General features: G+C 42.0%; 3 protein-coding genes across 8 annotated transcripts in view; 1 reads left to right on the forward strand and 2 right to left on the reverse strand.

The window, feature by feature from the left end:
* Positions 1-18930: 18930 nt before the first annotated feature.
* BZW2 (basic leucine zipper and W2 domains 2) lies at positions 18931-94971 on the reverse strand. Of its 4 annotated transcripts, none has more exons than XM_061585837.1 (12): positions 94849-94971; positions 79552-79616; positions 78301-78477; positions 76688-76791; positions 75898-75963; positions 53624-53759; positions 46808-46917; positions 40733-40903; positions 36575-36721; positions 35954-36092; positions 23003-23125; positions 18931-19377 (listed from the first exon to the last, which is right to left on the reverse strand). In XM_061585837.1, the coding sequence occupies exons 1-12, from the start codon at positions 94947-94949 to the stop codon at positions 19340-19342; spliced, it is 1377 nt and encodes a 458-aa protein (XP_061441821.1). In that variant the 5' UTR covers positions 94950-94971; the 3' UTR covers positions 18931-19339. The 4 variants fall into 4 exon arrangements, with proteins under 4 accessions (XP_061441821.1, XP_061441823.1, XP_061441824.1 ...); XM_061585839.1 differs by lacking the exon at positions 94849-94971 and adding an exon at positions 93992-94489; XM_061585840.1 differs by lacking the exon at positions 94849-94971 and adding an exon at positions 82583-82649.
* A 128-nt stretch (positions 94972-95099) lies between these two features.
* On the forward strand, positions 95100-117514 carry ANKMY2 (ankyrin repeat and MYND domain containing 2). Of its 2 annotated transcripts, none has more exons than XM_061585842.1 (10): positions 95100-95525; positions 100126-100190; positions 106409-106547; positions 107012-107110; positions 109912-110072; positions 111219-111433; positions 112942-113077; positions 114585-114713; positions 115075-115216; positions 116842-117514. In XM_061585842.1, exons 1-10 carry the CDS (start codon positions 95459-95461, stop codon positions 117087-117089), a joined length of 1401 nt encoding a protein of 466 aa, XP_061441826.1. In that variant the 5' UTR covers positions 95100-95458; the 3' UTR covers positions 117090-117514. The 2 variants fall into 2 exon arrangements, with proteins under 2 accessions (XP_061441826.1, XP_061441827.1); XM_061585843.1 differs by having other exon boundaries at positions 95110-95525; positions 116866-117514.
* Positions 117515-119252: 1738 nt separating this feature from the next.
* Positions 119253-144179, reverse strand: part of LRRC72 (leucine rich repeat containing 72) — a 29173-nt gene continuing 4246 nt past the window's right edge. The window contains exons 2-9 of one of the 2 annotated variants that reach the window (XM_061586810.1): positions 144048-144121; positions 138007-138076; positions 134557-134638; positions 131429-131542; positions 125535-125624; positions 122347-122505; positions 121369-121396; positions 119253-120319 (exon numbers count right to left, since the gene is read on the reverse strand). In XM_061586810.1, coding sequence (XP_061442794.1) covers positions 120121-120319; positions 121369-121396; positions 122347-122505; positions 125535-125624; positions 131429-131542; positions 134557-134638; positions 138007-138076; positions 144048-144121 — 816 coding nt within the window. In that variant the 3' untranslated portion in view covers positions 119253-120120. The remainder of the gene's footprint in view (positions 120320-121368; positions 121397-122346; positions 122506-125534; positions 125625-131428; positions 131543-134556; positions 134639-138006; positions 138077-144047; positions 144122-144179) is intronic. The other variant, XM_061586811.1, reaches the window with a different exon arrangement.

Raw genomic sequence — 144179 nt, forward strand, 5'->3', positions numbered from 1 at the left:
CTACTAGCTATTTCGACGCTGTGAACTAAAGCTGTTCTTACACTTTCAGGCAGATAAGAGATAAGGGCTGTCTAGCGTGTGAGGTTAGTTTGTTGGAAAAATTAACTCCTTTGTAACTGGTTAAAGAAATAAGCTGCTCTTTGTTTGGGACATTGAAAATTGAAGGAGTTTTGTTCCTTTGGCTTTAAGAATGACAATTAAGAAGACCATGGATGTACAAGAAGGGACTTTATCTCTAGACATGTTTCAGAAAATAATGAATGGGATTAACTCAATAAAACAAGAACTGAGAAATAATAGACAAGCGTGGAGAATTGAATTTTACGAAATGAGACAGGAGCTGAAAGAAACTCAGGATTCTATGAGAAAGGAGAATAAAGATAGATCTGGAAAACAAAAAAAAGATGAAAGAGAAATTAAAGGCAAGGTTCAAACTAAGGAGACTGGCTTAATTATGGACATGAAAAAAGATTTGGATTTCCTGGCTGTGATGGATCCTGGAGACAAATATTACAGTTTGGAATTCAGCGCTGTCCCTGAAGGAATTGAAGAGATTGGAGATAAAGATATTATCGGTTCAAAAAAATTCTTGGACTGGAAGGATTTGATGGAACTTGAAATGGAGAAAGTTAACAGAATTAATCCCTGTCTTGTGTCAATGGAAAAACCTTCAAGAGATGTACTAGTGTATCATGTGGAAAAGAGGAACAGAGATGCGGCTTTGCAACAATACTTCAGTGATATGTTTGGATTTGATGGCAAGAAAATATCTGTGATGGAGGAAATTCCTACCAGACTTTTATTATATGACTATGACAGCAAGATTTTCGGGTGCGTAAAGATGGAAGATGGACCCAATATGGATAATGACAGAAGAGCGATTTAAAATCACTGGACTTAGTAGATTTGATGAGTTGGATTAATTGGCATGTTTATTTAGAAAAAAAATGATTGACATATATCTCAAGGATTGGAAACTTCTCTTTGACTTCTTGTGGAAGATTAAAATGATATGATGTTAATGAGATTTGAAACCAACTAAGATAACTGTTGGAGGAAGGTGATTTTATAATCTATTAAGAGATAGGTCTGTTACATATTATAGATTTATAGTTGAATTATAGTGTTTTGAAATTACTGGATTTAGTAGATTTGATGAGCCGGATTAAATGGCATGTTTATTTAGAAAAAAAAATGATTGACATATATCTCAAGGATTGGAAACTTCTCTTTGACTTTTTGTGGAATATTAAAATGATATGATGTTAATGAGATTTGAAACCAACTAAGATAACCGCTGGAGGAAGGTGATTTTATAATCTATTAAGAGATAGGTTTGTTATATATTATAGATTTATAGCTGAACTATGACAAATCGGAAGTCAATATTTTTATATATATGTATTTTTTTTAGTATTGTATTAGTTATTGATTTGTGTTGTTTTCTTTTTGTATTATTTTGGTTTTGAAAATTAGAACAAAAATTAATTGAAAAAAAAAAAAAGAAAGAAAAGAAAAAGAAAACAGTCATCGTAAGAGTTGTTAGCAGATTTCTCCCAATATGCCCATTTTGGAATGTAGTTTGACCAATATACACATTTGTGTAAGCAGTTTCCCCTAACGAAATGCATTGTTGCATGTTAGTTTCATTAATGTATGCATTTTAATGCACACTTACCCCAAGGTATACATTTTTGTACACATTGCATGGCTGGAGAACTGCATCACAACGTTCAGAGGAGTGCAAATTTTGAAGAATAATTGTTTCAGTTCACATATTGGTTCAAGATGTGCAAATTAGGTTGTTTCTCATTAAACTGCAACTAATATTGCATTTCTCCCACATCTCTAGTTCACTGCAATGCTCATCAGTGTGACTAACATTGTCTTACTCTTTTTGTAGCTCTTATCTTTAACACTGGGGGAAACCACTGTCAGCTTGTCAGTTCTAGGGTGCCAATTCAGCTGGAAGCACACATTGCGCTTGCCTTGCAGGTGACAAATCCCCCAAACACAGCATCAGATAAAGCAGATTGCTACCCAGTTTCCCAATCTGGGCCTCTGTGGGTGGTGACAGGCTGACATCACCCAGCAACATAACAGCTGATGGAGAAACAGAAAAATGAGACATGCTCACCGTTAAATAAAACATCACTAACTGAAAAGGAAGGTCTGCTTAATGAGCTCAAAGGAGCCTGGCAGGCATCTAACAACCCAGGAGGCCTCCTGCTGTTCTGCCATATGGTATTATGAGGCACATGTCCACTGATAGCTCTTTGCCTGCTCCAAGATACATAGCTTCTGCTAGAACCAGAACAGTGTGACATAAGATTATCATTATTAATCCATCAAGGAGTTTGATGCGGCATACCAAATTCTCTCCTCTCCTTTTCTTTTATCTTCACAACGATCCTGTGAGGTAGCTTAGGTTGAGAGAAAATTAACTGGCCCAAGATCACCTGGTGAGCTTTGCAGCTAAATGGGAATTTCAACCTTGGTCTCCCCACTTTCAGTCTGGTGTTCTCATCTGCTACACCACCACTGCCTCTCAACTACGGCTGGGCTGAAAGCAGGCCTGTATAAAGGAGGGAGGAAATGAGGGCACTCCCCCAGGATTTTTGGGGGGGAAACTGTCTTTTTAATTTGTGACATGACAATGACCACCTTCATTTAAAGAATGATAGCTTGTTTTTTAAAAAGGAGCAATTTAAGAATAGGAGCCTCTGAAAAAGTTAGTGAATAAGGCAGAGCAAGTGCACAACCCCCCTTTAGGATGCACACCTTAACGTAGTGAGGGGGTTTGAGAGTGTTGAAGAAGCTAAGAGCAATGCCGTCCAAGGTGGAATGGTCAAAGTTGAGACACCAGACTAAGATGCATCCAAACTCAGAGGAACGCAATGGTAAACCACCTCTGAATACCTCTTACCACAAAAAGCCTATGAACAGAGTATCCAAAATGCAACACGAGATAGTGCTGGAAGATGAGACCCCCAGGTCAGAAGGCTACTGGGGAAGAACAAAGGACAAGTACAAGTAGCACTGTGACTAATGATGCAGGTGGGTCAAAGCCGAAAGGAAGCCCAGAGGCTGATGCGCACAGATGTGAAAGGAGAGTCCGGAGTTGTACGATGCACACAATAGGAACTTGAATGTGAGAAGCATGAACCAGGGAAAGTTAGAAATTGTCAAGCAAGAAATGGAATGTATCCACTTTACAATACTTGGCATGAGTGAATTAAAATGGATGGGAATTGGACATTTTCAATCAGACAACTACAAACTATTTTATGCAAGAAATGAGAAATTAAGAAGAAACGGGGTTGCTTTAATAGTGAGAAGTGATGTAGCAAAAGCAATTAGGAGATACAATGCAAGGTCTGAGCGAGTGTTATCAATGAGATTAAACGGGAAACCTATTAACATAACCATCACCCAAGTCTATGCTCCAACAGCAAATGCAGAAGAGGAATTGGAGAGATTCTACACAGAAGCACAGGAGGAAACTGATCACACACCAAAACAAGATGTGCTGATAGTCATGGGGGACTGGAATGTAAAAGTAGGGAACAGAGAAGAACTAGGAATTGTGGGGAAATGGGGCTTAGGAGACAGAAATGAAGCAGGAGAAAGACGTATTGAATTCTGTGAAGCCAATAATTTGTTTCTTGCAAACACATTTTTTGAGTAAACGAAAAGACTACTGAACATGTCAACATCACCAACTGGCCAATATAGGAATCAATTTGATTATATAATTGGTAGCAGAAGATAGAGAAGTTCCATACTTTCTGCGAAAACAAGACCAGGAGCAGACTGCGGTACAGATCATGAACTGGTCGTATCGAAAATCAGAGTAAAGCTAAAGAAGAAGAACAAAGCAATCATAATGCCAAAATACAATTTAAATAACATCCCAGAAGAATATAAAGATCAAATAAGGAACAGATTTGAGGTTTTAGACTTAGTTGACAGAGAACCAGAAGAACTATGGACTGAAGTCAGAGACATTATCAGGGAAGAATGCAAAAAGACAATACCTCTAGTTAAAAAGAGAGAAAGACCTCAATGGATGACTGAAGAAATTCTTAAAATGGTTAAAGAGAGAAGGAAAGCAAAAGCAAGAGGAGATAGAAACACAGTCAGAACCCTAAATGCAACAATACAGCTACTAGTACATAGGGACAAAGAGAACTATTACAACAGTTATTGTATAGAAATAGAAGAGGACAACAAAAAGGGAAGAACAAGATCCCTATTCCAAAAGATTAGAGAAATGAAAGGGAAATTTAAACCATGTGTAGGGATGTTGAATAATCAACAGGGGAACACACTGACTGACCGAGATGAAATAAAAGGAAGATGGAAGCAATACACTGAAGAACTCTATAAAAGAGAAACCAGGATGACAGACTCATTCACAGAGGAACCGTATGATGAAGAACCAGAAATTTTAGAATGTGAGGTGAAAGCTGCTCTTAAAATGCATGGAAGAAACAAATCACCAGGAACAGATGGCATACCAATAGAGTTGCTACAAGCTACTGAGACTGAATCTGTCCAAATTTTGAGGAAAATTTGTCAAGAAATATGGAAAACTAAACAATGGTCCACAGCCTGGAAGCGTTCAATATATATCCCAATTCCAAAGAAAGGGGATCCCAGGGAATGCAGTAATTATTGAACTATTACCTTAATATCCCATGCAAGTAAAGTAATGCTCAAGATTCTACAACAAGAGGCTACTGTAAGGACAGAATATGGAGAAACCAATTGGTTCCCCATCGGAAAGGGTGTGAGACAGGGGTGTATTTTATCACCGTATTCGTTTAAACTATACGCAGAACATATCATACAAAAAGCGGGATTGGACCAAGATGAAGGAGGTGTGAAAATTGGAGTGAGAAATATCAATAATTTAAGATATGCAGACGATACCATACTACTAGCAGAAACCAGTAATGATTTGAAACAAATGTTGATTAAAGTTAAAGAGGAAAGCACAAAATCAGGACTACAGCTGAACATCAAAAAGACTAAAGTAATGACAACAGAAGATTTATGTAACTTTAAAGTTGACAATGAGGACATTGAACTTGTCAAGGATTATCAATAATAGTCATTAACCAAAATGGAGACAATAGTCAAGAAATCAGAAGAAAGATAGGACTGGGGAGGGCAACTATGAGAGAGCTAGAAAAGCTCCTCAAATGTAAAGATGTATCACTGAACACTAAAGTCAGGATCATTCAGACCATGCTATTCCCGATCTCTATGTATGGATGTCAAAGTTGGACAATGAAAAAAGTGGGTAAGAGAAAAATCAACTTATTTGAAATGTGGTGTTGGAGGAGAGCTTTGTGCATATCATGGACTGCGAAAAAGACAAATAATTGGATGTTAGAACAAATTAAACCAGAACTGTCACTAGAAGCTAAAATGATGAAACTGAGGTTATCATACTTTGGACATGTAATGAGAAGACATGATTCACTAGAAAAGACAATAATGCTGGGAAAAACAAAAGGGAGTAGAGAAAGAGGAAGGCGAAACAAGAGATGGATTGATTCCATAAAGGACACCACAGACCTGAACTTACAAGATCTGAACAGGGTGGTCCATGACAGATGCTATGAGGTCGCTGACTCATAGGGTCGCCATAAGTCGTAATTGACTTGAAGGCACATAACAACAACAACAACAAAGTGCACAACAAAAGCCTCATCTGGAAGAGCCCCCCAAAGTCTGGTCACTCAAGGCTTTCCCTGACCAAGGGTGGATTTTTACAATCACCCTATAATTAATTAAGTGATCCTGAACAAAACAGCCTGTATAACACTTGAAGAGTTAAATATTAGAACTTTGTATTATTGGTGGACATTCCTTTACCCTACTTTTCAGTTTCAGTTATGTGCTCTATCCAGCCAGCAATAACAAAGCATGTTTGTTTGCCTGCAGTAAAAACTAAGAGTTTATTCTGCAGTTTTATAATGAGTAGAACAGGGCTGAGTGCTTATTGCTAAAGGGTGAAATACAGAGCTAACTTAAAGTGATCTGAAAAAATGACTACCCTAAGTTACCCTTTACTCTTTTAAAGGACTTACTGAACTCACAGTCATAGTGGCTATTTTGTTTTATTTTTCTTGAGTACTTGATGGCAAAGAATGAAAACAGCCTAGAAGAATAGAAATATTGCTATATACACTATAGTTAGCTAGCCGCCTGGCTGGCTGGCTGCCTAGGCTGTAACTCGGGCCTCATTTCTGATTTTCCAATATGTGCAGCTGAGCATGATGCCTTTTCTGGTTCCTATACAGAAAAACCAATCCAGCAACCAGTAAAAAAATCCCAATTACTTTCCACAATTAGTTTCCACTTGCTTCATTAGTTCTTTACGTAACAAGCACTTTAAAAGTTTTCCCTTGATTGTCCAACAGGAAAGAAAATCTAAAGGTCAGGAACAAGACTAGATGGAGGGACTCTCAAGCACGAGTTAACAAACACACCCTAAAGTATTTGTTTTCTCTTTGCCCTTCCTAAACTTGTAGTATGGACAAGTTTGGCTTTCAGGTGGAAACTGAGATACTCAATGCAGCATCAAGGCCAAGCTTAGGAGCTCACTGTCATTACCAAAGTAGTTCAGTTCATGAAGAAATGAAACACAGGGACAGACCACAGGTGAAAGACGCCTGTAGCTGTAGGCAAAGTCAAGCTTTTGAGTCTGGTATTCCATGGAATCTCTCAAGAAAGGGTGAGACAATTCAACAGATTAAAGTTCTTTCTCGTAGGTTAACATATTATCTGGACAGAGGAGGAGCGAGGGGGAAGGTCACCGCCTTTCTCTACCCCTGGCGGGCCCTCACGCCTTCTCCACCAGCTGGGGGGGATTGGCTGGTACGTGCTTATCCCCCTCAAATGCCCCACCTAGAAATGGGGCTGCCCCATCTAACAAAGGGAGGCTGACTTCAGGGCTGGCTGAAAGTTCTCCTACAAGAATTTTTGGGTCAAATATGTAGACTTCTTGGGGGAGCAGAGCTTCTCCCCAGACTACCCCATCAGTGTATCATTTTGTGGGGTGGAGTGTTGCTGCTAAGGATGGAAAGATATGTCAGAAAGATCTGTCAGTTTGGTTCTTTCAGTTTCTTATTTTTCCAATCTTAAATTAAAAAAAAACTCATGAAAATTCTTTACTGTGAATTTCTCCTAATAAATGCATTTTTATATGTAGTTTTGACTAACATACACATTTTTGCAAGCAATTTCTCCTAATATATTTTTACTAACAATGCACACTTCCCCCTAATACAGTAATACCTCAGTTAACCGAGTAGATGTGTTTCTGGACGTTACTTCTTTAACAGAAACTTTGGTACCTGAGGTAGGAAAGACATGGAAAGAATAGGAATAGGTTCCCACACCACAAAAAAGAAGAGCAGTTCAACATATTTCAGCAAACTTTTTATTCAAAACTAACAATACACATGTCTGAAGTGAAACAACCAGTCAGGCAAGCCTTGCATACAGACCACTTGAAGCCTTCTTCCAAAATGCAGCCAAGGATGCCTGCCTTGCCTTTTTTCTTCTATCATGTAGTATCTTGCTATAGCAATCTAAAGACTGGAGCGCAGTTCTCTCTGTACACTTGAGTAGGCAGACAAGAGGCAGCCACCACCACCCTGTGCTTGGTCTCTCTCTCTCTCTCTCTCTCTCTCTCTCTCTCTCTCCCATCCTCCCCTACACTCGAGCAGACACGCCTGCAGTAAACTGCTTCGTGTGTCCTGGAAGCACTGTTTACTGGAGAGGCATCTGCACCACCTGGCTAGGAGTGCCACTACAGCCACATGTAAGAGAGTTGCCTGCAGCAGCTGCAAAACAGACAAGGAGCCACATTCTGACTATGTCAGAGTGTACACCTCCCCATGCCCCCCCCAAGACTTTGTTAAAAGAAGCTTCTTTCCTGGAGGATTTGTTGAGGTATTACTGTATATACATTTTTGTAAAAGTGGTTTTGTTGGAGAACTGCTTCACAAAAATTGGAGAAATGCAAATTTTGAAGGACGGCTGTTTTGGTTCTCATATTGTTTTGGAAAGTGCTAATTTGATAGATTCAGCTCTAAATATGAACTGAATCAAATTTCTCCCCCATCCCTAGACATGCAGCATATTTCAAGGTTTTGATGCTGGTGTAGCATTGGTCTGAAGCTAATAACCATGGGACAGTGGTGGCTGGTGGCTCCATGTCAGTGGCGCAGTGGAATCAGCCCAGCTTTAGCACCTTGGTCAGCTCCTTAAAAGTTCAGACTGAAGCTTGGAGCTGATTCCACTGCCCCACTGACATGGAGCCACCAGCCACCACTGCCATGGGAAAAATATTTCCTAACGTTGTTCTAGGACAGGAGAGGCTAACTTGTGGCCCTCCAGATGTTGTTGGACTCCCATGAGCCCCAGCCAGTATGGCCAATAGTCAGGGATGCAGTCCAAAGCACCTGGAGGGTCACATGTTCCCTATCCTTGCCCTAGGGAATCATGGGATAAAATAAAATGTTGGCTGCCAACCACTGGGATTGCCAGAAGAGCTGCTTCATCACTGCTATATTTGGCTTCCCTGAAGACAATCCCCAGCTTCACACCCTGTGAATGGGGTGATAAAATGGGAGGAGGGACATTTTGGCTCAACTCTAGATAGTCTATTTACTATGTTAATTCTAAAACGATCAGTGATAGCACTTCGTGTTTCTTGCACAAGACACAGAAATAATAAAGGTCTATAAGACAGCGTTTTTTGTTTTTGTTTTTTTAAAAAAATATTATTAAACAATTCAGGAATCACAAGTGGCTCCCAGGGTATATTTAAGCAATTCTCAAGATCATGCTGTAAACAACAAAGCAAAATGCTAAAGAGTGGGAGGTTTCAAAATGGAAATCAGCTTGCCTTTTCAGCGGTGGTGCAAGTGGTGGAAACAGAAACTTTGAAGCAAGTGTGTGTTTTCTTGTCAAGACGGGAAGGGTTGGTGCTTAGTCTGTGATGTCATGCTGAATTTGGGATATGCTCTGAGAGCTGCCAAGGCCCAGCATAACTGCAGGCCTAGGGGCCCACACCGCCTTCCCATCCGGATAAAAACACAATGCCTGGAATATCTTCAGCCCTTTGTTGGAACCTGGGAAACAGCCAAGAGCAGTCAATAGGCAGGGGCACTCACCTGCCCTCTGATGGCCTGTGTCACTGCTGCTTACTGGAAGAGAGAGGGAAAGAGGTGAGGAGGTGGTGAGGTCAGTGCAGTGCAAATGCACCAAATGCAGAGCCAAATGTGACATTCCTGTCTGTGGATTTCCACCATGCCAGGCTTGCTGCCACCTCCCCCTCTATCTCCCAGTCAGCAACAGCAGCAGCAAGAGCAATGGGAGGTCAGGTCAGCACCACCAGCCATTACTGGGAAGGGATTTCTAGTTAAGTAAAAGCAACCATAAGACTAGCCAGTGGCCACTCTCTTCCTATGCATAGGGTGTCTCTTGGTTGAGGTGGACTGGGCAGGGGAATGCTAGGTTACGTGATGCAAACCATATGACTGCATCTGAGGCAAAGGGGAGGCAGAGAAGCTGCCACCATCTCCTGTCTAGGACCAACTAAATTTGGCTCCTCCCCTTCCATCAGAAGCCAACTGGCTACATGTTATGGAGACATGACACACCAAGACCCTTCCATTGACTTAAGACACCTCCAGACTGGCCATTTTCACATGAAATTCAATAACATACCACCAAATTCTGATTGTGCATTTATAGTTGATTGGAAGGTTTTGTGCAACAAATCCACTTCTTCCCAAAATCAAACTTTTTGCAATAAGGAAAGTGACTGGAAATACAGTGGAAATTGTAGGACGTTTGCTTTGATGCAACATTTGCTTTGATGCAACCTTCCCCAACAAATAAAATGCCCCACAAACAAAACAAATACTAATTAAATAGCCAATGTTATTTAATTTCCCTGCAAACAAATCAGGATGAATACTCAATGAGCAGGTTGTCTAGAAGCTCCCATAGCTGGAACCAACCATTTTAGCTTCACTTACCCCAGAACAGAGACCTGCTCATTGTATATACCTCTCTTATATAATAGTGTTAAATGATATTCAGTATTATCTGAGTTTGCTTATCTTTCCCTCCCTTCCCCCATTCCATTTTCTTTTTCTATCATGGCTCTCAGATCATTAACACTAAAGCATTATTACGAAATGTCAACCAGCTTGAATGGTTTGGAGGGAAAGCAGCATATAAATGTCGTACATAAATAAAGTCCAAAAAATGAATAGCTGACTTCATTTTAACTTGATAGCAAGCGCCCAGCACTTAGTGACAATTGCCATGCGCTTTAGACAAATTTAAACAAATAGAACCTGCATGCAACACCCCATACGTTCCACTAGAGGGCACAAAGAGTCTGTGCCTAGAACGAGACCTGACTTTGTTCAAGCAGTTAAGTGGCAAAGGGTTTGGTGTGCTAAGAAATAAACAAGCTGGTCCACAGTGTTGTAATTTCCAGGTGCAGGATTTAGATAATATGTAGGATCAGTTACTTTGCTATTAATGCACTTCAAACTAAATAAAATTAAATCTCTATTTTTATTTCACCAAATGCTTTGAAAGTATGTTTATTTTGGCAGATGTATATAGGATTAAGAGAAAGGAAGTCCCAAAACCCTATACACTTTATTTATGATCAGGTCATGGTTGAATTGCAGCGAAAAGATCTGAGCTAAGGTTTATGTCTGTGCGGATGTTCATCCAATGCACATCTACCCTATTTAATTTATAGCCATCCCTTCCAACAGGATTAGTCCTTGAAGTGGATGACAAAGAAACAGTAATACTCTTACAATAAATAAAATAATTCGGTGCAAGTGCAATATTGCACAACACAACTGCTATTTAAAAATTAGTAATAAACAGCAGCAATTCGTTGAACTTAAAACAGCAAAACTTTTTTTTAAAGGAGCGCCTAGTTTCCTACAAAAAGCAAGAGTGTTCTCTAGTGAGGGAGTGCCACAATACTGGGGCCGCCAGTAAAGAGGACATTAAAGATGCTGGCACACAGAGAAACAGAGGATCTACGACAATGCTCTCACAGCTATCCTGCACTCAGGCTCTGTAGGAATGGGTTGCTGGTGGCCTTCCAGATGTGACTGGACACCAGCTCCCAGCATCCCTGACCTCTGACTAGGGATAGAAAGATCAGTCAGTTTCAGTTCTCTCAGTTTCTCATTTTTTCCCCGTCTTAAATTCAGTTCTCCACATTACTGCAGCAATTTGCAATTTTAAAAAAAAGAAATTGTGAAAATTCCCCAGCATTTTACCCCCTTGTATATTTCACCCACTTAGAAATATATTTTGTCCCTTCTGAGCCCCCCCCCCCATTTTTCCCTGGTACCATTGCTGGAGGCTGGTGGGACTGTGCCCTATTCATCCTAATGGAACAGCCTCCCCCAGACACAGGTTTCTCACCCCTGCTGTAGGGCTTTCAAGGTACAACTCAGCACTGTGATCATGGCTGCAACAACACAGAAAGCAGAAACCAATTTTTAAAAAAAGAATGGGCATTTTGTGCACCTGCGGCCTCTCCCAAAGGCTTGGACTGACGCATTTTTAACTGGTCAGAGTTCATAAAAGGCATAATGCATTGCAGTAGTCCAGCTGAGAGGTTACCAATGGCAGTCCCTCCCGATGTTGCTGGGCTCCAACTCCCATCGGCCCCAGCCGGCATAGTCAATGGTCAGAGATGATGGGAGGAGGAGTACGGCAACGTCTGGAAGGAGATGGGTTTCTTAGCCCTGCCGCAGTCAGAAGCATTAGTTTAACAGCCTTCCAGGGGGAGGGGGGGAGAGAGTTTCAGTTCTTGCAGAGGTAGAGGTAAGCACTCCTTTCACATAATGTAACTTGAAAATGGAGCTGATGGCTGAGACCAAAAGTCCATTTAGTCCAGCATCCCATTTCACACAATGGGCAACCAGATGCTTTCAGGAAGCCAACCAGCAAGGCATGAAGAAAATAGCCGTCTACTGCTGTTACCTCACTCAGCAAGGGGTATTCAGTGATGCACTGCTTCTGAAGATGGAGGCTCCATTTAATAATTGTAGCTATATTTGTCTCTCTCTTCCCCCCATTACTTTTTGTGTTTTAGGTGGGAAGTTGAAATAGCTCTTCCCCAAGCCATTTAACATGGAGCATAATCTGGTTAACGTGTTTTCCTGCCAAAGCCCTACTGAAAATATAACACTTAATATTTGTATAATGCTTTCATGGGTTCATATGCATTATCTAATTGTAACTCTTATTATCCTGTAAAGAGGAATAGGGAATCTGTGGCCCTACAGAGACATTGTTACTCTACAACTCTCATCATCCCTGACCACCGGTCATCCTGGCTGGGGTCAATAGGAAATTAAGAATCGAACAATGGCACAGGTTCCCCATCCCCTGCTGCAAAGGAAACCAGCATTATTACCCCCATTGTTACAGATATGGGACTGAGTTTGAGAGAGTCACCTAAGGCCACCCAGTGAGTTCTTGGCCGAGGCGATATTTCACCTTGAGGTGATATGTCTCTTTAGCCACTACACTAGCTCTGCGTATGGGAACTGCATAAGAGCTTATCTTGTGCAACTCTTGTTCATTTCTATTAAGCTTGCAGAGATAGATTACACCCAGTAGGTCAGAACTGTCATCTCAATGACACTCAAATCCTGCCACCTGCAGCTGCTGTCTTACCTTGCCTCATGATAGGGCCAACTGTTAAGATACTGGAAGAGTTCTGGTTTTGACATGCTTGCCCATATTGAACGACAAACAGCTCAGATCAAAACAATCCATGCATCCTTCCTAGCTATCGCAGGGTTCAATGATCCTACCCAGCATAGTTAATTGATAACTAAGTAAGACGAATGGAAGCTCCTTTATTCTGTCTTGCACTGTAAAAAAGACGGAAAGAAAAAGAAACATCCAAGCTGTCAATATTTCAAGCACACACTAGGAAATTTAGGTTGGCACAATTAGAGCAGATTAAAGTGCCCTGTCGCCCTAGCGCAACAAATCCACTTTAAAAAAGAAACTGACTTTTTGTGGTTCGGAAAGTGATGGGAAATGAATTGAAGAGTGTGAAATGAATAAATGCTGAACAGGAAAACATACACACATCTTGCAAACAATTCAGGGTGAATGTCCTTGTAGTCTAACCTCCACACAAAGTAAATCAGAATAAATGTTTAATGAAGACCAGATATAGCCTAACCTCTGCGTAAGCTTTGTGCAAGCAAATCAGGATGAATGCTCAATAAATAGGTCATGTGGAGGAGCCGGCTAGTCTCCAGTTTTCTGACAATGGGGCAGTTGATGCAAATGCAGTGTACAAATTAAGGCCTTTGTTAGGAAAAAGTTAGAAATGCTAAGAGGAAAGTGAAGTACAGCTAACTCTCTGAAGTCATGTACTCTTTTAAAAAAAGCCACTTGCATCTAGCTCAGCCTTTCCCAACCAGTGTGCCTCCAGATGTTGTTGGACAAGTCCCATCAGCCTCAGCCAGCATTGCCAATGGTCAGGGAGATGGGAGTTGTGGTCCAGCAACATCTGGAGGCACATTGGTTGGGAAAGGCTGAGTAGCTCCTTCCATGAAACCACTATCCTAAGCCAAGGTCTGTGTTTAAGTTTCTTTTCATCAGAGACAGGCACTGAAACCTGATTCAAATGATGGAATATGAAAAAGAACAACTATGAGAACAAAGCACCAGATGTTGACACTTTATGGACTTCCGCTTGGCCCTTAGTAAGTCCTCAGGAAATTGTTTCAGAAGCAGACGTTTAATCATATCCATTCAGTAAACCAGCCTTTGTGTGGAACAGTTTTCTGTTCCTTCTTTTTTCTTACAAAATATATACCATGAGCCACAAAGGGGACTTTAATAACCTTTGCATGATTGAGTGGGTTTGAACATGCAAGTATCCTTTTATTACTTATAGGAAAGTCAATTTTAACCTTTTTGTTAAAAAAACACATTTCTGTAAAAACATACGTGTGGTGTAGTGGTTGTGTTGGACTATGACCTGGGCGACCAGGGTTTAAATCCCCACGCAGCCATGAAACAAACTGGGTGACCTTGGGCCAGTCACTGCCTCTTAGTCTCAGAGGAAGGCAATGGTAAACCCCCTCTGAATACTACTTACCATGAAAACCCTATTCATAGGGATGCCCATAAGTCAGAATCAACTTGAAGGCAGTCCATACATATTTAGATAAAATGTATTACACGGCTTTTGCACCAAACGTTTGATACCCCGTGTATAAAAAGCTATTTGTGCTAGCTACGACACGAGAATCATCTGGATCCATTGAATCTTCCAGAGAAAAACCAATACAATTATCAGGCAAGTTCTCTTCTTTTGTACACTGATCTTCTGATGAAGGTTCATCCCTTTCCTTCCCCATCTCTTAGACCTTTTAAATATAGAACAGCCATGGATTCTTCACCGTCTGGAAAACTTAAACTGAGGTGTTAATTCTACACTATCTTTGGGGAAGACAAAAAGACAGTGGCAGGGCTATACATGCTTTTACATGTAGGAGGTCCCAAGTTCAGTTCCTGGTGTCCCCATTTAAAAGGATCAGATAACATGGAGTGAAAAAAATGCAACCTGGAGAATCACCGTCGGACTGATTTTCACACCAAGGCTAATGAGGATCCTGGGTGCCTTTTTTTGAAGTTGTCCCATTCCTTCATCCCTTCTTTATTGTTAGTTTCCCATCATTTGTCACATATTTTTAAAAAGTGTTTTTCCTATTATCGACAGAGCTTCAGAACAATTGGAGGGGGCAGTATTTTACATGACAAAAATAAATATATTTTATATAAAAAAACCCTTTCCCCTTGTTTTATAGCTTGGGAAAAAGAAGCTGCCTGAGAACAAATTCAATATATGTGGACATACATATTTGTGGGTAGCACATAAAGTCAGAAAAGAATTATTTTCACACTTTCCAGAACAGTAGCTGCATTGGTCTGTTGTATTAAAAACAAAACATCTTTATACTTTTTCCAAGGGTAACTCTATCAAAACCAGTAGGGTTGACTTCTGACTATACCTGCATTGGGTTAGAAATTCTAATCTGAGGCAGCCATGACAAAAATTGAAACAAGGTGGTCTTTATTCCAGATTAATTCAGAGCACTTGTCTCTGGCTCTGCTGACTGCGACCAAGTGGCCCCCAACAACGACCCCTGAGTGAAAGTGGTCCTCAAAAGAAAAAGGCTGTACACCTTCTGGTTTAGATGGACAATCTGACCTGGTACAAAGCAGCATCATACAAACTACCTTGTGTTTCACAATGCATTATTTATATTTTGAGTGCACATTTCAATGATGGGTTTCTTTTATGGCTTAGATAGCAAGGGAGATGTTTTACGTTTCTCAAAAATGGTTATTTGGAAGATGCTAGAAGGTCAATGTTATCCAAAGCAAAGGCCAAATTATCCATCCAATAGCCTTTCCCCACCACCAGTTCCCCTTGCCATTGAGACTCTGGCCAGAGAGACCTTCAAACTCAGCTAAAAAGCTTAAGATGCAGCAAAGAGCCATGTAGCACCTTAAACACTATCACATTTATTGTGGACTAGATCTCTCTCTCCCCACCCAATCACTTTTCAGATGCTACAAAATACTGTTGCAAAGATTAATATGGCTTCCTCTCTTAAAAACAAAATAAAACTCAAGGAACTGACCATCTCAAGGAACTGACCAACATTTTGCAGAAATCTCAGTACTTCAATGGCTTAAAAACAAGTGGTATTTCCCCACGGTAAAAGCATCGTATAAAGGCACTCTGTAGGTTCACACTATTTCACTGCATGCTTAACTGGATATGGTCATACACTGCTTAACAATTCCATTATTTAGTTGTCATAGTTACTATGTCAAAAAGCCCTCTACATTTTGCTTTCAGAAAGCAATATACCTTGACTGAAAGCAGTCTGCCAACAGAATTTTGCTTTCTGCTTTTTCTGCTGTGATTTCAGTGAAAACATGGTGTGCTATTCAATGTTGTAGATGACAAGTGTATCCTTTGAATTAGAGCCAGTGTGGTTTGGTGGCTAAAGCAGACTTCCCCAACCTGGTGCCCTCCAGTTGTTTTGGACTACAAATTTCTGGAGGGCACCAGGTTAGGAAAGGTTAGAATGTCAGATTAGAACCCATTAGACCCAAGTTCAGATCCTTATTTAGCCATAACAGCTCACCAGGTGACTTTGGGGCAGTCATTATTGCTCAACCTATCCTACCTCACAGGGTTGTTTTAAGGTTACTTGGAGGAAAGGTGAAATACAAACACAATAAATAAATAAATAAATAAATAAATAAATAAAGGACAAAATGAAGCAAGGAGAAGAACTATGTAGGCCACTTTAATTAACTTGGTGGAAAGGTGGAATATAAATGTAGTAAACACATTTATCCCAGCAATCAATATTCTGTTTGCATCTGTTGGCTTTTAAAAAATAATTTCATTCTCCTTTTCTGGAGTGAGACAGAAAGCACAAAGAGGCACAGTGGCTGAAGGGGAGAGAGGGAAAGACCTACGGCAGGGGTGGAGAACCAATGACCCTTGGATATTCGTAGAATCACAGAACAGTAGAGTTGGAAGGGGCCTATAAGACCATCAAGTCCAACTGCCTGATCAATGCAGAAATCAAACTGAAAGCACATGTGACAGGTGGCTGTCCAGTTGCCTCTTGAATGCGTCCTATGTTGGAGAGCCCACCACCTAGGTAATTGGTTCCATTGTCATACTGCTCTAACAGTTAGGAAGTTTTTCCTGATGTTCAGTCAAAATGTACATTTCCATTTTTCATAACTTGAACCCATTTTTCTGGCTCCTGCACTCTGGGATGATCGAGAAGAGATTCTGGCCCTCCTCTATGTGACAACCTTTCTAGTACTTGTGCTATCGTATCTATCCAGTAGATAGTATCTAGTGCTATCATATCTCCCCTCAGTCTTTTCTCAAGGCTAAACATGCCCAGTTCTTTCGGTCTCTCCTCATAGGGCTTTGTTTCCAGTCCCCTGATCATCCTCATTGCTCTCCTCTGAACCTGTTTCAGTTTATCTCCATCCTTCTGAAAGTGCGGTGTCCATTACTGTTGCTGGATTCCAGCTCCCATTATATCTGACTGTTGGCCATGCTGGCTGGGGCTGATGGAAATTGGAGTTCAGCAACATCTTAAGGGCCACAGGCTTCTCATTCCTGTGGAAATGACAGGTGAAAGAGATAGGGACTTGTGGGAAAACAGTGAAATAGAAAGCAGAAAATGGATCAGCAAAGTGGGGATGAACCATTATATAAAGCCCAGAAACAGAAAGGACTGGTGCAGTTGATAAGAAGAAGGTTGGATAAGTGAGGAAGGTGGTTAGACATAGGGACAAATAAGATAGGGAGCCAAGGTGTGTGAACAATTTACAGTAATACTTCGCATTAACGTACTCAATGGGACCAGAGTGAGTACGTAAACCGAAAATGTCCTTAAAGTGAAGCACTACCTTTTAAAACTTTTTTTACCTCTCCTTCATGCGGAGCCTCAAAGCCCCGTGCTAAAGCCTCTGCTGCTGCGCTGCCGCGCCTCCCAGCTGATTGCGATCGCGCCTCCCAGCTGATTTGCGGTGGCGCAATCGCGTCTATTTCCACCCCTGTGCACTAAAGCCTCTGCTGTTGCGCTGCGTTTCTGGAGAAATACAGGCATATGGAGCATGTACGTTATAGCGAGGCGATGTTAAGTGAAGCGTTAAGCAGGGTATGCCTGTATAATAATCAATTAGACATTCTACTAGACTAACCATAACTTGATAACTAATCAATTACATTTGTACTACTTGGCATATGGGTAAAACACGTTTGTTTTTAGACAATGCTATTTTGTGTGATGACAAGCATCGTCTTAGAAAGTGGCATCCCCGTCCCATATGTGAGAGGAGGGAAATGCCTCTTGAGATGATGCCTACCACCTGCAGTTTTTACAAGTGCTTGTACAAGTAATGTATTTTTTAAAAAAAATAATCTGCCAATTACTCAGGGTCAGGATTTTTTAGTTGGTTAAAGGTTGATTTAATTGATTAATATAACCAACAGGTTGAAAGTAACAGAAACAGGTTTCAAGCCACATATAGTATAACAAAATATAGCAATGTACTACTTGTATGTGAAGACGATATTTCACAAAGCTGTTAATTCTTTTTTTAAGAAAATAACAACCCAGAGTCCTCTCTAATATAGAAGTCTTAGGGCTGGTTACCTATCGATGTTGAAAGTTGTCCCCCCCCCCTTTGCTGTAATGGAGGTTGGGAAATCTGAGGTCCTTCAGATTGCTGCAGGACTCCCAACTCCCAGTGAACATGGCCAATGGTCAGAGATTATGAAAGTCGCAGTCCAGCAACATCTGGAGAGCCACAGGTTCCTCATCCCTCCTGGACTGCATAACTGTTGTCTTTCACATGGAAATTCCCCAATGACCCAGGGAGTTTTCATCCTAGCACTAGATGTTCTTGGAGCTGTCCAGCACAGTTGTGGAAACTCACTCTGCCATCAGCATACAGTGAGAAAGAGAGACAGACAGACAGACAGAGAAAGTCACACCAAGAAGCTTGCTGCATTGACTAGGTAAAGCTGCCTTTGCCTACTTGGTCCCCTCCAGATGCTTTGGCCTAAAACTCCCATCAACCTCAGCCAGCGTGGGTATGCTGGCTATAACTTATAGGAGTTGTAGTCTAAAGTCTTGAGAGGGTACAAGGTTGGAAAAGGCTGAGGTAAAGTGTAGACTGGATCTTCTAACATTCTCCTGCAGAACTTCAGCAGTGGTTTATTCACATACAAGCCACTTCTGAAAAAAATGCATGGAAACATGATAATAAGATAAAAAAGCCATTTAATTCCCCCAAAATGTGATGATGTCAAATCACATACACAAGCAAATATTGAGCTACACATACACAACATCCCTATAGACAAACACCAAAGTGTTCACATATAGTACCTGAAAAGACTGCTAATAAAAAGGAGTCCTTAAGTATATTATTTCAGTTTTCCTATATGCTTTCTTGCTGAATACCTCTGCCTACAATAGCGTACAGCGTGTCAGAGGAACAGTCTCATATACAGCATTTAATGTCTCAGGGCTCCAATATTTTATTCTTCTAAACAAAAGGAAAGCCTAGCCTAGAGTTTTCGGTATGACACTGAAGTAAGAGTCTTTCTGCTTGAATGGCACAAAATTCCGCAAGAAGCAGCCAGCCGCAGCTTTTATGTTTTGTGCTTTGTTCAGCCGTCTTGATTTTCTTCGCCTTCAGATTCCGATTCTAAGAGGTAAAAGAAAGGGAGAAAGAGAGAGAGTGCAGGAAAGATGAAGCTTTTTCTCCAACCATTAAAACAGGTCTTTTGGTAACATGTGAGATTATTCCTTTGATTGGCATCAAATGTTATTTTAAATTAATGAATCATTCTATTGTACTGCAGCAGAGATGGGAGACCCTGGCTCTCCAGATGCTGTTGGGTTCCATCTCCCATCATCCCTAGCCAGCAAGGCCAATGGTCAGGAATGATGTGAGTTGTAGTCCAGCATTATCTGGAGGGTCACAGGTTCTCCATCCTTGCACTAATAAGACAAGACCACTCCCATAGCCCTTAGGACTCAGAACGAAAGGTTGTCTCTGCACTCTCGTGCCAAGTCTCTCCCAATTAGGTTCCTCAGCATCACATAGAAGCTTGACTCCAGTGCTGGGTCAGCAACCCCAATGGCAGCTGCTTCCCTGGCACAACAGATGGGACAAGCTGCCCTAAAAGGATAAAACCAAGATTCACAGTAAGGTTATACAATATATCAGGAGTGGGCAGAAGGTAGGTCAGAAGCTACTGGTAGATTTCTGGGTGATTTGAAACAGGTCAGCACGGATCTCTGATTCTCAACTGAATAACAAGTTGTTCAAGACCAGGGTTCAAATCCTCACTCAGCTAAGGAGCCTTCTAGGGCAGTGGTTCCCAACCTTTATGAGCACGGGACCCCCTTTATAAGCTGAAAAAAATTCATGACCCCCTCCCCCCAGGGAGGCAGGCTGGCTGCCAGGAAGGAAGGGGGAAAGCAGCCTTTCTGCGCAGCCTTGCTTCTTTTTGCTTCACTAAAAGCCCTCTCCTCTCATTCTAAGTAAGGGTGTTGCCAGTAGCGGCAGTGCAAGGAGATGGGAATCAGTGATAGTAATCCCCTCTTCTTCCTGGTAGCTCCACCCTCAGCCTCCTTTGGCATCTGCCATGTATTTTATAGGCAGATGCCTGCCCTTAGTGCGCCTGAAAGACGCTCTGGCGCTTCAGCAAAAGGCCTCCCCTCTTGTTTGGAGCAAGGGGGAGGTGTCACCTGCAGCGGCAGTGGGAAGCATACAGTGTCGAGGGAGTGAAGACTTCTTTAAAAAATAATAATAAATAATTCATTTATTTACTGTTCACGGCCCCCTCTGGATTACTTCGCGGCCCCCCTGGGGGTCCCGGCCCCCAGGTTGGCAACCGCTGTTCTAGGGGGTATCTTGGGCCAGTCACTGTCTCTCAGCCTAACCTACCTTACAGGGTTGTGGTAAGGATAAAAATGGGGTGGGGGAGAATAATGTATGCTATCTTCAGATACTTGAAGGAAAATAAACAATGGCAACAGCAGAATGACTCCTCCCCCTAAACTATATTGCTGCTGAACTGAAATCTCTCTCTCTCTCTCTCTCTCTCTCTCTCTCTCTCTCTCTCTCTCTCTCTCACACACACACACACACACGTATATTTGATACAGTCATTCTGATTTTGCAGGACCTCTTTTTTCTGATTTCAGTAACACTTACTGAAACTGCTATAGGCAGATTAAAGATAGAAATTCACCCAGAGCAAAGGAAAAAAGGAGCCTGCTGCTCACCTAGATACAAAAAGAACAGAAAAAGCCTTAAGATATTATCTTTAACTAAAGATAATGTCTTGGAGCTCTTAAAAACTTCAGGACAGAGTGCTTTCTAATAACATTTCTAGCTGAATATTACAGAGTCTTGACAAAATTTGTCACTCCCACACCGATCCTTCAAAGTAAACCTATCACTTTTTGAAAATTTTACGTTTTTTTAGCAGCCATAAATAAGGGAGCGAGGGAGGGAATCGGTAACCTTTGATTGTTGACAGAAACAGATTCAAAGCAAATAATATGCTTGGGTTTTTCAGGGGAAGTATGTGAGTCCTAATAATTATAACCTGCCAATCACATGTGCAGCGAATATGGAATTAGTCTTCAAGGGGAGCTGCTTAAAGAGTTTCAGCAGAAGCAAAAACAATTCTCCATGGGAGGCCATCAGATGGAAGGTTGGGAAGAAACCAACTCCCAGAACACACACAAAAGAATCTCTATTACTTTACTAACTCTTGGCATCACCTAAAGTTGAGTTATGGCCTTTAAAATTCCCTTCTTTCATTTGACAATTTTGTCTACTCTTTTTTTTCTCTGAACAGAACAGAACTCACATTGCAAAATAGGTGGGATTTTGCTCATAGGTTTGAATTCAAAGCTGGCTTTCAATTCAGTATCTCTGGTGCATGTACAGAAATGTGCATGCACGGGATGGGGTCTACATTAGATGTGCTTAAGGGCTTGAGCATGCCCAGTAGGATTCCTACCCCCACTTTAAACTGGCAATTATGCCATATCAATTTCACAAGTGGTTTGGCATGATATATGAAGAGCTGCTGAGTAAGACAAGAGCCACCCTTTGGCACGCATTTGCTGTCATGCTGTTCCTTGGATCTCAGCCGTGGAGTCCAACACAAGCAGGGACTGTTCTGTTCACAACAATATCACAATCAGTTTCTGAGGACATTACTGAGTACATGTTACATACAGGAGTTGTCTCCAGCATTATATGAATGGAACAGCACATGCTTCCAATGCTGTTGCAGAGCTTTGCTGCTGTTGGGAGCCCCATAAGCTTGGGTTCAGGAATCAAATAAGCCAGCATTCCCATACTTATCTCTGAGAAATATGCTTAGCATGGTAGCTGAAATGATTTCTAATAAATAAGGTACTAGGCTTTGGAGCAGCCCCAATAAAATAAATACATAACTGAGGCATGAAAGCCCTATAAATGTCTTAGCATCAAAGATTTGTATCCTGTTTTATATATCAGCTTGTTTTACTGACGTGCTGTAGTGAACAGATTTGGTCATCATCTTGTTTGACATGTTCCACTTCTAAGGTATTTTCATAGGCTCTTGCAAACTACTGCTCAAATTTTAGATTATTGTTCATTCAGAATTCCTTCTTGACTAGCATGAAGACAAGCGAAAAACCCCAATTTACCAAAACAAACAAACAAATCCAAGCCATTTAACCAATGCAAAGAGTGTGAGTGTGTGCGCACATGCATGATGGGGGTGGGATTTGGTTTCACGCTACCGTGTAAAAAGGTCTAGACATGCGCATTGCTCACCATCTGGAGCTAACCAATGAAACTCAAGGGTGGGGAACCTCAGGCCTGGGGGGCCTAATGCAAATCTCCAAGCCTCTCTAATCTGGCCCTTGGGACTCTTCCCAAAGCCACAATTCCTCCCCAGGCCACACCCTTCCTGGCCTTGCTCCACAACCTCTCCAGTTCTGCCTGGTCGGAATGTGCTTGCCTGGATAGAGAGTTGCATGTGTAGAAAACCTCTGACATGTGGCTGGAATGGAACCTACAGTACAAAGAAGAGTCACATCTATTGCTCCATCCACCACTGGCATGTGACCCCTGGAAGGTTATCCATAAGGGAATGTAGCCCTCGGGCTAAAATCAGTTCCCCATTCCTGCTGTAAGTCTTGGTCCCCTCTTGGGACATGGATGATGGAAACCAAGCTATGTGGGGCCATGAGAAAAATCCTTGATGTTCTGGAATGGCCAAGGACAGATTTGCAAAGAACAAACAAAACTTTACCCTCTTCAGCATTCTGTAGCCACTCAACAAACTTCTTCATCTGATCGAGGAAGACACTTTTGCCTTTTGCAAGATGTGCCTCTTTGTACCACTTCAGGATGGCTTCTTCACTTAGGACATCGGCTGCAATTCAAAAGAGGAAAAGAGTTACGATGTGTTTCTGGACAGAGAATTAACCTCCCCCCCCCCAAAGGGTTACTAGCTCCTGCAAAATGGCTGCTAGTTTTGTTTTTTAAAAGAAGTTTTAAAGTGACAACACCACTTCACTCACTGTCAGCAAAGCCTGATATGAGGCTTCAGCTGAAAGCTAAGATATAGGGAGACATAACTGATTGGCTAGTGTTCAGAAATTAAATGGTTAATATAATTTCATGGTACATAAAATTGCTTCCTCTGTTTCAGGCAAAAATATAATCTGGAACATGCCAGTCATAAGGACAACCATGAAGAGTAAACTCAGTTGGCCATCAGGTCTTGCTATCCAGCCTCTGACAAGGGCAAAGATGACCGATTCTTTGTTTGGGGTTACCATGGCTAATAGGCACCAAAAGAACATAGGAAGAACTCTGCTGGATCAGACCGAGAATCTATCTAGCATTTCTGTCCTCTGAGTAGCTAACCTATGGGAAACCCATAAGCAGGACATGAGCAAACTCGCACTCTCCTGCTTATATCCCCAGCAACTGGGATTCAGAGGCGGGGTGCCTCCAATATGGGAGGTAATATCAGGACTATTTAATATCTATTTTATTTCTTAAATTTATATCCTATCCTTCCCACTTGAAGGAGCCCAAGGTGGCAAACAAAACAATTTAACAACAAAAAAAGCATTCTAAAATTGCAGGTAGAAACATTCTAAAAAACAGTTGCAGATAAAAACATTCTTCTGCCCAGTGACCACTGATAGCCTTACCCTCTATGAATTGGTCTAATCCCCTTTTTAAGTTGTCCTGTTGGTGGCCATCATTGCATCTTGTGAGAGTAATCCCAGAATTTAATGATACACTTCCTTTTGTCTGTCCTGAATGACAGACAACATGAGGAGCATAATAAACTGCTTCATGCTGAGTCAGACCATTAGTCCATCTAGTATCGTCTACACTGACTGGCAGTGGCTCTCCAGGATTTCAGACAGGGAGCCTTCCCCAGCCCTACCTGGAGATGCCAGGGACTGAACCTGGGACCTTCTGCATGCAAAGCTGCTCCTCTACCACTGAGCTGCAGCCCTTCCCTATACCGCTTCATTGCATGACCCTGTAGTGGGAGTATTGGGAGAGGGAGAAAACCTTCTCGCTATCCATTTTCCCCAGACCATGCATAATTTTACACATATCGATCATACCTCTCCTTACTTGTCCTTTCCCTCCCCCCATTAAAAACCCAGACTAAGATGCATCCAAACTCAGAGGAAGGCTATAGTAAACCACCTCTGAATACCTCTTACCACAAAAACCCTACGAACAGAGTATCCAAAATGCAACATGAGATAGTGCTGGAAGATGAGACCCCCAGGTCAGAAGGCACTCACCAAGCTACTGGGGAAGAACAAAGGACAAGTACGAGTAGCGCTGTCACTAATGATGCAGCTGGGTCAAAACCGAAAGGAAGCCCGGAGGCTGATGCGCACAGATGCAAAAGAAGAGTCCGGAGTTGTACTACGCACACAATAGGAACTTGAATGTGAGAAGCATGAACCAGGGAAAGTTAGAAATTATCAAGCAAGAAATGGAACGTATCAACATTACAATACTTGGCATGAGTGAATTAAAATGGATGGGAATTGGACATTTTCAATCAGGCAACTACAAAATATTTTATGCAGGAAATGAGAAATCAAGAAGAAATGGGGTTGCTTTGATCATGAGAAGTGATGTAGCAAAAGCAATTAGGAGCTACAATGCAAGGTCTGAGCGAGTAATATCAATGAGATTAAAAGGGAAACCTATTAACATAACCATCATCCAAGTCTACGCTTCAACAGCAAACGCAGAAGAAGAATTGGAGATATTTTACACAGAAGTACAGGAGGAAATTGATCACACACCAAAACAAGATGCGATGATAATCATGGGGGACTGGAATGCCAAAGTAGGGAACAGAGAAGAACTAGGAATTGTGGGGAAATGGGGCTTAGGAGACAGAAATGAAGCAGGAGAAAGACTTATTGAATTCTGTGAAGCCAATAATTTGTTTCTTGCAAACACATTTTTTGAGCAAATGAAAAGACAACTGTACATGTGGACATCACCAGATGGTCAGTATAGGAATCAAACTGATTATATAATTGGAAACAGAAGAGGGAGAAGTTCCATACTTTCTGCAAAAACAAGACCAGGAGCAGACTGTGGTAGAGATAATGAACTGGTCGTATAGAAAATCAGAGTAAAGCTAAAGAAGAAGAACAAAGCAACCATAATGCCAAAATACAATTTAAATAACATCCTAGAAGAATATAAAGATCAAATAAGGAACAGATTTGAGGCTTTAAACTTAGTTGACAGAGAACCAGAAGAACTATGGACTGAAGTCAGAGACATTATCAGGGAAGAATGCAAAAGGACAATACCTCTAGTTAAAAAGAGAGAAAGACCTCAATGGATGACTGAAGAAACTCTTAAAATGGTTAAAGAGAGAAGGAAAGCAAAAGCAAGAGGAGATAGAAACACAGTCAGAACCCTAAATGCAACAATACAGCGACTGATATGTAGGGACAAAGAGAACTATTACAATAGTTATTGTATAGAAATAAAAGACAACAAAAAGGGAAGAACAAGATCCCTATTCCAAAAGATTAGAGAAATGAAAGGGAAATTTAAACCATGTGTAGGGATGTTGAATAATCAACAGGGGAACACACTGACTGCCCAAGATGAAATAAAAGGAAGATGGAAGCAATACACTGAAGAACTCTATAAAAGAGATGACAGGATGACAGACTCATTCATGATGAAGAACCAGAAATTTTAGAAAGTGAGATGAAAGCTGCTCTTAAAATACTTGTAAGAAACAAATCACCAGGAACAGATGGCATACCAATAGAGTTGCTACAAGCTACTGAGACCGAATCAAAAATTTGTCAAGAAATATGGAAAACTAAACAATGGCCCACAGACTGGAAGCGTTCAATATATATCCCAATTCCGAAGAAACAGGATCCCAGGGAATGCAGTAATTATTGAACTATTGCCTTAATATCCCATGGAAGTAAAGTAATGCTCAAGATTCTACAACAAAGGCTCTTGCCATATATGGAGCAAGAAATACCAGATGTCCAACCTGGATTTAGAAAGGGAAGAGGCACCAGAGATCATATCACAAACATACGTTGGATAATGCAACGGACCAAGGAATTTCAGAAGAAAATCACCCTGTGCTTTATAGCTTACAGCAAAGCCTTTGACTGTGTAGATCATGAAAAAGTATGGAATGCTTTAAAAGAAATGGGGGTGCCACAGCATCTAATTGTCTTGATGCATAACTTATACTCTGGACAAGAGGCTACTGTAAGGACAGAATATGAAGAAACCGATTGGTTCCCCATCGGAAAAGGTGTGAGAAAGGGGTGTATTTTATCACTCTATTTGTTTAATCTATACGCAGAACATATCATACGGAAAGTGGGATTAGACCAAGATGAAGGAGGTGTGAAAATTGGAGGGGGAAATATCAATAATTTAAGATATGCAGACAAAATCATACTACTAGCAGAAACCAGTAATGATTTGAAATGAATGCTGATGAAAGTTAAAGAGGAAAGCACAAAGGCAGGACTACAGATGAATGTCAAAAAGACTAAAGTAATGACAACAGAAGATTTATGTAACTTTAAAGTTGACAATGAGGACACTGAACTTGTCAAGGATTATCAATACCTCGGCACAGTCAATAACCAAAATGGAGACAATAGTCAAGAATTCAGAAGAAGGCTAGGACTGGGGAGGGCAGCTATGAGAGAACTAGAAAAGGTCCTCAAATGCAAAGATGTATCACTGAACACCAAAGTTGGGATCATTCAGACCATGGTATTCCCGATCTCAATGTATGGATGTGAAAGTTGGACAGTGAAAAAAGAAAAATCAGCTCATTTGAAATGTGGTGCTGGAGGAGATTTTTGTGCATACCATGGACTGCGAAAAAGACAAATACTTGGGTGTTAGAACAAATTAAACCAGAACTATCACTAGAAGCTAAAATGATGACACTGAGGTTATCATACTTTGGACACATCATGAGAAGACATGATTCACTAGAAAAGACAATAATGCTGGGAAAAACAGAAGGGAGTATAAAAAGAAGAAGGCCAAACAAGAGATGGATTGATTCCATAAAGGAAGCCACAGACCTGAACTTACAAGATCTGAACAGGGTGGTTCATGACAGATGCTCTTGGAGGTCACTGATTCATAGGGTCGCCATAAGTTGTAGTCGACTTGAAGGCACGTAACAATGATTAAAAATCCACAGGAACCCCCTTTCCTCATAGGGGAGTTGCTCCAGTCCCTTCATCATTTAGGTTGCCCTTTTCATGCACTAAGAAGCAAGGATCTATTTTCAATCAATCCCAACTATAATTTTAGAAAGCTATTCACATCTGAACTGGCTGTGGCAGAGAATTCTATGGGTTCCAGGCTGCTTTTGTACGCTACACCAAAATTCCTGCACAGAAGCAACTTCCACATGAAGATTTGCATGAACGTCACATGTAATTTATTGTGCTCATAACACTAAGAAGCAAAGGCCCATCATTCATGTATTTGCTTGCACAGGAAATCCAATTACAAACATGCAGAATCATTCTATATGATACAACACTGTATATGATCATCCTGGGCTCCTTCGGGAAGAAGGGCAGCATATTAATTTAACAGTAACAGTTATAATGTCCATGTGGGATTTTCCAACCGTTAATGGCTTCCATATAACTGAAATAGTCCTAAGTTGGGAATGGGAAGCCTGTAGCCCTCCAGATGTTGCTGGACGCCAACTCCCATCCTCCCTTACCATTGGCCATGGTGGCTGAGGCTGATAGGAGTCAGAATCCAACAGCTTCTGGAGAGCCACAGGTTCCGCATCCCTAATAACATCAGTGCCAAAACAAAGTAATCTGATCAAACAATAGTTTATTGCTTTTATGAGCTTTGCTAGACTAATTTTAAATTGTGATAGGTTATCACGTTTGTTTTATATTGTGCTAAAATTACATTCACGGCAAGTTTTAAACTGGCATCAATAACAGTTTTAGCAATGGTAATAGTTTTGAGCAGAAGAGAGTGAACCAGAAAAGGGTCTTCATACCTTGATATAATTTTATACTATTAGCTACATATTGAGATGGGGAGCCAACTGGCCCTGCAGATGTCATTGGACTCCAACTCCCATAAGCCCCAACCAGCGTGACCAGTGTTCAGAGATGATGGGAGTTATAGTTCAACAACATCTAGTGAGTTAGTCCATGGTGTAGAGACTGACTCTCTTTAATGTTACATGTGCTGGAGAATGGATTCACCTTCACTTAATAAGCAGCATTTTATACACATTTTCTTGGCTTGGCTGAGAAGCAGCTCAACTAATCCCACATGCCCACTGCAACAGGGACATCATAATTAATTTCAAGACAAAGGACAAGTATTCTGTTACAGGTTCTGTTCAGATCACTTAGAACTTAACTGATGTACTACATGAAGTCCTATTGATTGCAAAAAAAAATTAAAAAAACAATCTTGAAGGGACATGTTTAAACTGACTTGGATCCCTAGTCTGGCCACTACCTGGGATTGGAAGCTATTTAGCTAGAGCTTTCCTAGGGAGAAAAATATTGGATCCCAAGGAAGTGCGGGGAGAGCTGTCTTTATTAAGTACAACATGCTTAAGACTCAGAAGAGAATGAAATGATCTCAAAGAGGCCTCAAACAAGCAAAGAAAAAAATAAATGAAACAAGTCACCAGTATGAATTAAAAGGTCAACTGAATTTCCCTTCAGTTTTGAGAAAGACCATTTGCAATTTATTCATGCCTTCGGTAGTTCCAAAAAAGATAATATTCTCTTGTCAGAGAGATGCTCAATCAAGCAATCATGCAGGACAGGGTACAGTTAATCATACCCCTAGGTTGCTTTCTGAAGTACAAGGAACACTGAGGGGGGATTTATGGTTAGCTATTTATGATTAAAGATGATTAAGATGACATTTTAAATGCTGCTGCAATTTTAGCTGAACTGTTGTGGGAAGTGTAGCTCTCTCATTGCAGCCCCAAGTAATGTCAGTCTCAGCAAAGCACATGAAGCAATGCATGGAGATACTCCTGGGGTCTATAACCAATTCCAGCCACCCACTCTCTGAAGCCCTGAGGAACTGTTATAGGCATGCAGATAAAAGACAAGCACATGGGCGCAGGTAGGGAACCTGTGCAAGGCAGTAGAATTTCTTATTTACAAAGCTGGGATACAACAGATTTTTAAAAAATGACTTTAACGGTAGTTCACATCAATATATCTGGTGGACAAGAGCTAGGCTAGTTGGTAAGATTTATCCAGCTTTTAAAAAAATGAAATCAAACGCATAGTGACTGAGAATGCAGGGCAATGCAAGAATGTATTTCAGATAGTTATTGTTTCACATGAGTGGCATTACAGCTTGAGATTTGGTACTGTTGATGTACATCAGCCTTTGCCAACTTGATGCCTTCTAGATGTTTTGGACTACAACTCCCATCAGCCCCAGCCAGTGCTGGCTAGGCCTGATGGGAGTTGTAGACTAAAACATCTAGAGGGCTGTCAGGACCCTTCCTGTCAGGATCCCACCTCAGGCACCACCTGCTAGGATCCCGCCTGTGGTCACCGCCTTGTCATGGTCCCGCCTCAGGGTCCTGGTCTTTAAATGGTTCTCACTGGCTCTAGCAAAGATCTCTCAAGATCCCACTGCTAGGCAGCACCAACAGACACTCCCTGTAAAACAATATTGCCTTGAGACTGTGCCTTAGTCTCCTCCTGGCCTATTGATACTTTGTGTCTGGGTGCACTTGCAGGCCACAGCCCCCCTGTAACTTTGTGCCTATAAAGAATACAGCCCTGGGTTGCTCTGGATACCTGATGATGTTACACTATCTCTTCACCGCTGCCACCGTTGATACTGTTTCCCAACCTTGGTATAAGCCCTGCCCACCCTACTGGTCTGTGTAAACCCAGCCAAGGATCAGGCATTAGGTAAACCAAGAAATATTTATTTATATACACAGGAATAACAAGATTACTTAAAGGTATAGTTAACAAGCGTATGGTTTCATCAGATGTGTTTCTCTTTATGTTTCTAGTCGTCAATAACCTGCCTCACTACCAGCCTAATCCAATTCAACCCACAAAACCAACTCCAACCTCCCTCAGAACTCCACCAACAGAACTCTCAACAGCTCTCTCATCCTCTCATTTATACCTTCAGACACTCAAACGCTCAGCCAATCATAATACAACATTCTCCAGCCTTCCAGCCCATATACTCCCCCCTCTCATTCAGTCTACTTACTATATATACTCTAATAAACCCACACTTACCATATTTACAGTATTATAAATACAGGAGCATCACAAGGGCACCCAGTTGCTGAAAGCTTGTACATCATTATTTTTAAATAAAAAAATAATGTCATCAAATGACTCAAGGTCTGACCTTACTGTGCACTGAAGTCAAACAAACAACGCCCCCCCCGCTATTTCAGTTTGGTTATTAAACTGATATACTTCACATTTTTAAAGGTTCTTTCATACTTAGACATGCAACAAATGCAAGAAAGGGGTGGGGTGGAATAGGGAGGACTGAAAAGACTTGTGGCTTTTAAAAAGCAGCCTTTGCAACAAACAAAAATACAGATTCAGGTCTGGATGCCTCTAATGGATCCATTGGAATACATGAAAAGACATTAAATATTGAAAGATTGTGAGTGGAACCTTTCTAGCTCAACCTCTTCAGAGAACCTACCTCCAAGCAGGCAAAGTGGAGAAGACCCAGTTTCTGGACCACTTAAAAGTGGTCTGGTCTGCATGTCATGCCACATTAAGGCAAATCTTGGCTGAGCATGAACTCATAAGCATGTGGCTTTCAGGAAAGGAGCTCGCAGCCACTTTGCTCCTCCCTTGTCCTTTTTACAGCAGTACAGCAATATCTCAGTTAAGAAATCCTCCAGAAGCAAAGTTCCTTTTAAGGAAAGCTTTTTTTTAAGGTGAAACTGACCAGCTTTACTTTGTTATGGATAAACTTTCAAGCCCCTGTTTTTGCTTTAAGGTGAAACTGACCAGCATGTGTCTACTTTGCTATCAATAAACTGATAAGCCTGTGCCTTTGCTTTGCTAGGGTGAAACGGAAAAGTGTGTGCCTTGGCTTTGCTTTCTCCTGGGGCTGTGGAGGGAAGGATCCGATATGATTCAGAGGAAAAGAAGGAGGAAGGAGAGAGAGGGATGCCAAGTAGGCACCCTTTAAAGGCCCTGTTGGCTGTCCCCAACATCTATGAGCAGGTGTAGAAACCTATCCCTATTCTTTCCATGTTATTCCTACCTCTGGTACCAAAGTTTCTGCTAAAGAAGTAATGCCCAGGAATGCATTTACTTTGTTAACTGAAGTATTAATGTACTAAGCTAAGCCATGGTTTAACTTAGTGTGGTGTCCGAAATTGGGCTCGTGGTTAAGCTCTCTCCAAACCTGTTCTTGGTTACAGCTTGCCATTAGTGAGGTGAGAGAGCTTAACCATCAGGAGTCAGATTCAATTTAAAAATCAAAACCTATTCTACTTGACTCAAGATAATTTTGACACTGAAAATGTCATCTGGGAATACTCAGCTCAAAATAATACTACTTTCATTCTACCAAAGAATTTAAAAAACTGTGCACTTGGCCTGTTGGCTTGAATGCAGCAACTTGCTAAATGGGTCCATGTGCACCCCTTTGTCCCTCCATCAGCACCTCAGTCCTAGTCTATTTAAACCAGAGTGCCCTACCACATCCAAAATGGGAAACTCAGGTTTAATGCCAGCTTACAAACCAGGATTTTAAAGAACAGTTTGTTCCTTGTTTAGGACTCTGTGGTTAGTATAATAAATCAGAGTTCCCCATTTTGGATGTAACGGGGTACCTGGGTTTAAACAGACTGGATTGAAGAACCAAAAGGGATGGCAGGAGGAGAGCAGAGTGACGAAAAAAGTATGCAGGTGCCTGACCCTCGTTCCCAGCTTGCTAAACCATGGTTTTGCAAACGGAGATCATTGATTTCAAAACAGCCCAGTGTCTGTCCTAGCTCGAGTCTTTATTTCCCTTCCATTTCTTTAAGGGCTTGAGTATGGGTTTTAAAGCTACACCTGTGGGTGAGAATAAGGCTCACTGACTGCCAGCCAACAGACCCAAATGATATCCCCTTGTTCTACTACTGTCATTACGGCACTACAATTGATACAAATAAAGAGAATTACCAAACATTCCCTATAAAGCCATTTCTCCCTCCTTCAACTATTTATAGCAACAATGCCATACCATACTATTAACACCTAGCAAAAGAAGGACTGCTAGTCTCTATGACAACAATTCCTTATATAAAAGGAAAAGCTGATCCAAAGAACTGAAAGTGCCTTCTTGTATTTTTTCAAACCAAGAGATAAGAGATGTGTTATTAGCTGAAATCTCTGTTAAGTATGTGTAGGATTCATGTAACTTTCAAGCTCTTTCAGCGGAAGTTTGATTCAAGAGATGTTAAGCCACCACTGAAGAGTCAACAGACCCAAACTATTGCCTGCAATCCCCTACCCCCCCCGCCACCTCTTCTGGAGCCTTTAGCAGCTCTGAAAGCACCTCATGGAATGCCTCCCTTGATCTCCAGGAGGGGGCGCATAGAAGCCTGTCATACAAATGGAGCAAAGACCATCCTACGAAACAAGGTCAGGTTCTGGACTATCAGTGCTATGAACTACAGGGCCTTGCAAAAGTATTCAGACCCCAGACCAATGCTCTCATATTATTGGATTACAAATTGTACATTGTAATTTCATTCTGTATGATATTTTATTTTGAAACACTGAAACTCAAAATCAATTATTGTAAGGTGACATTGGTTTTGTTTTTTATGTTTCTTACAAACATTTCCCAACATAAACATATGAGTTTCAGTGTTCCAAAATGAAATATCATACAGAACTAAATTGCAATGTACTGTAATTCAGTAATATGAGAGCATTGGTCAGGGGTGTGATAACATTTGCAAGGCACTGTATCTTGGAGCACAAGAGCAGTCCTGCTGAATCAGACAAAAGGCAAGCCAAGCCCAACATTCCCTTTTCCATAATGACCAACTAAATGCCTATGGGAAGCCCGCAACTGGGACATGAGGCCAACAGAACTTGCCTCCTGTCACTCCTCAGCACCTGGTATTTAGAGACATACTACAGCCAGTGTGGTTTAGTTGTTAAGGTGCTGTACTACGACCTGGGAGACCAGGCTTCAAATCCCCACACAGCCACAAAGCTCACTGGGTGACCTTGGGCCAGTCACTGCCTCTCAGCCTCAGAGAAAGACAATGGTAAAACCACCTCTGAATACCGTTTACCATGAAAACTTTATTCATAGGGTCGCCATAAGTCGGGATCGACTTGAAGGCAGTCCATTTCCATTTTCATTGCCTCTGAACCTGGAGGTTGCATATAGCTGGTGTTAGCCACTGACTAAGCGACCAAGTTGCACAAATGAGTAATAACGCATGCCACACATACGATTTGCAGTTATGGAAAGCATTCTAGGACCCCACTGTTGTAAAGCCAAGGTCTCAAGAAAGGACTTGCTGTAGCTTCACCAATGGGACAAAGAGTCTTTGCACACTAGCAGTGCACAAGACATGAAGAGAGCCCAGCAATGCCAAGCCCCCACTTCCACACCCCTGCTTCTTAGCCTACTCCTGACTTTCCCCCCCCCATCAACTTTATACAATTGTCTCCACAGGGAATCATTTTACTCCTTCCCCTACTGATTCTAGTAAATTTCTCTTGTGAGATACACTCCCTGTTATTCATGTCTAGCAACTCTGAACAGTATTACAGCATGTTTGCACTACACAATATAAAGTTTGCCTGAAACAAAAACATATTTGCCATTTCTCTTGCGTTGCCTACCATGATCCTATTCTGAATGAGAATCCAATCTCCACCTGCTCCCCCAATGATCATAGGAAGCCTCCAGATGTCCTTTTTATGGTGCATGCATGATTATTTATGCTCATTATGGCATCAGTTAGATGCAATCCTGATTTAATACCATTTATGTCTGCAAAGGTTTTGAGGACATACTGCTTAATTTCTAATCAGTCCATGTCCTGTAACTTTCTGCTGAAATCCTGTAATTTTTTATACCACAGATGTTTCAGGGTTGTTTTTTGTCCCACTTTTGTTGAGCTATAGTGGCTCAGGGGTTACGTGCCCTGCCACCTGTGCAGCCGTGGGCAAGCTGCATAGTCCCAAGGAGCCCAGTTGCCCCCCAGCTGGTAGTTGCAGACCAGGAAGGGGCTGGCTTGTGCAGCTGTGGCAATCTGAGCAGGCCCTAGCCAGCTGGGGAGGACTAGCCTCAGAGGGAGGCAATGGTAAACCCTCTCTGAATACCACTTACCATGAAAACTCTATTCATAGGTTAGCCATAAATCGGGATTGACTTGAAGGCAGTCCCAGTGCAAGAGTGCCTCTCCAGATGGAAAATAATGCAATAACACTGAGGAAACATCGCATAACAGTTAATAAAATGGAAAGATGTGTGGATGGTCCAGTATAAATCCAACTAATGCATTATTATTGCATCAATGACATGTTGCAGAATGCACCTGCAAGAAAACAGCAGTTTTGAGGGTTTCTTAGACAGACCTTTTTTAAAAAACAAACCCTCTTGCAACAGTTGCATTTCAGAACAGAGCAACTGAGCAATAAAGGGAAAGAAAGCTAGAGAAGAAGTGCAAAATGTTATGTTACGTTATATTTTATTTCTAGGCTGCCTTTCGGCCAAATAGGTCCCCAAGTGGCTTACACACAAATACAAATAAAAACAATACAATTTACAAAAAAAAAAAAATCAAACTAACAAAATCCTAACATCTCTAAAAAAACAGGAGCAGCAAACCAAAAGCATTCATCTTCCTGGTAAAGGGCAGAAAAATGTCTCTAAGAGCAGGGTTGGGGGGCAAAGCAGGTGGAAAAGCTTGCCCCTTGATGGTCCCAGGACAGTCTCACCCCTGCAGCAGGGAGCTAATTGGGGCGCACAAACCACTTTTACTGGGAAGTGGGAGTTTACAAAATTTAAAAGGGGATGGGCAAGAAACAAAAGGCTCCTTTTACACAGGGAAGGGTCATCATTCAGGGGAAAATAATCTGTTTTGCATACAGAAGGTCCCAGGCTTGATCCCTGGTATCTCCAGGTGGGGCTGGGAGAGACCCCCATCTGAAATCCTGCAAAGCTGTTGCACTTGCCAGTCAGTATAAACAACACTAAACTAGGTGGATCAATGATCCAACTTAGCATAAGACAGCTTCCTATATAACAATTCCAGTGGACAAGTCCCAGGGATAAACACAAGATTTCTGCCCACCAACATTTTATGGCACTATAAACTGAAGCAGTGTAACTGGGCCCTTCTTAAATCTGAAGAAAATTTTAAAGCACAAAGACACTGGAGCTACACCAATTCATGGTTGCATCTTGTCCATCCTGGGTGAAGGCACAGAGTGTCATCCTGGCACATTCAGTCTTTATAGAACAGAAACAGCAAGATAGACAGGCCACATCATGTGGTGCACACCATGCTAAACCTATTAGACAAAATACTGGCATCCTCATAACTGAAGTTTGACTTCTGCTGTTTTTTTTTTTTAAATGTAAATTAAAAAAAAATGAAAATAATATTTTAAACAAAAAACACAGCAACAAACTAGATTTGGACAGATACCTTTATAAAAGAGCACCACGATCTTCTGAAAAGCTTTCATAAAGTGGATGTTGTCATAACAGTATTCCTGAACCTTCTGGAGAAGGATCAGCTCTGACTGGCCCTGGGTGCTGAATACAGCCAGTAAAGGTGCATATTGCTAAAATAAGCAGAGGAGCAATTAAGTTAGTTATTCACAGGCGATCACCAAAGAGACCATTATCTGAATGTTTCACTGCCGCAGGACACTCTGTGGATATACAAAGTATTGTTGTCTGTCACATTTGCAAAACACATTGGAGGGATATTCACTCTAGAGGGATTGAAAGACTCAGGCCTGCAACTGTACAGTAAAGTGATTTACAATGAACTGCTTTGTATCATCCTCAAATCACCCTTAAAGAGCCTCAAGTAAATGGATCTGGGAGCACTTGATGCTCTTGCATTGTTGGAAGGTTTGAATAGCCCTGCATACTTTGAAAGAATGGAACATAATGCTGGCGTTCTTTGCCCATGCAGAATGTGCTTTTTCTTGGATGCACGTCTCTTGCCTTTGACAGCAAGATATACACATGTGCTAGAACAGCTGCACACAACAGGAATCCTCTGTTCTTACTGTACAAGCAGTTGCCGCTTGCCCACCTTCAGATGTTTAAGGGCTTGCTCTGCAACCAGTTCTTCTTTCTTGTTCCATTCGACAGCATTCATTATACAGGTCCACAGGAGTCCAATCACAGCTGGCTCTGGCAGATCGTTTCTTTTCATTTCTTCTTTTACATAAAGCACCATCTGCAGTGGGAGACATACAAAAAATTAACTTAAAACCATTATCTTAAGTAACACCTCCTGTCTGCTGCAAATTTCCTCCTGACAGTTATATTTTTGCACTATGGTTCTCCAGTTGTTAGTAGCATACAGGGGAAATGGAGAGCTGGGAGGAATATAAAAGAAAACATGCCATATTAAATTGTTGATTTGTCGTGAATGCCAATGTTCAGAGAGGATATTCAGACTAGGGGAAATCATTCAAGAATATCAATAAAAAGGGTTTATTTCACTTCACATCATGCTGCAAGTGAACATTTCTACTAGAACACTATCAAAATACCATATGGAGAGTAAAAATCATTCTTTTAGCAGGCACCAGAGGGTGGCCATCACATTTAAAAAAAAAATAAACTACATTTCTTTTAGGAACAAAGGAAGCTGCCTTATACCAAATCAGACCAATGGTCCATCTAGCTCAGTACTGTCAACACTGACTGGCCACAGTTTTCCAGGGCTTCAGGCAGGAATCTTTGCCCAGTCCTACCTGGATATGCTTGGGACTGAACCTGGGACCATCTGCATGCAAAGCAGATGCTCTTCCACTGAGCTATGTCCTTCCCCAAACTGTTCCACTTGGCAAGGACTGACCCTGGGTGGCTGGGCTGTTTTCTATGCAACCTATAATAAAACATCACCATTACTCTCATGCCACGGTAAGCACTGGGGCTCTTTTGGCAGTGGCTCAGCATCAGCTGGTATTACTTGTGGCAATTTGCTTTCCAACAGAATCAAGTAGCTATCAGTTAAAAGGCTACCTCCAAAGGCTGCATTGGCTTTGTAGCATTCTGAATTCAGAATGTGCTCAACACACACATAATCTACAGCAGCCCTTGCCAACCTGGTGCACTCCAGATGTTGGGTTTGTTTATGTTTTCCTTTTTTAAAAGGGGCTGATGGGAGTTGTAGTCCAAAACATCTGGAGGGCACGGGGTGAGTGAAGGCTGACCTATAGTATTGTAAATATCTTAGACCACCTTGCCCTCCAAACTTCCATTCACGCCCCAGGATAATTTATAAAGTACTAGCAGCCTCGTACCCAGTGTTGCTTGGGAATTCCAAGAAACAAAAAAATCAGCACAGTTTTGAAATCAGTGGTTACAAGCAGTGCAATTTTGAAAGGTTTGGTCCATCATCCTTATTCAAAATGAGGTCCAATTATATCCAAATATTGACAAACACCTGCTCCTTGATCTCAGAAACCATCATGTACAATTTGGTTATATCTCAAGAGGTGTCCTAATGCAGAGTAAATAAACAACGTTCCAAAATATATAGGAGATGTGTCATGTGAAAGGGAATCGAAGCTGTGACAAGAATGGGCAGAACTAGAGGCTGAATTTTGACATCATGCTCATGTGTCTGCTTGGCCAGCACAATAAGGCCAGGGGCGTCTTGCCTTAACAGTGCATTCATTTCGGTGACAGGGGATGATGCATCCATTTCGTCATAGCCTTTTAGAAGTGGAGCAGTGTGACGGGTGAATACGGTTTACACATAACACTGTTACTATAGCAGTTATGTAGGTACTTGAGGTGCATTTAGTTTTAATAATTGAGTTCCATATTGTTTTAATTTGCAGTACACCACCCTGTGACTGTGGTGGTGAAGGGCAGTATAAAAATTTAAATAAACAAATGTAGCATCTCATATCTTAGCACGAATGGCTACTTTTCCTTGTTTTGCATTTTTTGGGGTGGGGGTAAAAAAATAAAGTAAATTTGGGATGGCACAAGGCAAGGAAAGCAGCTAAGTTGCCTGGGGCTAAGGGGTACCTTAATCGCTAGCAGCCAATATCTACTTGGGCTTCTGAAACTTTGCAAGACATGGCTATTCACAAGTTTTTATTTCATGCAACTGGGAGTGCTAGAAAACTCAATGTATGTTCTAAGAAACGACTGTTTGATGCATTCACTTATAGAATAGTATTTATATATATATTCACATTGGTTTTATGTTGGGAAATGTTTGTAAGAAACCTAAAAAACTGAAACATCTTGCTTGCATAAGTATTCAACCCCTGTACTGTGGAAGCTCCCAATTTACACAGATGAAAGAAACTGCACTACTGAAGGCACAATTACCTTACCCTTGGCCTCCACCTGTGAACCATTAAAGTTGCTGTCACATTGTCAGGATAAAAACCCCACTGTTGAAGGATCATTGGTCAGGCTGTGGATCTGAAGGAAAAAGAAGACCACAGAGCATTCTACAGAAGTGAGAGATAATGTAATACAAATGCATAGATTAGGAAAAGGGTACCAAATAATATCCAAATGTTTGGATATCCCAGTGTGCACAGTTGGATCAATAATTAGGAAGTGGAAGCTGCATCACATCACCCAGACACTGCCAAAAAAAGGCCGTCCCTCAAAACTCAGCACTCAAACAAGGAGACTTGTGAGAGAAGCCACAGAGGTTTTGTGGTCACATGAGACCAAGTACAGCTTTTTGGCCAAAACCCAAAGCACTATGTGTGGTGCAAACTATGTCCCAGACTATGGTCTGAAGGCACATGAGGCCAGCACCCTGTTGAAGCTAAGCGGGGTCAGGTTTGGTCACGGCCTGGATGGGAGACCGCCTAGGAACCATATGAAAGCCACCTTGGGTTTCTATCGTGAAAAGAAAAGCAGGGTATAAATGCAATAAATAAATAAATAAATGCCTCAAGACACACCATCTCTACAGCGAAGTATGGTGGTGGCAGCATCATGCTGTGGGGATGCTTCTCATCAGCAGGGACTGGGCATCTTGTTAAAATTGAAAGAAGAATGGATACAGCAAAATACAGGGAAATAATACAAGGGAACCTGCTTCAGTCCACTAAAAAACTGAAGCTTGGGAGGAAATTCACTTTTCAGCAGGACAATGATCCCAAGCACAAGGCCAAAGCAACATTAGAGCAGCTCAAGAACAAAAAGGTGAATACCCTACAGTGGCCCAGTCAAGGTCCTGATCTCAATCCCACTGACAATCTGTGGCAATCATTGAAAATTGCGGTCAACAAGCAATGTCCAACCAACCCAAAGCAAATCTACCAAGAAGAATGGACCAAAATCCCTCCATCACTGTGTACAAAGCTGGTACAGACCTACCCCAAAAGACTTAAAGCTGTTATTGCAGCAAAAGTTGGCTCTACCAAATACTACAGGAATACCCCGCTATACAGACCTTCACTTTAAGGACGCTCGTGAGTACGGACATACTTACAGTAGCACCATTCCCCTCTTTATGTATGCTTGCTTCGCAAGAACAGACATTAAACCTTTGGTTGTGGCCTTTCTTTTGGTGCGTGGAGGGGTGGAAAGAGACGCGGCCACGTGACCGTGAATCAGCTGGGAGACGCGATCGCGGATCAGCTGGAAGGTGCAATCACAATCAGCTGGGAGGCGCAATCGCAATGAGCTGGGAGGTGCGGCGGCGCAGCAGCAGCAGCGCCGCAGCGCAGCAGCAGAGGCTTTAGCGCGGGGCTTTGAGGCTCTGCGTGAAGGAGAGGTGGCACAGTGGTGGTGCAAGCAAAAAAAGGCAGTGCTTCACTTTAAATACATTTTCGGTTTACGTGCTCGCTCTGGACCCATTGTGTACGTTAATGCGGGGTATTCCTGTAATGTGTGTGGTTGAATACTTATGCAAGCAACATGTTTCAGTTTTTTATGTTTCTTACAAACATTTCCCAACATAAAACCAATGTCACCTTACAATAATTGATTTTGAATTTCAGTGTTTCATACTAAAATATCATACAGAACAAAATTACAATGTACCATTTGTAATTCAATAATACGAGAGCATTGGTCAGGGGTCTGATTACTTTTACAAGGCACCGTATATAAATTTACACACATGCTACATAACTATCCCATTCGAAAAATTGGAATTTTGCATCTTTTGTTACAATCAGTATTTGTTTAATTCCTCCCCGCTCCCCATTTTTCTTCTTCTAGTTTGAATCAGACAAAAAGACACATTTTCCACCTCTTTAATTGGGCATTCCTGAGAAAGACGCTCCTGGAGTTCTTTTTGTAGTTCTTTCCGAGTCCCCAGGGACTGTTGGACTCTGAGGAAATCCGACAGCTCCTTGAGGCCAGCGTCGGTGAAATACTTGGCAAAATGCTCCACATTCTGCCGGTTGGCTGGAAACAGTTCCTGGAAGAAAGAAATTTACTTCTTGTAGAACTATGATTCTACAAATGATTTATACATTTATTTTAAATGTAGAGATTCATACATGATATGGCAGACAGGAATACTGATGCAAAACAGAAACCAGAACCTCATCTTCGTAATTTGCACAGAAGCAGAAACAATACAAGCAGGACATTTACTATCTTATTGAGGCAAGTTGCCATTACTTTAGCAGAGCACCTTAGTGGCAGCTGAATCTGCATGTGTAACTGGCCAAGCCTTGCTCCTAGTTGCTTTTGAGGCTCCAGAGACTGCATAGAAACGTTTTTTTAAAATCACTTTAAGGACTGAGGGTGCTTTAAAAAGGCAGAAGGAACTCAGCAAAGAACACAGATGGACGTGGCAGCATACAGTTCTGGCTAACAGCTCCTTGCACTTCCCAGCCTTGTGGCAAAGATGCATTCAAAAACACAACATGAAGCATAACTGCACAGAAACAAGATGGCATTTCCTGTGGTTCTCTCCATGCTTTCTCGCAACAGAAAGCAGACTGTACAACTAACAGGGATACTTCCTACTTTTTTTAAAACCATGGAAATACATCACAGCAGACCAAGGCTGCTCTAGGCCTCCTGGAGCCAGAGAAAACAGAGGTGTGAGAGTTGCTGACTGGGTACTGTCACCAGGAAGGGCTGCACCTCAGTGGTGGAATGAAAGCTTTGCAAGCAAAATGTTCCTGACAGCTCATGATGGGACTGGGAAAGACTCCTGTCTGAAACTTCTAGGAGAGCTCCTGCCTATCAGTGTGGACGATACTGAGCTATAGTCTGACTCAATGTAAAGACAGTTTCCTAAGGCCTGGCCCCCTCTGTGTCGACGAAAGCTATACATCAGAGGTAAATGTGAAGGAATGGGTGGAGAAACAGAGCCCAGTTTAGGAGAGCAGAGGACAGGCATTCAACCCCTTTACTATTTTCTGCAATACAGTACTCATATATTTATTCACTAATAGGCAAAAAACCTTGCAGTTTAAGAACATACCTATAGCCCACAGATATTTCTATCAAACTTTAAAAAGCAGGGAAATTGGGCAGCTATAGTGAATGCACCAGGGGAGCAGGAGACCTGAACTCCTCTCTGAGATATTGGACTGCCCTACAAATTGGTCAAACTGCAAACACCATTTGGGTTGGTCTTTCACAGTCCAATCCACTTCCTGTGTAGCTTGGAAGAATTTGGTAACATGTCCCTCCAAGCATATGGTGAGTGGTGGTGGCAACACTTGCCATCTCCAAAGACAGAGAATTATACTTTTGTATGTTTGCTGGTGTTCTTCTTACTTTGCTTCTTTCCTGTGTTATTAATGTTTCTACAGAGAATCTACACTAGAAAAATTTATTTCCCTCATTATTCATCCCAGAAATCTGTGTCAAATTTATTTTTATTAATTTCAAAGCCTTTTTATTGGTCAGTGTCATATGATGGTGAAGACAGCCTTTTGTGTTTCAAATTGGAGGTTATACCCTATTTCTATTTTGGGTGCATTAACAGTGGAATCTGGACCTGCAGTTTGATGAAAAATCAGACTGATTACAATGCGTTGCTACTTCAGCAATGACTCTAGCTGTTGGAAAAAAGAGGATGCATATTTTCAGCCTGCTATGTTTAAACCACTTCATTTAAGGCAAGGTGGGCACAGTCAATTAAAAACATAGAGCACACCTAGCATTTTGCTAAAATATATTTCACTTTCCACCGTTTTATCTTGTGCAAATTGAGACACTCCTGAGGTCCACTGGAGACTATTCTGCAGAAGTGCCATTATTCCACAATTATGTTTGGAGTTTTTTTAGTATAAATTTTGCAAAGTGTTGCTGTACTTCACATATTCACAGAAATAGAAACAAAAGAAAATGATTTCCTACAGGAAACTTCACTAAAATTGCAAAGGAAATCAGACATATTCAAAGTGACCATCTGAACTATAGCAACTGTCTTAATAATGTTGCTTCCTCCCTGCTAAAACAAGATCAGCACAGCACATGTCTTCTTTCTATTATTTGGGCTGATTGCAGGTGTTGCCACCGCTCACCATATGCTCAGAGGCACGTTACCAAATTCTTCCAAGCTACACAGGAAGTGGATTGGACTGTGAAAGACCAACCCAAATTGAGTTTGCATTTTGACCAATTTGTAGGGCAGTCCAATATCTCAGCGAGGAGGTCAGGTCTCCTGCTCCCCTGGTGCATTCACTATAGCTGTCCAATTTCCCTGCTTTTTAAAGTTTGATAGAATAGCTGTGGGCTATAGGTACGTCCTTAAACCGCAAGGTTTTTTGCCTGTTAGTGAATTTCCCTGCTTTTTAATCTGGGAGGTAAGAAATGGGATCCTGTGCAAGTTTGCTGAGAATGGATGGATCATTTGCATGCTTATTGAGTTCAATGGGATTTACTCCCCTGCAATCATGCTTAGGATAGGTGAAACTGACCACAGAGGATGGGGAGGGGAGGAGGGAGGGGAGGAAATGCAGAGGGGAGGACTGGGAGGGGAGCAGGCAAGATGGGAAGGGGAGGAGGACAGGATTGATCATTTGCATGTTTATTAAATTCAGTGCAATTTACTCCCGTGCAATCATGCTTAGGATAGGTAAAACTGACCGGGGGGGGGAGGGAGGGAGGGAGGGAGGGAGGGCTGGAGTGGGCAGGGGAGGAGGAAGGGAGAGAGGAAAAGCAGGCCTGATCATTTGCATGCTTATTTTCAATGGGATTTACTCCTATGCAATCTTGGTTAGGATAGGAAACACTGACCATGGGGGAGGAGGAGTGGGAGTGGGAAGGAGCGTATTGGAGGGGGGCAAAGGAAGGGGGAGGGCAGGTTTGATCATTTGCATGCTTATTGAGTTCAATGGTATTTACTTCCGTGCAATCATGTTTAAGATAGGTAAAACTGACCATGGGGAGGAAGAAGGGGAGGGGGAAGGGGAAAGAGGGGATTGGAAGGGGATGGGGAGGCAGGGGCAAATGAAGGGGGAGGGAAGGGGCAAGAGGAGGGGATAGGAGGGAGGATGGGTTTGATCATTTGCATATTTTTTGAGTTCAATGGGATTTATTTCTATGCAGTCATGTTTGAAAATGGAAATGGACTACCTTCAAGTCAATCCCCACCTATGGCGACCCTTTGAATAGGGTTTTCATGGTAAACAGTATTCAGAGGTGATTTCACCATTGCCTTCCTCTGAGGCTGAGAGGCAGTGACTGGCCCAAGGTCACCCAGTCAGCTTCATGGCTGTGTGGGGATTTGAACCCTGGTCTCCCAGGTCATAGTCCAACACTGACCCAGGGAAGGGGCAGGGAGTGGGAGGGAAGGAGACTGGGTGGGTGGGCACTGGGCAGAAGGGAAGCCCCTTTCCTTTCCAAAAGGAAAACATTGTAAACAGAATCATTCTTTTTCAGGCTTTCCCCCACCTTTTTATTCTACAGCAGACACATGTAGCCTCCCACCCAAATTTAAACCAAAGCTTTCCCTGGCCACATCCACACCAGGCCTTTATTTCACTTTGGAGTCATGGCTTCTCTCAAAGAATCCTGGGAAGTGTAGTTAGTGAAGGGTGCTGAGAGTTGCTAGGAGATGCCCTGTTCCCCTCACAGACCTTCAATCAGAGTGGCTGACTGTTAAACCATTCTCTCAGGGGAATAGGAGTCTCTTAGCACCCTTCACAAACTACACTTCCCAGGATTCTTTGAGGGAAGCCATGACTGTCTCACATGAAATCAAAGTCTGGTGTGGGTGTGGCCCCCTGATTAGCTAAGTTCAGCAGCTGTGAGGCTTTTAGAACTCTGACAGTTGGTCCTTACTGAGCATGCCCCACATTATCATTGGGTTCCAGCCAAAATTTCTTAAATTAATTAAAAATCAGCCAGGCATGTTTTCAACTGCAGAAGATGAAGGTTGGAGTATGGGGCAAGGTCAGTATTAGGATTACAGGTACTCTGTGAATATGGCTGATTTTTAATGAATTTCAACAGATTATGAGAACTCTCAGAGAAAAAAGTCCAAAAGAGCTCTGAGGTTTTTTTCTCTCTTTTTTAGAGATATCTATTCTCTGTGACTGTTTTGTGTATTACCATGAAAATTGACAGGGTTGTTAAGCAAGCGTTTCTGAGTTCAGGACTATAAATTATGTAAGGTTTTGTTTTGAAATGAGCTTATGGGAAGCATCAGAATGGCATGGGGGTATTTTCAATTTAACATTGCGGAATGTGGAAAATCCCCGCTGGCTACAGTATACAGCCACTCTCAATTTGATGTGTCTGAGAATCCAGTATGAGTCATCTAGCCCACAAATCACTTAAGCCAGAGAAATTTGATTTGTGCTGATTTGCTACCATTGGTTCATCATTTGATTTGTAGGGAGCCATATTTATTAAAGGGTCACCATCTCAAAAAACCCGTAACATTTGGTAATATACACATTTTCAGGGAAAGGGAAAAATTTAGCTTAAGTTCTCACACACTCATCTGTAAAAATGCTCTGGCTGCAATCCTAGGCCTCAACTATACATTTAAAGCAGTATTATACCACTTTTAAGAAGTCATGGCTTCCCATAAAGAATCCTGGGAACTAGAGTTTGTTAAGAATGCTGAGAGTAGTTAGGAGACACCTATTCCCCTCAGAGAGCTACAATTTCCTGAGTTCCTTGGGAAGAGGGATTGATTGTTAAAACCCTCTGAGAATTGTAGCTTTGTGAGGGGAACAGGAGTCTCCTAACAACTCTCAGCACCTTTAACAAAGTACAGTTCCCAGAGTTCTTTGTGGAAAGCCATGACTCTATAAAGTGGAATGATACTACTTTAAATGTATAGTGCAGATGAGTCTGTAGATGTGCTTACTTGGTAACAAGCCTATTTGGACTTCCTTTCAAATAAACAGGAGTCAGATCAGGCTGTATTGCCTTGATCCAGCATAGAACCATTTTCCTTTTTTAAATGTGCCATTCCTGTGCTACCCTCAAGGGCTCTCTGTGACTGTTCTCTTGGCCCAACCCAGATGGCGACTCAAAACAGGACTGATGAGGTATCAAGAAGGGTGCTGGGCTTATCAACATTTGTCTCTTTCTTAAGGCTGCTGGCCTCCCCCTCCAAGAAGTTCATCCCCTGAAAATTTCACATTGGTGAAAAGGCAAGGTGGCAAGGCAAGATACAGCAAGGTTTTTAAAAAGCAGTGCTTGTAATTATAGAGTTTACAATTTAGAGATATTTCCTTACTATTAAAAAGTGGTAATTGGCCCTGGCAGTTAGTTGTTGTTACACAAGCTTGTATTAGAAGCTAAGGAGAATAAAATTGTTTTCAAGCCATTCCTCATTCCTCTAGATCAGGAGTTCCCAAACTGTGCTCCACAAACTCTATTCAGGTGCTCTGTGGCATGTCTGTGGATCTGTGGGTGAGGACAGGGGATGGCACATCCAGCACATTAATTATCCATATTGATTTCTAATTGTATTTTTATTGCTTCTCTTATTTCTTATATATTGTCTTTTATTGTATTATAATTTGAATTCTATGAAATTAATTAATTCTATGGAATTAAAATTGCAATACAATAAAATATATAAGAAATAAAAGAAGCAATAAAAATACAATTAAAATGTTACAGCATCTAGCACAACACATTAAACAGAAAAATCATTAAGTGGTCAGCCAAGACTCTCAGCAGTTTTCAAGTGGTCCATCGGGGAAAAAAGTTGGGAACCAATGCTCTACTCTGTGGACCCACCACAATCATTACAATACTGAAGTCATCCAAAGTCTTTCCTAGGTTCCTAGGCATCAGTCAATGTGAATACACTGGTAGAAAAACTTCCATTCATTTCACCATGTCCCAGGCAAACATTAAGAAAGGAAATCCTGAAAAAGGATATACTTACTAGCAACCTCTTGTCTAAGTTAGCTTTTCTTAAAGCAGAGGTAACTGAATTGGCATCCTTCTCTAGCATCCATGCTTTAAAAAGCTTGACAGCAAAAGAGGCTGCAATACCTAGAGGGGGAGGAATGCAAAAAAGTGAGCAAAAGTACAAATATGCATCTTGCTAATTTAGATACAGTTAGAAGGATCTTGCAAGAACCAAGTTGCTGCTTGTGTTTGTTTGTTGTCTGATTTTATTGTTGATATTTTGTATTTTAACCTTTTTGTACACCGCCCAGAGAGCCACTCGCTATGGGCGGTCTATAAATGAAACAAATAAAAAAAATAAAACCGCTACGTTGGAAGCAATAAAATTAATCACACGGCTTACACAGACGACAGGCAAAGGTTATACAGATAATGGGCCACTTCGCATATTTTGGTTTTAAATGGATCCCAATTACAGGCACATGCTGTGTGTACCTACTAAAACAGTAATGTCTGAAGTGTATGCAACACAGAGACGCATGACAAGGCAGGGAGGAAAGACCAACCATGTCTGCGCACAGTGTTTCCATGGAGATCTCTATGGTTCTCTAACTGCCTATCTATGGGAGTGTGGTTAAAACTTTTCTTTTTAAATCAGGCTTTTGAGCCCTCCTAGATAGTGTAAGCAGCGGTAACGCAGCCGAAGCTCTGCTCACATCCGGAGTTCGATTCCAACGGAAGGAGGAAGTCGAATCTCCGGTAAAAGGGGTCGAGGTCCACTCAGCCTTCCATCCATCCGTGGTCGGTAAAATGAGTACCCGCCATATGCTGGGGGGTAAAGAAAGGCCGGGGACAGAACTGGCAATCCCACCCCATATACGGTCTGCCTAGTAAACGTCGCAAGACATCACCCTAAGAGTCGGAAATGACTCACACTACAAGTGCAGGGACACCTTTACCTTTAGATAGTACAGCTGCTGTGTTATCTGCTATCATTTTAGATTATCTGTCATTTTACTTTTGATGAATGCAAGATCAGCCTTAAAAGCTCTACCGCCAGCGGGGGGGAAACATAGGAGTGTAGCCCGACAGGCCAGACGGTTATCTACCCCATCCCTCGTGGGCCACTGCCCACCTGTCAATCACCTGATGTCACAATGATGCCAGGTGACCTTTTTTGCCCACAGGGATCTTCAGAAGTCCCTTTCAAAGGAGTCCCTCTCAAAAGTACTATCTTGCCTGGCACTTTGAAAGGGGCTTTGTATGCACCACTGATCAGCGGTACTTGCAAGTACCCTTTCTGCCAAGCCCTCCCCCACTTATCTGCCCCACATCTGATATCAGGTAGGTTTCACTTGGCCGAAATGGTGTGGCGGGCCTAATTTTTATTATTATTTATTGATTTATACATACCTTACATACACCACTTACATGCTGTAATTAGACTCACAGATTCCTCACCCCCGTTATGCAATTACACAGGGCTACATTACACACGACAAGAACATAGGTGATCCATGGAATTTTGAGTTTACATAAGGCTCCTCCTGACAACCTGTTTATGGGGCATTCATCTTGATTTGTTTGCGCTAAGCTTACATGGAGGTTCAACTTTATTTGGCCTTCATTGAGTGTTCATTCGTTTGCAGGGAGATTGTAAGACAATCAGCATTCATCCTGATTTGCTGCTTGCCTGGTATTTCTACATCTTCCCAGTAATCATTTGTTCATCTCTCACTTTTCAGGGCATTTCTCTCATTTTCCTAATCACACACACACAGACGAAAACAGTTTCTTTTTAAAGTGGATTTGTTGCACTGCGGTGACAGAGCGCTTTAATCCACTTAAATTGCATAAACCTAAATTTCTGGTATGCACTTGAATCCCTCCACAAAATACTGACAGTTTGGAGGCACCCTAAATATTTGGGTGGCTAAATGTCTCTTATTCCAGAACACAGCGATAAAAAAAGAGAACAGCATGTCTTATCTGGCCAAATTTAGGCTACAAGCAGCTGAGTTACCATGGATATCATCTGTTGAGAATGATTAAAATGTACCTTGCTATGCTGCACTTTCAATCTTTTTATATATGACAGTGACACAAAGCACAATAAAAAGCTATGCTGAGATCATAATGTTTAATTTTTTGTTTTTTAATTGGAAGAGGCTTTTCATTTAGCTGGATGCCACCCATTATAATCTGGGATGCATACTATACAACAGCGAAGGTCCTAAGCACACTTGATCAAATCAATGACCCTTATTTCCAACTCTATCTGCTTCAGAATAGGGTGCAAGACTAATGATTCCTTAAGTTGCCCTTTTAAAAATCCACCTGTTATGCTGTTCTCATTGCCTCCCACTTCCACAATGGAATTTTATTTATTTATTTATTATTTGGTTTATATTCCGCCCTTCCTCCCAGCAGGAGCCCAGGGCAGCAAACAAAAGCACTAAAAACACTTTAAAACATCATAAAAACAGACTTTAAAATACATAAATACAAAACATCTTTAAAAACATTTTTTAAAAAGCTTTCAAGACATCTTTAGGAAAAAAAGGTTAAAAACATATTGTTTAACCAAAAAAAAAGGTGTAAAAACATATTAAAAAGCAATTCCAACACAGATGCAGACTGGGATAAGGTCTCAACTTAAAAGGCTTGTTGAAAGAGGAAGGTCTTCAAATAGGTGCCAAAAAGATAACACAGATGGCACCTGTCTAATATTTAAGGGGAGGGAATTCCACAGGGTAGGTGCCACCACACTAAAAGTCCGTTTCCTATGGTGTGCAGAACGGACCTCCTGATAATATGGTATCTGCAGGAGGCCCTCACCTGCACAGCGCAGTGATCAACTTGGTATATAAAGGATAAGTTAGTCTTTCAGATAGCCTGGTCCCAAGCTGTATAGGGCTTTGTACACCAAAACTTGAACCTTGAACTTGACCCGGTAGCAAATGAGCAGCCAGTGCAATTCTTTCAGCAGTGGGGTGGCATGATGGCCATACCCGCCTCAGTGATCAGTCTCGCCATTGCATTTTGCACCAGCTGTAGCTTCCAGACCAACCTCAAGGGCAGCCCCACATAGAGCGCATTACAGTAATCCAGCCTGGAGGTTACCAGTGAGTGGACAACAGTGGTCAGGCTATCCCAGTCCAGAAATGGCCGCAGCTGGTAAAAGGCACTCCTAGCCACTGAGGTCACCCGGGCCTCCAGCGACAAAGATGGATCCAGGATCACCCACAGACTATGGACCTACTGTTTCAGAGGAAGTATGACTCCATCCAAAGCAGGCACCTGACCAATTATCTGAACTTGGGAACCACCAACCCACAGCACCTTCAACTTGCTAGGATTCAGACTCAGTTTATTGGCCCTCATCCAGCCCACCTCTGAGTCCAGGCAGTGGTCCAGGGCTTGCACGGCCTCTCTCGATTCAGATGTTACAGAGAAATAGAGCTGGGTATCATCAGCGTACTGCTGACACCTTGCCCCAAATCTCCTGATGACCCCTTCCAAGGGCTTCATATAGCATGGGGGTTAAACAGCATGGGGGACAAGATGGTACCCTGCAGCACCCCACAGCACAACTGCCAGGGGGACGAAAGACAATCACCCAATGCTATTCTCTGAAAACAACCTTGGAGATAGGATTGGAACCACTCTAAAACAGTGCCTCCGATATCCATCTCACCAAGTTGGCCCAGAAGGATACCATGGTCAATGGTATCAAAAGCTGCTGAGAGATCAAGTTAGAGTAACAAGGTCGCACTCCCTTGTCCTTCTCCTGATAGAGGTCACCCATCAGGGCGACCACGCCTGATTCAGTCCCATAACCAGGCCTGAACCCAGACTGGAATGGGTCAAAATAATCTGTTTCATCTAAGAGTACTTCCAATTGCTGCACCACAACCCTCTCAATCACGTTCCCTAAGAAGGGGGTATTTGCGACAGGTCGGTAATTGTCGCAGACCAATTGGCAGACCAATGGGCGCAGACCAATGAATGGGCTTTTTCAGGAGTGGTCAGATCACCACCTCTTTCAGGGCGGCTGGAACCACTCCCTCCCACAATGATGCGTTGACCACACCCTGGATCCACCCAGTGAATGAATATGTTCAACCTAGAATATTGGGGTATGTGGAAGAAGAGGTATAAAATGCTCAAAACCAGATCTGGTGCCAGTAGTCAGCCAGGTTGGGCCCTGACTGAGGACCCCTGCAGCCTAGAGGGTGGAGCTCCCACTCCATGATCCGCAGCAGCATCGGGTCAGGTGACCTGATGCTGCTGCTGATCGGAGACCAGGAGCTCCCAGGCACACCCTCCCATACAGGTGGTGTGGGCTGAAATAAGCCCGCCCACCCCACCTACTTGTCGCATTAGCACATCAGTGTGCACAAACCTCATGCTGCCTGTGCATGCTTGCCATCACCCAAGATGGCAGCAGGGATGCCCCTAAGGAGATGATGCCCCCCCCATCTTGGGTGATGGCAGTAGTGTGCACTGATACAGGAGGTTGGTGTGGTGGATGGATGGGCCTATTTAAGCCCCACACCACCTGCATTGGGAGGGGGGTGTTAGGATGTATGGTGCTGGGGCCTGGGACAGGCTTGTGCCCAAGGGCCCATTCATGCTTGGTGCCAGCTCTGCTCAAAACAGTCAGTTTTGCAAAACAGTCTCCATGTATGAGGCATGTTCAGTTTACTACCAGCTTTGAAATCATGAACACACCCAGTGGAAATTTTCATCCAAAGAGATGCTCATTCATGCTTGTCTTCTGTTTTGTGCATCAGGAAGCTTTGATTCAGGTCAAACCCTGGTACATAATCCCATTGTCAAAGAAGGTGGGGACAAGCCAGTATGCCACCAGGTCATTTCGATAACCCTGTTAGCTCAGTTCTGGCTCCAGTGAGAAACAGGCAGGCCAAAGAACAGAGCTTTCAGGCAAGGCAGCTTGAATACTCACTTGATCATGGCCTCCTCCATATACCATCTCATCAGGAGGTCCATACTGTATGATGTAGGAATTGGGCCTTTGGTGTGGCAGCACTTACCTTTTTGAACTTTCTCCCATTACATATCAGAGGGGTGCTGTCCCTTATTATTTTTTCCGTACCTATTGAAGACTTTTCCAACAAGCTTGTTAAGTGGAGCTTTTTATCTCAGTCTATACTAAAAATTTAGAATTTTTAAAAATTGTTAAATCACTTCAGGATGTGTTATGGAAAGCAATTAATAAAATCGGCGAAAAGGCACTGTTTCTGGCAACCCCAAGATCACTAGTTGAAAGAATGTTTTCAACTGTTTTTAGAATGTTTTTTTAAAATTGTTTTTATTACTGATGTGTTTGCTAACTTGGGCTCCTTTGGGAGGAAGGGAGGAATATAAATCAAATAAATAAATGTTATCAATGAAATAATCCACAACGTCCTTTCCCCGGGAGTTCTAGGTTGGGAGAGAGAAACACTATGCTCACAACTGAGAAAAAATCAGAACTGTATGTTGGAAGGGCCATAGCTCAGTGGTAGAGCACCTGCTTTGCATGCAGAAGATCCCAGATTCAGTCCCTGGCATCTCCAGGTAAGCCTGGGAGAGACTCCTGCCTGAAATCCTGGAGAGCCACTGCCAGACAATGCAGACAATACTGAACTAGTTGGACCAATGGTCAGTTTAAGGCAGCTTCCTATTCCTCACCCACCTGAGTTCCTCTTCCATAATGGATCACATGGGTCCCAGTAGAAGAGGGCACCAATGGACTGCCCTACACCTTTCCCAGTGCAGGGAATTTGGGCTCTAGGAAAAGCAATTCCTGCTGTGTCTTGCCCGCTGACTCTAAAGAGTGCTGAGTAAATGATGAGTGGGTGAAGCGTTAGGCTACACAAAGGGGCACAGCTCTGAGCATCTGCTTCCACTGTGCTGGTAACATGTCTACCACTTGGGCTTCACTGAAAGCTGAACTACACATTTTGGCAATAGCATTTGAGAATGCACTGACACACCTCTTTCTTAACTAAAAGCAGTCAAGGGGCCCCCAACTGGATTAGGATTGTTGCACATGGGTAGTGGATTTCACCCTGCAGCCATGCTGTTTTTCTGCTTAGTAATACTCCTTAAAAGCTGCTGTTTGCCCCTAAAGGTCTTCAGGGAAGGGGACTTTTTAAATGAAAAATCAGCAAGCAGGGAAGGGTGAAATCCTCTCTCCCTCTGTGGTCCGGATCTATGTTATTGTGTGTGTCCGTCCCCCCAATCTTGTGGCTGCCTGTTACTGCAATGTACTTTGGGCCTTCAGTTAAAGCACTGCAGACTGTTCATTCAAAATGTTTCCTTATTTTTCCTCTACTGATGAGACTGTTTACATTTACAAAAAGGTTAGAAAAACCGCTTTCTTTCTTTCTTTCTTTCTTTCTTTCTTTCTTTCTTTCTTTCTTTCTTTCTTTCTTTCTTTCTTTCTTTCTTTCTTTCTTTCTTTCTTTCTTTCTTTCTTTCTTTCTTTCTTTCTTTCTTTCTTTCTTTCTTTCTTTCTTTCTTTCTTTACGTATGCCACTTTTTAACATAGATTCCCAACGGGAGTTTAGGATACCAAAACTAAATCCTATTAACAAAATATTTACCAAACTAATAGAGTTAGGTATAGTGAGCAACACAACAATCTTAACTTCCAAATTCATGGCAGAATAAGCTGTTTGCACCTTAAGCCATTTCCAAAAACTGGCCATGGATGATAAGAGCTTATCAAGAGAGAGCTTTCCATAATTCCAGGACCACAACACAAAGGGCCCCAAGTCCTGAAAATTTATAGTCTAACCTTCCTCAAAAAGGTGATGTATTCTTCCAGAAAAAAGATTACCTTCTTTGACAATGTTGTCAGTGAAAAGACTCGTTAAAATGGTTGCAGGAAGTGTCCCGTTGGCTAGCAAGATTCCAGTGAGCATTGCCAACTTTGTCTGCTCTGTTTCAGAAAAGGCTTTAAGAAACAACAGGAGCTGCAAGACAGGAAAGAGACACATTTTTGAAGAATGAAAAGTATTACACTCTCCCGTCCCAACACACACCACCATGAAGTGTCTGTATCTGCACAGATCCATTATGTGGCTGGCAATCCCGTAAATACCAGTTATTAAAACCTAGTCTTTGGAAGCGTTCAGCACTTGGTCAGAGCTAAGAAACTGAAAGGAGCCTTCACTTATGGCCAATGTGAGCAACAAGGAAACAATCCTTTTGGTATGTGCAATGTGTCTTTCCCTCAAGAACCACAAATAGCCTCTGCATAGCTAAGGATTCTTGAGTTCTTTTATCCAACCAAGATTAACCATTCCAGAAATCTAATGGCCATTGCCTACAAGGTATTTTTTCTACACAAGTGTAGGAAAAACCATGCACAAAGCTTGCATGTGATAATTTACAGAAGTGTCTTGTTTCTTTCAGGATTTCCTGTTTAGAAGTGCCACGTGCCACAACTTCAAAACATGCGCACAGACGCATTACAGGCTTTCGTGATCCAATAGCAGATTTTCTATTTGTTGGAATACTGTGTAATTTTCAAACGAATGACTATCTTGATTGTCTTTGCAATGCTAACCAAAGTAATGTCAAAATCAAAGATGCAACTGGAAACTCATCATTTCAATTAACTAAGGCTGCAGTCCTGTGAGTCAGCCCCATTGATTTCAACAGAACTTACTTTTGAAAAGACATTGTTAGAACTGCGCCATTAGTAAAGAACAATACAAGCACTCCTATCTATATAAGCACTGGGAGTTTTCTCAATCTATTCAGGGAACAGAAGGCTGGGCTAAAATAAGATACTACTCATCACCAGCTGATACAAAGTATGGAAATGCTTTCCTTGTTCTTGAGTCCATGTACTACACATACCACTGAGTTCATTAGGCCCATGGCTCTTACTTGGAGTTTTGTTTTCCATTTTAAATGGTTTTTTAAAACTGGATCGTAATTCTACCGCCAGGCTAAATGAACTCAAGCACACAAAAATATATGTGAAGACAAGTGATTTCTGCTTGATTTTCCTGGATCTTGTCATTATAATGAACACTTAAATTATGTGAACGTAGCATCTGACGTTTGACATCTTTTGTCAGCTATTCAAGGCATCCCTGTTTTCCAGACCTTTGGAACTGAAATATGACCTCCCTATATTTGGCATTAGTTGTATCTGCTTTTATTACTTTATGGTTTGTTGATTAATATTTGTTATTCTGTGCTTGCCTTTTACTTTATATAATCCATCCTGAGACCTGAGGGTGAAGAAACTGATACAAAATACCAGAAATTAAAAAAAATAACCCTAAATGACTTGGCTTCTTCAGCAAGCATCTGAGAGGTAGTGGGCTCTCCGATAATGGAGGCATTCAAGAGGCAGCTGGAATGCTTTTACTTGGATTCCTGCATTGAGCAGAGGGTTGGACTTGATGGCCTTATAGGCCCCTCCAACTCTGCTATTCTATGATTCTAATTTGCCTGGAAACCTGAATGTTTGGTTTAAAAAGAAAATTTGAAAACAAACATTCAAGTTTGTTTAAGTCACAACTTAAACTTTGTTCAAAACAAAGTGTGACTCAGAACAAAACAGGTTGAAAATATGACTGTAGAGGAAAAGTTTCTGTTTCTCTGTGAAGAAAGGCTTGGAATAGACAGTATTGATTGGGCACATTTAGCCTAGTGTTAGGATTTTTGGAATTTGGTACTCTGTATTTTGGCAAAGATGTATATGTGTGCTAGTATTACAAGACTGCTTTAAGGGCTTACAGTGCTTGCAAGGAGCAGGCTGAATTTCTTATCGAGGTAGTTGAGCTAAAAAGGTAAAAAGAAAAAGGGAAGTGAAACCAAACCTGAGATCAGTCTCTGGAATGAATCAGCACCTATTATAAACCACCCTGTTCAGATCTTGTAAGTTCAGGTCTGTGGCTTCCTTTATGGAATCAATTCATCTTTTGTTTGGCCTTCCTCTTTTTCTACTCCCTTCTATTTTTCCCCAGCATTATTGTCTTTTCTAGTGAATCATGTATTCTCATGATGTGTCCAAAGTATGATAACCTCAGTTTCATCATTTTGGCTTCTAGTGACAGTTATGATTTAATTTGTTCTAACACCCAATTATTTGTCTTTTTCGCAGTCCATGGTATGTGCAAAGCTCTCCTCCAACACCACATTTCAAATGAGTTGACTTTTCTCTTATCTGCTTTTTTTACTGTCCAACTTTCACACCCATACATAGAGATCAGAAATACCATGGTCTGAATGATCCTGACTTTAGTGTTCAGTGATACATCTTTTTATTTGAAGACCTTTTCTAGTTATCTCATAGCTGCCCTCTCCAGTCCTAGCCTTCTTCTGATTTCTTGACTATTGGCTCCCTTCTGGTTAATGACTGTGCCAAGGTATTGATAATCCTTGACAAGTTTAATGTCCTCATTGTCAACTTTAAAATTACATAAATCTTCTGTTGTCATTACTTTAGACTTCTTGATGTTCAGCTGTAGTCCTGCTTTTGTGCTTTCTTCTTTAACTTTCATTAGCATTCATTTCAAATCATTACTGATTTCTGCTAATTGTATGGTATCATCTGCATATCTTAAATTGCTCCTTTTTTAATTGACTGTGCCCACCTTGCCTTAAATGTTGTTGTTGTTGTTATGTGCCTCCAAGTCAATTACAACTTATGGCGACCCTATGAATCAGTGACCTCCAAGAGCATCTGTCATGAACCACCCTGCTCAGATCTTGTAAATTCAGGTCTGTGGCTTCCTTTATGGAATCAATCCATCTCTTCTTTGGCCTTCCTCTTTTTATACTCCCTTCTGTTTTCCCCAGCATTATTATCTTTTCAAATGAATCATGTCTTCTCACTATGTGTCCAAAGTATGATAACCTCAGTTTCATCATTTTAGCTTCTAATGGTAGTTCTGGTTTAATTTGTTCTAACATCCAATTATTTGTCTTTTTTGCAGTCAATGGTTGCGGCCTATTGCCGAAATAAAACACAAACACCATTCATTGGGTTAAATCATGGGCCACTTTATTAAACGGAATCAATTAGAATAATGAACCTGCAGAGGGGAAATCAAGTGCGGGAGCATTCTGATGATCCAGGCAAAGCCTGCTTGCAGCCATAGGGCGACCAAACCTTGCCTGAGCCCGGGGCTGCCCTGTGCCAGACCCCCAGCTCAGGCCACACCCAGAAGATGTGTAGGGGGTCCAACCCGCATCACCGCCCCCCGGAGCCGTGAAACTCCGAGCGGATGAGGCACGTTGGCCCCAAAGGCGGCCCGTGTTCTGCCCCCTGGGCCGTATAGCCCTGAGCTGCAGGCCCCCGGACCGCCAATCGCCCCCAAAGGTGCCTAAAGGTGTCACCTAGCTGCCCTTTCCCTTTAAACCTTTTCCCGCACTTCTTTGCCACAAAAGGGGGACAAGCCTCTGCTTAGTCTCCCTTTACCCCACACCCAATAACCTCTGCAGGTTCATCAGGAAGATGCCATCGTTACCCCACAAACTGCATGTCCACGCATGCCTGCCACTGAGGGCCTTGCCCTCCATGTCTGACCACAGCAGACGACCCAAGGCTACCGAGGCCTCAACTGCATGTCCTCAAATGCCTGCCACTGAGGGCCTTGCCCTCCATGTCTGACCACAGCAGACGACCCGAGGCTACCGAGGCCTCAACTGCATGTCCTCACATGCCTGCCACTGAGGGCCTTGCCCTTCCTGTCTGACCACAGCAGACGACCAGAGGCTATTGTGGCCTCAACTGCATGTCCTCACATGTCTTGCCCTTCAGTAACCAAGGTAATTCCCACCCAGGGGAATGACCACCACCTGCAGAACCTTCCGCCCTGAACCCTGCTGGAACGACATGGGTAGGAGACCATTCCAGCGCATACTCTGTCGGCCCAGCCCCTGGTCTGCCTGGAAACAAACCTTGGACCCCAGGATGGCTCGAAGGGAAGTCTGACCTGGCCCCAAAACACCCCCACCCCCCATCCGGAAGGCTCCCAAAGTAAGTGTGAGGGCCGCTACATGCAACTGCTGAGCTTTGAAGCATGATGGTCACAGAGCACCTCCCTGATCAACAATCCCTGGCGGGTCAGGTGAACATGGAGGATGAGGATAAGGGGTATGGGGGTGTGCATGGGCCAGCTGGCAAGCACATAACATATCCCAAGATATCTGAATGGTCCTAAAGGCCCCCTGCCAGCCTACCTTGCGACACACTGACAGACAAGCTTTACTCCTACCATCCGTGATGAATTCCAGGATATGATTCCTAGGAATAGGCCACACTTTGCATAGCCCCTGTCATCCCCTAACTCCCAGGAATCCCCTCCTGCCCTGGCCATCTCTGACTCCCCTCCCCCATCTCCCAGTATGCGGTATGGGACTAGCAGAGTCGGTCCTTCCTCTAACTGAAACACCATTGACGCACTGCAGGAACGGAGGGGGCCACACCGCAGGTTGGCACATAAGGCAGCCAAAACCCTGTACCTGTGGTAAGGCTGTGAAATCCCTGTTATGGCACCATAAACCCCACCGCAGAAGGCTCCCAATACCTGAAGGGCAGAAAGCAAACACTTTCCCAGCCCCTGAAAACTCCAGGATCTTGATCTGCAACAGTTCAAGCTTTTCCCAGGCAGCCTGCAGCCCTGGGTCCAAAAGTCAATTTTAATACCCTGGAAGGTGAACACTGGGGCAGGATCCTCCATTTTCCCAGCTGCCTAAAGAACCCCCCACTTCATAGCTATGCTATAAACTGTGCCATCAAGCGCTAACATGCACCCAAAGTCTGCCCTACCCGAGAACTGTAAATCATGAAAATAGTGCCCCACCGCTTCTGGGGCCTCTCGTCTCCTGGCTGTCCCTTCCAAGAAGGGGCTGAAGTGCTCCATGCAAGAATACAGCAGCCCATAGATAATGCTCTGCTGCATAGTTGACCTAAAAGGCAAAACTCAGCAGCTCAAAATCCACCATGTGTAACAGCTGGCAATGCCGGCAGATTAGCTGCCACACTTGCCCATAAGGCATCTCTGCCACAGGAGCGCACTATATTGAATGAAGTGTAGTGCACTGTGCATAGCCTATCTGGTATGAAGCCATCACTGACTGACCCCACTTGTATGACGGATGGTGAATCAGGTAGACTTCGCCCACTGCCACTTTGGGCACTATACGGGGGGGGGCATTGTGAGAGCAGAGGTAGGGGATGATGGGAAGGGGCCAATAACCCTGCCCAACTGTATGTCTTTATCAATTCTCCTCTGGACCAGTGCGTCCATACCTAAGACTGATTTAAGTTTGCTGGCCATAAGGGCAAGCCGGGGGCCACCGTATAGGATCCGGAAATACTGCATAATAAAGAAAAAACCTGCCTAATAAAACGAGTCTCCCCATAACTGGGCAGTCTGCAAGCAAGGTCCATAGCACCTCAAGCTTAGCTGGGAAGGGACACTTTTCTTGAGCAGCCTCTGCTGGGGGCTGCTTCCCACTCCTTTGAGGGGCACTGGCCCCACATATCCTTCTAGCCTGTTGTTGTGCCTTTAATTGCAGGTTCGTACTCAGCAGTTATTAGATGGCATGGAGTTGAGCAATGTCATCTTCTAATGTCTGCAGATCAAATGACTCTTAAAAGCACAGGACTAGTGCTTATCCACAGACCAGTTTGTAAACTAGCTAAAGAGAAGATGCAAGCAAATGTGCAGCCTGCACATGATTGCTGAAAAGAATTCCATTATGTTTAAATAATTTACTCAGAAAAATATGAATTGGACCAATTCTATGCATACTTACTTATGAGAAAATCCCCCTGAGTATATTGTTACCTCTTCCCACGGGAGGGAGCATGTGATTGCACACATACAGCAGAATCCTATGTATGTTTACTCAGAATATCTCAGATTAAATGGGTTTTGGGACTGAGGTGTATGGGACTTAACTGATGGAAAGGTTTGTATATTTTTACTTGGGTTTTGAAGAACGTATTTGGGGAGGAGAAGCTTAACAGTGAAAAAGAGGGGATGAGTTCCCTTTGCATTTTTGGAGTTGAGGTAGTTTTGGAGGTGAGGTTGCAGCACTAACTGGGATCCTTACAGGCTCCTGCAGCCTCCTTTCTATCTCTGGCTGCCACCCGCCCTCCTCAAAAAACCTCTGTTCTTTCTAATTACATAGCATTGCTCCCATCCAAATGGTCGCTATGTTATGACAGAGCATCTTTAGGGTATTCTGCACAAACAAGTAGCGGCCACGGGCAGCAGGAGGGCGCGGGAGTGCAGGCAAATTTTGCCCCTCTCTGAACTTTCCTGGTTTGCAAAAACAGTGTGGAAGAGGAATGGCCTTCTCAGTACATCCCTTAATAAAAGCATCCCCACAGATGGCTGTCCGATAGCCCATTACCTCTCTGGGTAATTGGTAAATGAAAAGTAACATTTAATTTAAACTAAAATTACACTTCAGTATCAAGAAAAGGAGTCTATTCCTATTTCACTTTCTGTAATGGGAAAGGGGACCCCAATAGAAGTATCTCCTGGCCCTAACTGGAGGCACTGAGGGCTGAACCTGGGAACCCTCTGCATGTAAAGCAAGTGATCTGTTACTGAGCTACAATCCTCCCTCTCCAGGGTCCGAGATCCCTGTAAATGGTAAAATAATCCTAGCAATAACAGCACATGAAGTGCATTGGCTCTGTTCCATTGTTGAGGCCTCTGCAAGCAGGTACAAGGTACCTCCTTGTACAGGTACATCCTTGAGACATACACATGGGACATTTAGGTAGGATAAAATTCCCCTTCATGTAGCTGCCCCACTCAGTGCACCAAACACACACACACCACCCAGCTGTACCTGCGCTCCTACGGCCCAGGCTTTACCTGCATTGCTACCACGCAGGCTTTACCCATGCAGCTACTGCCCAGGCTTTACCCGCGCAGCCACCACCCAGGCTTTACCTATGTTACCACCACCCCAGCTCTACCTATGCTACTATTCTGCTAAAGTCAGCGGTGGGCGCCTGAGGCCAGCTTGACCGTCCCTTAGCGCTAGCCTCCCCCCCCCCCCAGCAAGAGCTCACAAAAACAAATTTAAATGTCCTGGCCTGAGTGCCTGCTGTGCCACTCCCAGGGTCGCTGCCGTGCCTCGCCGCCGCCGCCGCTGCACACAAAGGCCTGGCCTAAGGAAAGGCCAGGGAAAGCTCCACATGTGCTGAAGGCGCCACGCACGCTCTCTGAAGGCCTCGCTGCTGCCGCCGCCGCCGTTAGACCTCCCGTGGTCAGATGGCCTCACCACCGCAGGTTAGATGGCCTCACCACCGCCATTGTGAGGCCTCGAAGCTGCCGAGCCAGGAGCCTCGCAGCAGTTGCCGGCCCTGGAAGGCCTCACAGTGTTGCAGGCCTTGCCGCGCCAAAAAGCCTCGCCGCCGCCAAAATTCAGCTGCCCTCTCCAGTCCTAGCCTTCTTCTGATTTCTTGACTATTGGCTCCCTTCTGGTTAATGACTGTGCCAAGGTATTGATAATCCTTGACAAGTTTAATGTCCTCATTGTCAACTTTAAAATTACATAAATCTTCTGTTGTCATTACTTTAGACTTCTTGATGTTCAGCTGTAGTCCTGCTTTTGCGCTTTCTTCTTTAACTTTCATTAGCATTCATTTCAAATCATTACTGATTTCTGCTAATTGTATGGTATCATCTGCATATCTTAAATTGCTCCTTTTTTAATTGACTGTGCCCACCTTGCCTTAAATGTTGTTGTTGTTGTTATGTGCCTCCAAGTCGACTACAACTTATGGCGACCCTATGAATCAGTGACCTCCAAGAGCATCTGTCATGAACCACCCTGCTCAGATCTTGTAAGTTCAGGTCTGTGGCTTCCTTTATGGAATCAATCCATCTCTTCTTTGGCCTTCCTCTTTTTATACTCCCTTCTGTTTTCCCCAGCATTATTATCTTTTCTAGTGAATCATGTCTTCTCATGATGTGTCCAAAGTATGATAACCTCAGTTTCATCATTTTAGCTTCTAATGGTAGTTCTGGTTTAATTTGTTCTAACATCCAATTATTTGTCTTTTTTGCAGTCAATGGTATCTGCAAAGCTCTCCTCCAACACCACATTCATTTTCATGTTTCCTTATTTTTCCTCTACTGATGAGACTGTTTACATTTACAAAAAGGTTAGAAAAACCGCTTTCTTTCTTTCTTTCTTTCTTTCTTTACGTATGCCACTTTTTAACATAGATTCCCAACGGGAGTTTAGGATACCAAAACTAAATCCTATTAACAAAATATTTACCAAACTAATAGAGTTAGGTATAGTGAGCAACACAACAATCTTAACTTCCAAATTCATGGCAGAATAAGCTGTTTGCACCTTAAGCCATTTCCAAAAACCGGCCATGGATGATAAGATGATTCTGGTTTAATTTGTTCTAACACCCAATTATTTGTCTTTTTTGCAGTCCATGGTATCTGCAAAGGTCTCCTCCAACACCACATTCATTTTCATTTTCATTTAGTATCAAAAATACTACACCAGGTAAAATTGGGGATCAAGTTTACACATGCACAGGAGAACCTTCAGATGATCTAAATGCCATTTAGGTCAGTATTATTTTGGGCCTGTGAATAAGGAGCTACATGAGAACAGGGTATTCAGAAAGTGAAGAGACTCTAAAATGGAAAATTCTGAGGCTTGGTGTAATAGGTGACATGAGTATTTGTGTTGGACCAATAAGATAGCTAGAAGTTTACCTCATTTTTGACATTAAAAGGTTTGGTGAAGACAAGTGAAAAGGATATTTAATTAGGTGCATGGGAAATGATGAAGGTCTTTTCTGCAGAATTCTAGTGAGAGGACCCACCTCCAGGGATGTAAAATGTTTTCTATTCTGTTTTAATCTTGTAACTGGTTTAAGCTCTGACTGTGTGAAAAGGTGTTGTCAATTTTTCTTGCCTCAGTCAACTTTCACTGTCTCTGTGTTGGTGGACTTGGTGGGTGCTTGCTGAACCTCTCAACTATAGAAGCTGTTGATGAAGTTGTTTGTAAAACTGTGACCTCTTTGCAACTTTTGAATAATCAATCACTTTAAACCCTAACACTAGGAAAGGCCATGACGAATAAGAAAAGGGTTTGGATCTCCTCAACGACAAACCAAATATTAACCCCTTGAAGTGTATGGGAAGACACCCACAATCAGAATACCAGTCTCCATATGTAATGAAATAAGGTTTTCATATCAATATTACAATTTTTTTCCCCAGCAGACAACCTTCAGATATTGGCAGCAACTCCACCTCTGTAATTTTTTTGAAAGGGGAAATAAATATTCCACACTCTCATCACAATCTATCAAGACCAAGGCACTGTTATGCATTAGGTGCATAGTAATGTTTGATGGGGTTGAGAAAACAGACAGCAATATGAGATACAGAAAGAAACAGGCAAAACCTCTCCATCATTAGACTGTGGGGTCACAGACTTGGCTCCCACTCCCTTAACGGTGTCTCCAAGAGCAATCCTCTACTATCTCCAGTATAAGCGGATGTTTAGTCATGTAAGATCAGGACAATGGTACACTTGAGGACTTTCCCCATTGTTCTTTCTCAAATCCTTGCAAAGTCAGATGCAGTATGCTTCTGAAAACCTGTTGCCAGAAGCTGCAGAAGGTGAGAGTGCTCTTGCACTCAGGTCCTGTTTGCAGGATTCCCATAGGCATCTGGTTGATCTCTGTGAGAACAGGATGCTGGACTAGATGAGCCACTGGCCTGACCCAGCAGGCTGTTCTTATGTTCTTAAAGATTACCAACCAAGTTTCCTGCACTGGCTCACTCAACTTCCAGAAAGGCAATTCCTAACTAAGCCACACCCTCATCGGCTGCTTAGACATCAGACAAACTGAGGCAAAGTGCCAGTTTAGATCACTGGGAGGAATGGCACCATGATATGACCTCGCTTGTACTGGAGGAAAGCTGTTCTCATGAAGAATTTTGAAGCAGGAGGAAGAAGCCCTCCTCACTCCACAACTCTTTGCTGAAACCTCTGCTAAAGCAAGGTATTGGAGGGTGTTCCTTGCTTTATCACTGTGGAAGGAGGCTGCCACTAGCAACCCAAGGTAACATAATGGATGTAATCCCTTCACAAGTAGTATTCAAAGTGTACATGGCAGATTTATCAAATTGTTTAATATACTTTCTCATAAACAAAAATGCACCAGCCACGAAAAAGCAAGCACTTGTCAGAGGTACGATGCCATCCTGCTTGCTTCAAAGATGACTACCATGGTGTACACAACATCTCAGTTTCTGGCATCAGGCCAACTTGGAATGCCTTTGTTATTTACATGGGATACCATTTTCCCTTGTTCAAAAGATATTATTTATTCCTTATTCAATTTTTAGGCATAGCCTGAACTAGCTTGTGGGGGGAAATTTTCAATTCTAATTAACCCACTTAAAAACCATAACAAATGAACACAATGTTCAGCTTCAGGTTGTTACTACTGCCACCAATTTGAAGCACTGATCGCATTCAGAGCTCCCCCCTGCCTATCACTATTACACTATTTAGTTATCAGCTCTGTAGGGGAGGTTCAAGAACATCAGAGTGTTTCAGAATAATGCTGACCTCTCACTCACTGAACTCCACCTTTCTGCTGTACAGGGCTGGCCCTACAATAAATAGCACCCGGGGCAAGGAGTGCCCCATGGTCAGTTCTGCAGGGCCATCTAGAAGGTTTATAGGAGCTGGCGCAGGTGTGATGTTGGAGGCCCTACTGCTGCTCCTGACAAACACCCATACATGTGAGTACAAAGCTGGGGGTCACATGTGAGAATTATTACTGAATTCTGTCAGAATCTGCAAATCCGGCATGTCTTCGGATCGGATTTGTCTCCTTGCTAACACCTGCGACTGTCAGCAACACTGCTTTTTAAAAAAAAATAAAAATCCACAGCTAATTTGACATTGTTAATGATGCAAACAGCTTTGCTCTGAAGTGCTGCAATGTGAACACCTTTGAAGTTCTGTCTCAATGAGGTGATAACAATCGCCATCAACAGCCATTGACTTTCATCCCTCTTTTTCTATTTTGATCATTCACAGGAATGGTCATTAAGATGCATGTTAATTTCTTAACCAGTCCTCCCCCTCTTTAGCACACTTAAAACATCAATTCCTACAGCTGGCCCTGTAAGAGCAGCTACCAGATGTCTGTTTTAAAAATGCTTCAAGCCGATTCTCTTGTCTCTGTCTCTTTAAGTTGCGTAATTAATCTGCAGTTTAAATAATCATTTAGATCATTAAGAAATTAAATTGCAGAAGAAAACTTAGTTTTCTTATTCAAATTATGTTTAAATATAATTGTTTTCTATCACTTATTATTTGAGGGTGGGCAGGGTTATTTTTCACTCTTTCGGAAACTGCGACAGTGAGTGAGATTGACACACATCCTGAACTGATGTGAAAAAGTAGCCAATGAGACTTCTGTCAAATCCTATCCTACTTGAACTTATCTTGGAGTAAGCCCAGTTGAACTGAATGGGACTTACTTCTGAGTTGGCATGGTTTGGAGATTGCAATGCAGCTGCTAGCACTGCTGAGAAATAAAGTTTTCTATCTTAAGTTAACCGCTTCTCTTGTTTTTTGAAGATGAGAAAGCCTCAACTGTGTAAACTGGTAAGTTGATTTCATCTTATTTTTATTTCTGTCAATGCCTTTTTAATGTTTGTATTAAAAACATTTTATTTAAATAAATTATTTCATTTTCATTCTATGTACATTTGTGTCTTATTATTACATAATTCACATGCATGCATGGCAAAATCTAGAACGACAACAGCCATAGTTAACCATGATTATGTGAATGTGATAGCCAGGAGAAGCACTAGATATTTGAATTTATTTTTATTATTTGATTTATATCCCACACTTCTTCCCTTCTTTTGCAAAGAAGCAAGTAGGAAAACACCTTCCATCGCTATATGGCATTAGCAACCGTGCCTCATCAGAGGGAATCCCACCTAGCAGCTTTCCACAACCCCCCATCAAAAAAAAGATCGAAGCAAAACTGTGCTACTGTTTGATTATCCCCCTTGGCACTTTTGATGGAATGCTGTGCTGCTGCAGCATGCGTGCATGTGCATGTGTGACGTGAGAGAGAAACTTACTGACAGATGGACAGTAGAGACAAGTGAGGAAACAATCCAACGCAAACCCCTAACAGTTGTATTATGTATGTTCCATAGTGTGACAGACAGACACAGACACAGACACACACAGAGAGAGAGAGAGAGAGAGAGAGAGAGAGAGAGAGAGAGAGAGAGAGAGAGAGAGAGAGAGAGAGAGGAGAGAGAGAGAGAGAGAGAAGAGAGAGAGAGAGAGAGAGAGAGAGAGAGAGAGGAGAGAGAGAGAGGAGAGAGAGAGAGAGAGAGAGAGAGAGAGAGAGAGAGAGAGAGAGAGAGAGAGAGAGAGAGAGAGAGAGAGAGAGAGAGAGAGAGAGAGAGGATGCTTACACTCTGGACACAGTGAGGCTAGCTGCCTTGTGCCAGCTGGGCAAGGCATGCCTTCCATGGGGGCTGCAAAATATCTGGGTGGAAAGCCTTTTGGGGCAAGCTTGATTCTTAATTCTGTTTCAGAATAGAGAGAAAGACTCCTCCCTCTTTGCCTTACCTTTCGGGAACACTAATCCACAGAAGGTGGTCCACTTATTATCTTGGGAAGGAAGGATCTCAGTCCTCTTCCTACTCAAATCTGACTTGCTTTCTGTTGTGTTAATTCTCACTCAATACACTAGCAAAGATGTCCAGTCCTCCCCCGTTTCAGGGAGTGGGGTGAGGTGGGGAATGCATGCATTAGTTGGTATGAGCTAAGGGCCATCAACACCACCTCTCTACCTGAGCCATCATAATCGGTTTCAGCTCTGTCTGTGGAAATATCTCTGAAAACTCTGCCCGTTTATGGTGCCTCCCACAGTCAGGCAGCCAGAAACCCACTCCCCAGTGTTCTGGTACATGCTCCCATGTTGCCATGGGACCATGCGAAAGGGAGTTCCTCAGATTAACTGACACATTTTTATTTTATAAATAATTGAATTGGCTCTCTCTCTCATTGCACCAGCAGGCAGCGTTGTTGGGAGAATAAAAGTAATAACATGCCATTATATTGTCTAGGTTTTATTTTTAAAAAATGATTCATATTCCATCTTCCGCAGCTCTGTACCCGTATTAGACTTGTAAGTGTGGGGCTGTGCCGAGTCTCGGGTAGATTTCAGCAGCTGTGGTTTTTTTGCGCGGACGGCATAAGCAGAGGAAGCTATTTAGCTAAGTCTTCTATCTGCACACGTGGATATTTTACCGATCAAAGGGGGAATGAGCTTCTCTCTCTTTCTCTCTAGCTGTGATCCTGTCTCTGACTACTTAATGGGGGTGGAGGAGTCTTTGGTCAGCATCGCAGGAACCTGAGGCAAAAGGCAGAATTGACAGGCAATGATCTGCTTAATTTAAATAGAAATCCCAAGAGACCATTGGTAGAAAGAGGACCAACAGCATTAGCAATTTTGTTATGTCATTTTCCTAAAGGAAAAAACAAGCAGATGGGAAATGGCACACACACACACAAATCGGGAAAACTTTTTCACAGATCCACAAGACAGTTGTGAAAACTAAAACATGGACTGGAAACAAAGAGCGAACCCCATCCCTACACCAGATGTAGACAGACAGATGTGGACATCAAAGACACTCATGGGATGAGCTACAGTTAAGTAATAGAGAAAGAGAAGCAATAACTTAAAAGGAGGGTTGTGACCAGATTATTAATTTAAAGTTGGTCAGACTGAACACTCAGTCATAGATGTATGGGGATAGCCCACTGGAAAATGTGATTCTATACCCAAGTCCCTTCCTTCCATGGATCACATTATGGCATGACCTTGGCTGACTAGGTATGGGATGCAGTGGGCCCAGTATGCACATACCCATTATCACAGAACATTACATATTACTTCAGTTCTAAAAGATATTTAAATTATATGGTAGACAGTGACCACATTTCACTTTGTATACAAAGCCTTCTATAAACTCCAAGCCTCAACTGTAACTTGCATTTACATATACTAGCAGAGTTTGTCACAACTGTGCTAAAACACCATTAACAATTAAGAGTCCCCAGAGGAAATCAGCTGGGAGGATGGAGGTGGAAAGGAAAAAAGGTTGCCTGAATGAGCATAAAGTGCTTTCTGTACTTGAAAGTGTATGAGTCAGTATTACTCATAACAATATTAACAGTAAACGTAGGAAGAGAGAGCTACAAGTGCTGGCTTACAAAATCTAAGCTATGTATCAAGCACTTAGCATTAGTTAAAAAGATACCTTTCATAAGCATCCAAATCCCCCCCTCCTATTGTGTACAAGCAGAACAGCACAGACTTCCAGTAGAGGAGGGCTTAGAGCCATAGTGGCTTTAGTATATGCCAGGTATGTTGTTGAACTACAACTCCCATCATCCCTGGCCACTGACCCTTGCTTTCGGGGGCTGATGGGAGTTCAGCAACATCTGGAGGGCCAGAAGTCCCCCATCCCAGCATACCCTAAGAGACATTTAAGTTGACCTTCCAGTTCCGACAACCCTTGCAAGTTTGATTCCCATCATCCATTCCTGTTCTTTGATGTTTGCTTGCAGCAATGTCTAACGGCTGTTGAAGACCATTGGGATAGACAAGTCAAGCTATTTGTCTTCTCAGCTCCAGTGGGAGGTGCAGGATAGGAAGAAGTGGCAACAGGTAGGCTAGGTACCAGATGTAGGAGATGTTCTGTAATGATTTCTCTTCCTGCTAGTTCAGACATCTGTCTATCACACCCTTCTAGAGAGAAGACAAATGTTTGGAAATATTTCTTTTCTAAGTGAATAAATGCTGCAAAACCCCCCCATCCCTAAGGCATAAAGCCATTATGGGGAAGGGCTGTAACTCAGTGGTAGAGTATATGCTTTGCAGAGTCCCACATTCAACCCTTGGTATCTCCAGGTAGGGCTAAGAATGTCTGAAACCCTGGAGAGCTGCTGCCAGTCAGTGTAGACAACACTGAGCTAGCATGGATTGGTGGTCTGACTTGGTATAAGGCAGCTTCTTATGTTCCATAGGAATAGATACTCCAACACGTATGAGCTTCCAGTTCTTCCTTGTCATTTGCACAAAGGCTCCTTCCCAACAACTCTCCATAAAGTAGTAGTTTTATTTCATTGTTTAATATCTCTAATTGTTTATCTCATTTTAAGGCATATTCCCCACACCTCAACCTCCTGCTATTTGGAATTTCAGGCTTAGCGAGTTAAAATGATTATCAGTTTTTACACACAATGAGCAGCTCTCTATAAGGCAATCAGAGCGGCTGACTGTTAAACCAGTCTGGCCACTGAAGCGCTCTCAGTGGAACAGGAGTCTCCTCTCAGCACCCTTCACAAACTACACTTCCTAGGATTCTCTGAGAGAAGCCATGACTGTCTCAAGTGAAATCAAAGTCTGGTGTGGGTGTGGCCCCCTGATTAGGCAAGCCAAGCAGCTGTAAGGCTTTTCGAACACTGACAGTTCTTACTGAGCATGCCCCGCGTTATCATTGGGTTCCAGCCAAAATTTCTTAAATTAATTAAAAATCAGCCAGGCATTTTTTCAACTTTTCAACTGCAGAAGATGAAGGTCAGAGTATGGGGCAAGGTCAGTATTAGGATTACAGGTACTCTGTGGACCTGGCTGATTTTTAATGAATTTCAACAGATTATGAGAACTCTCAGAGAAAAAAGTCCAAAAGGGCTCTGGGTTTTTTCCCTCTTTTTAGACTTTGAACTCTCTGTTCTCTCTGACTGTTTTGTGTATCGCCATGAAAATTGAGAGGGTTGTTAAGCAAGTGTTTGTGGCCTATTGCCGAAATAAAACACAAACACAATTCATTGGGTTAAATCATGGGCCACTTTATTAAACAGAATCAATTAGAATAATGAACCTGCAGAGGGGAAATCAAGTGCGGGAGCATTCTGATGATCCAGGCAAAGCCTGCTTGCAGCCATAGGGCGACCAAACCTTGCCTGAGCCCGGGGCTGCCCTGTGCCAGACCCCCAGCTCAGGCCACACCCAGAAGATGTGTAGGGGGTCCAACCCGCATCACCGCCCCCCGGAGCCGTGAAACTCCGAGCGGATGAGGCACGTTGGCCCCAAAGGCGGCCCGTGTTCTGCCCCCTGGGCCGTATAGCCCTGAGCTGCAGGCCCCCGGACCGCCAATCGCCCCCAAAGGTGCCTAAAGGTGTCACCTAGCTGCCCTTTCCCTTTAAACCTTTTCCCGCACTTCTTTGCCACAAAAGGGGGACAAGCCTCTGCTTAGTCTCCCTTTACACCACACCCGATAAGAATCTCATGCAGACCCCTCTGCAGGTCCATCAGGAGGATGGCATCGTTGCCTCCCGAACTGCATGTCCAAGCATGTCTGCCACTGAGGGCCTTGCCCTCCATGTCTGACCACAGCAGACAACCCAAGGCTACCGAGGCCTCAACTGCATGTCCTCACATGCCTGCCACTGAGGGCCTTGCCCTCCATGTCTGACCACAGCAGACGACCCAAGGCTACCGTGGCCTCAACTGCATGTCCTCACATGCCTGCCACTGAGGGCCTTGCCCTCCATGTCTGACCACAGCAGATGACCCGAGGCTACCGAGGCCTCAGCTGCATGTCCTCACATGCCTGCCACTGAGGGCCTTGCCCTTCCTGTCTGACCACAGCAGACGACCAGAGGCTATTGTGGCCTCAACTGCATGTCCTCACATGTCTTGCCCTTCAATAACCTTCTGCCCTGAACCCTGCTGGAACGACATGGGTAGGAGACCATTCCAGCGCATACTCTGTCGACCCAGCCACCAAACCGTGGCCCACCATCAGAGGCCCAGCTGTGAACCAATGTGCGTTTGCGGCCCCAAGGCCAGCCTATGAGCTCATGCCATGGCTGCAGAGTAGACTGCGCATCTGCTCCATCCCCGTTCAGCAATCTGCCAAAAACAGAAACAATCGTGAACAGTTGGGTCCCGGACCTTCAGACTCGCCCCTGGGGTGAATGTATTCCATGCGCCCCCTACTTCCACCTCCTAACGGCCTGCACCTACATATACAAAAACCAAACAGACTGTCCCAGGTAGGCAATTCCACTGCCGGGTAGGCAACCCCAACTCCGGAGGGGCATGACCCTCAAACCCCCATGGGTCCGCTCCCAGGCATCGCGACACTAGACCGAAACTTTATGAGGGAAGATCCCTCCCCCTGAATATCAGGCAACCAGGCCTATAGCTTCGGGCCAAAAACACTATGACGCCGTCATGGGGAAGTGTCCAGTCCAGGGGAGGGTAAAATAATGTGGAATGACTCTTGTACCCCTGGTCTGCTTGGAAACAAACCTTGGACCCCAGGATGGCTCGAAGGGAAGTCTGACCTGGCCCCAAACACCCCCACCCCCCATCCGGAAGGCTCCCAAATTAAGTGTGAGGGCCGCTACATGCAACTGCTGAGCTATGAAGCATGATGGTCACAGGGCACCTCCCTGATCAACAATCCCTGGCGGGTCAGGTGAACATGGAGGATGAGGATAAGGGGTATGGGGGTGTGCATGGGCCAGCTGGCAAGCACATGACATATCCCAAGATATCTGAATGGTCCTAAAGGCCCCCTGCCAGCCTACCTTGCGACACACTGACAGACAAGCTTTACTCCTACCATCTGTGATGAATTCCAGGATGTGATTCCTAGGAATAGGCCACACTTTGCATAGCCCCTGTCATCCCCTAACTCCCAGGAATCCCCTCCTGCCCTGGCCATCTCTGACTCCCCTCCCCCATCTCCCAGTATGCGGTATGGGACTAGCAGAGTCGGTCCTTCCTCTAACTGAAACACCATTGACGCACTGCAGGAACGGAGGGGGCCACACCGCAGGTTGGCGCATAAGGCAGCCAAAACCCTGAACCTGTGGTAAGGCTGTGAAATCCCTGTTATGGCACCATAAACCCCACCGCAGAAGGCCCCCAATACCTGAAGGGCAGAAAGCAAACACTTTCCCAGCCCCTGAAAACTCCAGGATCTTGATCTGCAACAGTTCAAGCTTTTCCCAGGCAGCCTGCAGCCCTGGGTCCAGAAGTCAATTTTAATACCCTGGAAGGTGAACACTGGGGCAGGATCCTCCACTTTCCCAGCTGCCAAAAGAACTCCCCAGTTAATAGCTACGCTATAAACTGTGCCATCAAGCGCTAACATGCACCCAAAGTCTGCCCTACCCGAGAACTGTAAATCATGAAAATAGTGCCCCACCGCTTCTGGGGCCTCTCGTCTCCTGGCTGTCCCTTCCAAGAAGGGGCTGAAGTGCTCCATGCAAGAATACAGCAGCCCATAGGTAATGCTCTGCTGCATAGTTGACCTAAAAGGCAAAACTCAGCAGCTCAAAATCCACCATGTGTAACAGCTGGCAATGCAGGCAGATTAGCTGCCATACTTGCCCATAAGGCATCTCTGCCACAGGTGCGCACTATATTGAATGAAGTGTAGTGCACTGTGCATAGACTATCTGGTATGAGGCCATCACAGGCTGACCCCACTTGTATGACGGATGGTGAATCAGGTAGACTTTGCCCACTGCCACTTTGGGCACTATACGGGGGGGGCACTGAGAGAGCAGAGGTAGGGGATGATGGGAAGGGGCCAATAACCCTGCCCAACTGTATGTCTTCATCAATTGTCCCCTGGACCAGTGCATCCATAGGATCCGGAAAACCGCATAATAAAGAAAAACCACATCATAAAAAGAGTATCCTTCTGGCTTGTTGTTGTGCCTTTAATAGCAGGTTCGTATTCAGCAGTTATTAGATGGCATGGAGTTAAGCAATGTCATCTTCTAATGTCTGCAGATCAAATGACTCTTAAAAGCACAGGACTAGAGGCCTGTAAAAAGGTGGGCACCTTATCTACAGACCAGTTTGTAAACTAGCTAAAGAGAAGATGCAAGCAAATGTGCAGCCTGCACGTGATTAATTCCATTATGTTTAAATAATTTACTCAGAGAAATATGAATTGGACCAATTCTATGCATACTTACTTATGAGAAAATCCCCGAGTGTATCGTTACTTCTTCCCCCGGAAGGGTGCATGTGATTGCACACATACAGCAGAATCCTATGTGTGTTTACTCAGAATATCACAGATTAAATGGGTCTTAGGACAGAGGTTTATGGGACTTAACTGATGGAAAGGTTCATATATTTTTACCTGGGTTTTGAAGAACGTATTTGGGGGGGGGGGGAGAAGCTTGACAGTGAAAAAAGGGGGGATGAGTTCCCTTTGCATTTGGAGTTGAGGTAGTTTTGGAGGTGAGGTTGCAGCACTAACTGGGGTCCCTACTGGCTCCTGCTGCCTCCTTTCTGTCTCCAGCTGCCCCCCACCCTCCTCAAAAAGCCTCTGCTCTTTGTAATTACATTGCATTGCTCTAATCCAAATGGCCGCTACGTTATGACAGAGCACCTTTCTAGGTTATTCTGCAAAAGAAGTGGCGGCCACAGGCAGCAGGAGGGTGTGGGAGTGCAGGCAAATTTTTTGGCCCTCTCATCTCAAGTTCTCCCTAATTGACTAACCCCTTCTCTGAACTCTCCTGGTTTGCAAAACAGTGAGGAAGTGGAATGGCCTTCTCAGTACATCCCTTAATAAGAGCATCCCCTCTCCAGCTGCCCCTGGAATGCCCTGTGTCAGATAGCCCATTACCTCTCTAGGTAATTGGTAACTGAAAAGTAACATTTAGTTTAAACTAAAAATACACTTCAGTATCAAGAAAAGGAGTCTATTCCTATTTTGCTTTCTGTAATGGGAAGGGGACCCCAATAGAAGTATCTCCTGGCCCTAACTGGAGGTTTGCCACCCATTACAGCATTGTGAGAGACATGTAGTGAGCAAGCGGCAATGTCAATTGCCACATAAAGTGTGGAACTGGACCTAAATACATAGAAGAGGAAAGAGACAGCTCTTCGTCTATGCATCATCCCTTTACCTGCTGCATTACTATGCTTAGAGAAACAGACAGGAACTATGCTTAGAGAACTATACTTAGAGAAACAGACAGGAACTCTCCATGAATACTTGCCTCTATGTTCTGCGCAGAAGCCTGCCTGCATAAATATTTTGTTTAGTTTAAACAGAAAATCCTTAAAATAACCTTTTCTCCTACTGTTCTTTTCAAATTATATTTAATCCATAAAAATGCTGACTGTAATTCACCTTCAGCTAAAGTAAACATTTCTCTCTGCATACTTAAAACACACACACACATGCCCTGGGTATTGCCACACTGACATTGCAAGACATATTTGGCCTTTTCAATCTCTCTTTTACTATCAGCATATAATTAAATTTTAAACATTGTCTCTCCCCCTACTCCACATATTCCAGGTTTATGATAGAAAGTCTAGGGTACTATTTAACTAGAAGTAGGTTGTTGTGTTTCCCTTAATCCCAAACATTATTTCTATGATAAATGATGGAATCAGAAGGTGATAGTTTGAAGGAAAGAAACAGGAGAGAGCAGAAGAGAATCAAAGGTGCCCCCACAGCAGTGCAGTTTGTTTAGGCCTGACATGTTCTGAATTAAAGATTCTTCCTCAGGGGTAACTGAAACTGAAACTGGAAAGCCACCCGTGCCCCGCCGCGGCTGAAAGTCCTCACGTGTCTCGTCGCAGCCGCAAGGCCGGCTCATCAAAGGCCTCGCCGCGGCTGAAAGTCCTCCCGTGCCTCGCCGCCGCTGGAAGTCCCCATGTGCCTTGTCGCAGCCGCAAGGCCGGCCCATCAAAAGCCTCGCCGTGGCCGGAAGGCCTCCCGAGTGTCGCCGCGGCCCAAAGGCCCTTCGCGTCCCGCCGCTGCCCCCGCTAGGCCGGCGCACCAAAGGGCCCGCCACGGCCGGAAGGCTCCCCGCGGCACGCAGCAGCCACCGCCACAAGGCCTCCGCCACCAAAATTCAAAGGAGGGCGGGAGGCCCTCACGTCCTGCCGCCGCCGCTGCCCCCGCAAGGCCAGCGCACCAAAGGGCCCACCGTGGCCGGAAGGCCCTGTCGCGGCCGGAAGGCTCCCCGCGGCGCGCAGCAGCCGCCGCCACAAGGCCTCCGCCGCCAAAATTCAAAGGAGGGCGGGAGGCTGGTGGAGTGGCCTTAAATGGCCTTCTGTGCCACGTGCACCCACACACGCCCTTGATGGCGGCCTGGCTTCGGCAGCAGCCGCAAACACGCCCCTTTGCCCGGCAGGTACCGGGCACGGAACGGGATTCTGAGTTCAGAACTATAAGTTTTGTAAGGTTTTGTTTTGAAATGCACTAATGGGAAGCATCACAATGGCATGGGAGTATTTTCAATTTAACATTGCGGAATGTGAAAAACCCGCACTCGTGGCTGTATAATCAGTTTTTACACACAATGACCAGCTCTCCATAAGGCAAGGCGGGTGTACGAGTGTAACAGGTTTGCATTAAGGAATGCAGCATTTTACAACCCAAATAAGCTATGCAAATTAGCCCAGGTGATATACTTCTGCTATTTTGCATCTGCAAATCAGCAGGAGGAGGCAGATATTGAAAACTTGTTCCTTGACCACTGGAAATCCTGATCCATCCTGGTTTCTGTAATTTGATCATGCATTATCCCCACTGTCAATCATATATTTACAGCTTGAAGGCTAGAACCTTTCTTTTTATTGAAGTGAAAGCAGAGATTCTCAGGTTCTCTTAGTTCTGAATGATGTAGGCACAGAATTGTGGAGGCCATATAGCCCCTGTAGAAGCTATTAACTGTGTGTGTAAGATAGTTCTGAGCAAAAACCTACCATTCTCCTGTATTCCAGTATAGCTTAGAGATTTCCTCAACACACATGCATGTGCGTGCACGCATGCACACACACACACACTTTTCATCTTGCTTTATCTGGAGAATGTATGCAAACAGCCCTACCATTAACTATGGAGTCACAATCTCATATTTTAGCATTCAGTGCTTCAAAAAACAGTTACTGACTCTGAACAGAATGCATGAAAAATAAAATTCAAATTTACAGCACAGAACATGTTGCAATATTACCTTTTTAATTTCATCTTCAAATGCCTTTTCCAAATATTTATATCTCCTGATGAGTTTGTTGAAGACCTAAATATAAAGATAAGTAGCCATCTTTAACATGAGAACTAGAACCTAACTGTGCCTGTGGTGTTCATAGCTAATGTGTGATAAAACTGACTCAACATATAAAAATATACTTCCTATATGTAGCAAGAGTTGTTGTAAGTGGAGTACAGACAAGCTGCCATGCAGGCATATTTAAAAACCTTCCAATACCTATGAACTTAAATAATGAAGCTCAATCAGTAGCACCATACTTCAGTCTAATTCCTTGCCTTATAGTTAAGAGTGTGCTCCTATTAATTTACAAATAAGGGTTGCATCAATTCAGTTATTAAATCAGGTCAGTAACACAAGTCAATACTTCTAAATATTTTCATGATTGTGCAATCCTACCATTTCAACCAGTTTGCTGCTCCGATCATCATCATCATCACAACCATCTGTAGAGAAGTTAAGCTTTGATAAAGTGCATCAGTGGCAAATGATAACAGAAGTAAACTGTTAACGCTGCAGCTATTTTAAAATCAGGGGTTGGTAGGAAACATTGGGTGGTATTCAATGTTTATCCTATTCAGAGTAAACCCACTGAAGTTAACTGACATGACTGATTTAGGTTCATTAATTACAATGAGTCTAATCTGACTAGGACTTAGTTGAATACAACCCATTAGAACTGACCGATGCATATAATAGTACAGAGTCAAAATGACAGAAACAATGGTCACGCTCAATTGCTCTCTGACTTAACCTGAGCATAATGTCGGAGGGCATCATGATCTTCGTCTGCAGAAAACACACAGTGGTTGGTCATCTTGGTCTTATCATTGTCATCTATTCTTGTCCCTCCTGGAGCTGAAGAGACACAAGAAATATACACTTGCATCTTGTAAGTTAGATATAAAGAGTCAGCTTTCATATAATATACACACTGCACCCATTTATCAAGGAGGCACCTAAAAGTGAAATAAGAGTCCGCATAAAGATTTCTCACACATTTGGCTATGGAATGGCTTGAGCATCACAAAACTTGGGGGTACCACTCCTTGCAGCCTCACTCTTCTTGCCCTACCCATTGACAATGGCACTGTACAAAGACTAGGATAATACCCACAGTTCACATCCGGCAGACCTTCTAGTAAAAAGCAGGAAAAGCTGTAGAAAGTGGACCAGAAAACCCACTGTGAGGAAGAAGCTGCTAGATTAGCTACTCACTCACAAGTAGCTCAACTAGTAACCAACCTGAATGGGCGACAGATGGGTAAGGATGGGGCTGGTGAGAGGTTGCAAGCTTCCGGCCTTCTCCTGATGCCTTATAAAACTCAACAGGGAGTTATGGAAAGAGGGAAAAGGAAAAGCCAGAGAAATGTAGAGGCTGCCTCTTGAGGAAAGTTAAAAGGAACTGGTGGGGAGTGGTAGATGATGGGATTGTCTACTGTTCCCCATGATGAGCAGGGCTTCTCTTGCCTGGTAGGAAAACACAGAAGGGAGGGCAGCTTGCATTCCTGAAAGAAGCAAGGAACAGCTGCCCAAAGCTCTGAGGGGCTCAGGAGTGGTGCAACTGTGACACCCACAAAGACAAAGTTGCATTCATTATGGACAAATGTCACTTTCCTGGTTGAACTGAACAACAGGGCAACATTCAGATTTGCCACTAATTTAGCATGGGGGCACCTCCAGGCTGCCACTATTTTCTGGGAATGATTCAAGTGCATACTGGGAAATGTAGGTTTGTGCAACTGAAGTGGACTAAAATGCTTTCTCACCCTAGTGCAATAAATCCACTTTTTTTTTTTAAAGAAGGCTTTTTACTGTTAGGAAAGCAATGGGTAAATGCACTGAAAAGTGTGGAATGAACAAATGATTAATGGGAAGATGAATAAACACCCTGCCAGGAAATCAGGATGAATGTAGGATAAATGCTCATTGTCATATATCCTCTCTGCAAACAAATCAGAATGAATGCTCAATAAATCCACTGTAGACTTTACAATGCAGAATTCCACATATTGACAAACTTTGTATAGGTCAGTGGGGCCCAACCTGTTGTCATTTTTTTCAGGTTAAAGAACATAATATTGTAATTTTAGATGTTCTCTACATCTAATCTTAATTCAACACGAAACACTATTTCAACCATTTTTAGTAACCATGGATATCCAAACAAAGTTTGTCAAATTGTATCAAAAGGTATAATAAACATGAAAACAAATTTTGAAATGCACATAAGAACAGTAGGAAGAAGGAGGATCAGGACCAAGGGGAGAGTTGTTGAGCATTAGCTGCCAGACAGACAAAACCAAGAGGGCACATTACCAGGATTAGCTTTGAAAGTGTTAACAGTTTTCAGTGCAATATACATACCTAGCATGCTGCCAGCTATCAAGATGTCAAAGAGAGTGTCAGCATAGCGTCGATAATCTAGCCTTGAGCCTGTTGTATCCAGAAACTTGGCTACAGCTTCCAGATCATTGCCAGCTTCATTGAGACCTTGGACAATTGTATCCCGGAAGACTGTTGGTTCAAATTTTTCCTTTTCATCTACAACAGAGAAGTGCTACTAAATCATTGTATGGAATCTGAACATCTGTTTACATTTCTCAGTCACTTTCAGACATTTATTCTAGAGGTCAGGCAACTTTTGTTAAATTGTTCTTTTTCTACACAATATATGTATTTTATGCATGCTGTTCTCTAGGTTGCTGAATTTATATAAGAGAAAACTGCACATGCTGTACTTTATCTCCTTATTGGCTTTTCTTCTTTCCAGTCAACCTTTCCTTAATTGCATTTAAGGTTATGTTCTCAAGAGGAAGTTGAGCAATGAGGCATTTCAAAGCAATGTTTTTAATATTAATTTACCACACTTGCAAACTGATCTATTGCTATGAGCATGGGGTTGGACTCCAGCATTGAGCAAGGAGTTGGACTCGATGGCCTTATAGGCCCCTTCCAATACTACGATTCTATGATTCTATAAATGGTATTGGTATGTTACAGTGTTTATTACAGACAGCAACATATGAAATAGTTAAGTTGGTTTCTTTCACTGGATCAGCCTCTTGTGGTGCAGAGGAATAACAGATTTCTGGTAGCCCTGCCTGATGGGAAAGTAATTCATATATCTGAGATCTTCTGATGGAGCACTACATTCCATTAGATTTCCAGAACTAGCTTTTATGGTGTGTGAAAGATCAAACAAAATGTGCAAGTTACCAGGTAAAAAATTGTTGCAATAACGGAATAAAGTGCAGTGTGAAAGCAGCCTAACTGTGCTTTGCTGTTAAATCCAAAGAGAGAACTGTGGTTAATATTAAAGTTGGTTTATTGAAACAAGCCAGGATCATTAGCCATGGTTTATTAAATTAAAATAACATAGTTTTCTATTATGACAATATAGGTGTCATGCATACTGCTTTAGGAAAGTCTTCCAGCATGGAGAATCTGTATTACACTTAAGCAGCTCAGAGGATACTAACACCTCAGTGTATTCAATATGTTAAATTCTGATTTGGCAACGAACTAAAAAGAAACACAGCAGACAGCACTGCCTAGAGGCATCAATAAATTACATGTAATAGTCACAAAAATAAATAAATAAATGATCAAACCTACCCCTCTTCCTAGTTTTGAACCGTTGGCCTGTTAGCACCGGCTTCTGATGCTTATTCATAAAATTTCTGGAATACAAATTTAGAATGTTACAGATATACAATTTTAAAGGAGATATTTTAAATTGAAAGGATATATAAAAAAAGAAAGTCCTAGCATAATAAGAACTACATAGAACACGAATGAGATGTTGCTGGACTTCAACTCCCATCAACCCCAGAGAGCATGGCCAATAGTCAGGAATGATGGGAGCTATAGTCCAGCAACATCTGCAGGGCCACAAGTTTCTCATCCTGAATATAGGAATAGGAGAAATTACTGTTACATCACTGATCTTGATTCAGGAATGCACAGAAGCCACCATTGTTTCACGCGCATGCCAAGTCACTACCGCTTTATGCTATTACAGTTTGTGGATGGACATATCAACTCTACAAATTCCAAGTCCATGCAGCCTAATTTTTGCCCCTGGACCATTCCAAATCCAGTCAGCTCCAGCCTCACCATCTCTCCATTAACCCCTCAGTCTTCTCTTAACTTCCTCCTTCTCTTGTGACTCTTGCATCCTTATACTGCATCCAAACAGATTTCCCTGTTTTCCAAATGATTTTGCCTCTTACTTACTGATTCCAGCCATTGCATCTATCAGCTTTCTTGTAATTTCTAAAGTTTAGAACAACTTCCTCTCAATCCTGAACTTGGCTACCAAGCATCTACCTCTCCATCCAACATCATCAAGTTCCCGAGGTGGGTTTTCCAGAACTAGCCACTAGCCTCAGCCTTCTCCCTCTCAATCAACAAAATGGGGATAACACAGATCTACCTTGCAATAACCTTGGGATAACATGAAGCATTTTGAAATAAACTACACAAATGACAACCATACTATATTCAAAGCAAAGGTGCTTATGATGTTACCAAAAATTCAGGTTAGTTGGTTTTGGTTTGATATGTTCATTTGCTGGAATGGCTGATCAACCCAATATATAGAACTCCAAGCGAAAGAGAAATCATAATACAGGATCCAAGACAAGATAAAGAATTGAAAATACCCAAAAGATCTAAAATAAAACACACTTTTAAATTAATCCCATGCATATATGCACAACAGTGATATGCCAAACTAGGATGTGTATCATTTACGGCAACTGCTGCAAGATTTGACACACATTTGGTCCTACCATCAACTTACGTTCTTCATTTAACAGTAAGACATACTTGTTACCTTTTGATAGACTTACGCACAATACACAACATTTCCATCCCGCAGGCCATAGAGTTGCTTCCCAAACTAATCAGAGTTTTAAAAAAACCTTCCCATTCAACAGTAATACTATTAAAATAAAGGCCTCTTGTTACCAACCTGCCATTTACTAAGATACTAGTTTTCCAAACCACTTTGTGCACGCATAAGATGCATATTGATCAGGAATGGGAAATGGTGCCATTGCTTCCTCTCTTTCTTTTCTCCCTTCTAGCTCAGCTGGATTCCCATTACAGTAGCAGCTGGATAAAGGGCCAAGGGACTCAGGAATCGGAGGCAACCTGGGCTGCCTGGGACTCAGGAATAACTCTACCCCAGGTGGGCACTACCACTACTCATTCATCTCTCAGACTCAGCATTCCTCAACTGTAAAATATGAGTATTAATTTATTGCCTTTGACCTAGTCTTTGTGCAGCTGTACTACACAATCAGGAATCCCTGATCTGTAGAACCTCATATCTACATTTATAGATGTGTATACAGTTTATCCCACTGTATAGCTCGTGGGGTTGAGTAAACAACCAGCTGTACCCTAAGTCGTCATTTTGTGGTAGAATGACACACAACTCCCAGCCACTATTCTTCACTTGCCTCTATTTGGTGAACTTTGGGGTTCTGGTTGGAAAAAAAAGTAGAATCTGTAAACCTGAAGACTGTCCACCCTAGTTCTAGAGCACTCTTCCTCAACCTGGTGCCTTCCAGGTGTTTTGGACAAAGGTTAGGGGTGGCGGGAGTTGTAGTTCAGCAATATCCACAGGGCACCAGGTTGGGAAAGGCTGCTCTACAGCACATCTCTAGAACCTCTTTTGATGGTAGGCTTCAGCTCTAGAAGATATGGAACAACACCAAAAAGAAGGATGGCTGTGAATGCGTGCAATGTACTTTCCCCCCATCGCTTTGTAGCTACAATCAACAAACACTCAGAAGGAGAGTCCCAGAGGCTAGAATTTCCAGATATGCTTGAGACTTGGCATAATATCAGTTCAGCAAGAATTATCTGGGGGAAAAACTTGGCATGGAGATACATAGACCAGACCAACAAAAGTAGGATCCTTCTGACTCTTTCTCCCTTCAATCTGGTTCCTAAAACAATCTCACTGGTTCCTACATTTTGTGGTTTTAATAGCTTTGGGGCTAGCAAACAGCAAGAACTGTTCCCCACAAGGTGATACACCTGCTTTAAAAAACAACACAGAACCACACCCTTTCAAGCAAGGGTAAAGTTTTTATTTGCATGCCCTTTGAAATGATCTCAGCTCTTGGTTGGAAACAGCATGCTCTTTATGCAGCAAAAGTTACGGGGTTTCCCGTAATAACAACAAGAACAACAACAACAACAGTAATCCAGCACCACCTCAGTGCAATAATTATGGTAGCCCCTCTCATAATAAGCACAACAAATTGGCACCAAAACATCCAAGACGCTGAATAAACACATCAGTCACTTGACTCTGCAGCAACAGATGTCTAAAAATATCCAAGGTAGATCTCCCTTACCCTTTGGGACCAAGGAAAATCTCTATCAGATTGAGACAAGAAGCCTAATTAAAGTCTGGTTGCCTTTCCGCAGGCTCAGAGCCTTTTAGTAGATGTCCAGACTTCTGTTCACAATTCTAGTTCTATTACTGCATGTTTTTCTTTGTGGGTGAGCAAGGATTTTGAGGCAGCTCCCGCCAACCCTGAAAATGAATAAATGTCCTCTAAAAACAGTGAGGTGACAGCAGAAAAAAAAATCTAAGGACAAACCAAAAAGAGAAAACCAAACTCACCACTTGTTGCAGATTTAACAAATTGAGTTTCAATGCAAAACAGGAGTGTCACTCCAGAGGTTATAAGTACCAGAATAGGATCTGGCTTCTATATTTAGCTTTAAAATGCATCACACACTAATCTGCTTTGGCCGGGCTTTATAAGGTAGTTGCTAAAGCATGGGTCAAGGAATCTGCACGAGAAGGAGAAAGAGCAAAGGATAGGGCAAAAAGCAGCAATTAATATTCAGACTACTTCAGGCATCAGAATCCACAAGTCTTATGCAGACAGAGAAATGTAATCACCTACATCAGAAAGTGGCAAACGAAGGAAATAAAAAAAAGCACCCATAATGGGTGGATGGAATAAAAACATTTCCAATTTCTAATTAGAAAATATTTCTAATTTATCCAGTTAATATTTTTTTTGGGGGGGGGAGAGAGAAGTTGCCCTAGAACAGTGGTTCCCAACCTTTATGAGTACGGGACCCCCTTTATAAGCTGAAAAAAAATCATGACCCCCTCCCCCCAGGGAGGCAGGCTGGCTGCCAGGAAGGAAGGGGGAAAGCAGCCTTTCTTTGCAGGCTTGCTTCTTTTTGCTTCACTAAAAGCCCTCTCCTCTCATTCTAAGTAAGGGTGTTGCCAGTAGCGGCAGTGCAAGGAGACGGGAATCAGTGATAGTAATCCCCTCTTCTTCCTGGTAGCTCCACCCTCAGCCTCCTTTGGCATGTGCCATGTGTTTTATAGGCAGGTGCCTACCCTTAGTGCACCTGAAAGACGCTCTGGCACTTCAGCAAAAGGCCTCCCCTCTTGTTTGGAGCAAGGAGGAGGTGTCATCTGTAGCGCCAGTGGGAAGCAGACAGTGTAGAACGAGTGAAGATTTTTTTAAAAAAATTAATAAATAATTCATTTCTTTACCGTTCACGGCCCCCTCTGGATTACTTCACGGCCCCCCTGGGGGTCCCGGACCCCAGGTTGGGAACCACTGCCCTAGAACAAGGGTGAGAAACCTTTTTCAGCCCAAGAGCCACATTTCCTTCTGAGTTACCTTCCAGGGGTCACATGCCAGTGATGGGCAGATAATTCTGATGAGCAGAGCAATAAATGCCAATGTTACCTTTATAGAGTGGGTTAATTTCTACACATGCTCACACATCCCTCTCTATCCTCCATCTAAGGAAGCAAGAGGCATTAATGGGAATTCAAGGGCCTGTTCCAGCCAGGCAAAAGCACTCAAGGAGGATGTGATGCTGGGCGAGTAGGGGATGTGGCTGGGAATGGGTGTGGCTTGGGGAAAGTCCCGAGGGCCTGACAGAAAGGATCAGAAGGCTGCATTTATCCCCCAGGCTCCCCACACCTGCCCTAGTTGTTGTTATGTGCCTTCAAGTCAATTACGACTTATGGCGACCCTATGAATCAGCAACCTCCAACAGCATCTGTCGTGAACCACCCTGTTCAGATCTTGTAAGTTCAGGTCTGTGGCTTACTTTATGGAATCAATCCATCTCTTGCTTGGCCTTCCACTTTTTCTACTGCCTTCTGTTTTTCCCAGCATTATTGTCTTTTCTAGTGAATCATGTCTTCTCATGATGTGTCCAAAGTATGATAACCTCAATTTCATCATTTTAGCGATGCCCCTAGAGTAAGCGATTTATTTATTTCCTTCCTTACATTTATATCTCACCATTCTTCCATCATGGAACCCAAGGTGGCATACATATAGTTCTTTCTCATGTAGTCACTCGTCCAGGCACTGACCAGACCCAGACCTGCTTAGCTGCAACTAAAAGGTGGCCCCATGTGCCTTTCAGACCTTACACTGGGCCTACACCATTAGATCACACACAACCATAATGACCGACGGGACTGTGAAGTATAGTGGCTTGGACTGAAAACTGGGACGATCCAGGTTCAGCCATGAGCACTAGTCCCTCTCTCAGCACAATAACCCCTTTCAGGTTATTGTACGGATACAGTGAGGGGGACAGGGGAGAAACTACATCCCTCGCCCTGAGCTACTTGGAGAAAAGGAAGGTGTACACACTCCCCTAAAAGGGAATTGGACTAGTAGACGTCAAAGAAGCTCTGAAGCATGGCAAGTCAATCAAAATAATAATAATAAAAGGCTCCTGCTGGGAGGAAGGGTGGGATATAAATCAAATAATAAAATAAATAAATAAATAAATATTTTTTTTTAAAAAAGCATTGCCTTAAGGCTTTGGATAATTCTGATCATCCAATGCATGGCTGACAAGGAATCACAATGGCTGGTGACCTGAGTGAAGTGGGGCTGGGGGGAGGGTGATAATTTCCTAATCCCCTACCTTTAAGGAATATTTTCCACATCAGCTTATTTGCCATAGAACTCTTGAGCATTGCTGGAACCACCATCCCCCACCCCACATATTGCAGAGGATTCCAATACATGTTCCAGCATTTATACTCAAGTTTGCACAAGGCACCGGCCATATGCTTTGCTGTTGCTCCATGTGATTGGATGGTGTATACTCAGTAGTGTAGCAGCAAATTCAGAAGTGCAGGAGCCATTCATGATAGTCACAGCCACACCCCCTCTCCCCTCTTTTTACTGCGCGGTTGAGAATGAGATCCTTGTTAATGCTTTCTCCCATAAAAATAGACATCCTTAGGAATCCCTAGGAGCCCATAAGTATGAAAGGGGGAGAGTGTTAGCTACTGTGAAAAGTATTCTCAGTGGCTGACTCACCTCCTTTCACACTGGTTGGCTCCAATCAGCAGGAATAGACAAGAAAGCAGGATAGAAGACTCTTCTCAATGGCTAACACACATCCCTTTCATGCTGATTGGCTTGTAGGATGCCAGAGACACAGGGGCCGTGCTGAGACCCAGCTTCCAAAATAGTTAGGGATCTAAGACACACACACCCCGAGACCCTGGATTACTACACCACTGTGTACTGGAGCAGACCCCTGTGCGCAGACTGCAGGGAAAGATTACCACATTACTATGCCAAGCTGTACTTCAAGCAATTTGTCCACATTTACAAATCCCAATAAGCATAACTAATCCGAAACATAGTTTGAAAGGTTCCATATAGGGAGGGAGGACGTATGGAAGAATCCCTTTAGTACAACTGGTTGAATTAGGCTGCAGTCCTAATCACACTCATCTTGAAGAAAGACCCACTGAATTCAGCAAGACTTACAGTAAACATGCACTGCAAAATTCCTGTCAAACTCAACATTCTACAATTTACATCTACGCTACATCGTATATTTAACCTCCTTCAGACACCAATCTACTTCTTGAAATCTGAAACAGCAAATATTGTTACCCTTGCCTCTTTTTCTCAGAAAGTAGACATCCTGAAAAATGTCAAAGTATTCAGCCTCAAACAAGGTGTTTTTGCACACTGGCGACATTTCTTGAAGGTCAAACTGAAGCACAGTGATAATCAGACATTAAAAAAAAAGCAAGGCATGGGCATATGAACGGGCAGAAAAGAGAGAAGGGCCTTTTTGTTTACATGCTGGAGTATGACTTAATCAAAACACAGATGAAGAGAAAAAGGGGGTGATTTAAAAAAAAAGACAGGGACAGCACAAGGCACCAAAATAAGAATGCCTCCAACAAGAGCAGAGTTCAGAAGAATCTAACTGCCTTACAAGAGGTACTATATGTTACAAGATTGGATGCAAGTAAGAATGGTACTTATTTTGCTTTGATGCCAGAATAACCACCAATACATTTTATTCAGTTTGATATTATGTACTAGTAGGACGGGGGAGAAATTCTATTCAGATTGCATTTAAAGGCGAGCCTACCTAATTCACACTTTCTGGAAGAGCACATGAACCAAAGCACAGCCATCCTTCAAAATTTGCACTTCTCTGGATTTTACAGTGAAGTTCTCCAGTAACGGAATGTGTACAAAAATGCATATACTAGATAAAGGTTGCATAAAAACGCATACATTAGTGAAAATGGCATACAACATTGCATTATATTATGTAAAAGTGCTTTGCAAAAATGTGTATATTATGCAAAGCTTACAAAAGTGACATGTGTTATATTAGGAGAAATTAGAAATAAAATGCTGATGAGTTTTCAATAGGATTTCTTTTTTTAAAATATGCGAACTGATGTGGAAACATAGAGAACTGAACCTAAGACTGGAAAAATGAGAAAAGGTGAAAAACAGAAATGGACATATCTGTCCATCCATATGTGCTAGTGAAATGTCTGTCATTTTGATAAGTTAATGGGGAGCCCCAGGAAGGGCAATGACTATCTGCATACTCTGTGTACAGACACACTCTGAGGTCTCCTTGCATAACATTATTATTTATTACCGCCATCATCATCACTACCACCGGAGTGAATTGCAGCCATTCACATTCATGCAAGAAAGTAAAGGGGAGCAACATCAGAGAGAATTTACTCACAGTTACTCCAGATTCTGGGATTAGAGAAGGAGAGAGACAAATGATGCTTTCCCTATGCTTCACAGAAGCTACTCTCCACCCAGGTTATATTTTATTTGCCCCTTCATATATCATTTGCAGGCCTTCTAGAAAACAATGTTGAAAAGTGCAAATGAAATATTGGATCTGGCATGCAGTCCACTCATAGGACCTCCAAAACAAAAAGGCAATGCTAACCTCCAGCCACATCCCATTACCCTGCAATAATGTAAATTTACTTTCTATGGTGATTTGAGATCTGCAGTTTTTGTAACGAGTTATATGTACTTATTTACATCCTCTGTGCATGGGAGTTTAAAGCGAGGCTGTCTCAAACTATCAGAGCTTATGGGAGCTGTTCCACAAGCACTGCAAGTAAGAGAGCAGAAAGAGAAGGCAGCAAGAGTGCACAGGGATGACAAACATCTCAGCCCAGACCATAGGGTGGCAGGGCAGCGCTAGATGCTCTTCTCTGCCTGGTGGTACCATGGATTCTGCAGCGTGGGCAAGAACAAGACCAAAAAGACCTTGATCAGCGCCTGTCCTCAAGCTAATTGATTTGATATATTATACAACCATGAGAGTAACATTCCGAAATGTTAAATTAAAAATACCCCCATGCCATTCTGATCCTTCCCATAAGCTCATTTGAAAACAAAACCTTACAAAACGTATAGTCCTGAATTCAGAAACACTTCTTAACAACCCTCTAAATCTTCATGGTGACACACAAAACAGAGAGAATTGAGAATTCAAAGTGTAACAAGAGAGAGAAAAAACAGACCCTTTTTGGACTTTTTTCTGTCAGAGTTCTCATAATCTGTTGAAATTCATTAAAAAAATCAGCCATGTTCACCGAGTACCTGTAATCCTATTACTGACCTTCATCTTCTGCAGTTTAAAAGTTAAAATGCATGGCTTATTCTTAATTAATTTAAGAAATTTTGGCTTGAACTCAATGATAATGTCAGGCATGCTCAGTAAGAATCAACTGTCAGTGTTCTAAAAGCCAGACTCACAGCTGCTTGGCTTGCCTAATCAGGGGGCCACATCCACACCAGACCTTTATTTCCCTTTGGATAGTCATGGCTTCCCCCAAAGACTCCTGTGAAGTGTAGTTTGTGAAGGGTGCTGAGAGGAGACTCCTATTCCCCTGACAGAGCTGCAGCGGCCAGAGGTGTTTAACAGTCAGCCGCTCTGAATGAAGCTCTGTGAGGGGAACAGAGCATCTCCTAGGAACTCTCAGCACCCTTCACTAACTACACTTTCCAGGATTCTTTGGGAGAAGCCATGACTGCCTAAAGTGAAATAACAGTCTGGTGTGGATGTGGCCAGGGACAGCTTTGGTTTAAATTTGGATGGGAGGCTACATGTGCCTGCCGTAGAATAAATAGGTGGGGGAAACCCTGAAAAAGAATGATACTGTACACAGCGTTTTTCTTTTGGAAAGGAAAGGGGCTTTCCCTCTGCCCAGTGTCCACCCACCCAATCTCCTCCCCCTACCTGCCCTCTAACTCTTCCCGCCCTTCCCCCCGGTCAGTTTCACCTATCCTAAGCATGATTGCACAGGAGTAAATCCCAAAGAACTCAAAAAGCATGCAAATGATCAAACCTGCCCTCCCTTCCTCCTCAGTTATATCTATCCTACAACTACAACCTGGAAGACCAGGGTTTAAATCTCCACACAGCCATGAAGCTCACTGGGTGACCTTGGGCCAGTCACAGCCTCTCAGTCTCAGAGGAAAGCAATGGTAAACCACCTCTGAATACCGCTTACCATGACAACCCTATTCATAGGGTCACCATAAGTCAGAATCGGCTTGAAAGCAGTCCATTTCATTTTCAAGCATGACTGCAGGGGAGTAAATCCCATTGAACTCAATAAGCATGCAAATGATCGACCTGCCTTTCTCCTCCTTCCCCTCTCCTCTCCTCTCCCTTCCTCCTCCATTCTTCTTCTCCTCCCCTCTTCCTTCTTCCTCCTCCCCTGCCCACTCCAGGCTTCCCCATCATCGGTTTTACCTATCCAAAGCACGATTGCATGGGAGTAAATCCCACTGAACTCAATAAACATGCGAATGATCCTCCCCTCCTTTCCCCCCACCTACCTGCTCCCCTCCCCCCTCCTCCCCTCCCCATCCCCTGTGGTCAGTTTCACCTATCCTAAGCATGTTTACAGGGGAGTAAATCCCACTGAACTCAATAAGCATGCAAAAAATCAATCCATTCTCAGGAAGCTTGCACAGGATCCCATTTCTTACCTCCCAGGCTAAAAAGCAGGGAACTTCACTAATAGACACTCTAACCACTATGCCACACAATTAGTAGTCACTAATAGACAAAAAACCTTGCAGTTTAAGCATGTACCTATAGCCCATAGATATTTCTAGCAAACATTAAAAAGCAGGGAAATTGGGCAGCTATAGAGAATGCACCAGGCGAACAGGAGACCTTACATCCTCTCTGAGATATTGTACTGCCCTACAAATTTGTCAAAATGCAAACACAATTTGGGTTGGTCTTTCACAGTCCAATCCATGTCCTGTGTAGCTTGGAAGAATTTGGTCACATGTGCAAGTTTTTTTGCCTATTAGTGAATACTAATTGTGTGGCATAGTGGTTAGAGTGTGGAACTACAACTTGGGAGACCAGGATTCAAATCCTCACACAGCCATGAACTTCACTGGGTGACCCTGGGCCACTCACTGCCTCTCAGCCTCAGAGGAAGGCAGTGGTAAACCACCTCTGAATACCACTTACCATGAGAGCCCTATTCACGGGGCTGTCATATGTCAGAATCGACTTGAAGGGAGTCCATTTCCATTTTCCAATTGATTTGATGCCATCAAATACAGGGTCAGCAGTGTTACAACTGATAGTGCACATTTGACGGAGGAATTCCTTGGCCACACACCAGGACCACGAACAGTTTGGGGATGGGGTAGAGCAGCCTTTCCCAACCAATGTGCCTCCATATGTTGTTGGACCACAATTTCCGTCTCTCCTGACCATTGACAATGCTGGCTGAGGCTGATGGGAGTTGTGGTCCAACAACATCTGGAGGCACACTGGTTGGGAAAGGCTGGGGTAGAGGAACACCTTAGGGTAGCATTTTCAGAAGAGGGCACAGAGACTGACATTTGACATCAAGCTTAATCTTTAAGAGAAAAATGCTTTTAAGTTATAAAGGAAAAACACAATGCCTTGATTGGTCATAGTTCTGCATTTCAACATCCAGTCTCTTGTTTTAGAACAAAAGGACTGTGCAGGCATTCTGTTGGTTTGTAAAACCTACATGCAAAAGGAGCTGAGTATACTAAGCTCACTCCCCGCCCCATCAGCATCGCTACCAACTCATGGATGGCAAAGTCCTGAAGCAGGAAGCCTTGCAGCTCCTTGTGCAATTTAGAATCCTAATGGTTAAACTCTCAGTTTCAGAACTTCGCCATCCACAAGGTGGTGGGGATGGGTGTGTGCGCGCAGCATATTCATCTCTGCTCACACGTGAGCAGAACGCCTGCACAGTTCAAATATATGACAAACTGCTTTCTTAAAAGCTTAATCCTTGTAAACCATAGCTCACTGGGGAGGGAGTGCAACACAAGAGAGTAAGAGAGACTCTTTGGATTGCAGGGGGGGAAACCAACAAGGTACAGCAACCCTTTGCTTGCATTGTGCAGGAATATAAAAGAATATCCAAAAATAGACTCTTAACTAAATTTGTAAGCGGAAAAACAAGGGAGTGCATCACTGAGTTTGGAAAAGGGAAAGTAATGTAAGGTGATGACAGGATGAAAAGATGCATCTGGATGATGCAAAGAAGCAGTTTCTTGCAAAATCCTCATCAAACACTGTTAGGTCACAAATGGAATTTGTCTCTCATCCTCTCTATAGATAGGTAGAAAAATAAGTTGTCATAGTACAAGAACAGAACACAGTCCCTACCCTGTTTAAGAACCAAGGGACCTACTCCCTTGGGTTATCCATCCAACAGTGCAGTAATTAAGGCTTCCAAGAGTTCAGTACTGTATATATTTAAAAATACCCTGGAGTTATATAAATTCATCTGAACAGAGTTCTCTAAGACTTCAGATAACTACTAGATCCTTCTTTTATAAACAAACACATGGGACCCGCAAGAAAATGTTGCAGTGCAGAATGCTGCTCTACTCCAGTGGTTCCCAACCTGGAGGCCATGGCCCCCAGGGAGGACACAAACAGTAAAGAAATAAAATATGTATTATTATTATTTTTTTTTAAAGTCTTGACTCCCTGGATGCTGTCTGCTCCCCACTGCTGCTGCAGATGACACCTTCCCCTTGCTCCAAACGAGAGGGGAGGACTTTGCTTAAGTGCCAGAGGGTCTTTCAGGCACGCTGAGGGCAGGCATCTGCCTATACCACCCATGGCAAATGCCAAAGGAGGCTGAGGGAGATGCTACCAGGAAGAAGAGGGGATTACTATCCTGACTCCTGTCACCTCACACTGCCCAACTGACAACGCCCTTATTCAGAATGAGAGGAGAGGGCTTTTCGTGAGGCAAAAAGAAGCACGGCTGCAAGGAAAGGCTGCTTTTCCCCTTCCTTCCAGGCAGACAGCCTGCCTGCCTTTCTTGACTCCTGCTTCACTGGCATCTCCTTTTAAACATTATTCTTATTTGCAAGGCCACCCACCTTCGGCCCAGGCAGAGCCAAGGAGCAGTGAGGAACCTCAGGACTTGCTCGTCCCCTTCTCTGAGTCTAAGTGTGTGTGCCAGTGTATGTCCTTTCTTCCATGTACATTCCGGGGGGGGGCACCTCTCTCTCCCAGATGCTGCAGCAGTTGAGGGTTTCTTCCCTCCCACATGCCCAAATGCCTGCAGATGCTTGCAGGAGGGGCAGGTGTGTTTGTGCGTGCACTGATCTGTCTCTCCACTCTCATTCCCCAAGTGCACACTAACCAAGTCATTGGTTCTGATGATCATCCTAAGGCCTAAAGGCACTAACCCCCTCCTCAATCTGTCTACCCTTTTGTCTGCACAATCTAGCATCCCCTCCACTACCACATTGCTGCTTCTTGATGATTATTATTTTTAAAAAGCTCAGCAGGTTGGCTGAGGCTAGGGTCCACATACTGCAGCTGAAATGTATTTATTTAATTATTGCATTTATATCCCACCTTTCCTCCAAGTTGTTCAAGGTGGTGCACATAGTCCCCCCCCTTTCCATTTTATCCTTACACCAACCCTGTGAGATAGGTCAGGCTGAGAGACTGTCTGGCCCAAAGTTACCCAGTGGGCTTCATGGCTGGGTGGGGATTTGAACCTGGATCTTAGTCCAACACTGTAACCCACAGGTGTTTGGAGGTAGGACTATACATCTTCAGACTGTTGGGGACTATTTATGTTACACAAAATGTTTTGCTGACTTTGGCACTGAGTTACTACAAAATGTCAAGCCAAAGTAACTTTACTGAATTATTTTCCCTTTAAAAAAATCCTTTCTAAATCTTGTACAATTGACCTCTTTTTTCTTTTTCTTTTTAAAAGAAGGTGTTTATACTTCTGCAGACTTATACATACCCAAATAACAACAACATACACAAGCAAGTTAATGGGCTGAAAACTAAACTTTCTGCAGTTTTGCACAAAGTTAACACAACATATTGCAGCAAAAAGTTTTTAAAGCACAACAGTAGGGAGAAGCAGTTATTTATAAAATTTGGCACTTGTAGCATACTTGGGGAAGTGGAAAAGAAAATGTTATTTCTTGAGTAACTGTAAGATGATCTATATATGTACAAAGCTATGACATAAATGATTGTACTATTTCAGACTGTGAGGAGGCAAATTTGTAATGCTACTGTACATACCTCATTATTATTTTTTGCTTTCGCCAGGAAGGTTTTACACTGGGATCATTCAAAACAGTATTCCTGCCTTCACTGCGAAAGGATATGGTGCACCACTTTATTCTACTGCACCATGTAGAGCAGGCTGACAATACTTTCAGGTTCCACACTCAGAAATAACAAACATGGCTTAATATCACATTCCTCCCATAAGTGTTCCTCCCATAATAAGCACTGAAAGAAGACCGAAACTCTACTGCTTGCTCCATTCGGATCTCTGAGTAAGTATACAAGATTATTCTAAAATAAAAACTCTAGGACTGGAATCCAAACCAATGCTTACCAAGAATGAAGTTCCACAGAATATAATGGACTTGTCTCTCGGCCAGCACATTTAGGATTGGACTGCATTAAATATAAACTTTTATATAGTTCAAGATGTAAATTTAATTTAAACCACTTAATTTATCAAAAAACAGTCAAAAGTAGTATTCAGGAAGTATATTGCTTTACAAATTCACAAATGCCAACTGGAAATTCCATAAATCCTCAGCTGAAATAAGGGAAGTAAGAGACTCTCAACCTATTTAATAAGTTAATCATAATTTATTTACGCTGTTGCCTGCAAACTACTCCGTTCCAAAAAACCCTACATCTCACGGAAATCTATTGAGGGCTATATAAAACAGGTGGACTGTGGCATTATCTTCTATAGAGTGTTACAACCCAGTGGATAAGACTATGTTTAAAATAATCTTTCTTGTTTTTAAGCAACTCCCCCCCTTCTGAAGGAGGACAAATTTGAACTCCCTTAAAGAGTCCGGATCTCAAATTTAATGGGGAGAAAAGAAGGCAACATTTTTTTTAAAACGCCTCTCCCCCCAAAAAGGTCTATTTAGAAGTAAGTCCCATTCAGTTTAATGGAACTTATTCCCAGGAAAATAGATATACGATTATAACCTCAAGCAGCCTTAAAGTGGGATGTCTCCCCTTATGAAGCAAAGCGGGCTTATGACACCACACAGGTTAAGGTCTCCCAAACTCCAATGGCGCCTCTGTAATAAAACTGCGTACACAGCTACAACCCCCTCCTGCTTGCACCCACACATACAGATTTGTTTAATGGCTCCAGAACTAAGCGACCGAGTCGCATCCTCACCACTGTAATCGGAGACAAAGCCAAGCCGGAGCCCAATCGGTCTTCTCTCCCCCTCACCGAAGAAGTTAAAAGGACTCAAGGGGTGCGTATTTTTACAAAGGGACCAAAGGCAACTTCTTCCTTTGCAACCTGCCTTTCCGAGCAGAAAAGCCACCCCAAAGGATGCAGGAGAACAGAAGAGAAGGTGATGGAACGTCTGAACCCCTCTCTGGCGCCTCCGCTGCAAAACACGTTTCTTTGCACAGCACCCTCACCAAGCAGCAGACAAGGCAATCACAAGCAGTTCACTACCAGGTTCCGAAAGGTCTTCTCCGCTCTCTACCTTCTCCCCTTAGATTTTTGCTCTTAAATCACCATGAAAATCCTGGTGGAGTTTTTCTCCGCACCGTACCCCATACCTTCTGCTGCTGGTGGTGGTTTAATGGGGAAGCAAGGCCAAGATGTGCCCCATACCCACCAAAAGGTGGATTTATAAATAAGCGCTTAAAAAGCTATCACTGACCCCACCCCAACCTGATCTCCTAGTTGTCTCATGTCACCTAGCTAAAGGAACACACACACAGCCTCGAAGTGCGCGGCGTAATAGGAAGCTGCCACAGCGCAGTCGATTGACAATCCCAACCCGCGAAGCTCTCCTAGAACCCTCGCTTCGGGTAGCAACACCAGCGTGTAATTAGAGAGCTCTCTCTCTCTCTGTATATACCCTTTAAAAAGAGGGTTGTGCACGTTGTGCACGTTGCTTCTGGCTCTTCTGTGCATATGCAGCGACTACCCAGCTATTGTTGCCCTCTCTCCTCTACCCGCAGCCTCTTTTTTTCCTCGAGGCATCCCTGCCCCCAACGCCAGCAAGCGTTTACCTCTCTCGGGGAAGTGGCTCTTGTCTAAGGAGAAGAAGCAAAGAGACAACACCACCATACGCAGCAGTCACACACAATGGAGAAATGAAGGACAGACACATTGACACATAGAGAAAGAGAGAGCTGACTTGGGCCCCGCCTCCTTCGGAGTCTGGCCGCACCATTCTGCACGAAGGGGGAAAGAGAAATACTAGGAAAGAGAATGCTGGGCATGGCCAGTTGGGCGCTCTCTTGTTTATACACGTTTGGTTTTTGGCATAGAACAAGTCGCATCGTTCGCGACCCAGCCGTTCTTCTAACGAGGAGCGGGTGTCACGTTATTTATTTATTCTGTCCATCACCCCTGTGTTTAGAGCGAGTGGTTTAACCCTCTCCATCTCCCTTCTCACAGCGGAGAGGGTGTACTAGAGAGGAAGTTACCATGTTGCGAGTGGTGATCGTGCAGCGGGTGTAGGTTATATCCGCTTGCAAAAGCGTTGCCGGAGGGGAGTTTGGTGAGGTTGCTGTACTACCTCTGCTCGTTGGTTTTATTTATTTTTTAAAATTTTTACTATTATCCTGAGCGGAAGGAGGGCTCCATAGTGCTGTGGGGAGATACATAAAGCAAACTATGGCGTCTCCGAAGAAAGGTGACTTGAGCGAGGAGGAAAAAGAATTGCTGGAAATGATTGGGAAAGGTGAGACGTTTTGCAAAATGCGATCCCTCTTACCTCGCGGTGAAGGCTTGTTCTAGGCCAAGTCTTGGCGCTTTTGTTTTAAGCTAAGAGTTTCAATAACGGGTGTCTAGTGTCTTTTACAGGCTGTTGTGAGTCATAAAGCTGGCCTCGCGCATCGGGCCCGCACTCATGCACAAGGCGGTTGTTTCTGGAAGTGGTGCGCCGCTTCTAACGTTTAGCGAAGGTCTAGCAAAAGATGGGTGTCGAAGAACATTTTAAGGCGTGCGAAATGAGACGGGATGGTGTTGTTGGCTGTGTCAGTGCAGGCTTTCCTGGGTGCTTGTTGAACATCCCCACCACCACTCTTCTGAACATGTGTATCGACTGGCCGCAGTTCAGTGTGGCTTTGCACAGGAATGCTGTCCATGACTGGTGCTTTTTATTGTCACATGCAATCCCAAAACAAGCAGTAAAGAGTCAAGGAACTGTACTTAGGTTTATTCCTATACCAGCCCTCCCCCGTCTTCCAAGGAGTTCATAGTATTACACATGCTGCTCTCTTCTTCCCCTATTTTATTCTCACAACTAACCTGTAAGATAGGGCTAGAGAATGAGAAATAGACTGGCCTAAGGTTCCCCAGTGAGGTTCATGCCTGAGTGAAGATTTGAAAGAGGCTTTCCTTGGTGGGAAAGATCCATACCGTAGATTTCAAGCACATCCAACACATACCTAAATCACATGACTTCCCCCAAGGAATCTTGGGAACTGTTGTTTCCTCCTCACAGAGCTACAAATTCCCAACAACCTACAGTTACCATGATTCCTTTGGGAAAATTGTGTGCTTTAAATGTGTGCTCTAAACTCTACATTGCACTTGTTCTTAATAGTTGCTTTCAGGGGAAGGCTTATTGTAGGGCACAGAGGACCAACCCCATTTGCTGTGACCTGTGTAAAAAAAAAACACCCAACACTTTAAAAAAGGTAAAGGTGTCCCCACACTTGTAGTGCGAGTCGTTTCCGACTCCTAGGGTGATGTCTTGTGACGTTTACTAGGCAGACCATGTATATGGGGTGGGATTGCCAGTTCCTTCCCTGGCCTTTCTGGTACTCATTTTACCGACCACGGATGGATGGAAGGCTGAGTGGACTTTGACCCCTTTTACCTGAAATTCGACTTCCTCCTTTCGTTGGAATCGAACTCCGGCCGTGAGCAGAGCTTCCCGCCTACCACTCTGCGCCACGGAGGATCTTTACTTGCTGTCATATTACCCAAAGGTACGGCAGGCTTTGTCAGTGGCTGCTCCTAAGCAGCACTTTTGCTGCTGCAGCAGGTGAAAAAGTAATTTGCCTTCCTTTGTTTTGCTATTGCACATTCTTTAGCTACAGAAGAACATAAATGGGCAGATGGAGGATGTGTGACAGTAAGATGATCCCCTTATTTTGCAGTAAGGGCCTGCCTTTTGCTTTGTTAACTAATGGGTAAGATTGTGCTACCAAAACTCCCCCAAGTTTATACACGATCCTTGTATTGTAAAGACACTTCAGAGTCACTGCCCATGCTAACTGCAAGTTGCTGGTATTGGGAATAGAGACAGCCATGTGATGCCTAACAACACAAAACTCTGCATATGCTAGATCTAGCCAGACACTACTTTGTTGGGTCACAGTGCTCTGTTACAACTCTGTGCATGCTGTTGACTGTCTGTACTTGTGCTGAAGGTGTAGGCTTGAAAATAAGCCATTGAGGCAGAAACTTTGGTGGGCAGCTATTCAATAAAATTATACCTTGCCTCTCTGCCCTTTATTCCCCAGGCAGATAACAACGTAAACAGAAAAAGCATATTTTAAACATAAAACCTTGGTTAAAAACTAACTTTAAAAAACAAATAAAAATAACTACAAAATAAAACAAAAGTAGATTAAAAAGAATCAAGCTTTAAAAATAGCAGGGAACTAAATGCTAAAAACAAAGCAGCACAAACAAATCATTTCAATAGGCCAAAAGCTTTAGATCATCCTAGTTCTGCCATTGGGGGGGAAAACATTTCAGTGCCAAAATATACCTTGGTAGGTAGTTCTTCACTCTAGCTTGGACTTACTTTGTGGGAACCCTTGAGGAATTTTTCTTTACCTGTTCTGAGTTTCTTGAACAGGTGGTTATCTTTGTTTTATTTATTTGTATATTTTATTTACCACATTTGTATCTCATCCTTCCTCCAAGAAGGTTTGCTTCACCTTTTGCTATTTGTTAGTTCATTATTTAATCACATTTTATATTCCTGCCTACTTCCTAAGAAGTCAACAGCCCTATGCTTTGGCTGAAAGTTGGTAACTGTGAATGTTGAGGCTGAGGAGGAATTTGAACCCAGGTCTCCCTGATTGATAGCTAGCACTCTGTCTGCTATACTGTACTGTACTTCATTGGCACAGCAGGAGCTCCAGTAGGTAACTTGACTACTCACGTGTCTGTGTACTTTCCTGAGCTATGTATTCTTTTCTGCTTATGGAGGTAGCCACTGAGGTGCTTTGCACATAAAACTTAACCCAAGCCATGTAGGGCTCCCAGAGTGGAGACTGTGCCCATTGCGCTCCATGAGCTGTAACCAAGGTTTGTTCTTGGGTTTAAAGTTCATAGCTTATCTGCAGTGAGACAAAAACTGTGTTTGTGATTGGATCACACACTAAACCAAACCACGACTTGACTGATGGCAGGACAGCAGCAGCAGGACCAGAAGAGGGGCAAAGCAGAAGGGATATCCTTTCCAGGAACCCACAAGTTCACACTAAGCACACTATTACACGTGAATCGGAGTTTTTCAACTCATTCTGAAAATGATTTGTACAAAAGTGTCCATTTGGAGGGCGGCAGTATGAAAGCCATACTGTGGTCTTGCCGTCTGTGTGGTAGGGATAATGTTTGGCAGGTGTCACATACTTTATCACTACAGAATTGTGACATCAGCAATAAAATGCCTACAAAATGTCTTCCTACCTTAGAGAAGGCCTTCTCAAATAAAATATTGTCCTTCATGACTATAGGCACCCTATTGTCCTCTTCATGACTATATACAATGATACTATGAACTGTGCGTAGGGTTGTAAGCTTTTAATAGCTACCAGCTCTTAGACTGCATGCTATTTTTTTTCTTGGAGAAAGTGAGAACAATTTTTTGCATCCATATTTTCTAAATAAAACCCATACATTTTGATATAAAGTAGTGCTATGTCCTACATATGTACTGCAGCCTTGCATTTAAAATACTTGCACTAAGTGTTAAGGAATTACACATATGCAAGTGTGCTATTGAAGGTGGACCGGAGTGCTTCTTTCCTCCAATGCATTTCTGTGCTGGGCATGGAAGACCCCTCTTCAGCATCCAGCATAAAAAAAAAATGAACACCTGAAAAATTGTTTTAGTAGCCTGTGTTTTATTCATAAAAAACAGTTCCACCACCACCAGTTGCCCTTATGAGTAAAAAATAGGCTAGTGAATATTTATTTTTGTAGTTGAATTAATTTCCTTTTTAAGGTTAGTTATGTGTGGCAATGCGATTCCTAAAATAAAACATGATCCCTCAAAACACTAGATTTATTGGCACACAGGTATTTGTATTTTAGTGTGTGTTTGTTATATTCACTTTTCAGCCCCAGTTTTCTTAACCATGATTAAGAGATTAGAATATGTCTGCAGGAACAAGCATTTTCTCACTGCAGCCCTTCCTATAAACATGGGAAGCTGCCTGTTACTGGTCTGTTTAGCCCAAGTTTGTTTATTCTGGCACCTCAAAGTACATTTTTTTATCCTTCTCTAATTGTGGATAAGGGATTTGTTGGCATCCACTATAACATCAGTTAACACTAACCAGGTTCCCATTTAACAATGATTTGAAGTTCAGCAAGTCCTTGTTGAAGGTAACCTGGTTGCTAGTGTTAATTGTGGTTACGGTCAGTGCTCTTGGCATCCTTTAACCATAGTTAAGGTAGGAAGGAGAGTCACGCATCCTCACAGCTAATGATTTCAAGGTTGTCAGAAACAGTATATTTCAGCCATCAAATGACCAGGAATGTGTTTAAAATTCCTCCTGAATGTTAACAATGCAGACAGGCACACCTCTCCAGGGAGGGCATTTAGTGAACAGAGAACTGCTACTGAGAAGGCTCTGTCATGGGTCAGCAGCACCAGCCAACAACTGGAGCAAGAGCAAATGCAAGAGCCCTATGAAACTGCCTGGTTTTTAGCCACTAGTTTTTGTAGCTTATCCTTTTATGCTTTGCTTAACGAATTACCTTGAATAGCTGTATATTAGCGCTTTTAAAAGGTTTCTGTTGGATGTTTGGAAATAACCAGTGTGGTTTAGTGGTTAGAGTATTTGGTTAGGAGTGGGGTTCTAGGTTGAAATCCCCATTCAGCCATGAAGCTCACTGGATGACCTTGGGCCAGTCTTGATCTTTCAGCCTAACCTACCTTGTAGGCGGTTATGATAAAACAGGGTAAGGGGAGAGGGAAAGAAGAATTATTGGTGTTCCTTTGGCCTCCTTGGAGGTAGGATGGGATATAAATGTAATAAATACGTTCATTGTACTGTTGTTATTTTTAATGGTAAACTCTTTTCCCTTAGGAAGCCATGAAGAAACTGCAAGACTGCTTGGCAGCAAGAATGTCCGTGTGAATTGTTTGGATGAGGTAAAAGACTTGACTAAAAATAGGACTGGGCAAGGTCAAATGAGAGGAACGCAAAGGCTGGCAGGTTTCCTTAAGTAAGACAATACTTCTCAAGGAAGCCTGAGTAGGAATTTAATATATTGCAGTTAGAAAGTATCCCTGGAGTACATCGGAGAATGACTAGTGTCGAACAAGCATTCATTATTCCCTGTAAGAAATGAAATAATGTAATATGCAGCATGCCTGAATAGTGGTATAATATGCTGGTTTTGTTGCTGCCGAAATATTCTCTTTAATTTCCAAAGTAAGCTAATGCTTTTTTAGAACTCCTTTATTTTTTGCACAAAAGTACCTTGAACTTTTGGTAATGTCAGATTTATTTATCTTCTGAAGTTGTACTGTTAAAACCTCAAGTTTCCCAGGGTCTTAAGATTGGTTGAAGAGTGAAAGCCACATATTACATAACATAAAATGTTTTAAAATGTAGTTCTAATTGGCTGTTTCTATTTGACCTTTTCTTGCATCAAAGGTGGTTCTTTCAAATGGGTTACTGTGGGAGAAAGCTTACAGTATATTTATAGATGACCTTCCTCGTGGGACTATGTGTCATAACACTTTTTGCTCATTTTAAACGAACATCTTGCAAATATTGGCCACAATCCAGTACAGAGTCATTTCGTACTGGATTGTGGCCATTGTCCCTGCAGATTTTTTTAAAATGAAATTGTTCATCTTGATTAGAGTTGTCAGCTGTAGATGTTTTCTGGGGAAGTGCTTCCCATGTGTGGTGTAATATGATTCCACCCAAAAAATCCACTTCCTCACCAGTGAATGCAATGCCTTGGAAAAAAGTATTCAGCTTTATAACTAAACAACATCTACAGAGACCCCCTTGTGGAATATCCCTGATCTAGTTTAGAGGGGAAAGGCTCAACAAAATTATTGGCTGGTTTTAATACAAAGTAGGAAAAGTTGCTATGGTGGAGTGTAGTTGGGATGGTGGAGGAGCAATATAGCTGATATACTGAGAGTGGGGCAGTTAATGCATCTGATCCATGCATTTTTTGTTCGTGGGATGGGACGTGGATCAAATCCTTCCTGGACTAAGTATTTTCATATGAATAATTTTTATACAGAGAGGCACCATATGAATATTTTTAAATAAATAAATGAGGAAAAGATATACATTTCAGTGCTGGAAAATAGCATTTATTCAATAAAAGCTTACAATTTTTTTTACTGTTGCCTTTCCTTAAGAGAATTTTGGTGATCACATTCAGTATGCCCTGTGCATTGATTTGCGGCATCCACTCAATGTTTCATACTTTGCCAGAGGTTCTCTTGTTTTATTTCTCTCTGTATGCTGCTTTGCGAGGGCTTGGCCCTGAAAAGCGACTAATAAATAACTTCAGTGAATGAATAATACAGATGCTGAATAGATCCAGACTAATTTAGTTATTCCCATATCGGTCGGTGGGACTCATGCCTGACCTTTCCCATTTATTTCAATGGGAACTTGTGGGCTCCGTCTCTCAGACTCCTCCCTCCATCAACTACCACCTGGCAGCAGCCATTCTGTCCAGCTCCAGCAGAAGAAGGGATGGTACGCAGGGCCACCCTATTGGCTCTTCTGACAGACCAGCTCCATTTGCTTCTCACGTTTCCATTCTAGGTGAACATTATAAGAACTACTAAGTAACTTTAAGAGTTTGCTTGTTCTCATTTTCTCTATCCTTTTCTTTTGTGTCGTGTCTTTTTGATTGTAAGCTTTCAAGGAGGGAGTGTTTTGTTCTTATTTATCTTGTTAAGCTTCTCTGGGAGTCTTTTCAGGAGTAAAAAGTGTTTTAAATAAATAATTTGGTCTGGATCTAGCGCACTACATTTACATATTGTGACGCATTCATTTTATGGCTCCTTTGTATTGGTGATCTACATGGTACATGTATAGCATCATATTCCATCTACAGTTACCTTGTTTTTTTCTTCAACTTCTGAAATTAATTCTCAAAATAACTTCCAGGAATTGAGGTATAATATGTGCTTTTGCCCTCCAATAACTTTTTCCCAGAAAATGCTTAAGGTCAGCTTTTCTTTTTTTTTTTTGAATCCTCATTATCAATCTGTAAGATGCATATTAAGGCAGGGAAAATGCCACCACTCTAGAGCCGGCTGTCTAGGCAGGTGACCTGTACATACACACCTCGCTACTCCTTAATGGGCGTCATGCACAAAATTCCCTCCCAACACTTGGAAGCCTTAGCTATAATTTCAGCATGTGAAAAACTAAGTGCATAATTTGAACAATTCATCCTAAATATATGCTTTCCAATCTCTTTAGAAAAGAACATTAAACAAATAAAGCTGTTGGAAATGAGAAGCAATTGAAGCAGAGATCCTAAATGCAGTTGTGCCTTTCTGGCTTAATAAATGCATGATGTATCATAGATTTGTGCATGTGCATACGTGTGTTGCTTAAAATGTCAGTTTTCACTAGAGCATTCAGCTAAATAAACTACAAAAAAATGATAATGATCCTTCTTCTCCACATGGCTTCCCAAAATGTAAAACTTGCCTGTTATATAAATTACTGTACTGTGATGTTAAATATAAAGAGGCTTTTTGAAGTTCTTCCTTGTAGCCTTTAACCTCTTTTCAGAGGAATGTGTGGTTTAGCACCAAATTAGATGTGATGTTAAGTGCGTGAAAACAATTAATGTGCACATTTTTAAAAATCTAAATAGCTGCCATGGGCAAGTAGGATTGGGACTGTGGCAAGTATGGAGTTAGCCCCTTCCCATAATGCTGTGATCGCAATGATGATAATGCCCCTCCTCCCATGACCACTGTTAGTTCTAGGAGGGACTCCACCAATGATTCTATTCCTACAGGAATGGGGAACCTGTGTCCTTCAGGTGTTGCTGGATGATACCTCTGTCATCCCTTACCATTGGTCATGGCTTGCTGGAGCGAATGAGAGTTGTAGTTCAAACCTTCTGGTAATGCAACGTTTTACCATCCCTGCATGAGTGTCTGTGGTAGCCTAAAAATAAAAGTCCAATAAGCAGTGATAAATGGCTTCCTGATAATAGACAGGTCTTGGTTTTGGACGTAACGCTAAGCCACAGTTTACTGTTACATGCACAAACCTCCTCCTCCTTCTTTGGTGCACCCTTAAAGAGGAAGTGGGAATGATATGTTTACGTTTTCAACTAACTGCAGATTCTCATTTTGTATAAAACAGGAACTACTGTTTGTTTTTAATAGCCACAGTTGTTCATAGTTAAGTTTAGACAACCCATAGATTAAATTAACTACAGTGTATCCTGGATCTAATGGAATGGTAAACTGATACTATCTGAAAAGGAAAGCAAGTGTGAGAGATATGGGAAGGCATAAGCCCAAGGTATGTTCACATGCTGCTAAATTGTTTAGTTTACAGCCAATCTACCACTGTGTTAGCATGGGCTCTATTTCAGAGGTGGGCAGACCTCACGTTTGAGGGATCTAGTTTGTTTTCTACTAGTTTACCATGGTCTTTTGGGTGGAGTCAGAGGCAAAATAGGGTTTCTGGGGGAGAGTGGCACATAGCATTAAGGAATTTCACATATATGTTTAAAATTAATACACATCCTTGGCCCAGGAATTTTTTTCAGTGTAAGAACTGAGCTTGCAGCTCAGTCCATTTGCACACAGATCCGCTTCTGGTTTTCCCTCCAAACTTTCTTCTTTTCAGCAGCATAATTAATTGCTGTAAACCGCCCAGACAGCTTTGGCTATGGGGCAGTATATAAATGTAATAATAAAAATAAATAAATAAATAATTTAGCAAAAAGCATGGGAGCCTTTTTGTTGCTGCTGTTGTTTAACCCAGGGGAGGGGAACCTGTGGTCCTTCAGATATCCTTGGTCTCCCATCAGTCCCAGCCAGAACGGCCAAAGCCCAGGAATGAAAGGGAGTTGTAGTCCAGCAACATCTGAAAGGCCACAGATTCCCAACACTTAGTTTAAACAGTTGGGAGTAAAAACTCTTGTTGATCTATTGCAAGTCATCCATTAAACCCTGCTCTGTGGACCATGGACAATGGACTGCCTTCAAGTCGATCCCGACTTATGGTGACCCTATGAATAGGGTTTTCATGGTAAGCGGTATTCAGAGGTGGTTTACCATTGACTTCCTCTGAGGCTGAGAGGCAGTGACTGGCCCAAGGTCACCCAGTGAAATTCATGGCTGTGTGGGGATTCGAACCCTGGTCTCCCAGGTCGTAGTCCAACACCTTAACCACTACACCACACTGGCTGTCTCTGTGGACCATAGTAGTATCAAATAGTCTTTAAGCTGTTGTGCTGTTAAAAGATGGGGGATAAGTTTGTTAAAGCAGTCCAGTCATTCCACATGACAAGCTTCCAAATCTGCAGTTTTGCTGTGTTCTCTTGCATATAAATCCAGATCCAAACAGTTTTTTACTCTTTTATTATGCAGAGGCATAGTGCCAAGTAGGGTCAAATATTTTACTTTGAGCTACCAACTACATATTGGAGGTGTAATTAGGATGCATGTGGAAGTATCTGGCACAAAGCCAGATGGAACATATGCAGTGCTTTTTTGGGGAGCACAGTACTCACCAGTATGAAATACCATCACCTCTTTTTTTGCTGCCCGTTGCAACTATTTTGTGCTGGCAACAATGGCACTTGTATCAAGAGATGTGTACTGGCACCTCGTTTTTTACCAAAAAAAAGCACTGAGCATATGTGAAATGTTCCTGAAGGGTACCAGGACACAGGTTTGGAAGCCCAGGAGGCCATAGTGTTTAAATGCTGCTCTGCAGGTATACCCCTCTCTTCATCTCCCTGCAACCCCCACAGTAACCCCCAGTGTGAATGTTTACATTTGACTTAGAACAGTGGATTTTCAATGCCGTTTGTATGCTGGGAAGACCAGAAGATTGAAAAATGTCATATTCCCAGACTAATGCACAGAAGAGCAAAATGCTCCTAACGCTTCTTAAAGTTCCAACTATCAAAAGAAGCATCCCAGTGGGGATCTGTGTGAGTGTGCATGCTATTTAAAGCAAGACAGTGCCAACACACATGTATTCCAGTGCACATTTGGATATGTAACTGATTTATCCTGCTGTTCTTATAGCTTCAAAGGGACATTTCCTCTCTCAGTTTAGCAGGTCCGGTTATCATTTGGGCTTGGAGGTGCTACCTTCTCTAGCCCACCAATTGCCCTGTTTTTAGGCCCTGAGACAACCTGTCTGATTCCATTCAACCTCCTAATTCCAGGTGAGCCTGCATGCTGTCTGGTTTGTAGCATACGAGTTACGTGCTGTGTGGATGTTATAGTAAGGACACAGCCTGTGCTCCACCATGACAGCATGGAGCCTGGCCTACAGTGATGGGGATTCTGCAACAGGGTTTAGAGTGTACCTTTGTATGCAGGGCACACTGTGCTTTGTACTATGCTTCTCAGAAGCCTGAGGAGCCTGCCCATCATAATCATGGCTCCATTGCTAGTTACACATAAACGCAGCAATCTTTGAAGTTGTTGGTTAAAGTGAAATCACTAGTACCATAAAGCAGAGTTTCTACCCTCCTTGGTACACTTCCACAATGGTTTCTAGTACCCCCCCTCTCTCATATACATGTCTTTTGTCCTTAGATTTTTTCTTTTGTAATCTTTTTTGTTTGAAGCCATCCTAGTAATATATTTTATTAATACTTTTGGTTATAGGAATTAAAAGCTTAACTACTTAAGTGTTCCTTCACCACCATCACCCAGTTGTAAAAAATGAAAGCTTTATTATTGATGCATTGCAGCTGTTAAGTTTTAATTGATCAGATCTTTGAAATAGGTAATGGGGCTATACTATTCACTGGTAGCCAATATGCCTTGAAGGACTATTGGTATATTACAAAAACATAAAAAACATAAATTGAAACGTTTTTCAATAGCTTAATCCTCTTAACTTTTACAAGAATTAATTGAAAAAATGATTGCAGTTGCCCACATTGTATTGAGAGAATATGATTGAGAATATTCTCATGTAGCAATGTAACAGAGTGAACATCAAATTGAAACGTTTGGAGTGGCCCCTATCCATTTTAGGAGCTCTTTATAGTTTGCTTTTTGTGTCAGTGGATGTAGTAATCTGATACTGTGTGAATTGACGTTTAAATACTACTGGAGGAGAACACACAGATATATTTAAAATGCTTGCATTTTTTTTTTCTTAGCACGGCATGACTCCTCTGATGCACGCGGCATACAAAGGGAAAGTTGATGTGTGCAGACTGCTCTTGCGACATGGGGCTGATGTAAACTGCAATGAACATGAACATGGATATACAGCTCTGATGTTTGCTGGGCTCTCAGGTAGGTATATGGTTTCCCTCGCTTCGATTATTTACATATATTTTTGGTGCTGAGCAAGGAATCTGTCATGACTTTCTATATGCAGGGTTTTTATCTTTCATTAAATGATTTACCAGTTACTGAGCAAGGGGAAGGACTGTACCATGGAGCTAGAATCCCTGTTTTGCATGCAGATGGTCCCAGGTTCAATCTCTGGTAGGGCAGGTAAAGACCTGAAGATGTGCTGCCAAAAAGTGTAGGCAGTACTCAGCTGGATGGAGCATTGGCCTAGCTTGGTATGAATTAGCTCCCCATGTTCCTAATGTAGAGGAAAAACAGCCTAAACTGCAGATTTAGGAAGGGCTGAAACATTTTAATATAGTCTTGTAGTGGGGAAGGGGGGGGACTCACCAAAAAGACTTACTTGGCTGAAAGTTTTATTACTCATTAAAAATCTAAATAAAGCTGTTTTCCTCTGTATTTAGGTAACAAAGAAATTACCTGGATGATGTTAGAGGCTGGAGCGGACACGGATGACGTTAACTCAGTGGGGAGGACAGCAGCTCAGATGGCTGCCTTTGTGGGTAAGTGGAATGGCAGTCTAGACCTACCTTTCATTAAGGCTAGGGGGGGAACCTGGTTCACTCCAGATGTTGTTGGATTCCAACTCCCATCATTCCTGACTATAGGCCATGCTGGCTGGGGCTGATGAGTGTTGGAGGGGCACAGGTTCCCCACCCCCACATTAAGGTGACGGAGAAGCTTGATTTGAGTTTACATTTATTGCATTTATTTTTGGGGGGTGGGAGTAAGTGCTATTTGTCACTACAATCATCTTAACTAACACAAGGGGCAGCCTCCATGGAAGTAAAACATTCAGTGTTGTTAATTTTCTAGAATACTCCTTTAATATTTGTACGGGTTAGTCTGCGGAGGCTGCTGAATTTGTAATTGGAGGAGAAAACTACCCTGTTTCAATTTGGACCTGGTTTTCAGTAAAATTTGGATCCAGCTCAAAAACGGGCTTGCCTCCACTATTAGCAAGCCCTCCCTCTTATCAGTTTCCCTTTCCCACTTCACAGCCAAAGACGTATTTTCTTTGAAAAGGGAGATGGTACCCAGCAGCAAGGAGGATTTGCTAGATAGTAGTAGCCTTTGAGAGCTGAAAAACTACATATAATATGTATTTACTAGGGGCTCTACCCCTGTGTGCTCCGCATTCCAACCACTCCCCCAGGTCTCCAAGGCAGCTCCACCTCCTCCCATTCTCCTCCTGGTCTCCCCTTCCTACCTCCCCCCCCCAATTATCTGGAGGAAAGGAAGGCCTTGTGGTAGTGACGCCAAGGCCTCCCATGAAGCATTCCAGGGTCACCCAGGCTGCCACCCGCTTGCTCACCTTCCTGTCCCCCGCCCCCCGGCCTTGAGCACAGCACGGCTGGGCCACTACCCATCACCACTCATTCACCTTTCTTCTCTTTCCTTCACCCCTGCTTCCTTGAGCCTAGCATGGCTGGGTCACACTGTAGTTCATAGCACCACCTGTCTGTGGCCTGGCAAACTGCAGCATGACACATTCAGGGCTTATAAAAATATTTTGTTAGACGAAAATATATGATGATGATGAGCTATGTCTCCTTTTAAGGAGAGGCCATCAAGAAAAGGGTTATTTCCTGGAAATGGGGTTGGAAGGACTGCTGGGTAGCGACAACTCAGGTTTTCTTTTAAAGATAACACCTTGAGTCGTTTGTAGATAATGCAAAGCATCAGGCACAAAGAGGGTTGTGAGACTTTGTCTCACTCTTTAGACTTGAGATGCTGTAGGCAAGATAAACAACTGAAGAATATTTTTATTTATTTATTTATTATTTGATTTATGTCCCGCCCTTCCTCCCAGCAGGAAAGTGGTGAAAGGTCTAAGAGGTGAAAGGTCTAAGAAAGTAGTAGTGAAAGGTCTAAGATGCAGCCCAGGACCTACCTCTGATTTCAGGAATCTGCTTACAACTTCTAAATCTAAATGGTCCATAGTCAGAGATTCAGTCATTGTAATTGCCAGTCTGTGCTAGAAGCTTTGTAATCAGCTGTTGAGCAGGGTTTAAATCCTGCTCAGTTTGGCAGGATTCCGTGCAAACTGTTGTTGCTAAAAGGAAGTTTTTTTCTTTAGTTTTAGTTTTAGTAGGGATTCCGATGCACACCCCTTTCTGATTCAGGAGGGGGTTTGCATTGGAATCTTCCTAAAAGGAAGGACTTTCAAAGAGTCCTGTGCAGACTCACAGCAGCCAGAGAAATCCCAAAACAGAGGGTGGGGATGGGCAGGGGAGAGCGATAGCAAGGGTGAGGATGATGAGGGAAGACAAACAATAGGGGAAGAGTGAGATATTTCCTCACAGAGAAGGGGAGCAATGGAAGGAAGTTTGAAGGGTGTGGGGGAATAGAATTGACTCAAGGCAGAAGGTGAAGACTGCAGCAGAGAATGCCAAGGGGGGGATGGAGAGAAAGATTTGTATTTTACAGATATCTCTGTGTGCAAAAGAAGTCCTTCTCACTTTTTGCAGATCAGCAGCAAGAGGGACTTCTCCCACATGAGATACATGTAAAATACAAGGGACACTGCTACCCCTGTGCTCAGCGCTTGCCAAGCACCAAGAATAGGCCTTGCAAAGTGGTTCTTTCTCCCCTACCCATGCCCACCATTTTATAGGCATCGCTGCACACAAGAGACATCCTTTTCATAACTGATCTACAAAAGGCAGGTTTCTTCACCCAGCTGGCTGTCAGGCACTTGGGAGCCCCGCACAAGGGATTTGACAAGTGGACAGGACAACCTACCTGTTGATCATGTGCTGTCATAATGGCATCATGTAATTGACAGGTGACAGGTCCTACCCATCTGTCAAATTTGGCCCATGAGGTTGATCCTGAGAAGGACCTGGCCTGTGGAGCCAAAAAGGTTCCTCACCCCTGGGTTAAAAAGTAAAGCAAACTTCAGTCATATTTCTTATGAGCCACTTTCAAATGTGATGATTAAATACAGTATCTTCCAGAAGGATTATAACCCTTGACTGGTTACCAGTGCCATATGTTTTTAGGTTTAGTTGAACAAGAATAAACTCAAGCCTATAAAAACATAATGATCTTGGAACTGTTTCATAATGCACCTTAAAGTTGCTTTATAGGTGAGTTGGTTTGGTTTTACAAATTTTGTCACTGTGGACCTTGAGCCTTGAAAAATTGTCTCTGAAGTTTATATGAAGGTATTTCCACTTAGTTTCTTGAGTTTATTAGAACTGTACTTCCTCATCTCCAAATGGTTAACAGTCTCTGATTTGAGCTTCATGTGTAAAATCGTTTGGTTTTCTTCATAAAAGATACACCATTCTCTTTTTAGGTCAACATGACTGTGTCACTGTGATCAACAACTTCTTTCCTCGAGAAAGATTAGACTACTATACGAAACCACAAGGACTAGACAAAGAACCCAAACTGCCAATTAAGTTAGCTGGACCTCTGCATAAGATCATTACAACTACCAATTTGCATCCTGTTAAGGTAGAGTGCCTGTATTCTGACTTCTCTTTCAGGTAGTCAAATAACTACAAGCTTGCTGAATGAGGTCAGCCCTGTAAGAGAAAAATTTAACGGATGGAAATGGATGGCAAAATTTAACCTGCAGCTAATTTCATGGTTCTGAGTTTGTTTTTGACATTCCAAAATCAAGGCCCATTCTCAGTGCCTCTAGCACTTCATTCTGACATGGTGAGATATTTATTTAAAATAGGCCCCATATGAAACACTCAAAGGTTAGCATGCTGAAGGTTATTTCATTGAAGCCTATAAACCTTGTGCCAATTTTTTTGGCTGTATAGATTGTTTAGCAAGGTGGTCTTCAACTTTTTCAGACCCAGAGCTCACTTTTAACCCAGCATACTTTATTTATTTATAGCATGCGACCCACCTTAGATCAGAAGTGGGTCCCAGTCCACCAGCTGAAGACCAGTAGTTTAGCAGAAGCAAGACATCATCTCATGAGGACTTGAATGAAAATGAAGAGTTTAAATGTACTTATGTAACACTAATCTCAGCTATCAGTTCCTATGAAATTTGTTAGTTTCAGAAAGGGCCTGATGGTTGTTGGTTAGAAGCTACGAGTGGGGCCTGCAACAAAATGTGGTGTGAAGTGCCACAGTTAAGGTTTCAAGCCACTCCATTCCATTCCCTGCCCCCATCAGTCATCAGCATTCCAGGGTCACACAGCATGCTTGGTCTTCTTTGGACTGTTTTGTGGGTTCCCACCCTTAGGCAATGTTCCATCAGAGGCTTTGTATTTCTGCAAACCTTGGGTTTTCCCAAGCACCAGAAGCAATGCCACTTATGCCCTGAACGCTGGAAATAGAAAGAACTATGATGATTTTCAGCTGCTTCATCAAAGATGTGCTCCACCTTGAATGACTATCACTTTTTGTATTCAGTATGCATGCAGTGTGGCATTAAAATAAATCAACCATATTCACAATGTGATCTACCCATTGCCTAGCAAGTTTCTTTTGGTAAAATGACTTATTTTCAAAGATAAAAGAGCAAGAAATCCTATGATGATGAGCACTTAGCAGTTACCTATAGAATCTTCTTTAAATAATCAGTTCAGAAAGGAATGCTACTTATTAGATACAACTCTTGCTAATTTTTTTCCTATAGATTGTGTTGCTAGTGAAAGAAAATCCTCTCCTGGCAGAAGTCGAAGCAATGCAGAAATGCTACAGAGTGTTGGATCTGATTTGTGAGAAGTGTATGAAGCAGAGAGATATGAATGAAGTACTGGCAATAAAAATGCACTACATTAGCTGCATTTTCCAAAAATGTATTCTCTTCCTTAAGGAGCGAGAGGAAAAATTGGATGGATTAATCAAAAGGTATGGTCTCATTTAATCCATCTAGAAGGGCATTATATTAATGTCTGTCCAAGTAAAGACAGGCTGCTTTGCTGTAACTGGTACAGTAGGGCCCCACTTATATGGCAGGTTAGGTTCCAGACCCCCACCAGAAAGCGAAAACCGCCAGAAAGCTGTAGCGTGGGGGTCTGGAACCTAACCTGCTGATCATACCAGAGGAGGAGGAAATCAGATCTTCCCCTCCTTGGGTGCGATCAGCTTGAGTGGGAGTCTGATCACGCCAGAAGAGGAGAAGATCAGCTGGAGTGCAGGAAGCTCCAGCCCTCCCTCCAGCTGATCGCCCCGCTGGCACCATATTAGCGGAATGCCAAGAAGCGGGGCCCTACTGTATTCAAGAAATCTATGTTATTGCCTATGAACTCTGCACAGGTGCAGATGCTTGTTTTGAAATATTTATGAGCTTTAACTCGGGAGTTGGAGATTGTTTCTTCACCATATAATGGGAGACCTTTAGCATGTGCAAATGCCTTAAGGGGCAGGGTGAATGCCTTGCTGCTGAATTCCCTTCAAATCCCCATGTTAGCTGCAGCTAGAGGAATATTCTCCATGGTTATCCACAAGTTAAGCCATTCTTCAGAGGGAATGGACAAAAAGGCTTTCTTGGAAATGCTGTATCCACAACCCCCCTCTGATATACATTTGTTATATCCATGAGTAAGGGATTCTGTTCATGTCTCCTCAATCCTATCCTCTCTTGTTGAACATCCTCCCCAGGCTCTTTTTCTTTGTCTCTCTCGTACTAGCCCAAGATTTTTTTTAAAAAAAATTGCCCAGGCCTTTTTATCTGATAACCTGTGTTTAAAGATCTGATGATGCTATTGACTCTTTTTAGGCTGATGTGTTGTAACAGCAGTAATACTTGTTATTACTTTAATCATACTGAAAGACACCCTGAAGGTTTATTTCAAACTGATTGAGATATTAAGTAAAAGACACTATGGTGGCCTGGTTCACACGACACAGTTAAGCCAAACAAAGCTTGGCTACAGCTCGTGATTAACGAGAGAGCTGAACTATGAGCCCAGGTTTGGACTATATGCTAAGCTTATAGCGTGGGGCCAAAAAGAACCAGGGAGAAGCAAGCTGGCTGTGATCTTCCCTCCAGGATCCCCCTCATGTTTCCATGGTCCTGGTAACCCATAGTTTGGCTTACCATTTGTGTCAACCAAGCCTATGCTTTACTAGCCTTTGTGATAGGGTGAGATTATCTTTAGCTAACAAATAGTTAATGTAAAATCTCAGAACTGAAAGACATTATCATTTTACATATTTTAAATGTCGCACACAAGACATTTGTGCTTTAGCAGCTTTCTCTGTGGTTTGGGTATACAGCTGGAATATTAAAATCTTTGTTTACATGCTGCACCATCAGTAAGGAAGGAAGCCATGTGGACTACAAATAAAGGAAGGTGTTTGTCCAATAGCATTAGCACAACGTTTTCCCCCTTGTCTTGCTTTAATCATTTCAGCCTCCTGAAAGGCAGAGATGCAGATAGTTTTCCAGTATATCAAGAGAAGCTTATCCGAGAATGCATTAGAAAATTTCCTTATTGTGAAGCTACTTTGCTCCAGCAGCTTGTGAGAAGCATTGCTCCAGTTGAAATTGTGAGTGTCTCTAGTTGAATAGCTTCTCTCTCTATTTGGCAAACATTTGAAATCCCCAAACCGCAGCTTAATTGGTTCACTTGACATGTTGGACTGTTTTCAAGAACTGTACTTGGTACAGAGGGCAAAAAAGTGTTTGATGGAACTTCATTAAAAAGAATTGGGGTTGAGTTGCCTTTATATTCTGATAATACTTACAAAGTTAACTCTCATCTTAGCTTGATATCCTTCTGGAGGGGAAAGGAAGGGGTCTCATGTCCTGCTGAGCATCCAGGCAGAAGCATGACCTTTTTCCCCTTCGCCAAAACCAGGGGTGGGGGGTGTCTTGTCATGCTGAGCTTTGGAGCAGGCAGAAGCAGCCTGATTCATTATGCCTTTATCTGCTCCAAAGCCTAGCATTATAGGGGAGACACTCTTCAATTTTCTATGCCCAAACCACCACACATGCCAGAAAACTCAGGGATCAGTGGCAACAAGTTGAAACAAAACTTGTGAATCCTTGAATTGGTTTTTGTTCCCAATGTCCTGCAATCCTCACTGTACTATCATCAGTGGCTTTCTTTAGATATAAAAGTAGTATGGTGGTGTATTTTTAAAATAACGATTAGGTGAAATCCTTTAGAATTGGGGCAGAAAACCTTATTTTGGGGGACCCTGCACCCTTTCCTTATCTCTCAAAGAACCATGTTTCTTCTCCCACATTTCTTATCTCCTCACCATTCTTTCTAGTAGCCATGTTTGCACTGTGTGTGTGTGTGTTGTCATCTCCTCCGAGACTGCTTTGGCATATACATAAAAAAGAAAATAGTACACAAAGAAACTTGGGTGAACCTTTCCGAAGGGTGCCTATGAGGGTTGTAGAGATCCTGGTGACCCAGTGATGATGTAGTCTGTGGGTGCGGTCTCTTCAAAAAATACCTCACAAACTTTCCTCAGTGCTGCTACTATTTAGCTTGTAGACTGCAACCAACATCTTGGTAAATTCAAGCCAAAAGCAAATTATTTGGATGCCTTTTCTCAAAGTTAAAAAATAAAAATTAAATTTATTTTTATTCACCTGGAGTGAACATATGCAGCATTGCTCTTGCGTGGCATTCATGTAATTAGGCTTATTATGTTCCTCTTGTTATAAAGGACATATTCATGTTCATGCTAAATATTGCAAGCATCCTACCACCCTGCTGTTCAAAATCCTTGAACTACTGAAAATGCTTCACTAGATATTTTGTGTATATAAGCAAATCATGGCAGACTGTCTTGAAACGACATCACCTTCTGTTACACCGGTTAGCAAAATTAATCTGAGAGAGTGGAAAAACAATTTCCCTGCTTCTTTCTCTATGTCAGGCAAAGATCTTGAATGCTTATTTTAAGAGCAGTAAAAGTACTAAAGTATACATGGAAAATATGCAGATTTTTTCTGTATCTGATTTCAGTGTTGCAGCTAGAGGCTTCTATTTGGCTCTGTGTGTTTGCAGTGATTTAACGGTCTTTAATTTTTTCCCAGGGTTCTGATCCTACAGCTTTTTCTGTGCTTACACAAGCCATTACTGGCCAAGTAGGGTTTGTGGATGCTGAGTTTTGTACAACATGTGGGGGAAAAGGTGCAGCCAAAAGATGTTCCGTATGCAAAATGGTAAGAATCTGCAGGTAAATACTGAGATTCCAACAAGTGATTTTAACTGTTCACATATTTGGAAACTATTCCATCATAACAGTATAGATATTACAAGTGCTATATTTTGAAACTCCTAAAGTGAAAATGAGCAAATAGCTGTTGGCTGTTGAATTTCCAATTGCACGAGTCAACAGAAACAAACTATTTGCGGCTGTTAAAATCAACTAGCTATTACTAGGCTTGGGGTTCTTAAAATAAACCAGTTATTACCAGGTTCGAGTTCCAGTTTTCCTTACTGAAGGATGCATTTTATTCCCTGGATGATTCAAAAATAGGCACAGTGTTTTGTGTGTTGAGACATTATATTGTTCATTCTCAGGTGATCTACTGTGATCAGAACTGCCAGAAAATGCATTGGTTTACACACAAGAAAGCATGCAAGACACTAAAGGAAGCCCATGAGAAGCAGGAGTTGGAAACTGCCAAAGAAAAGAAGCAGCAAGAAAAAAAGCACAAGAGAGGTTGAGACACATTATTGTCATTGCAACAGTTCATGATCATGTCCCTCATTAGGTTGGGGGGGGGCAATCCTTAAAACAATGCTAGTAATCGTGCAAGGGGTGGGGAACCTGTGGCCCTCCAGATGTTGGACTTGCTACACTCCTCATTCCAACCATCTGGAGTATTTTTTGATCAAGCGGTTTATAATTTCTCTAAATAAAATAAACCCTATTGACCATGCTGGCTTCATCTGATCAGAATTAGAGACCAAACAACATTTGGAGGTCCACAGTCTCCCAATCTCTGTTTTAACCCAAACACCAACTAGATCAAAAGAACAGTGCAACTAATCCCATATAGCCATGGGTGCTTATATTTGTCAAATTACACCCCCCATGCCATGCAAGAAACTAGTTTTTTGAAACAAAGCTTTATATAAATTTGTGATTTGGCACATGCATTTGTTGTTCACAGCAGGATGGGGAGTCTAGATGCCACTAAGGATGTCCAAGCCTTTGCCGGGGGGGAGGGGGGCTGAAATTGCTTTTTGAATCATGGACTTGATGCCAACCTATTTACACAGTGGGAACGTGCTGGTTATTGGCTTTTCAAAACCCTAAACAACTGTGAGCCAGGATAATAAAAGATCTTTCTCCTATACAAACCTGCCCATCCCAAATTCATCTGGACAAGTATCTTTTAATCTACAGTGTTAAGCATTATAGGAATTGTTGAAATAAGTAATAAATGCCCCACCCCCATCCAACTCATGGCTGGTGTGAAAATGTGATAAGGGTTTCTCAGTTGCAGCACCTAGCCTTTAGAATTCCTTGCTGTGGGAGACCCTCTTAGCCGCCGCTTCCATGGCATTCTGCTGCCAACTAAAAATGTTCTTGGCCTGAATGTTCATCTGCTTGATTTTAGTAAGTTGTTTTTCTGTTGTATATTGGCTACTTTGCTTTCATTTTTGAACAGGAGGGACAAGATATAAGTATTCTGCTCCTGGGCTCCTGCTGGGAGGAACACCAGGATATAAATCAAATAATAAACAAATAAAGAAAGTATTTTTAATGTCATCCTCTGATAGTTTAGTTCTCCCATTCCAGGTTATGTTACAGTCATGTGCAACTAATTCTAGCTAGATATAGAACAGTTAGCAAACAGGTACCTTTCGTGCCTAACCACTACAAAGCCTAATCCAGCAGCCATCATGTCATCCCAATCAGATGTCAATGGCCCTGATCATCTATTCACTGAGCTGGATTCATTGCCCCTTCCTTTGATCTGACAGGCATTTAACCTTGTCTGTGTAGAAGTCCTATTGAGTTCAATGGGATTTACTCCCAGAGGAGTTAGGGTTGCAGTTTTAGAAACACACATCATGAGCCCTCCCTCCCCTTATGCAGAAGCAGCTATTCGCTCCCTAAGCTCCTGGTATTGTTTCAGAAGAGTAAAAGCTAAAGAGTAAGAATTTCATTGATACACGGCTGCTTTCTTAAACTGCCCATGGAATCAGAGCTGGTTTAACTTTGTTCTTGGAGCCATTTTAACTTGTATTCATGATTTCAATAGGCATTACGAAATAGCTTCGAATAGTGGTGTTAGTTTCTGGGATGATGGAGCTGTGCAACTTAAAAAAAAAAAGTGTTGTCCTGTGTTTTCCCTGTAGAGGCAGCACGAGCAGCAGAATCAACTTTAATAAGTGAAGAACAGTTGGCCTCTGAACCAGGACACAATAAAGAAGTAGAACTAAAATGTGCAGGAAATGGAACTGAGGAGATGATTCCTAACAAGGATATGCCTGCACCAGCTCCTCAAGTTGACAAGGTCCATCAAGGAGAGACTAGTTTAGCAGACATCACTATTGAAAAAGCTCATGAATCTGAGGAGTAACAAGCTGGGGAGTCAGAGCTTTTTGGAGAATGTCCTCTAGACCACAACATCATGATATACAGTCCATGGAGTGTGGTTATATTGACATACATTATGATCCCAGATATGTCAACTTATTTGTCTTGTGTAACTACAGCACATCATCCTAGCTTGTGAAGGCAAGAGCTTAACCATCTGATTAAAAATGATAGTGTATCCATTTGTCTTCGTACCTATGAAGCATTGAAAATTTAACAGGCAGCTGAGAACAGGATCACTTGCTAGCAAGATTTTTAAAAACTCTTTTAAACTTAGATTTTGGGGCAATATACTGCTACAATACTGTGGGATATAACATCTAAAAGGTAAATATTAAGTTTCTGGGTCTAGATTTTGAACATGAGTACTGCTACTTGTCTGTTTCCAATAAATAAATCCTGCTAATCCTTGTGGCTTAACCTGCTTGAACTCTCTCTTTCGATTTAAGTAAGTGGTTAATTATTAGTTATATATCATATCATGAACGTTTGAAAACTGTTCTTGAGGAAAATAGGTTCATAACACAGTGACATTTTGCTACACTTTTATACGTTACAAATCATGTTTTTGTTGCTACTTAGCATCACTAACCAACTGATCTTTAGCTGTCAGTGTTTGCTAATAGTTTAGAGCATAAAAGTCTGTTCCTGTGGTATTGTGAGTGTTTGCAAATGAACAGTAATAAAGATGGTTGTACTAGGTCCAATTATTCCACTTACTTGCACGTTTTAGGTTTAGGGGAGAATAGTGAAAACACTAAATTGTATTTTGAGGTGCTGTTACAGTAGGTGTAAGCCAAATTACATAGGATGCATTTTGCAAAGGATTAAGACTCAAGTATTAATTTTAGAGATAGTTGATAGAGATTGGATAGTTATGAAATGGACTGCCTTCAAGTCGATCCTGACTTATGGCGACCCTATGAATAAGGCATGATTCTTTGGGGGAATTCATGTTTTAAATGTGCTTTAACTGTATGGTGTGACTATGAATACAGTCGGTGTAGCAGTAAACTCTGAAGTGCAGATGCTGTTCATGACAACCCTCTTTGCCACCCATGCCCCCTTCTAAGACTATGGAAATGGACTGCCTTCAAGTCGATCTTTACTTATGGTGACCCTATGAATAGGGTTTTCATGGTAAGAGGTATTCAGAGGGGGTTTACCACAGGGCTGTGGAGTCGGAAGCAATTTTGGGTGGAGTCGGAGTCAGTAGAAATGTACCGACTCCGGCTTCAAAATAAAAACTTATAATATTATAACAATATATGGTAACAGGGCTATGGAGTCGGAGTCGTAGAATCGGAAGCAATTTGGGGTGGAGTCGGAGTCTAAGGTTTAGCGTACCAACTCCACAGACCTGGTTTACCATTTCCTCTCTCTGAGGCTAGTCCTCTCCAGCTGGCTAGGGCCTGCTCAGCTTGCCACAGCTGCACAAGCCAGCCCCTTCCTTGTCTGCAACTGCCAGCTGGGGGGCAACTGGGCTCTTGGGACTATGCAGCTTGCCCATGGCTGCACAGGTGGCAGGGCACGTAACCCCTGAGCCACTCACTGTGGGGGTGATCCTTAGCTGGCCCTTTACACCCAGGAGACACAAGCGGGGATTTGAACTCACAGACTCTGGACTCCCAGCCAGGCTCTCCTCCCCACTGTGCTATACCAGCTGTTAGATAGTTATAACTGACCCTAATTTGCTTAAATGGCTGTTCTTAAAACTAGAACTCAACTGGTAAATCTAGAGCTGAATTGCACTGTTTCAGCCTGTAAGTGGGACTACAAGAGACATAAAACATAATTTCCTCTAGCTAGAAAACTAGCATACTGGGCAGAATGGTTCTAGATTAGTCTTCTTTCCACCTCTTCTGTGCTGCTTCCTTTTTTGGAGGAATGAACATTCAATCAGAGAGCCCAAATGTGCAGTGGTGCACCTTAGAGATCTTCACAGTATTTGGAGAAAAAGGTTTGCTATAGTAAAATATCCTCTAAATTTACAAAAGAAAGGATAAAAATAACCTCCTAAAATCTCTTCCTACCAGTCAGTTAAAATAGCCTTGGCAAAATCGCAGAGAAGTCTTTATTCCTCATACACAAATGGTATCACAGATAAAACTATAGCCAGCTCACTCACTGCCCACTGAGTCAGACTTAGGCTGCCTAAACAATTCTATTTCTTAGCTTTGCATCCCCACATCTAGGACTTGAGGCTAAATCCTTCTGAATGCAAAACCTCTCCAAATTAGCTGAATGGGCAATAAAATGGCAATTCAGTGTAAGCAAATCCAGTGATGCACATTGGAGCCAAAAATATTTTTCACATATGCACTCATGCGGTCTTAACTGCCAGCAACTGACCAGGACCAAGACTTTAGGTCTTTGACTTTAGGGCCATAGTAGATAGCTTGATTATGTCAGCCCAGTGTGTGGCAGCTCTGAAAAACATGAATTTATGACGTGACGCTTACTACCGCAAGAAGAGAGGCTGCCGTGGGATGGTGAGTGCGCCACCAGAACGTCAATGATTCCAAGTCATTTGCTGTCCTTACAGGGCCTGCAGCACACCCAGGGGAAATAGTGACCATTCAGAAGTTGTGCTGCCAAGCAACACAAGATGCTACCATCACTAGGAAGTGCGGCTTCTCGTATAAGCCAGGGTGTAGTTTCTGGTGTAAGAGTAGTTAAGAGAGAGATCTGAGTTGGTCTGAATGCAGTTTCCTACTCTTGTGTGCCAAAGAGGACAACTTCTGCCAACTTTATTTTTAGTTTCAAATATGTGCAAACCAAGAACCTGGCTTACAACAAACAATGGTTAATTGCTCAACAAGACAACTTCAATCCATGAGCTATGACACTGGTTTTAAGTAACCAATTACAATTATAGCTTGAAGTATCCTGCTTGCATACTATACATTAGGTGTTAAAATGGTAACATGTATCTAGATTTGAAATGACTTTGAGGTTTAAAATGCAGTAACACAAATAATGGCAAAAGAGACATTTCCTAAGAAAAGTTACTCTTATCTAAACTTAATTGTCAGTCTCTCTGGCCGTTTTTCTGGATCGGTGCCAAGGCGTCTTTCTTCACAAGTGGGCATTGTCTCCCAATCGACAGTGGAGAATTCCATTACAGACCGCTTCATTGCCCTTATAAAGACTGCATCTTCTGGATTTTCAAATGGAATTCTTCCAAACAACAACAAAAAATGACAAGTTTTCCTATACAACAAGAAAACTAATAAATTTGTCACTAATAGTAAATATTTTGATGTTTTATTTTGTCATGAAAAATAAAGCAAAGTCAGTAGAAACATTAAGAATAATAAAGAAGCAAAGGGTGCAGTCTAGCTACAAATATTTATCTACGACCCAACCTGCCGTTCCTAGCTGGGTAATGGGATTCTGTCGCCATGCCCCTTCTTCCCCACAACTGAGCTATGTGGGTGGATGAATGGATGGGGAGGGTTTGAGGGGTGTGTATGAAGCTATTCTCTCATGCACTCTCTCTAAGAGTAGATGGGTGGGAAGAGTTGGGGGGAGATAACTACCCCCCACTTTCTCACTCCTACCTGCCCATTCACACATACAATTTGTTTATGGATGAAAGGAGGTAATCACAGTGAAGCCCCGTTGTGAATGCAGAGTAAACTTCATCTAGATCCCTTTCCTTCTCCACTCACTGCTCGGTGGGAGAGCTAAGAGTTAAATCTCCCACCCACCCCGCTGCTCAGCTGGCAGGAAACAACTGAGGGGGAAGGAGGAGATGACAGCAATACTGTCTTTTCCCTGCTGATCAACTGATGGGGACTCTAGAAGTAGCATTAAATATTACAAGTTGAGAGGGCCTATTACTTGTAGGCAATGATTTGACTGCTTCTGAACTAGAGACAGAAACAAATGGCATGCTTCTTGGAGAGTATGCATTTCACCCAGAGAACGTATAAAATGCAGTTGATATGCATATACTACAAGGTCTGTTAGACAATAGGTACACTGACAGGAAATAGCCCTCTTCATGAACAGGTTATGTCAATTCTCCATGCACATTAGCCAGTTATTATGCATGTTGAGGTACTATGAACTGAGCAACTAACCTGTATATATTTGTCAATTTGTCAATAACCATTCATGAAGAGGACATGAAATCTTATGGCAAAATGTTATCTGTGTTTTTATGCCGCCACTAGACTGTTTTTCTTGTTTATGAATGGGATTCTTGTATCTAAATATTAATAAACAGGAAGAAAGGAGAGGCTGATCTTACTTACTTAACCAGGTGATTTCCAAACTCGCAACCTAAACCAAGTTTGGAAAAAGTTATTAAAGTCTGTATACCACTTAACTGACTGATGAGAATACTAAATAGGTACAGTCAATTCTAAATCCCATTAGTTTTAAATGGTAAATGTTATAAATCAGCAATTGTTTACTGAGTGAGACTGTTCTTTCTAGTTTCTACTAGTTATTGCTTAGCCTTATATAGTTAACTTGTGATTTTCCCCCTTGTCAACAAAATCATCTTTGCTTACCGCTACCATCTTCTGCAGTTACACATGTTTGGAGGAAAAGGGCCAACAAATCTCTTCAAAAGACATTTGTGCACAACTTATGAATTTTCAGTGGCTTTGGCAAAGTCACTGGAGAACAACTGAAGTGGGTGTCAAACTTCCCTAGTACAAGCATCATCCAGCCATAAGACTTGAAACAAAACTTTCCTCCTGGAACCTCTGGCCTGTGGACCAAATTTAGCCCACCAGTCTGTTTTCCCCAAATCATCCCCACCTGCTCTACACCTGACATCCCTGCGCATCAACCAATGTAAAAGGAGTTCAATCCAGCTTGGTCACTATCTGCCCACCCCAAGAGCTGGCCTACACCACCCCACCACACTCCATCCTAGAAACTAGATGGAAGGTAGATATATCTATGCAGAACACTTCAAAACCTTCTTTTCAAGGTTTGAATCTTTAAAACTTCAGTATTAAAGATCTGGAAAAGGAAAGAATATTTACTCTTCAGCAAATGCCTTGAATGACTGAACAAATTTTTGTTCTAAAAGGTAACAGCTTCTACTGAAAGGTATAAAATGATGAATGTAAATCACAGCAAGCCCTCAAAAAATCTCAAGTAGACAGCCAAAAAGTGAGGCCATTATAGAAGTTCACATAAATTGTGAAACCCATTTTGTGTAAATTGGAATGGATAATGATTATTCATCTGTTATTTTCCCAAATTATGTTAAATACCTGGAGGCAAGCGCATTACTTTGGTGGGCGTCAGGCAAAATGCTGTCTTAGGCAATAGTGGTACATCTATTCTCTTTCCAAATCCTATAGACTGAAGGACAAGGGTCTTTTCATGGTTGTAAATATGCAGAGCAGATTCTCTTTGTTTTGTAGTTATTTCTGTAAAATATGAATCGGTGGTGTTATCTAAAGCTTAACCAACTGCTTACATACTGGACAACAAGCTCTAATTTAAGGTCAGCTGATTGACTGAATTATAATGGGGCACTAGGTGTTACGGAAGCTTGAAAATGGAGCATAATAAATGCTAGACCAGCCCTCCCCAATCTGGTGCCCTCCAGAAGTTTTGGACCAACTCTTATCACTGCTGGCTGGTGCTCATGGGAGTTGCAATCCAAAATACCTGGAGGGCACTGTTGCTGCGTGTTTGTGCTACTAAATTTGTTTAAAGCAGCACAACAGCAACAGAGAGTAACAGCGGATGTTGAAATGCGAGTGTGCCAGCGTGTGTGCGCGTTTACCTAAGAAAGCAGACTTTTACCCTGCATCAGGATCACTGAGACTTGAGACTTGGTAAAATAAGAAAAGCTACTTTATTTATAGAAATACATTGTAGATAGAAAGGCATACCTAGTTCTAACTAAGTTGGAGGTGCAACGCCCAGCTGTGGGAGTTGACCTCATGGCTAGGAGAGAGCAGAGACAAAGGGTGTCTCAAGGAAGTCAGTCAGAGCATCACAGGTAAAGGTAAACAAGTCTATCCATCTGGAGGACCTTAACTCTATCTCCCTTCTGGAACATAAACAAAAGTACAAAACAGGAGTTGCTCTTGCCCCACTTCCAACAGGCACCATGTTGGGAGAGCCTAAAACAGGCTTATATGAAAATGTTACTCTTTAAACTTTCTGTCATTAGGTGAACAGACTAACACTTCCAGGTCCATTATGGAGAAATCTGCAGCACAGCAACAATTTCCGATTTCTTGCAGTCGTTATTTATACATACAGTTGCAACATATGTTTTGCACGTTTAACAAAGATTCTAGATGGTAGGTCAACATAAATCTTATTAATAGGAACACAGCATACTAATCTCAATACTATGTTAGGATAAATATAAGCTAAAGATATAGACAACAAGAAGTTCTGACAGAATTACTTAAAATGCAGTGCAGTCTTTTAATAGCAGTTATCTAGGAAACAAATTAAAATGTAGTTATAATAACTACAGAAAATAGATGGCAGTAGATGTTAGCAGTGTAGCACAGATGTTAAAACTCGGGCCTTGTAATGTTAGAAGATAATACCTGTAAGAGTATTCAAGGGTAATACCTAGTTAAAATTAAGTATTAGACTTGTTAATAAATCAATAAGATTAAGTCAGTGGTTCCCAAACGTTTGTTTCCATGTATCACTTTAAAATTGCTGAGATTCTTAATATTTTTTCTGCCTGTAGCAGCAATTGTAATGTGCTGTGCTAGATGCTATATGATACCTGGCCTTTGATACCTCAGGTGTATGTTTTCAGGACCCACCCTACTCCTGTGATTGTAATTTGTTTTGTTTTTAATATTGAATTTTAAACTGTTGTAATCTGCCCTGGGATCTGCTGGTGAAGGGTGGAGAATAAATTTAATAATTTTAATTGTATTTTTATGGACACACTGGGACACCTAAATGAAGATCACAGACCACAGTTTGGGAAACCCTGGGTAAATGATTCACAGTGCAATTCTAACCACGTCTAGTCAGAAGCAAATCCAACTGAATTCAATGGGTCTTACTCCCAGGTGTGTGGGGTTAGAACCGCAGCCCAAAGACATTTTGATTGACTATAGGGTTGCCTGGTGTTAACCAATCCATCGACTTTTCTTTTTTAAAAAAAGTTTCTTTTTATTACAAATACCAATCTCAAAAGTGCAGATGGCAGGCAGTATCTTAGAAGAGATATTCTGTCTTCTAAGATTATAACCGCTGTGACATTCATGCATGATCTAAAAACAAAATATTTTTTTTCCTTAGAACTATTATTTTTCTCATATGAAGATTTAACCGATTAAACCATTAATTAACAAAAACTCAAATGATTGATGGACTGCTATTTCTTTAATTGGATGACAGGCTTAACACCAAGGGATTTGGAGGCTTGTGTGATTTGCAGACAGTAGCCTAATATTTCTTGAGATGAAGGTTTGTGGCTACAGTCAAGAGAGCTCCTTTAGGTTCACCCAGCAGGTTACTTCTGTTCTTCATGGGGTTTTTTTGGCATTGGCCCCCCAGCATCAGTTTCCCCTACTACATTGTAAACTGCTTTTGAAACTCCCCTAACAAACCTATAACTGTGATTTAGTTGCTTTTGGTTATGGGGAAGTGATGAGATTTCCTATTGCTGGTGTGTGAAAGACTTTATTTAATAGACTCCATAGTTCAGGCTGAAAGAAGTCCAGACAATGTATTTAACAAAGTTAACAGTAATGTAAACATTGAACAGAACTGGTTCCATGAAATTAATTAACTTTGTAATTATTTATTTATTTATTTATTTAATTGCACTTTTAAACTTACAAATGCCAGATATTTGTGTTATCAGTATTGCTTTGTGAATTGTCACTGTGCTAATGTTACAGACACTTTGAGTGTATTTTGTAATTATCAGTCTGTATTTTTTGCATTTCACTTCCTTCGAACCTCACATTTTTTTCCTTCCACATCTACCAGCTGAGGATAATACTTTGCAATTTATGCAGTGGACTTTAGTCCATGAAATGTATTCCATAATACATCTATTTGCTTTTCAGGAGCCAAAATATTTTGTTGTTTTTGCGACAACCAGCTGACAAAGGCTACTCCTCTGGAAACTGAAATAAGTTAGTTATTAAAACTGCACTTAACCAGGATATATATACAAATTTATTTCCATGAAGATTTCTTAAAGTAGGTTCAAAAAACTATATAGCAGATAAATGAAGTCTTGTAAAGGACAAATGCATACTCTACTTCCAATATGCCCCAAACTAAAGGACTCACTATGAAACAAAATTCATCAAACAGGAACTTTCCTTGCATATCAGATCTTACAAAATTGATGTGTTGAGTGAGGACAGCCACAAAAAACATTGTATCTTGTTCTGTTGCAAAAACATTAAGCAGTTATCCTCCATTCTATTAAGAAAAGAAAAATAGCTTCTACCTTTTCTGTCAAGCAAAGTTACTGAAGGAATGTGGTATATTACACAGAGATGGTATCTGCGATCTTGTGACAGAGGGTTATTAAACAGGTCTGCAGGAGTTGAAACAAAAAGAACAATGGTCAAAATTACTGAACAAAGATTTGGCAACCTCTTCCATTTTTCAACAGATGCTATACAAACAAGTAGTTTGTATTCACAAAGTACCTCCTTCCTGAACATTGTGGCCCATTGTGAGTTGCATGGCGGGAAAAACCTGCAACAAATGCTTTTTGGTGCCATTTTGTGTTATAAGCCTTTGAAGTTTTTATGATTAACCAGAAAAACTCTGATCAAGTTTCCCATCATGTATTGCACTGATGCGTCTTTCCCTCCCAATATTAACACAGGAAGACAAGACCCATATCTAGCTGCCAGAGACGATCGCCATAACATAATTTCCACTTCTCCATTCCTAGTTGGAAGATTTTACAACTGGTCAGGCCAGTCCCAAAAGTCTTTATCAGACTTTGGTGAAAGTAAAAGCATTCAAAACATCAAACAGCTCAAATTTTAGTTTCAGTTTTTGTGATAACTAAGCTTTGCTAAGGCACCACACCATTTTGTCTATTAAGATTACCTGCTGTCATGCCAGTGAATTTTGCTATTTTCTATTTTCTCTGTAAACAGGTACTACATTAAATCTTTTGTGTTAATCTAGATATACAAACTGATATAAAAGAAACGCTGGTTAAACAAGCCAGCTTCATAACCGATGCATTGAAACTGGCTTATTTAAAATCAATTCTGCTCCGTTTATAAATCACCATCTTTGCTTTAGAAGTCAGGATTCTCTAAAACGAAGTAAACGCTAGCAAAGTCCTTCTCCCGGCCACATGGGAGGAGAAGAGGGAAAGGGGAAGTGGGCAAGCCCAAGATTTGGCTGAGGGTCCTTTGTACTCACACACATAATGCCAAGACATGCTTTATTGTTAAATGTGAACCAGCCCACTATGTCACGTTCCTATGGCACAGGAAAAAAGCTTTAAAAAACTGAGAAAGAACCAACTCAGTATTAAGTCACAGTGACACTGGTGCCTCACATGTTGAACATGCATTGCTTTGGGAAGACACTCTGAATGCATCCATAATCTCTTTTAATACTGACAATATCTGGGTATAAGATATAATCCATTTTTTTCTGATGGTCCTGAAAAATCTTATCAATTTTTTAGAAAGCATATTTTTTGCAAATTCTTTTCTTATGTTCTTTTTCGCTCCAAAATGAACAAGGAAATTATAATAATTAATTGCATCTAAAGAACCACAAGATGGCAGTAGTAGAAAAAACACTACCTTTACAGACAGGAAATAACTTCTATAGAAATAATGTAACACTGAATAGTATACCTAGTCTAAAACCTCTACATGTAAGAAGATAAAATATATAGCACATATTGTTCGTATAACAGTGGACCTACAATTTTATTTGGCCAGCTAGCTTACTTTTCCAATTAAATATAATATGCCAGATGCCCTTGTTTTAACTCTTGTAGCCCACTCATCCACCCATTTCTATTTGAATGGATTTATATGATTGGATACAGACTCAAGCTTATTAAATTTAGGTCCCATTGAAATCAATGGGACAAGTTAGTCATGAAACTGATTTCAACCAAAAAATACAACTATATAACCACACGTTTTTATTATATTATTAGGTTTTTATATGGATTTTACTCATTTTAATTACATGTACTGGGTTTTAATGTTGTATCCCATCTTGGGTGCATTCAGGCAGAGAGGCAACTGATAAACATTATGGGCTGGATCCAGACTTAGAGCACAATCCTATATATGTCTACTCATAAGTAAGTCCCATTGAGTTCAAGGGGGCTTACTCCCAGGTAAGTGTGTTTAGGATTGCAAACTTAGTCATGTCATGCTTATGTCCCACTGATTTCACTGAGTCCATGCAAGAATAAATCTGGATTCAACACAATAAGTATACCTGGGAGTCAATATAAAATATATTTTATGTGCAGTCTCAGTAATACTGGACAATTAATCAACATATCTGTAAAACAGAAATAGTAGTTACTTTTCTACTCTTTGGGTATGTTTATTCTGGTTGTTCACTATGGGATTGTATCACTTCTGAGACATCTATTAAACAGGCAAAGTGATGTCATTCTTGTACAGTGTACATTCTTTTTGGTAGACATCAAATGATGTGTTTTACATTTATATCACAAGAGTTATAGGTTCATAAATTAACTGAGGTTAGAGTTGGTTAGTAAATTTGCCGATTTGTTACTGGGCCAAGTTCAAATTGCCTTACCCCATATGTGCCCACTCAAGCACTTCAGTCTGCTGAACAGGCATGTTGCAGGTGCCGCACAGTCTCCATTCTGCACTTGTAAAATATAGTTCTTTTAGTGTGGCAGCACCAACTCTTTGGAACTCCATGCCTATTCACATCAGGCAGGCCCCCGTGTTATATTCTTTTTGGCACCTGGTTAAAACATTTCTGTTTAGACAAGGCTATCCAGATGCATAGATGCTGATGTTTTAATCTTTTGCCTGTTGCTGTCTGTTTTTAAAATGTTTTAAAATTATTTTATTTATTTATTATTTAATTTGTATCCCGCCCTTCCTCCCAGCAGGAGCCCAGGGCGGCAAACAAAGCGCTAAAAATACTTTAAAACATCATAAAAACAGATCTTAAAATACATTAAAACAAAACAGCGTTAAAAACATTTTTAAAAAAACAACTTTAAAAAAGGGTTTAAAACGTTATTAAAAAACATTAAGCAATTCTAACACAGACGCAGACTGTGATAGGTCTCAACCTAAAAGCTTGTTGAAAGAGGAAAGTCTTCAAAAGGTGCCGAAAAGATAGCAGAGATGGTGCCTGCCTAATATTCAAAGGGAGGGAATTCCACAGGATAGGTGCTGCCACACTAAAGGTCCGTTTCCTATATTGTGCAGAACGAACCTCCTGATAAGATGGTATCTGCAGGAGGCCCTCACCTGTAGAGTGCAGTGATCAACTAGGTATATAAGGGGTAAGACAGTCTTTCAGATATCCTGGTCCCAAGCTGTATAGGGCTTTGTACACCAAAACTATAACCTTGTCTTTAACTGTTTTATCAATAATTTAATGACTTTTGTAAACCGCTTAAAGGTTTTTTCAATCAATCAAGTTTGCTGAGGTGAACAAATTATTCAGTGTGGTAACAACAAAAAGGGATTGCAAGGAGCTCCAAAAAGATCTCTCCAAACTGAATAAATAAGCATTAAAATGGCAAATACAGTTCATTGTAAGCATGCATAAAGTGATGTGCACTGGGCAAAAAAATCTAACAATAGGGGCTGAACAGGCGGTGACTGATCTGGAAAGAAATCTTGGGGTCATGGCGGATAGCCCAATGAACATGTTGAGTCAATGTATAGCAGCTGTGAAAAAGATAGATTCCATGTTCATTAGGATTCATTAGAAAAATAAAACTGCCAATATCATAATGCCTTTATACAAATCTATGGTGTGACTACACTTGGAACGCTGTGTACAGTTCTGGTTGCTGCATCTCAAAAAGGATAATATAGAGCTGGGAAAGGTGCAAAAAAGGACAACCAAAACAATTAAGGGATTGAAGCAACCCCTCTATAAGGAAAGCTTACAATATTTGGGGCTTTTTAATTTAGGAAAAAAGCGAGTAAGAGACATGATAGAGGTGTATAAAATTATGCACAGTGTGGAGAAAATATACCAGGTTCTCCCTCTCATAATACTAGGACCAGGGGTCATCCAACGAAGGTGAATGTCAGGAGATTCAAGACATACAAAAGGAAGTACTTCACCCAGCATATAGTTAACCATGGAATTTGCTTTCATAAGATAGTGTCGGCTGCCAACCTGAATAACTTTAAAAAGGGATTGGCCAAATTCATAAAGGATAAAGTTATCAATGGCTTCTCATCATGATTTATTTTGTTTATGATGGCTGCATATTACCTCCATTATCAGAGGCACTATGCCTCTGCATACCACTGAATTCCAGTCTGCAGGAATGTGATGTTCCTGCTTATAGTGTAAATATGGTAGGTGCTGTTTATATAGAAGACATATGGTAAGTGGAGTGAAAGAGGAGGGGGGAGTACATAAGCAGTAGAATGCTGGATGATTGGCTGAGCGTTTGAGTGGCTGGGAGTATAAATGGAAGAATGACAGTTGAATCGGGGTGGATGTTAGTAGGGTGGAGAAGAAGGTGTTTGGTGGATGGATGTTAGTAGGGTGGAGAAGAAGGTGTTTGGTGGTGGATGTTGGGAGTGTGGAGAAAGAGGTGTTTGAGGGTGGAGGTCAGGAGTGTGGAGAAAGAGGGAGTTGGAGTTCTGATTAATAATAAGTCAAGTACAAAACAGGAATAGATGAAACCATACGCTTGTGAAACATTCTAAAACTAATCTTGTTATTTCTGATATTTAATAAATACTTATTTGGTTTACTAAAGGCCTGATCCTTGGCTGGGGGATATACATACCAGAAGAGAGGGCAAGGTAATTACCAAGGCTGAACAGAAACAGTATCTAATGGTGGCAGCGGTGAAGGGAGGAATAATAACAATTCAAGTATCCAGAGCAACCCAGAGTTGTATGCGTTATCTATAAAGATACAAGGGGGTTGGGAACAGCATAAGCACGCAGTCACAAAAGTAACCAGCTAGAGAGAGACTCAGGCAAAGTCTCTGGGAGTATTGGTTATAGGATGTGACTGGTGGTGCTGCCTAGCAGGGGGATCTAGTGAGATCTGTGCTAGAGCAGAGTGAGAAACCATATAAAGGACGGTCCGGACTGGTGGTATCCCTGGTGGTGCCTAGTGAAAGGCAGTAGCCACAAGCAGGTAGGAACCTGACAGGGAGAACCAGGGAAGGACGTCATAAGGAACCACAAGCAGGGAGTGCTATTGCGCTCATGTCCTGCTTGTGAGCTTCCCAAGGGCATCTAGTGGGCCACTATAAGAAAAGAAAGCTAGACTTGATAGGCCTTTGGACTTATGTTTTCATACTCAGATTCAAGCATAATCATATATTAAACTATCCTAAATATGCACTCCTACCTAAGAAAAAGTGACATTGACTAAGTTCTATGAAGTCCAACAGTGATCTATCTTTCCCCCTCACCCTTTCTATAAAATGTATATGACCAACTGACAGACATCTGAGAAACAGAAAGTTGATCCAATTTCATACATGATAATTTGAAACTGAACGTATAACACAATATTTCTTAAATGTTGCCCAAAATGAAACAGAATAATATGACTCATATATGATCCTTGTGATACTTGACTTGTTTTCAGCTTCAGCTTGGCTCAGCTTCAGCCTCATCATCTTTTTATTTCTTGCCATCAAACATTCAGCCTTGTTGAATGTATATACCAGTTGGATGATATTAAATACCTCTATTAATTACTTTACTAAGGCATTAAATTAGTTCCTGCTTCTGAAAGTCCTGAAAGCCTAGTATGATCTATGAGCACATTCCTTTAGAAAAAGCTGAGAAAGATTGCTTACACTTTCACTTTCAACAGGTTAACAGTTTATAATCCTACTTCCCTGAAGGCGATTTCATGCTGCAAAACTTAGTGGCGCCAGCACTGTCTTGTTTATCTTAATATGAAATTTCAAGTGTCAGACATTTCATATACCCCTTGCTCTGTCAGTACAGTAAAAAAAATGCACACACTAGTTAAAACTGATACTGGTATATTTAATTACAGAATCTATTTGCTCAGCAAAAGACCTTTCCAAAAAGGATGAATTATTTGATTCTACCTTCATCCTCAAAACTGTCTGTTTTCTACTAAATGTATGAGTGGGCCCCGTTAATGTCCTGCAAAGGAAAAAAATATTACTTAGGGTATGTAGATACTGCATTCCCTGTAGCTCTTTCACAGTTTTCTCCAGGTTTTTCAGACGATTGTTGTGAAGCAGTAGGATCTGCAATGAATGCACATGTTTCAGAGTACCTAAAAATGACAATAATAATTACCATAGGATCCCCAATACATATAAGGCATGATGGAGGCAAAATGCATCTAAATATTAGTTGCTAGAGGTCCCAGGCTATGGTCTGAAGGCACATAAGGCCAGCTTCCCGCTGAAGCTAAGCAGGGTCAGGTCTGGTCAGTGGCTGGATGGGAGACCACCTGGGAACCATATGTAAGCCGCCTTGGATTTCAATCATGAAAAGAAAGGTGGGGTATAAATGTAATAAAATAAATAAATAAATAAATAAATAAATAATAACAGCCCAGAGCAAGATTTCCTGTCCTGCTTGTGAGCTTCCCAGAGGCACCTGGTTGCTGCTGTGGGAAAAAGGATAACACATAGACTTTTATTCTAACCAATGTTCCTACTGTGACCAGCAAGTCAAATCAAACCCGAATTTTTAAACCGCTAGCTCTTAATTATTACTATGGGAAACATAAACTGAGCCATTATTAGAAAGCCTATCAATCTGAACAGTAACAGAGCAATGTTACTAAGTCAATATAAGAACTCAGCTTTAAAAAAATGAATGTGAATACACTGATTGGTCCTACTTGAAGTGAACCTGACTACATAAAACCAACATCTGGGTTGATGAGAATATAAGAATTGCCTGACTGGGGCAGACCAAAGGTATACCTAGTCTAGCACTCTTGCCTTCAGTAGTGGCCACTGATGCTACTGGGAAGCTCAGAGAAATCATAAAAATAACCATCCCCTGTTGATTGTCCCCAGCAGATAGCATAGGGTGCAAAAGCCTGCACTAGTCTTGAAAAGACTACACAAATTAGACCAGCAGTGGAGAACCTCCGACCTCTGGGCCAATCATGGCCCCTCAAGGGATACAATTTGGCCTGTGAGGCCATTTTCCCCAAACCATTTCCACCCACCCACCTACCCACTGATGTCATTAGTGAGGACAGGTGTTTGAAGGCGTGTTCCAATCGGCCCATCACCTGATCAGATCAGACCACACCTTCAGTCCCTCCACCCTTTCAGATCATAGAGGTCTCCAGAAGTGCAATCTCCCATCTGTCAATGGGCTGATTGGAGCATGCCTTCAATCCCTTCCACATTTGAAAACCCTGCGGTTCAGCTTTGAAGTCCCCAAAATCAGGGATTCAAAAGGAAGCTTCACCTAACATCACTAGAATGTTAGGTGACTGACAGGCAGGCAGCCCTGCCCACCTGTCTGCTTTGGTCCACTAGTGGTTGGGAAGATGAAGATCTGGCCCTCTGACCAGAAAAGGTTCCCCACTTCTGAATGAGACCAATGACATTGCAAGCCACTGTCATAATGCGACACAAAAACGCATACACAATTATATCTAAATTATATGCAATTTTTCCAGTTTAGGATTCCCACACAGTTAAAGAATCTTTATTAGCCTGGCCCAGAACATTTTTTGTAGTCAAACCCAAGCCAGAACCAAACCAAAATTAATGATTTGACTTCTTGAATGCAACATTATTTTAAAATGAGATTATGACTTTAATTTGAGATGATGACTACTTTGTAATCCATTTGTCTCTGTTTGCTGAGGTGACAATAGAGCAGTGAAGACTAAGAAAATGCCTGCATAAGATCAGACAGCACTTCTTTCAAATGTGCATCCAATAACTATGATTACATTGCCTGAGTCAGATACCCAGAGATTTCAATTCACTCCATAGAAAGATGCTATCTTCAACAAGCTGGTCCAGACAATCATATTAAGGTTTAATAAGCTGCAGTATGAATAAGCGTGGATGTGCACATAGCATCTTCATTCCTCCACAGCAAGAGCAAACAAACCAGGTACTCTTCCATTAACTATTGTTTCACATGTTGACCAAAACAGGAAACTATGGTTAACAGATTCAGAACAAGCCAGGATATTAAGCCAACTTCAAACCATGACCAATGACTCATAAACCTATACAGTAGGGCCCCACTCATATGGCAGGTTACGTTCCGGACCCCCGCTGTAAAGCGGAACCCATTGAATAGAATGGTGCTCGATACCCGAAAACCACCGTAAAAGCGGAACAAGCGCCGTATGAGTGGGGCTTTAGTCTAATTGTGTCTAATTGACACCGCTGTATTAGTGAATCGCTGTAAAGCAAATCGCTGTAAAGTGGGGCCCTACTGTATCTACTATTCAGTGACCATCATCTCCCAGCTGTACTTAACCATTTTCTCCACTTGTGTACCCAGCATGCCTTGGGGGCCAATTCAGGCAAATCCAGGGCTGTTCCAAGATACAGGCTGACTTTAAGAACAGTTCATGCGTGCGGAAAAGCAGCTGTGTCAGTGCTTCACAGTATGTACACAATACTCTAAATATAATCACTGATGTGACATCATAAAAACTAGGCCATGTTTTGTTTTGATTATCTTCTAGTGATGTCCCATCCAGAGACCCATCAGATTCACAACCACTTAGCTTCAGCAATGCTGAATTTCTAGACAATTTGCTGACCATGTTAATCAGTGCTCAGTTTCTAACTTAATTACCAAGGTTTAAACTCATACTGATTTCACTACACTGCAGGTACTCCCTTCTTCCCACTGACATGACAGATTTCTCTACAAGCTCATATCCAACTTCTATCCCAACCAAGCTACCTATAGACCTATACCTTCTCAGCCAAAACATGGCTCCACAACTTTATGAAATCTGCCTAATTCTTATTTTACATTTATATTGCCAAGAGTGAAGGGATTCATTCACAGACTGTCCACCTCACAACAGGCATTATATTGTTACTGTACATAGAAATCACAGAAATGACTTAATTTCCTTCAGAACACAGTCAAGCCCAGGCCGCAGTAGGTTTCTATACTGCTTTCTCACTCTTTAGGGCGACTATGCATTCTTTTGCCTATATTTTCACAAAGCACTACACATCTTAGCCCAGGGCATTCTTACATTCCTTTCCAAGCATATCAAACATATCTGTGCTCACAGAAATCACTCCCAGTTCAAGAGAGATTATGTTAACTCCATACCTGCTATATTTCTGATTTCGTTATCGTTGAGGTATAGTTCTGTCAGGCAGCAGTTATGCTTCAAGAAAGTTAGATTCTGAATCTAAATTGTGGGAATCAGAATAAGAGGTTTATGTCTTTCATTGGTGAAGAACTGTAACTTGTGTAATTTCTTTGTGGATTTAAATAGTCCCCTGAATAATGGATTAAAAATAATAACAGATCCAACAGATGTACAATATAGACATGTTCTGTTTTTCATATATTAAGCATCTACCTATAACATTTTTTTATATGTCATACAATTGCCATACTAGCCGGCATTTCTTTGAAAACTATTGATGAATGAAACTAGTTTAGGTTCATCTCAGGTTAAAGTTGCGTACAGAACACTCCAGTGAAATAATGTAATGCTGAAGCCTCAACCATTTTAACTTCCTCATCCTTTGTTCTGAAGTGACACAAACCTCATCCATAAGAACATAAGAAGAGCCTGCTGGATGAGGCCAGTGGCCCATCTAGTCCAGCATCCTGTTTTCACAGTGGCCAACAAGGTGCCTGGGGGAAGCTCACAAGCAGGACCCGAGTGCAAGAACACTCTCCCCTCCTGAGGCTTCCGGCAACTGGTTTTCTCTGGTTCTAACTGGTGCCTCTGACTAGGGTGGCAGAGCACAGCCATCATGGCTAGTAGCCATTGATAGCCCTGTCCTCCATGAATTTGTCTAATCTTCTTTTAAAACCATCCAAGCTGGTGGCCATTACTGCATCTTGTGGGAGCAAATTCCATAGTTTAACTATGCGCTAGTAAAGAAGTACTTCCTTTTGTCTGTCCTGAATCTTCCAACATTCAGCTTCTTTGAATGTCCACGAGTTCTAGTATTATGAGAGAGGAGAAAAACTTTTCTCTATCCACTTTCTCAATGCCATGCATAATTTTATACACTTCTATCATGTCTCCTCTGACCCGCCTTTTCTCTAAACTAAAAAGCCCCAAATGCTGCAACCTTTCCTTATAAGGGAGTCGTTCCATCCCCTTGATCATTCTGGTTGCCTTCTTCTAAACCTTTTCCAACTCTATAATATCCTTTTTAAGATGAGGCGACCAGAACTGTACACGTATTCCAAATGCGGCCGCACCATAGATTTATACAACAGCATTATATCAGCTGTTTTATTTTCAGTACCTTTCCTAATTATCCCTAGCATGGAATTTGCCTTTTTCACAGCTGCTGCACACATTATGTATTGTCCAGAGAGAACAGGGGAAAGGGGTAGCTAACTTTATGAGAAGGGAATAATTCTCCAGTAAAATAAAATTGCATTGGATGGAAAGAGGATGGGCTTAATTTGCACAGACTGTTGGTGAGAGCTGTGCTTAAGCCACCTATCACCAATCCAGGGTCTCATCCTTGTCACTCCAAACGCTGTATCACCTGTGTGTACCTCAGGGAGACAGCCACTTTTACAAGCGCTAGGACAGGCAGGACATATTACATCAAACAGAACATCACCTGCAGGTCCTGCAATATAGTTTACATCATCGAGTGCAAAAGACCAGGATGTCATATCCAATACGTAGGAAAGACCACAACTGACCTACGCACGCGCTTCAGGAACCACAAGTCAGCAATTTTGACAAAAAAAGTGGAGCAACCAGTTGCAAAGCATTTTAACATCGAGGGTCACAGCCTGCTGGACTTTTCCATTACAGCGATAGAGATGCCAGCAGATGCAGCAGCATTGACCAAAAGGGAGAACTTTTGGATTTACTCTCTGGACACATTGGCACCACATGGCCTGAACCTGGAGGACAGTACCACCACTACTTAGCTTCTGCAAATGAAGCCCCTCTGAGCATTCCATCCTCAAAGCTCTGTAACTGCCACCTTGGTAACAGCATTTATATGTTGGGAGCTGATGAAGGCGGAAGCTGAAACGTTTTGTTAATATAATAAAAACCTCTGTTTGGTTAATCACAATTACGTTCATATCTCTCTCTCTCTCTCTATATATAAATTAAACACCACAGTTCTCTCGGGACCCTTCTTTATTAACAGTTCCCTTTTCTCTCTCTCTCTAGTCCATAAACTGCTTTACATTCAAGCAGTATACAAATTGTGTTCAATGAAATAATCACCCCTTCTTTTCTTTCTTTACTATGTGCCACTACAGAACTGCAACTCTTTATTTGTTACTCTCCTCCTAGCATTCCCCCACCCTCAGATATTTCTGTATCCCCAGTTCTCAACCACTCCTTCTTTTACTCTGTGTACCCATAGCATTCAGTACCACCAAAAGTCTCCCTGCAGTCTCATTTCTGATCAATCTTTTTTCCTGTCAAGGAGCCTATTCCCTTTTTTCTCTATAGCACTTTCTTCTCTCTGTACCCCAGTGTTATGTATTGTAATAAGGTAGGCATGGTTTTATCATGGATCTACTCATTTATATTCTTCCTTTTTAAGATGACTTTAATGCCTCCTGTAAGCTTCTAATGATATATATTTTTGTTTATAATCTACACTTCTACAAAATTGTACCTTTAGTTTTCTCAGCATGTACCAGTCTCTAATGCCCTCAATGTAATAATCAGTTGCTGAATGATATGAGAAATGAAAGTTTAGCTAAACTGCCAGGAAAGAAGCAACAGACAATATTAGCTTCATCAAAGTTTGGTATGCACAACAAAACGGACCAAAAACACCTATCAAAGCCTGATGCTTAATCTCCTCAGAACTACAAGGAACAGCGCTCAGCCATGTCCTGGTAAGTGTGATCTCAATCCAAAACAACACCACAAGATCAGCACATACCCAATCACTGATACAGGACTAACGTCTCTCTGGCTATATACTGAAGGAGTGGGGGAAAGCGGCTTGGGCAAACAATCCCCGGATAGCCAGAGTACAAGATCTCAGGGAAAAGACAGCATTTTGGGGCAAGAACTGTGCATGCGCTAGGAGTCTTTCTCAAGCCTACCTGAAGATGCCGGGGTTGAACCTGAGACCTTCCATGTGCATAGCATGTGGTTTGCAGCCCTTCCCCACAACTAACTGTGATAATTGTAGCCAGTGTTTTTTTGTGTGATGGAACTCATCGCTATGGAGTATCGGCACCTCTTTTTTTCTTTCTTTTTGCTGCCCATGGTAACCATTTTGCGCTGGCATACTTTTTTTTCAAAGTACGAGTATCATCAACTCTTCTTCTTTTTTACCAAAAAAGCACTGACTGTAGCAATACCAAGCATAGAGGGGGCACAATCCAGCCAAAAACTGAATCCAACGGATTCCAATGTGAAAGGTAAGCATATGCTTGAATCTCTTCTCTTGAAATTAACGGGACCTAAAATGCTTGATTTTGCCTTTGTACCTGACTGTAAATTTAGCAAACTCTAAAAAAACAGAAGAACATTACTTTTTATTGCCAAAAATATAGTCAAAAGTGTAAAAATCATATAAACATTATATTTATTACCTTATTATTATTTAGCCACAAAAACCTTAATATCCGGAACCGTGATAAATCAGGGACTTCTTCTAATCCTCTGAAAGAAAAGTCATATAACTTTTTAAATACCCACTTAAATATTACACTACAATCCTTCATAAATAAGCACTGCAGTAGCCGTGTAATTATATCAGTATGTAACACAATGTTTCTTAACCTTTTTTGGGTCATGAACCCCTTTGAGAATCTGATGAAAGCCAAGGACTCCGTCCCCCCCAAATGCACATAAACACAAACACACAAAATTTTGCATACAATCTTATTGCACTGGAAATTGATATTTTTACACCCAGTTCACAGACCCTCTGAAGCCCATGAATAGACCCCAGGACCCCAGGTTAAGAACCCCTGATTAACAGGTGCTTTTTGATCGAAAGGGCTTACGTACTATTGGCAGTAAGCAATCAACTTTGTGAGAACTACAATCAACATTGCTTATGCATAATATAAGGAAATACATTCTTAGTCAGTGTTTGCTGAATATCACTAGTAGTAAAATAACTGAATTTTGTTCAGTTTCCTCAATTTTCGCTCATATTTTGTGAAGAAAGTAATAATCAATGGAGCAGTTCAGATGATCATACATTGGCTTAATAAGCCTAGTTATGAACAAGTCTTTAGCACACACATGCAGCTCCTTTGGCCCTCCCTTCATAGTGTGCAGGAATGCAGAGTGGAAGTCTTCAATTAACTAGAGTTTCCCATTTCATCCAAACTGAGAAGTTATGGTCATCAGCTTTGGAACAAGCCAATATATAATATCATGATTTGAAGCTGATTTAATATTCTGGCTTCTTCTGCAGCTGGTAATCTGTTTCCTGGTTTGGCTGAAATAGAAAACCATTGTTAATTAGAGACTGAATGGTTTGACTGATGGCACTGCGATGGGACGGCATGCACAAACAAAAGACTCATTTATATCTCTCAGCTTAATATTAGCACTCTTCAAATGTTCATTATTATTAAGTAATCACACGAGGGGAGCAACAGCGATGGGCATGCTAGCTCTGCTGTTGCCATTGCAACTATTCTCCAAGAGTTGGTGGGGATCTTCTGAAAAAGGGAGCCTTCTGTACTCGTGGAGGCTCTCCATGTGTTTTAGCATCCTGGAAAATCTGTTCTAAAACATCCTGTTCTAAAACAAGCAAAGAAACTTCATAAGTACAGGAGGCTCCCTGCTTCAGAAGATCCCCATCTAACTCATGGTAGGCATTCATAATAATGATGAGGGCAGAGCTATGCAATGTGAGCATTCCTGAACCCCCCACATATTTATAAATCATAGAATAGTAGAGTTGGAAGGGGCCTATAAGGCCATCGAGTCCAATCCCCTGCTTAATGCAGGAATCCAACTTAAAGCATACCCAATGTTTGACAGCCCGCCACCTCCCTAGTAATTGGTACCATTGTCATACTGCTCTAACAGTTAGGATGTTTTTCCTGATGTTCTGTCGAAATCTGGCTTCCTGTAACTTGAGTCCATTTTTCCCTGTCCTGCACTCTGGGATGATCAAGAAGAGATCCTGCACTCCTCTGTGTGACAACCTTTCAAGTACTTGAAGACTGCTATCGTATCTCCCCTCAGTCTTTTCTTCTCTAGGCTAAACAAGCCTCAGTTCTTTCAGCCTCTCCTCATAGGGAACAGATCATCCTTGTTGCCCTCCTCTGAATCTGTTCCAGTTTGCCTGCCTCCTTCTTGCGTGAGGTCTCCAGAACTGGACACAGTACTCAAGATGAGGCCTAACCAGTGCCGAACAGTTAATGCAGCCTAAAATAGCATTTGCCTTTTTGCAGCCACATCGCATTGTTGGCTCATATTCAGCTTGTGATCAGCAACAATTCCAAGATCCTTCTTGTATGTAGTATTGCTAAGCCAAGTATCCCCCTTCTTATAACTGTGTATTTAGTTTCTTTTTCCTAGGTATAGAACTTTGTACTTATCCCTACTAAATTTCATCCTGTTTACTTAACAGTAATCTTTGAATTCCTTGGGTTTAACTCTGACTAAGCATGCATAGGATTGTATTGCACATCTAATGCTACTTACGTATGTGGAAGTAATCATTTATTTATTACATATTTATAAATGTTCTTCTACAATTGTACTGATAGCAACTTAGATAAAAATACAGCTGCATTGAAGTTCACAATATTATTTTTTAGTCTGTTATTACATCCACATTGCAAATTATATTTATATGTGATGGGCATGTGAAACAGAACACATTCATGACCAGAAGCCCCAGTGTCTTTCACTGTCAGTAAAAGCAGATGTGAGGCCACAGTACTAGAATAGGGTTAACCCTCTCCCCATTGTGCTTCTGTGATAAGGGCAGGGACAGGAAGAGGATAGGTACAATATTTCTTACCACTTCACAACTAATAACAGCTTCAGGGGTTAACATGATTTAAACCAGGGAAATGGCACAGGGGGGAAAGGTTAAGCCACACACACACACACAGTGATGTGGTTCAAATCCAAATCAGCCTCCCCCACCAATGGCTTCTTATAGTGAAAGCAAAAAATGTTGAAGTGTCTGATCACAAATCTGCCACGTCACATTTGGCCCACATATGACTAGCGAGTTATCTAAAAGAAAACAAATTGTCTCTGCTTTTCTACATTTCTACATTTCTCCAAAAATATAAACAATTTTAATTGACTTCATTTTTTCTGTATCTCCAGGCCTACTCTTATCTTTTTGATGATCAGTTTGCAGTCCTCCAACCACTTTGTCTGGAGACATACCACTGAAATCAATGGAGTATATCTGGAGAAACTCATCTGAGGACTGTACCCAAAGGCATTTAATTTGTTCCAAGGAGAGTTTAATTCCAGTAATATTTTTTAACCTGCCCCTTTATGCAGGGCTTCTAGTCTTTGCACGTCCTTTTATAAACTGAGCCTTTTGGGCCTCGAGCATTCTTTTCCAAATTACTACTAAACTATTCGGTTTCCTTAAGATGTCAGCTCTCTGAAGCAAAATTTCCTGCACTTCATTAATAGTACTAGATAATTTTAATGCACAGACTTTACAATTTATTAGCTTTCTATACCAGCCCCATTCTAGTCAATAGAACATCAAGTCATTCAAGTTACAAGTAATGTTCCCAATCCTGAAAACTATAATTTTAGAGGCATGAAAATGACCATGCTGTGAGCTATGGGTGTTCCTGGATCAGGACAGCTCAGTTGTCCATGCTCTGTTGACTTCCCATCTGGACTATTGCAATGCACTGTATGTGGGTCTGCCCTTGAAGATGGTCCACAGGCTGCAGCTAGTTCAGAATGCAGCTGTTAGCATGATAAGAAGAGCAGCCCAATGGGACCATGTGTCAAAAGTCCTGAAAGCACTGCACTGGCTGCCAGTGAGCTACTGGGCCCAATTCAATGTGTTAATACTAGCATATAAAATCATAAATGGCTTGGGACCCAAGTATCTAAAAGAGTGTCTTCCCCAGTCTTGGACCCTATGATTGGCAGATGAGACCTTGGTAGTGCCGCCACCAGCGGCTGCCCAGTTGGTGCTGACCCATGACAGGTCCTTTTAAGGCACAGGCAGATTGATATATGGCTGTATTTAAGATCTTGCTAGAGACAGTTCATTTAGGCAGTGAGAAACATAAGGAAGAAGAGTTAGGTACACTTAAGCCCAGATGTTGGACCCCATTTCATATCAGCCCTAGCCATGGCCAATTGACAGGGATGATGGGAGTTGTAGTTCAACATCTGAAAGGTCACAGGTTCTTCATAATGGTCTTAGGCAAGATACATACAGGAAAGAAGGGAGGGGCATATCAAAGGGTCCAGTATCCATATGTTGCATACATAGCCATTTAAGAAGAAACAACTGAGGAATATTTTTACTCAATAACAAAGTAGTTCTATTGGTACAAGAGATGATACTTCATGTTGGTTTAACACAAAAAATGCCACCTGAATACTTTTCAAGGGCTCCAGTAATATAAGCTGTTGTTATAAATGACTGGGGTGCAAGTTACTTATGTTTTAAGGTTATGCTAATGTATGGCATGCTTGAGCATCTATTTTGGGAGCAACTTCATTTGCTTGGAATTAGTGCACAAGGACCACCTCTCTTTGTATCTGTTGTAATGTAAATGTACCGCCTTCAAGTCGATTCCGACTTATGGCAACCCTATGACTAGGGTTTCATGAGGCTGAAGGCAGTAACTGGCCCGTCACTGCCCAAGGTCACCCAGTGCGCTTCATGGCTGCGTGGGGATTTGAACCCTGGTCTCCTAGGTCATAGTCCAACACCTTAACCGCTACATGTGACGTCCTTCCCCAGCATCACCTGTGAAGCTCTCACTTGGGGCTACCAGCAGACAGGAACGTCAGGTTTATTCTTACCCTTTACAGCTCTAGCACAGATCTCCCTAGATCCCACTGCTAGGCAGCACCACCAGTCACTTTCTGTAACCCAAACTCCCAGAGACTTTGCCTAAGTCTCTCTATAGCTTGTTACTTTGTGACTGTGTGCCTATGCTGTTCCCAACTCCCTTGTATCTTTATATTTAAAGCATACAACTCTGGGTTGCTCTGGATACTTGACTTGTTACAATCTCTCCCTTCACCGCTGCCACCATTAGATACAGTTTCTGTTCAGCCTTGGTAATTACCTTGCCCTCCCTTCTGGTATGTATATTCCCCCAGCCAAGGATCAGGCCTTTGGTAAACCAAATAAGAATTTATTAAATATCAGAAATAACAAGATTACTTAAGGAATGTTTCACAAGCGTATGGTTTCATCTATATTCTGTTAGGTATTTGACTTTTTACTAATTGCCTCAGAACTCTGACTCACTCTCGAACATGACCTCTCAATTCACCACCTCCCCGACACCTTCCAAATACCACCTCCCAGATTCAACTGTCATTCTTCCATTTATACTCCCAGCCATTCAAACGCTCAGCCAATCATCCAGCATTCTACCGCTCATGTACTCCCCCCTCCTCTTTCACTCTACTTACCATATATCTTCTATATAACCAGCACTTACCATATTTACAATATAAGCAGGAACATCCCACTACACCACACTGATCCATGCTTAAAGATCTTCAGGAGAGGCCCTGTTTACAGTCCTATTGATGGATATGTCCCATAGGTGCTAATGTAAGACAAGATCTTCTCTGCTGTAGCACCCTGATGGCTTTAAACACCAATTAAAAACATATTCATTCATTAAAGTCTTTGGACACAGCTGGAATGAGAAATTTATCTGCTCAGATCTTACTGTTATTTATTCCATTTGCTGCATTATGTTTTTGTGTTTTGTACATAGGCTTTTCCCTCAGTGTTTTAATTACATATTTAATGTGATTTTCTTGGTTGCTTTTAATATTGTGTGTATGTATATTATATAAAAACACCTCTTGCCTACCATCATTTTACTCAAATGTGTACACACTAGTTTCCCTTTCCTCCACCACCTGAATTCAAGCAGTGAAGGGAAAACTTTCATTGGGAAATGGCTAACTCAAAACAAAGGGGCATGTATGTTTCCTCTTCCCCTAGCCTTGTGATTTTTTTCTACATTGTGGTAGAAGGTGGGAGTCCCTAACGTACCAAATAAATCTGCAGCCTTCTAAATCAAAGTAACCTGTATTGAATAAGAAATTTTCCTTTAAAAACTGTGGAAATGAATTTGCTATATGGGAAGTTGGATCATGTCGTATTTATTCTTCTTCATAGACCGTAATTTTGAGCTATTTTACTGGATTCTGATATTTAGCCTGTTCTAAGATGAGCCTTAGGGAATGTGCTGGCCTCATAAAATAAATATTAAATAATTATATGATAATTTACTGGTCCTCAAAATGCTGGAAGCAAGCTATTTTATTTTCACAGAACCGAAAAGAGAATTGTTTTCCAGTACTTCAAAGATTAGTCCATCTAAAAAGTCACCTTTTCAGCTGAGCCTGAAAAGATATGTGTCATTAATCAAACATAACAGTGCCTTGAATGAGCTAAAAATGTACTTACTTTTCACCAAGATACAAATCTGTGACTTCTTTATTTTTCTTAAAGCCACATATCTTCAACTGTTTTTCTAAAACCTGAAAATAGATGGTGTGTTGGAAACTATGCCCATAATCAAACAAAATATGTTCTTAC

This window comes from Rhineura floridana, chromosome 10 (assembly GCF_030035675.1).
Source record: "Rhineura floridana isolate rRhiFlo1 chromosome 10, rRhiFlo1.hap2, whole genome shotgun sequence".
Taxonomy (NCBI): domain Eukaryota; kingdom Metazoa; phylum Chordata; class Lepidosauria; order Squamata; family Rhineuridae; genus Rhineura; species Rhineura floridana.

Bases quoted from the DNA above. Each gene is read 5' to 3' on its own strand.
- BZW2 (XM_061585837.1), bottom strand. From the start codon at position 94,949: ATGTGTCTGTCCTTCATTTCTCCATTGTGTGTGACTGCTGCGTATGGT. The intron at 75,964-76,687 runs GTTAAGTCAGAG...CTTTATATTTAG, and splicing joins CCCTCCGACATTATGCTCAG to GTCTTCAACAAACTCATCAG. The intron at 46,918-53,623 runs GTAATCTTTTTT...CTCCCCCTCTAG, and splicing joins TGACAACATTGTCAAAGAAG to GTATTGCAGCCTCTTTTGCT.
- ANKMY2 (XM_061585842.1), top strand. From the start codon at position 95,459: ATGGCGTCTCCGAAGAAAGGTGACTTGAGCGAGGAGGAAAAAGAATTG. The intron at 100,191-106,408 runs GTAAAAGACTTG...TTTTTTTCTTAG, and splicing joins GTGTGAATTGTTTGGATGAG to CACGGCATGACTCCTCTGAT. The intron at 111,434-112,941 runs GTATGGTCTCAT...TAATCATTTCAG, and splicing joins TTGGATGGATTAATCAAAAG to CCTCCTGAAAGGCAGAGATG.